This window comes from Dendropsophus ebraccatus, chromosome 5 (genome assembly GCF_027789765.1).
Source record: "Dendropsophus ebraccatus isolate aDenEbr1 chromosome 5, aDenEbr1.pat, whole genome shotgun sequence".
NCBI lineage: Eukaryota > Metazoa > Chordata > Amphibia > Anura > Hylidae > Dendropsophus > Dendropsophus ebraccatus.
Window position 1 is genome coordinate 88,020,068 of NC_091458.1, and position 144,179 is coordinate 88,164,246.

At 43.1% G+C, this 144,179-nt stretch overlaps 3 protein-coding genes across 6 annotated transcripts; 1 reads left to right on the forward strand and 2 right to left on the reverse strand.

Annotated features, from left to right (window-relative positions):
* Positions 1-9,071: 9,071 nt before the first annotated feature.
* Positions 9,072-24,490, reverse strand: DCT (dopachrome tautomerase). Its single transcript, XM_069972343.1, has 8 exons — positions 23,914-24,490; positions 18,176-18,475; positions 15,070-15,170; positions 13,941-14,107; positions 13,658-13,837; positions 12,172-12,307; positions 10,038-10,239; positions 9,072-9,352 (listed from the first exon to the last, which is right to left on the reverse strand). Exons 1-8 carry the CDS (start codon positions 24,209-24,211, stop codon positions 9,171-9,173), a joined length of 1,566 nt encoding a protein of 521 aa, XP_069828444.1. The 5' UTR covers positions 24,212-24,490; the 3' UTR covers positions 9,072-9,170.
* Positions 24,491-46,783: 22,293 nt separating this feature from the next.
* On the reverse strand, positions 46,784-78,779 carry TGDS (TDP-glucose 4,6-dehydratase). 2 transcript variants are annotated; one of them, XM_069970674.1, is made up of 12 exons: positions 78,680-78,779; positions 70,180-70,246; positions 66,866-66,934; positions 66,005-66,095; positions 65,718-65,860; positions 63,250-63,348; positions 60,392-60,451; positions 55,875-55,918; positions 54,540-54,705; positions 52,576-52,634; positions 50,360-50,457; positions 46,784-47,853 (listed from the first exon to the last, which is right to left on the reverse strand). In XM_069970674.1, exons 1-12 carry the CDS (start codon positions 78,703-78,705, stop codon positions 47,777-47,779), a joined length of 999 nt encoding a protein of 332 aa, XP_069826775.1. In that variant the 5' UTR covers positions 78,706-78,779; the 3' UTR covers positions 46,784-47,776. The 2 variants fall into 2 exon arrangements, with proteins under 2 accessions (XP_069826775.1, XP_069826774.1); XM_069970673.1 differs by lacking the exon at positions 78,680-78,779 and adding an exon at positions 78,427-78,658.
* GPR180 (G protein-coupled receptor 180) lies at positions 78,669-101,797 on the forward strand. Of its 3 annotated transcripts, XR_011363183.1 has the most exons (11): positions 78,669-78,946; positions 80,101-80,146; positions 80,304-80,462; positions 82,965-83,165; positions 83,586-83,766; positions 85,228-85,277; positions 86,026-86,183; positions 90,975-91,166; positions 92,837-92,914; positions 93,930-94,304; positions 101,278-101,797. XR_011363183.1 is itself a non-coding variant. In XM_069970671.1 (10 exons), the coding sequence occupies exons 1-10, from the start codon at positions 78,767-78,769 to the stop codon at positions 94,086-94,088; spliced, it is 1,404 nt and encodes a 467-aa protein (XP_069826772.1). In that variant the 5' UTR covers positions 78,669-78,766; the 3' UTR covers positions 94,089-94,616. The 3 variants fall into 3 exon arrangements, 2 of the variants coding, with proteins under 2 accessions (XP_069826772.1, XP_069826773.1); XM_069970671.1 differs by lacking the exon at positions 101,278-101,797 and having other exon boundaries at positions 93,930-94,616; XM_069970672.1 differs by lacking the exons at positions 80,101-80,146; positions 101,278-101,797 and having other exon boundaries at positions 78,672-78,946; positions 93,930-94,616.
* Positions 101,798-144,179: the final 42,382 nt, after the last annotated feature.

The window sequence follows — 144,179 nt, forward strand, 5'->3', positions numbered from 1 at the left end:
TGCACGGGCGGATTCTATGACACGGGTGGAGACACGCGCCCGCATTAGTCCGCCGGCGGGTGCCAGCTGCGGAATGCACAAAGGGTTATCCTTCGCCATTCCGCAGTGTGCACGTACCCTAAATCTGTAAGAGTACCCAGAGGTACGCTCACAGAGTTTGTAGAATTTCACGCCATATCGTCATCTCTTATTGGGACGGTACTGGCGGAAAAGACGTGTCTGGGGGGCAGCGTACACTACGCTACCCCCAGACATGTCACTGGATGATGAGGATGAATGGAGGAAAGAAGGATCCCCCCCATTCATCCTCACTGGCTGTTTTGGTGTCGGAGGCAATAATAGCGTATCCCTCTGACGCGGAAAACACCCTGGGGGCCATCTTTATACGGGGACTAGTATATGGGGTATGTAGTGGTGTAGTGTCAAACTTTATTCAATGTAGTGTGGTGTAATGTAGTGTTTTTTACGTGTTTTTTTTTTTTACAGTAAGTATAAAAAAAACCTACGCCAACAAAGGCGTTGCTGATAAATACCGCACTTATGTGCGGCACTTATCAGCAGACCGTGGCAGTAGGATATAGAAAAAAAACACCCTACACCAAAAAGGAGGAGTTGCTGATTAGCAGCGCACTTTCGTGCGATGCTGATCAACACTCAGCGGCGATAGGGTGCGGAAAATAGAAAAAAAAAATTTAAAAAAACAACAAAAAACTTTTTCTACATTCTGAACATCCCTGTAGCTGCTGATAAGTGTATTACACATATCAGCCGCTAGGGGGCAGCAGAGCGCAAAATCCGGAAAAAGACGAGGCTGGAGCCGCGAATAGCCGAAAAAAGACAATGGGGACCGCCGGAAAGAGCCGAAGACTGAATGAGAAGACGGAGGACGCCGCGAACCCGGAAGACGCCGATCAGGACCCCGGGACAGGTGAGTAATGTACAAATACCTGCTCTGGACTCCTCAGCTACCTAGCTGAGGGGTCCAGAGCAGGTATTTACTATTTTGGGGGACTCTGATCGCCGTGCCACCGGCCCGATCGCCGTGAACGGCCGGCCGTTCACGGCGATTGGGCCGGTGGCACCGTGACCACCATTACTTTTTACAGTAATGGTGGTCGGTGCCGTCCTCGGACAGCACCGACCGCCATTTTTTTCCGGGTCATCGGGTCACCGATGACCCGGAAAGGTTCCGATCGCCGCTATTGGCTGATCTAAATTGATCAGCCAATAGCGGCGATTGTAAGCACGGGGGGTGTTAACCACCCCCCGTGCCGAGAAGCTAAGATGGCCTGCTATGATTTATAGCAGGCCATCTTCCCCGATCGCTGTGTGCGAACACGCAGCGATCGGGGAAACATCGGGCGTAAATTTACGCCCTGATGCTCTAAGTACCAGGGCGCAACGGCGTAAGTTTACGCCCGATGCCGTTAAGGGGTTAATTAACCTGCATGATTAATGCCATAGAGAAAAATAAATAAAAACCTAACCAAAATGACAAATGTACCAAAACATCACATGTACCCAAAAAGCATACCACTAAACATGCTTATTAAAAATCTCTGGCACTTTCTGGTACCAGTTGATTTGGTACCAAAACAGGCTGTAGTGGCAAAGGGTTAAAGGTACTAAACTATCACCACGAGAGATAACTTTCTAATATACTGTCATTACCAATAGTCCTGACTTCAGTGGCTTTTCTGTGCTTTGACACTGACAGGAAATGGAAATAGAAGGACTACAAAATATGTATTAACCCCAGCTTCCCTGACAACGCATCATCCTCTGATGTCACAGCGGGCTTGGCTGGATCTTGTCTCTTGAACACACCATTACAGCAGTGCTACATGCTTCCTTGATGGCGGCCAAGTAAACATACATAGTATTTTTGATGTAATAATAATAGGACTTCTCATAGCAGCAGTAATATAGAGCTTGACAGACAGGACATGTCGATCCATTTTATGTAAGTCTGAAATCAATTCTATTAACGATACATTAGGTTTTAATTATGGAGATACAAAGGAGGTGGTACAGTCCAGAAATACTATCTAGCTCAATTATTTAACTGGAAAACCATGAATGCACAGCACAATAGGCAGGGTGCTATACACAAAGCTATGGACTGTCATTCTGCTGCATGAACAGGTATCAGAACAGGTATATTCAGCCCTTCATCTGCATTTGTATAGAAATATTACTGTGGCATCTAATAATTTAATCCTGCAAAACATTTACAAGACTTGTTATTGCCAAGCAGTATGAACATATACATAATGGATCTCAGAAATGAGACCATCACAATAGTATAAAATAAAACTTTATTGTAGGCATTTTGTACATGTATAAGTGGGTAATAAAATGTATAGATGATTGTAGTTCCTAAAGCATATTATATCGCACTTGGAATGCCTTGGGTTACATAATAAGGAAAGTTCATGCAAATAGAGAAAACATTTAAAGGGATTCTGTCAGCTTTAATTCATGTTCCAAACTGATGACACGGTTAGATGCTGTTAGGACATGGAGACACATTGTACCTTACATATATCCAGCTATACTTCCAGGATGTAGAAAAATACTTTTAGTCGCTGTTACAAAGAGGCTGCTCCCTGCTTAATTGACATCTGGAATCTGAGTTGCAAGCAGGGTAAGGTATGGGAGGTGGCATAAGAGTACTTTTATACAGAGATTTTGATGCAAAAAACAGGAACAGACTATAAACAGAGAACAGGTCATAAAGGAAAGACTGAGATATCGCCTCCTTTCAAATGCATTCCTGGCTTTGGCTTCATAAATCTGTCAGATAAGTTTCTGTGTAAACGCACCATTACAGCTTGCTGCACTCAGGAGCTTGGAAAACCTCTTCTTATACAGTGATGCCTCAACTTACAATGGCCTCAAGATACAATATTTTTAACATACAATGTTCCTTTCTGGACCATTGTAACTTGAGACCAGACTCAACATACAATCCTACAGTCAGGATCTACGGCACATGTTAAAAAAAAAAAACTAGATTATCAACCAATGAAAATGGCCATTTTACTGGTGAAACCCCAGTATTACTGAAGTGCCTGCACTGGTTGGCTGTCTAGTAGTGATTCTTCAGAGTATAATGTGATACTACATGTCCTGTACTGCTCTTTACCTGCGCCAGCTTGAGCTGCTCCTTTGGGCACCAGGTGAGAGCGGCTTCATTTTATTTTTCCGGGACTCTGTGTGATCTGTACAGGACCCTGAACATGCTCCCATCTTCTACTAAGAAAGAGCTACTGGAGACTGTAAATTACTTTGACTGATTTATGAAAGGATTTGCTTTATCCATATTAGTTATCTTATTTTTCTTTAAATCTTTTTTTTTTTTTCTTTCTCATTTTGGGATGACATTTTGGGGGATTCAGAACCAACTACCAGTTTCCATAGAATTTTGGTCTCAACATACAATGGTCACCAATATTGTATATTGAGGGACCACTGTATAATAAAAGCATTTTTCTATATTATGGAATCACAGACAGATATATAAGCGGAAACAGGTGTTCACTGACCTAACAGCTCTCTACCATGTCAGCATGTGAGTTGCAACTGACAGATTCTCTTTAAGCAATATACATATATATATATTTTTTTTAAGCAACTCTGTACCCACAATCTGCCCCCCCCCCCCCCCACACACAGATCTTGGATTAAAAGCAGCTATCCGAAGGTACAAGTGGTTTGGGGGGGTCAGATTGTGGGTACAGAGTCACTTTAAAGTGTACCTCTACTGTTATTTTATTTTTTATTTTTTTTGCGAAATGCACATTTTGAATTTGGTGCTAGAATACACTTCTGAACTCCCGTTCATCTCATAATGCATGGCTATATATGGCAGGTGGATGCTTCTCGCTGTGTCTCTATAGCTTCCCACCATCAGTGAGACACAGCAGAAGTCTATGGCCCCAGGTCTCACTCTCTAGACAGGCACTATAGAGATGCAGCAGGAAAGCTTATTTCTTATCAGGTATAGCTGCATGCAGCATGTAGCTGGCAGAAGAATCGCTCAGAAACCTATTCAGGCTCCAAAATAGATGTGCATTAGAGAAACGATTATAGTGCATGATTGAGATATACTAAAACCATCTATGTGCAAGATGTATTAGTGTAGCACAGGCTGTTTGATAAACCTGTGCACATCTGAAGGCTGTCTAAGTTCAGACCAACTATTACTGTGCTTGAAGTGCACCAGGCTTCTGAGATTTTGGCCCATTTTTTGGTTGCACAACTTAGATCACAGGCGTCATTTACGAAGTAATGTGTGCAACAACGTGGGTTGGTTTTTATTAAGTTCTAAATTATTGTGTGAAATTTATGGAAAAGTCGCACTGTTAGACACATTTACTGTAAGTAAAAAGCCGTTACATAGCGACATGCCCGAAGTTTGCATTGGTCGGGGTCCGGGCGCCGAGACCCCTGCTCATCACGGGCTCAGCTCTGCCCCTTCATCTCTGCTGTAACTTCTAACACGAGCAGTCTACAGAATTATAATACAACTTCCAGGCATTCCAATTACCGGAAGTTCCATAGGCTGACATTATAATGCAGATCGATCAGTTTAAAGGGGGGGGGGGGGGGGGGCGGGGATGGGGGTGCAGAACACACCTGCCCCTTCGTTCTAGCGATCAGCAGGGGACTCAGCACATCAAGTTTTTTAGGGTGCCTTCACACACACCGTATCCGTTGCACATTTCACGATCCAGTGCTCGTTCATCCCTATAAGAATACATACTTGCAGCGGGATTGACATCCCACTGCGTGTATGTAAGTTAACCCCCCAGCGGCCGGAGCATACATCACCTCCTTCCCGCTCCAGCTTGCTTCGGGGGTTCCCGGCATCTGCTCGTCCCGCTCAGCCATTCAGTGCGTTGCCCCACTGCAGCCACTGATTGGCTAAGCGGGATATCCTGCCGAGAACCTCCAAAGCAAGCAGGAGCAGGGAGCAGGTGATGTATGCTCTGGCCGCCAGGGAGTTAACTTACATACACGCAGCTGCAAGTATGTATTCTTATAGGGATGCACTTACACTGGATCCGCAGCAGATTTCACTGCGGATCCGGTGTGTGTTTGTGTGTGTGTGTGAAGGCACCCCTAAAATGATAGTTACACTTAAAGTCCATATTTTGTACAGGTAAGTGATGCACTGCAATGTAAAGTAATGGCCCTATAACATGGAGCGATCTGCACTACTAGATGTCTGTATGACCTGCAGTATTGTGGGCTCAGACATAGCTCCAGGTTAGGATTGCGGAACACGTTGCATATGCACGACTTACCTCCAGTGTTGTACTTCCATGACGGGGTTGTCGAGACATTAAACGAGTCTCTACACCACAACAAGGTGATAATTGGATCCGATTCACCATTATGAGGCTTTCTGGATCCTGTATCTCAACTCGGTGTCTTCGAGGTATTAATCTCAAAACTGAGGTATCATATGTGTTAATTAGATTTATTCTAAGGTGCCCAGGAGGCCAATCTAAGTCCTTGTTGTTGTTTTTTTAAAGGGAAACCGCCAGTAGCCCTATATGCCCGACAGTTTTGCACTGTTTATGTAAATTGTAGCTTATGCACATTAGAAATAAACTAAAAACTTCAAACATCCGTCCTGTATACCTGTAGTGTATAGTTGGGGGTAGGGAGCTGTATACCTGTAGTGTATAGTTGGTGGAGGTCTTGTATACCTGTGGTATATAGTTGGGGGGTCCTGTATACCTGTAGTGTATAGTTTGGGGGTACAGTGTACCTGTAGTTTATAGTTGGTAGAGGTCTTGTATATCTGTAGTGTAAAGTTTGGGGGTCCTATATACCTGTAGTATAAAGTTGGTGGAGGTCCTGTATACCTGTAATGTATAGTTTTGGGGTCCTGTATACATGTAGTGTATAGTTTGGGGTCCTATATACCTGTAGTATATAGTTGGTGGAGGTCCTGTATACCTGTAGTGTATAGTTGAAGGTCTTGTATACCTGTAGTGTATAGTTTGGGATCCTTTAAACCTGTAGTATAGAGTTGATGGAGGTCCTGTATACCTGTAGTATATACTTGATGGAGGTCCTGCGTACCTGTATTGTATAGTTGGTGGAGGTCCTTTATACCTATAGTGTATAGTTTTTGGGTCTCGTATACCTGTAGTGTAGAGTTTGGGGTCCTGTATACCTGTAGTATATAGTTGGTGGAGGTGCTGTATACCTGTAGTATAGATTTGGTGGAGATCTTGTATACCTGAAGTATATAGTTTGAGGGTCCTGTATACCTGTAGTATATAGTTGGTGGAGTTCCTGTATACTTAAAGTGTATAGTATGGGGTCCTGTATACCTGTAGTCTATAGTTTTGGGATCCTGTATACCTGTAGTGTTCTGTAGTATATAGTTCAGGGGTTCTGTATACTTGTAGTGTATAGTTTGAGGGACCTGTATACCTGTATTATAGCATTGGTGGAGGGGCTGTATACCTGTAGTATAGATTTGGTTGAGGTCCTGTATACCTGTAGTGTATAGTTTGGGGTCCTGTATACCTGCAGGGTCATATTTACCATTAGACACTCGTGGTCTGCCTATTTTTATTTTTCTAGTCTTCCACCTCCTGTTCAGACTTGCCAGAAAATATATTGTATTTTCAAAGGGGGGTATGGTAGTATCTGTCAGGACTGGTATGGCAGTGTTATCCAGTCACAGTATGGCGGTATTGGTCAAGTCTGGTATGGAGGTGTTATCCAGTCACCGTATGGTGGTATTGGTTAGGTCTGGTATGGCAGTGTTATCCAGTCAGTGTGGCGGTATTGGTCAGGTCTGGTATGGCTGTATTAAATGTGACCTCTGGAGCTATTACCTACCAATCTATCATGATGTTTATTAGTGAGTGAGGATGGGGCGTCCTCAGGTTTAGTTCTTAGGGAAGCAGCAGCTGGTAATGCTGCCCTGTATACATGTACTGTATAGTGGGAGAAGGGGGTCTACCAGTTATTTCTGTGGATCTGTTGTGAGGCAGCTTCCCTAGCAACCACAGCTCCCTGTGAAAATGAAAGTAGTAATCCTATTGGTTGCTAAGGCTCCCAACTGCCGTTTATTGCTGGGCAGCTGCTTATATCACCTGTGTGTGCAGTGTGGAGATTTTCCCATTCATCTCTATGGGGCGCTCTTCCCCCTCCCGCTCCCCTCCTGTACATCTTGCAAGGACGGGACCTTCGCTTTAACCTGCCCGGGCATCCAATATATCTGTGTGCCAAATTTGGGGTCAAATGGTTCAGGCGTTTGTCTCTGTCTGTCCCCTATAGACTTAGATTTTTAGGATATAGATATTGCACTGTTCCTGTAGTGTGTTGTCCCAATGGTCTTTTTACACAGATTTATCTGACAGATTTTTGAAGCCGTAGCCAGGAACAGACTATAAACAGAGAGCAGGTCATAAAAGGAAAGATATGGGGGGAGATTCCACCTTTCATTTTCCAAAGAGTCTAAGGAATAAAAGGTGGAATCTGATTGGTTGCTAGGGACAACTGAGCCTGTTTAACTTTACACCATGTTTGATAAATCTCCCCCATGCTGTTTAAGCTTCACTGGAAAGATCCAATCATGATGCACATTTAACAGACACTGTCACCACACACCACCAGCTATAAAGACTCCTCCCAGCAGTAATCTGGACACCACAGCATAAAGTCTGATTCAGCTGTATCCCATTATGGATGCTCAATCCATACAAGCACACATAATGGTGCGTTTACACAGACAGATTTATTTGACAGATCTTTGAAGCCAAAACCAGGAACAGACTATAAACAGGGATCAGGTCACATAGGAAAGACTGGGATCTATCCTCTTTTCAAATCCATTCCTGGCTTTGGCTTCCAAAATCTGTCAGATAAGTCTGTGTAAACGCACCCTAAACCTCTTAAAAGTGATGAGCTAAAGTGTCCAAAACGTTTCTTATTGATTGAAATCCTGATTACTTCTCTAATCCTGCACCTCTGTGGTTGTTTACAGTAGATTTAGTGTCTGAGTCTTGTCAATTTTATATTTTTAATCTATATTTTAAATAAATGCAGCTGGGGAAAGGGGGAGGGGTCAGAGTCTTTGAGCATATACCCCTTAACGACATCTGACGTATATTTACATACATCATGTCTCTACTCTCTGAACAATTTAATAGTACTAAAGCCCCATAAGTGGTGATCTAGTGGGCAGATTGCAAACCCCCTACCCCCTTGTGCATTGATCTGAAAGATCAGTGCTGTGATTATAGAAGTCCCCCAGGGGAACTTGCGGCGAATATTGCGGTGTACAGAATTGCCTGAATTATTAAATTATAGCATTCCTAATTTTGTATAGTTAATTGCGTAAGCGCAGAAATGCAAAGTGAATGCAAAGTGAAAAATTGCTGATTTTTGGTTACAACAAATCTGGATTAAAAAAATAAATAAAAACACACACACACACACACACACACACCTTAAAGAGCCCTGTAGACCAAAAAATAAATTAAAAGCATTCTAAGGACTGTAATACAGCAAATTTTAAAGACCATTTACTTACTTTTTTTTTTTTAAAGCCAGCAAATAAAATTTTTTCCCTATTATGATCGTACATAATGTGTCAGTTTTTCTATAGGTTGAGTGGCATAAACATGGAACACACCAAAATGAAAGAGTTTTCTCAATTTCACTGCAAAAACAAAGTTTCCAGTTTCACTGAATATTTTATGGAAAAAATAGGTCTGTCATTGCAAAGTACAATTGGTGTTGCAAAGAAAAAAAAAAAAAAAAAAATGAAAAAAAAGAAAAAAAAATAAGGGCTCATGTGGGTCTGTAGGTGAAAAAAGAAAAAAAAGAGCTATGGCCTTTTAAACATGAGGAAATAAGAAAATGCAAAAGCAAACATTTTCTCTATGCTTAAAAGGGTTAAGGGTCTGTAGATTTTACATTAATAAACTCGGCTCAGGTGGTATAAATGTTCACTTACATAATGTTATAATGGTATTGCAAACCTGAATTACAACAAGCAAATTAGACAACATTAATATGGTGCTGTATAAAGAGTTTATTCCAGTTTTTCCTCTGTACACCAAGTCATAGCATCCATAAAAAGTAGATATGGTAAAAATGTAAATATACTGTATTTTTAGACTACAGTTCTATTATGCATCTTCTGTATACTTTGTACTGTTGTATTTCGCATTCATTAGTGGTTCAAAACCTTGTCGCTGTTTTCTGTGTATGAAGAGAATGAGCAGCACTAAAAGGACAAGCAAGGCAATAAGCACACCACCAACAGTTGATGCAACCACCACGGCAACTGCACGGCTGTCTGGATCAGAGGCTGGTAAGAAAACAAACAAGTTAGAGAATGCCTGCTGGGGCCCGATGTCCATGGTTAAACATTTATAACTTTCTTAATGGGATACGGATAGCATGGAGTCTCCTTGAAAACCTAGCTCATAGTTAATATACCACAGAATATAATTATACATTAAGGGGAACTCCAGATAAATACCCACCTATAAATCTAAGCTTTATTGTAATTAGTTTCTATTACATGAATTGGGCAGTTTGTCTGCAGCACATCCTGACCCACACCCTAATGTGGCTGAAAATCTTCACTTCCTGGTCTACTCTGTCTTCACTCCTGTCATCCCCCTCCCTTCTGAGAGAGGTCACATGACCTGTATTTTGTTGTCAAACAAGCTGTAACCCCACCCACCACTGAGTGATCACCTTGCCAAGGGCAGGGAATTAATAGCCTCTGAGTAGTATAGGGGCAAGGAGACACTGTTTCATCTCTAATCTATGAGAAAGAAAAAGAAAAAAAGGAAAAAAAAAAAAAAAGGAAGAAAAAGGAAAAAAGAAAAAGGAAAAAAGAAAAAGGAAAAAAGAAAAAGGAAAAAAGAAAAAGGAAAAAAGAAAAAGGAAAAAAGAAAAAGGAAAAAAGAAAGATCAGTTGATTGCTTCACACAACATACAATTTTTACATTGATACTACCACTTCAGAAACTGTTAAATGTTACCTGGCAAGTCAATCGCATATGAATATCCCAGCTCCTCAGCAGATATGAAGAGCTGGTCATTTGTTATTGGAGGAAAGAAAGGCACCATGTTAAACAACCGATTGTGTCCTATTGGTGCCAGTTCCTCAGGCCAAACCACATCAGAGGGTTGAAAGCGTTTCATCCATTCATCAAATATTGCATCAGTGAAGGAATGAAGTACCTGTGAATTAGAGCAAAATTAAATACACAAGATTGAAAAAATTTGGGATACTCCAATACTTCTATAGCTGAACAGGAAAATGCATCCTTGTACAGTGTATAGTTTCTCCAAAGAGACATGCAACCAGAATAGCAAACTCCCGTCACTTGCTTGTAGTATACGGGGTCTGAGACTTGGGTCTGTATATTACATATGGGGTCTGGTCTGAACAGTACATCACAATAAAAAGAAAAAAAATTTATCCTAATTTGAGGCATGGGCTGCAGTCTTACAACATGTATTCTTAAAGAGCTTAAAGTCATTTCTATGCACTAGCCCCCTAAACTGTCCATAACTGCGGACTGCGGATTTGCATTTTGACTGCTCTCCACAGGTGTAAAGGGTAAATGTTGCAGCTTTCATTGCTTATTTTATATCACACCTCATGGTGCTTGTTCTGGTAAAAAGTCGTTTTTATCATCGATGTGGCACAAAGGCTGCAAGGCCAGAACAAGCACCATGAGGTGTGATATAAAATAAGTAATGAAAGCTGCAACATTTACCCTTTACACCTGTTGAGATCAGTCAGAATGCAAATAGGGGGTGACAGTGTCACTTTAAGGTTCTTTGGCAACAGCTGCAAGGTAAGGGTGAGGGGATTCGGTCTTGATGCCTAGGGCAGCATTAGCCGTAAGCTTAGCCATTGATATAGATATAAGCAGTAATAAGTAAAGCAGTAATAAGTAAATTAGATAGTTTAGCGCTCTGGGGAATTTCCCAGCCAGCAAGTGCACCAGTCCACCCACCAGCCTCTATAGCAGGGATGGGGAACCTTCGGCCCTCCAGCTGTTGCAAAACTACAATTCCCATCATGCCTGGACAGTCAAAGCTTTAGCTTTGGCTGTCCAGGCATGATGGGAATTGTAGTTTTGCAACAGCTGGAGGGCCGTAGGTTCCCCATCCCTGCTCTATAGCCATGCCTAGTAATAAATACTCCCTGCATTCCATTGCTGTATTATAGCAGCATCCCCATCACAGATCCTGCATCTGTGCAGTAACACCAGTGGTATAGTGTCTAGATCCGGTGTTTGTGTAGGCACACTGGCCAAAGTGGTAGGCTGCTCTGTCACAGCAGTAAAAGTAAATGACTATTCATTAGTAGGTGGCATTACAGTGCGGACATCCCCCAGTGCATAAAACCACCTCATTTACATATTACTGCCATAAGGATCTGCCGCAAGAATCTCCTAGATGTAGCTCTGAACAGTCAGATGTTGTTAGGCAATCTGCGCAACTCCTGTTGACTTAAATGGGAGTTGTTCCTTAGTTATGTAAACACACAAGTTTTACTTACATACCCTGGTCCTCTGCAACTTTTATTCCAGGGAATTCTAGTCCCTCTCTGCTCATCTCCCCGATTTCAAGAGGTCTAAGCAGGACCTTCCCATGGTGGTGTCCCATTTTAGCCAGTGATTGGTGATTGGCTGAGCGGGCAGATCCTGCTCAAACTCCTCAGGCTAGGTTGACACTGCGTTTTTGCAATCCGTTTTTTCCATCTGTCTTTTGCAAGAAACTGATGTTATTTGTGTGCAACAGTTTTTTCCATTATAAAAAAAAAAAAAAATTGAGACAGATCCATTTTTTTTTAACGGACACAAAAGTAGTGTTGACCTTCCTTGTGTGTCCGCCAAAAAAAAAGGATCTTTTTTTTTTATAATAGAAGTTAATGTAAAAACGGATCAAAAACTGATGCACACAAATGCATCAGTTTCATCGTTTTTTTGCAAAAAAAATGGGGGGGGGGACTGACTGCAAAAACGCAGTGTGAACCTAGCCTCAGAGGGGAGAACAGGCGATTCGGGAAACCAGGGTACACAAGTATAACATGTGACTGTACCCTCAAGCTTTGATAAAACATCCTTTCAGCAAAAAAAATGTGAATGAAATAAATACCACGAAGATGGGATCATTGGCAGCAGAGTGTGAGAGTGCACTGGTTCCATTTAAGAAAGCATGCACCAGATTGTGTAAGCTTGTTACAGAAGAGTCCAGTTCTCCATCTGGTTCCTCAAAGCCTTCAAGTGCATTTCTGTATAGGAAAGATTTCAGTATGCAGACAATAAATGCAATGGAAGCTTTAGCATACACGTGTATATACAGACAGTAAGACCGCTAGATGCTGCATTTTGTCATTAGCCAACATACAGAATGGTCTTTGCTACATGATGTAGAAGGGTGAGCACATCTTGTAGCTTGTGCCCATTTTCCCTCACTTTTCATCCACACTAGTTCTGCAGCTTCTGTTTAACAGACAAACCAATAGAGATAGAGTTCTAAAATATACCCTAAGGAGCTCCAACCCACCAGGGTGCATAGACCTGCTGCGTGAATTAAAAGCAGATCGCTTAACACCACGCTAGTTTACTGGACAAATCGGTCTTAACAAATAATTGCACCAATGCTAAACTTGAAAATATGCCAGATATCAATAGTAATATTAAGATAAGATATCAATAATACTACAATACAGGATAACTACTACTCCTCCCATACTGCAACTGTATAGCTACTAAGAGGTAGTATGGAAACTAGTTTATGTGATGTCACACGCTACGTTTGGGGTAGTAGGAGCTGCGTTGTCTGGCCAGAGTACGATGCCATTAATCACATCTGTAACTAGGATTTAGTTTACTTCTAAGATTACAGCATCACTTTGGAAGGGAAACTTCTGGATTCATATGATAAAAGGTCAGTGTCCAAACTATTACTGGAGCCATTTTTGTGCCATAAACTGGTTTTAATACTACCACTATGAGAGTGGTATTAGTATGTGGGCAGTAGTACCGTAGTTATCTTGCTGACATATAAACATACAAGTTAAGCATTGGAGCAATTATATTAATACACATATTTGTCTAGGGAATAGGCATGATTGTGCAATAGATATCTTCCAGATACATTCTGCCATGGCAGATACTGGCATTAAACATTGCCAGCTTGCATTGCACCATATAACCCTAAATGCCCTATTACATGGGACGATCAGGAGCAAGCGCGCAGCGTGTCAGATCGGTACGCGCTTGCTTTGTGAGATTTGGGGGCGCGGGGAGCTGCGGGAGGGGCTGATAATCACTGTGTAATAGAACCTTAAACCACATGAATACTTCCTCCCTTAATAAAAATCAGGCTGGTGGTAGTGTAACAGTAAGGATGTTTTATTGGCGTGCAAAAGTGTCGACCATGCTTCCTTACTACAGGGCCAATCTACAATGCCATCACATCAGAAATTTAAAGAGTTAAATTTCCAGACATTTTATATAGGGTATGAAATATTTAGGACGAGCTGAGGAGATTCTGCTTACTTCTGTGTATATACGCATTTAGCAACTACCCGATTGTAATGTCCTCAGGAAAACCACTTTTTAAACATTAACCATACCTGAAACTAAATGTAGAGTTTGTAAAGAAAGGTGGATTGTCAAACTCTCGTAGTGAAAGACATCTCTGCACATCTTCCATAGTTGGCAGTTGCCCACCAGATCTGTCAATTGGACTCCTTCGAAGACGACCTTCGTTAGTTCCATTACACAAGGTAACCCGACGATTGTAGTCATCTAGGCTAAAACAGACACCGTGCAGATGGTCAGCCTGGAGAATTATGTATAAGGACCAATTTAGTACAGAATGTCATGAGAAAAAGATTGGCCAGTTTGAGAACTTACCTGTCACACACAATTTCCCAGTTGGAAAATCTGGAACCAGCACTGATTAGAGTGGGATCCTCCAGTCTGGGGGCCCCAAACAGTTCATCTGTACACACGTCACACTCATTTCTGCCAGTAGCAAAGTTCCAGTATGGTAAAGCGAAAGAGTCATTACCAGTTAGTCTCTAGAAACAAAGAAAAGTCCACATGAAGAAAGGAGGGAAAAACAAACAAAAAAAAACCCCATCTTAACCCCTTGATGTCAGTAATAAGTAGATATCCCTTAAACGCTGCGATCTATAGCGATTGCAGCGTTCAAGGTACTCAGGGACAGGACAAGCTGCTGCCACTGAGCACCCTCCATGCTGCGGGGGTCCCAATGGCTTGTATCAATGGGCGGGGATAATCCACTAACCTCCATCCTGTCGGATCGGCAATCTATGATTAGAGTTTCAGGCATGCATAGATCACTGATAACACTAATCTATGCTACATGATTGCATGTTTTACAGTAAAAAAAAAAAAAAAAAAAGTGTAATACTAAAAAAAGAAAGTTTAAAAGTATTTAAAAACCCCTTAACCCCGCTCCCAGTAAAAGTTTAAAATACCCCCTTACCCATTATAAAAACTAAAAATATTTAAAAACCATTATATATCGTAGCATGCAGAATTGTCCGATCTATTAAAATATAGCATTGTTCACACCCGGTGAACAACATAAATAAAAAAAAAAAAAAAACACAAAAAAAGATACCTGATTTTTTTAATTATATATCAGAAAATGATAATAAAAACTAGAGTGCAAAAAATGACACCTCAAACAGCCCTGGAGGTGGAAAAATAAAAGCGCTAAAGCTCTAAGATGGCGGGAAGGAAAATTGCATTAATTTGACTGATATCAGTGCATCAATGGGCTCAGTCTTGAAGGGGTTAAAGAGGTTGCCAGATCAGAGCTGCTCAGTATGAAAGCTTAGGTCTACAGCAATCATACAGCATTGGCCAACAGTGAATGTTAACACCCCAAAGTGGACAGGTGACAATGATTGCAGCCCACCTTGCATGTTATAACATTTATTGTTCAGAACAGATAAGTGGTCTTAAATGATTAAGAAGTTCTCTATTTGTAGTCCACTCAGTGAAGGAATACCTGCAAATCTCTCTCCAGCAATAACAGGTGGTATCGATGCCAGGTGACAAAGGCAGGTCCTTTATGGGATAAGTCAATGGCTTTAAATGGACGTCCTGGCCCTGAAGCACAAAGAATTAAAAATGTAGAAATCCATTTAAACTGCAGTACACTTTTACTGTATGCTTCCAACCTAATCTATCACAGCAACAAAGGCTCTGTACAAGGATAAATGAGTGCAAAGCGACATTTTCTTTGGGCCGATCCATTGATTAATTAGATGTCAGCTTAGTAATTTGATAGAACCAATTATGATTAGCCTGGTATAGCAGACTAATGGTGCTGCGGGGTTTACTCCTAGGTCCACTGCATCTAAATGGACCCTGGATTGCTGAACAGAATAAGATATTGATCTTTAGGGGAATTACATTTAGAAGGTATAAAGGAAAAGCCCCTATAACAATTATTTATATTAACAAAAGATCATTTAAGACTACGTTCCATGGGACCAAGGGGGAAAAGTTAAGCTATGCACCACACTGAAAGAAAGCCAGAATATATAAACAGGTGGCCATATTTATAAGACTCCAGCACAATAGCAAACAAATGAGTCCTTTATCATATGGAATGGACATTGTTTTCCCACCTTGTTAATGTACACAGAACACACATACACGCTCCTCCAAAGATTGGGTTGTGGTTAAAGGCAATGTATACTATTTAATGCAGAGCCTAAATCCATACAATAAATCAATAAAAATCATACAATACTAGTTGTGCGGAAGAAATATGAAGTGTCAGCATTCCTACTACTTAGGGATGATTATAAATAGGAGAGCTTACATTAGGCTAGACAGTTCTCAGTCTAGTTATAAAAAAAAATAAATAAAATTAAGGGTCAGTGCCTCTAAGGCCACATTTACACATCTGTTGTCCTGTCAAGACATAGGACCAATGTTATTCAATGGCCCCCATTCACATGTGTGCATGGGGCCACAATCTGTGCTGCAATAAAACAAAAAAAAAAAACTGCAGTAATGCAGACTAATTTGCGGCAGAGAACACTATGCTAATGGCGTGCCAATGTAGTGCTCCATGAAGCACATTAGTCCGGTCCATAGCCTTTTTTTTGGGTGGGGGGTATGGATAGAATGTGTCTTCCCATCTTTAAGTCAGTGGGAAGCTTCTAGAAAAGAACACTTAGGCCCGATTTGGACGAGAGAGAACAACCAGGCGATAAGAGTCATCGGCTGATCGTTCATTAAGGTTTAAACCTAAAATAGTCATTTGCCACCCGCACAACGCTACGGTGGAATAGCGGTGCGCGGAGGCGACCGATGATCCAAGCAGCATACATTACAAGCAGCATACATTACCTAGCAGGGCTTCTCCTGCGCTCAGTCTTCCTCCCCGGGTCCAGCATCAACTCCGGAGTGATTGGCTGAGCGGTCTGACAGCTCAGTCAGGCCAAACCGAAGTTGATGCTGCACCGGGGGGAGGAAGACGGAGCGCAGTAGAAGCCCTGCTAGGTAATGTATGCTGCAAGGACATCGGAAACGATGTCCCTGCAGCCCTCACTAAACGATCGGAGCAGTGGAATAGGCCCAGTAAATGAGCGCCGATCTAGCAGATCGGCATTCGTTTACATTGTTACTCGGCCCATGGAATAGGGCCCTTAGCCCTCTAGACCACCTTCATATAACATGGCTGGGTCACCCATGTACTACTGTACAGCACTGGATGGCAAGTCAGTAGCTACAACAGCTGAGGCCTCGAAGTCCTAGCAGCATAGCCCTCCCAATGAGCAAATTATCACAAGATCTGACAACCAGTTTTAGGTGGTGTTCTTGTTAATTACTATAAACCATCAAGGTAAACAGCACTTTGGTACAGGTGCTTTTATTGCATATTTTAACGCTACATCATTATGGTTTAAAAATGAAAACAGTTTCACATTCTATACCTGTAAAATGACTGGAAAGGTTCTTAGAAAGGATTATAGCGGGGCCCTCTTAATGTCTAATTATTAGGTTAGAGCTTTGGGATTACGGCTACAATGAGGTAGGGATGATGGGATGTCTCATTATATACAATGATACATGTCACAGGAGAAACTGCAGTATATTTGGGAAGATGTCACAATCCTTGTAAAATAAGGAAGCAGCCACGTCAAATCCTTGTAATTCTATGGATCAGCTACAGTGACAAAACATTTTTCGATCTGCAGGGAGTGGTGTGTTTGTCTAGAAAATGTTGGTTACCTCCATCACCTTGCTGAGGGAAGCCACCACACCTAAATGAGTAAAGGGGTGTCCCAGACTAGTGAGGCCATCGCTGTCTACATTTCCAGCTTCTGATTATGGAAGAGGGTTAGTATCCAAATGCTATATTTTTTGCCACCTATACCTCGGAGAAAGGTAGAGGTTTACATTAAGGACTTTAGAATAAGCCACTGAGTAGGTAGAATAAGCCACTGAGTAGGTCCAATATATGACTTGAGCCTGAAGAGGAGGAAAACAGCTTAAATGCATGATACAAAAGCCATCTTTCCCTAAACCCTTCAGAAGAGTAGAGTGACGCCATCTGCTATGATGTCTCCCATACACAGCAGACATCCCGCTTTCCCAAACTCACATTTTCAGAAGCAGCAACAGCACAGTGAACATTACTCAGCAGAGTTAACCGATTTCAGCACTGGAGTGACAGAACCCTTCTAGAATCAGCCATTGTATGTCCAAACTTCTCTGCACCCTACTCACGTTTCTAAAGACTTATGGGCAGCAGATATAGACTTATCTGCTCACTGAGAGATCACGTTACATCTCTGCCTCTAAAGATGGGTTTTTACTAGAGATGTGCGAACCTGGAGCATGCTCGAGTCGATCCGAACCCAATTGTTCAGCATTTGATTAGCGGTGGCTGCTGAAGTTGGATAAAGCCCTAAGGCTATGTGGAAAACATGGATATAGTCATTGGCTGTATCCATGTTTTCCAGACAACCTTAGAGCTTTATCCAAGTTCAGCATCCGCCACTAATCAAATGCTGAAAGTTCGAGCTTAGATCGACTCGTACCCAAACTGGTAACTGAAAACAAGTTTCAAAAAGACAAAAATGAGATTGACAAACCTAGCAACGTGTCCCTGACCGAATAGTAATGGAGCCAGACAAAGAAATTATAGATGCTGGCGTTGGCTACTTGTGGTTCAGTTCCATTTGGTCCAAGAAGTCCAAGCCAGTGCTGGGTAGCAATTACATAGTCAGGATGAATGGTGTTTTTGGCACGATCCAGGGCATCCAAGAACTGATCCCTCTCCTGAGATGTTAGCGAATGAATGTTTTTCCGAACCACCGGTGGCCTCCGTTGGTCACAGTTGGGTCCCATCCAGCCAAATTTACATTCTCCACAATGGTATCCTGCAAAGTTTCCTAGTAACAGAAAGATCACAATTTTAAACCAACAAAATAATTTTAGTGGATTTTCTCTTTAACTCCTTACACCCCCATTATTGATAAATTCTGAACACAGCATCATGATGCCGAACCCTGGAATTAGGTTTCTGGGGACAGAGCCAATACCATGGTGACATACTGAATTTGTGGGGATCATGAGAATGCTCTTTCCAAGCTCTGAAGGTAAACCTAGGATACTGAAGGGGTTGTGTAGCTAATGCAGGTCACCTCTATCAAGCTGCCATTATCCATTCCTACACAGGGAATTTGCGATCAGTGGGGCTAGACCTGGTTATGGCAGGTTAGCGTCTTGCTTTTATCTTAAACCACTGTGTGGTGCAGTCACCAAAAAGCTGATCAGCTGGCTAGGCCATCAGTCATATTTGCCCAGAAAACCCCTTTAAGGCTTCCTTCAGGTACACTTATTCCACAAAATGCTGTACAAACAACACAAAAACTGCACATTCATGACGCAGTTTGTGGTGTTTGTCCCAAAAAAGCACCTATTCGTATACAAATTTTATACAGCTTTTAATTTGCTTTTACTTCGATCATTTGATTCAATATTTTCTATTGAAGGAAAAAGCTTTTAAAAAAGAAAAAAAAAATCTAACACTTTCTTATGTTGATGCTGTATCAGTTTTTGCCCAGAAATCCCCCTCCCACCCCTTATTTTAATACCTAGCCACACTGAAATACTGTCATATTGTTCTGACCAAGGTAGAGATGGGGATCCTTTAGCCCTACAGCTGCTGTAAAAATACAATTTACTTTTTTCTGTCCAGGCATGATGGGAATTGTAGTTTTGCAACAGCTGGAGGGCCAAAGGTTCCTCATCCTTGAATTAAGGCATGGATTCCATAAGATCTCATGTTCTGTGGCATATGTAACCAAGATGGTGGTAGGAGAACCTTTAAAGGGCTCTGACAGCACTTTAAAAAAAAATTGGCTACAGACATGAACCAGGGTGAAAACGGCTTAGAAAACACCCATGTTTTTGGAGATGCTGACCCAGTGTTCACATGGAGAAAAAGCGGTGGAATTCTGCAGGGGAGAGAGTCACGCCTTTCTCAGTTTCTCTAAGAGGACTTGCGCAGCAGAATTCCAACGCTTTTGCTGTGTGTGAACAGACCCTAAAGCCTTTAAGTCACTTACACTTGTCCACATTCCTGCTTGAAACACAAACTTCAAGAACTAGGTTTTAATGTTCTGGGTGATCACTGCATACCACAAGTACCGTATTTCTGCCAAGCTTCATTGTAAAGAGTCCAATGATGTTAAATGCAGTCACCACTATTTTGCTTCACTACAAGACCTTGCTGGCTGCAATAAGGAGGATGAGTCCGGGGAATATTTCAGTAACACGGCATCTGTTGAGAACAGTTTGTGGAAACACATTGCGCTATCCATCTAACATGCATCTCTGCTTAGGCTGGAAGGAAAAGCAAGTGGACGACTGGTAAATACATCTCACAGCTTCTAGTACAGAGCGGAATGGTTTATTATCCTTGGCCACCTCCAGCCACGCTGTAAAAAGCAAACTAGTTGATCTGGGATACATCCTTTACTGTTCCTTCTCCAAGCTTGCATTGCCATGTACAAGTACCACCACCATGCTGTATACTCCTAAATGTGTAGAACTACTGCAGGGTTAGAAGCTAGTTACAATTATACAACCCAAGGCAGATATTTCAAGGTGGGATTTGTGACAACCAGCAAAGGCAGATTTCACAAAAGTATTTGAATATGCATATAACAGGACAGTATTTTAGGATATATTTCATATTATGAATCCATAAATTCTGAAATGTTGCCTTATAGAGAGGTAATATTCAGTCCCTTTGAAATACAGATACAACTCTCAAAGATGCAGCCATATTGTGTGCCAATCTGTATGATGGTTCAACAATGCCTAGTTAGTAGTATAGCACATGCAGTTTTATTTTATAAATATTATTTTTTCTCCTCATGTGAAGAGTGCATATTACTGGCAAATATTTTCACCCCTACAACAGCCAAGTCCCCTGGTCTAAGTGCACATCTACTACCCCTAGACCCCTATGGTGCGGTGCCATAACACCCCTGCAATATGCTCATGGTAAACTAAAAGGAATAGTGAGTATACAGAAACAATGTTGCTTCCCGCTGGATCCATTTCTGTCTTTGGAGTAAAGACTTGTGCGACAGCAGCCTATGGCCCATTCACACACTTTAGTGCCTTGAAAGAAGCCACAAAAACGTTGCTTCATAGTGCAGTTTAATTGCTTAGTACATGTGTGTTTTCTTAGTTTTTCAAAAGAAATTCTTTAATCACATGACTAGCAGAAGAAAAAACAAAGGAAAGACACAACAGCCTTGCCTTAGCCCTTTTTTTCACACCAAGTAAACTAAGCCCAGTGCTTTGGGCAGGATCAGCTGATAATCTAATTCATAAGGTGCCCCTCACCAGCAAGCGTCAGGGAAAGAAGGATTTAATGGACTAGATCAAAATGGTTTTGATATCAAGTCAGGTGAATAGTGACTCAAGTATAACAATACATACAAAGTGTAACATGTATCCAAGAAATTGCATAGGTCTTACTATTTCTCATAAGTTTCCCTTCACTCTGATTCCAGTGATGAGATCAGGGAAGTTTATGAGCAGCTTGATGAATATATGCTTGATGAAGTCTAACAGGGTCTGCCACCATCATATACAATTCATAATCCTGGCATCTCCCCTTGGGCAGCAGGGCCTGGCTATACCTGCACCTTCAGGTGTGATACATGTAGCATCTGCCATGCCGCACAACAAGGTCCCCAAGCTGATGTATAATGGCTGCCCAATTTGGCAGGTAAACCAGTTGCCCATACAGTTTTGTAGATAAAGCAGTGTATACCTGCAGCTTTTATGGTCAAACTTTACTTCTGTACAAAACTGAGCACCCATTATAAATCAGCGTGGAAGCCATGCTGTAATGTATAGTAAAGGTCTGCAATAAATTTACTGGGACTATAAAGCCATTTTTCATCCCTTTGGTATAACCCATGGCAAAATAACAAATTTATGGTGGATTTTTCTGCAAGATGTTTGGAGTCTCTTCCACAACAAGTCCAAAGCATGGGAATACCATTATTGTCACTATAAGGAGGACTCGCATGCCGAATATTAATACAGAAGTTTCTTCAACTGTCCCATTTAGTTTGTAGAAATTAATGAACTTTACACTAAAACAGTCTTATTCAGATGACTGGAACTTTTTTTTTTTTGCTGCATTTATGTAATGTGATGCTCAGGTTACAGACACCCAGGCGCCCATTAGACAGTTATCAGTCTTTGTGCAATGGAGACTTTTATAGCAATATTATTATTATTATTATTATTAAATTCCCTGTCTGAAAATCTTTAGGTCAGGTGACCTTACTGATCACTACCATAGTTGTGTTTATGTCATTAGAACCTCAGCTTTACCAGGTCTGTCTCTTGGCTCATGTTTCCCAGACAAATATGTGGAAGTCTGTATTCTGTATTGTCCAAACCTCATGTGAATGGAGCAAGGTGGTTTATACTTTATGACTGATCACTTTCAGTTGTTTCTTGCTATGAAATAAATATAGATTGTAAGCCCTCACGGGCAAGGTCCTCTTCCCCATGTACCAGCCTGTCTTTTGCCTTCATGTAATGTGTTGATCTAGTAATGTTCCGGCTTGTTACCCCCTATCTATTGTATAGCGCTCTGGAATTAAGGGCGCTTTATAAATATTATTAATAAAAGCAGAAACTTAAAATAGCAGCTGCTCCCCAAGAGAAATCATTGGAAGTATTAATATAATTTGCTTCAGAGTGACAGAATGATTTTTCAACATGTAAAAGACAGACAGACATATGGTGGGGGCAATAAATCACTGGAGGAATGGAGGGGTAAATGTATTTGAGTGTATGAGGCTTTTCTAGTAGAGTGTGCAGGTATTGCACCAAGTTTATAAGAAGGACGCACAGCACTTTCTAAAATTTAAATCCACTGTGAAGCTACTGAATGTTAGTGTTTGTGCAAGATAACAGACTTGGCCATTTAAAGGAGTTATCCAGTACTACAAAAACATGACCACTTTCTTCCAGAGACAGCACCACTCTTGTCTCCAGTTGAGGTCTGATTTGTAATTAGTTCAATTGAAGTGAATGGAGCCTAACTGCAAATCAGATCTGAACTGGAGAGGAGTGCTGTATCTGGAAGAAAGTGGCCAGGTTTTTAAGTCTGGGCTGGATTTGCACTAGCACAGGTGACATTAAAAAGTAACTATTGGCAGATATGCCACGTGAACCAAAGACTACTGCAAAAAGATGTATCAATCTCCCTTCCCTGAAGACGCAAGTAGCAGATTTTGAAAGACTACAAAATTTTTTTTGCATGATTCCACAGACACGGGGAAATGATAAATTCCCCCATTGATCCATCAAAGACCACAAGGCTTGCAGGTAAAAAACTGATGCTAGAGGGTCATTAACCCACCAATGATCTGTGACTGAAGCAGACTGTCCACTCACCTCTGGTTTCAGGACTGTATACTGGATGTACTAGACTAGGGGCATTTTAGGCTCCATTTACACAGAAAGATTATCTGCCAAGTATCTGAAGCCAAAGCCAGAAATGGATTTGAGAAGAGGAGAAAACGCAGTCTTTTCTTTAAGACCTGATCTCTGTTTATAGTCCATTCCTGGCTTTGGCTTCAAATCTTTGGCAGATAATCTGTGTAAATGGACCCTAATGGTGCGTTTACACGAAACGATTATTGTTCGAATTTTCGTGATAACGATCGCATTTAAGCGATAATCGGCTTGTGTAAACACAGCAAACAAACGACGAGCGAAAAATCGTTCATTGTGATCTTTCAACATGTTCTCAAATAGTCGTTGGCTAAAAATTTGCAGATCGCTTTGTGTAAACGGTAAATCTTTGAAAGACTGATTTTCGCTAAATGAATAAATATGACAATTATGGTGGTAAAAGTGTAATAGGGTCTTTAGTGCGCTCACACCTTCAGGTCACAAAGTCAGGGACAGGATATAAACTAAGGACAAAGGAAAAACAGACTGCTCTCTCCAGCCAATCCTTGTATTGTAACTGAATTTAAAAACCTGAAGGTCTGAACAAACACTAAAGAAAACATATTCCTTTGTAAGCTTTTGTGTTGCCCCTTTTAGGATCCAGACTGAATTGAGTAGGTAGGGGTCTTGCCTGTATATTCTTCTACAGAACAAACTTTAAAAAAGGGAATAAACTAATATTTCACAGCAAGTCAGAATAGGTTCCAATAACGTAGGCGCTATCCGTATCTACTGTCTGGTTGCCAGAAAGTATTGCCAGACACCCGAGAGAAGCGCCCACTAGAGCCAGGTCTATGGATGTGTGTGTGCTCGGAGACGCGGCACTCACCTGTACACCGGCACGTGGCATTGTAGAACTTTAGCGGCCAGCGCTCCCGATCGTCCACGTTCCGCAGGGTGTACGGTCCACTCCACGGCCGCTCGTCCACCACCACGGACACGCAGCTGCCCCGACCCTGCAGAGAGCCGCACACATTGGCCGGGTCCGCGCCCAGCGGGGGGCAGCAGCGCTTACCGACCAGCGCCTCCACCGTGGTGCAGACCCGGGGAAACTGCGCCCGGGCCACCTGCAGGGCGGAGAGCGCGAGCAGCAGCAGCGGCCACAGCGGGGAGCGGGAGGCGGCCATGGGGCAGCGGTAGTGGGGAGGTCAGCTACACTTATACCGAGCGGAGCTCAGGAGGGCGACAAGAGCGATTCACCGCGTGTGTAACGATTACTAGTGATCACACACTGACAGCTCACTCCCAGCTCTCCACATGTGTCACCGGCAGCTACCGCAGCCTCTAATGCCCCAGCCTCCGCACGTGACCCCGTGGGATCGCCTCCACCGGCCTTTATACCGGGCACACAAGCCGTTCCCAGGCCTTTGTCCATTGACTGGAAAGCCTCAGCTGCTGCAGATTTTGTATTGGCGTCCCTATGGGGAGGGGGATTCTGGGCTCTCATGTGAGGGGCATATGACACGGCTATAAGGTGCAGGGTCATGTGCCCCGGCTGGGAGGAACACGCTGTTCTTCTGGGCCATATACTACACTATTGTATATAGAGTCTGTAGGGAGATGTATTGGCTAACGCTGCCGCATCTGTTGGCCTTATACAAATAAACATTGTTATTATTAGGATTATACTGAGACTTTAAAGGGGTAGTGCGTCCGTCCGTCCGAAGAGGACGTTTGGCACAAGATGGTGGACGGCCTTGACACTGATCAGGTAATGCAGGGGTACTCAACAACTTTTAGTGAAGGTCCACTTACCGGGGTCTATTGTCAGGTGAAGGTCCGAGCTGAACATCAGTAGGAAACGTGTTTTGTTACTTTGTCACAAACGTTCAACTATTTATATACAGAATTGCTGCTTATTAGCGGGAAAATTGGCATTTTTTTTCTCTCTCACCAGGCCTTTGATATTAGGTACAAAGGGGGTGACTGCCCTGGTAGTATATAGCCCCCCTGTTGCTCCCCCAGTAGTGTATAGCCCCCCCTGTGCGCTCTCCTTCAGTAGTATATAGCCCCCTGTTGCTCCCCCAGTAGTATATAGCCCCCCTGTGCGCTCTCCCCCTGTAGTATATAGCCCCCTATGAGCTCCCCCCAGTAGTATATAGCCTCCCCGTGCGCTCTCCCCCTGTAGAATATAGCCCCCTGTGAGCTCCCCCCAGTAGTATATAGCCCCCCTGTGCGCTCTCCCCCTGTAGTATATAGCCCCCTGTGCGCTGTCCCCCAGTAGTATATAGCCCCCTGTGAGCTCCCCCCAGTAGTATATAGCCCCCCTGTGCTCTCCCCCTGTAGTATATAGCCCCCTCTGAGCTCCCCCCAGTAGTATATAGCCCCCGTGAGCTCCCCCCAAGTAGTATATAGCCCCCCTGTGAGCTCCCCCCTCTAGTATATAGCCCCCTGTGAGCTCCCCCTGTAGTATATAGCCCCCCCATGCGCTGTCCCCCTGTAGTATATAGCCCCCTGTGAGCTCCCCCCAGTAGTATATAGCGCCCCTGTGCTCTCCCCCCAGTAGTATATAGCCCCCCTTGTGCTTTCCCCCTGTAGTATATAGCCCCTGTGAGGTCCCCCCTGTAGTATATAACCCCCTGTGCGCTCCCCCCAGTAGTATATAGCCCCCTCAGTAGTATATAGCCCCCTGTGAGGTCCCCCCTGTAGTATATAGTCCACCTGTGCGCTCTCCCCTTGTAGATGCCCCCCAGACAGAAAGAAAAAATAACAAAAACAACTCACCTAGCACCTCGTTCCCCGCTGCGGCTGTCTTCGTCTCTTCCCGTCGGTCCGGCCCCCGGCTGATACGCGCTCTGTAGGGACGTCCCGGGGATTCCCCAGCAGAGCGCGCATCAGTGACCTCAGTGTACGCCGCCGGCCTGCACTTCCGGGAAGGACAGGTCGGCAGCGTACACTGAGGTCTGTGGTGCGCGCTCTGCGGGGGAATCCCCGGGACATCCCCAGAGAGCGTGTATCAGCCGGGGGCTGGACCGACACTGCCCCCAGCCCCACAGGCGTACTGACATCTAAGGACAGTACGCCTATGGGGCGGGAGGCAGTGCGGTGGGGAGCGGGACGGACCGGATCCGGGGCGGTTAGGAGGTCTGACCAGGGGTCCGGACAGCTGGCCTCCGCGGTCCGGGTTCAGACCGCGGTCCGCCAGTTGAGGACCCCTGAGGTAATGTATAATGCACCACACACTTCCGGGTACACGGGTGGGGGTGGTGGGACACTGGAAGGGGGCGATTCACAGACATAACATACATTACAAAGTTGTATAACTTTGTAATGTGTGTTATTCTGTGAATAATTTTTTTAGTGCCGCACTACCCCTTTAACTCCAGTAACTGCTTACACTGCAGCGTTTTGTAGGTCCACTGACGGATTGATCTAAACAGCTAAGTGACGGCTGCAGTCCACAACATTGCATTGCCTACAGAACTTAAAGGGGTTATCCAGCGCTACAAAAACATGGCCACTTTCCCCCCTCTCTTGTCTCCAAGGTCAGTTGTGGTTTGCAATTCAGCTCCATTTACTTTAATGAAACTGAGTTTCAAACCCCACCCAATCTGGAGACAAGAGAGGGGGAAAAATGGCCATGTTTTTGTAGTGCTGGATAACCCCTTTAATAAAGTATATTTTCCAGTCCTCTTGTTTCCGTAGTGCAGCTCCCGGGTTTGGCTGCCGGCTCTTCCAGCTGCAACATCACAGCCTGGCTGATCAATTACCTGCTCAGCCTGTCACTGATTGGCTGAGCGCTCAATTAATCAGCCAGCTAGGTGACGTTGAAGCTGGAAGAGCTGCAGGAGGCTGGCATCTGTCAAAGAGCCCCATGAGTGGCGCTGCAGGACACAAGGATAGGTATGTATACTTTGTTTATTTCCCAGCACCTCCTGTCTTTCTGCTTTTTTAATTTCTTGGGACTTCACCTTTAAGTTGTAGGCAGTGCAATCTTGTGGACTGCAGCAGTATCAATCAATTGGGGGACCAACAAAATGCTGCAATGTAGCCATAGCCTTGACTGGATTCACATGTATCAGTTGTTTCCAGGAAAGTTTTTTTTCTGACACATATGTAAAAACCCTAATCACTGATCACGTGATGGAGGACTAATCGCTTAGGAGAACATTTATTTAGTCCAGCATTTTCTGTGCCAGACTCAAAAATGTCCCCGCAGCGCGGACACTATGGAGATTTATGTAGAGGCGCACTGCCTCTACATAAATCCCCCACGCACCAGTGTGTGCGCCGAGGAAACCTATGCCAGCTCAGAGCTGGCGTAGGTTTCCATATCATTTTTCTGCGAGAAAAGAGATAAATGAAGCGGACCTTGAGTCAGTGTAGTTCAGTTCAGTCAGTGTAGTTCACTGTAGTTCAGGGTAAGTGCTGAACATCAGAACACAGGAGACCAAGCAGGACCTGCACAGAAAGAAAAAAGGTGAAGGACCTGATCACATGACCGGAGGGTCCTCAACCTTACAGTGTGGAGAGCAGTCCACCAGAGAGGAAGAGGGAGAAGACTGACCTGTAAATGCTGCTTGTTAGTGTCAGTCAGTGTCTGTGTCAATAATGTGTGTTTGTGTATGTTAGTGGTGTCTCAAGTTATTGTGCATAGTCTGTGGATGATAGGTACATAGTAGAGAGATGAGGGGCTCCCTGAGGCTCTGTTGCCAGAGGGCCCACAAATACCTGGAGCCGGCACTGTGAGGCAGCAGCATTTAGTATGAGGGGCCACAGTGGCAGATTTCTTGGGAGCAAAATTTTTAGGGCAGGTTATACATAGACCAGACCTGGGCAACATATGACATGCTGACGAACTCTGGCTGTCCCACGTCCCCTCTGCGCGGATGCAGCTTCTAGGGATGCCCCACTGCTGTAATGTTCAGTCCACTCACTGCAGGGTGAGCAGGCTGAACTTAAGGAGGAGAATACAGCAGCAGGACCTGTCAGTGTTCTGCTGCTCTATTCATTGCCATAGGCTGTGGCCTTTTCATGCTCGCATTCCATGAGCAGCCGGGACGTGATATCTCCAGCAGGCACAATGATATGACATTGCGCTTGCTGTAGAATCCATCCTGCGGCTGACAGCTTGGAGGAGAGAAGATGGAGGGACCTGCTCCTGGAATAGGTGAGTATCATGTATCGGGTCCCGCTGGCTCTGTTATGAATAGAGCTGTGGTTATGACACGTGACCCACAGCTCTATTGATTCCTATGGAGCCAATGGAAAGAGATTGCTGCAACCACGGCTCTATTCTAAACAGAGCTGGTGGGACCTGATACGGAGATAGGCAGGAAGTACAGCGGACGGACCCCCCACAAATGTTTCTCCTATTCTGTGGATAGGGGAAAAGTTTTTTTTTCCTGGACTACCTCTTTAAGTATATTGGTCTGGCCCTCGAAAATTATTTCAATTTATCATGTGGCCCCATGGGAAGATTAATTCCCCACCCCTGACGTAGACCATAAAGAGGAGAAATGCACCTTATAGTGTACAATCACTTTGTACATTGTCGCACATATGTATTCTGTTTGCCAACATATGGCAGCACAGTATTCTTCCCCAGAAGAAATAGGTTTGTAATATAGCATGTAAATAAGCATTTCACAATTTTTCCAGAAAAATCAAAGCCACACACACACACACACATGCGTGTACAGTACGGGACCATAATAGGCATATCCTTGTACAACTCATATCTATAACAATGTAATGATTGTCTTCAACTAAGTAACATAAAACGCTTTGAAAATAATATAAACTAACTGCAAAACTTGCATTTCCCTAGTAAAATAGTTGGACCAGTTATCCACATAATCCCCGTGTGATCGCAATTTAAAATATTTAACCATGATATGACATGGACAAAGAAGCCATTCCTTTCCATTACCATTTCTAAAGTAACTATTTCTGTGCTGCTCTGTAAGGGTGCACTTATTTCTCCTGTATGGTAAATACTGTGGATGTGTGTTGGATACGCACTGTTACTACGTGTGTTATGCTCTACTTCATCATAACATTATATTTGTCCTCCTTTTATGAGCTATAAATATGATATATAGAAAACACGCCAATCATATAAAGCCTATACCATAAATAGGAACTTAATGAAGTCAATTATATAATAAACTGCTGGAAACCACCACACCTATTCCAGATTGATGAAATATTTTGTTATACAGTGTGATTCCTACAGAAATGACAATAACAGACCAGTATGGTGTAATAAATATATATTACCATTTGTTTGTTTTGCCTGAAGTTCAGAAAAACAATGAAGTACTAGCAGTATTGGTAAAGACGAACAAAAGAATAGAATTCCTTACACCCATCCTCCATTCAGAAAAGTAGGGACTGAGTGACTTCTTCACTTAATTTTCAGATATGAAGACTTCCCAGCTAAATATGACAAACCTGCTGTGGCCACTACACTTTTTACTGACTTTAATGGGGTTCATTACTCGAGTTGAGCACTCAAGCATTTTAGTGCTCACTCAACACTATTCCTGGATTGATTTGTATTATTTCCACTAGATAAGAACTTTTTATTTCTATACTCAATAAAGAATTGAAAAAACCCCACACATGCAACTATAGAAATATAATGTCCTCCTCCCCCCGACTGTTATATATGTGACGTTTTCATCGTTTACTTAAAGTGTAACTATAAAATATTTTGACCTTTCAGTTTTAGTTAGCTTAGGTCATAAGACTTTTTGTAATATACATTAATAACCTAAAATGAACAGTTTTTTAAATACATAAAGCCAAAAGTAGCCTCAGAGCTCTGTCTGCCTCTGACTTATTTCTGAATTCCTGCTGGACACGCCCCCTCCCTGCAGATCTGTACTTAGGGTGGTATTACACGAAGCGATTATCGTTCGAATAATCGTTCAATCGGTCGTATTTGAACGATTATCTTTAAGTGTAATAGTAGACAACGATTAAACGACGAACGATTGGTCGTTGGTCGTTTAATAGGTTTTGGATCTATTTTTATCGTTTGTCTTTTACACATCGTTCGCACATCGTTCGTTTGAATAAGATGTCGTTAGCCGTTCCCTGTTCATTCGCAAATTGAAAGGGGAGTGTTCTTGAATTTTGTTGCTCCAATATAACCGATAATCTTTCCGTGTAGTAAAACGAACGATTATTAGGCAACCGCTATTGCGATCGTTGGAGATCGTTTATCGTTAATCGTTAATTGAAAAAAATCGCTTCGTGTAATACCACCCTTAGTGTACAGACTCTGACAGCAGCATCAGATAACAGCCCTGACACACACATAAACAAACCCTCCTCCCCCCTCCCCTCACAGAGGTGACTAAGCAGAGCTGAGGGTGTTGTGTGTGAGGAGCAGCACAGGGGAAGAGCTGGATGGAGGGACAAGTGTATCCAGTGCCACCATCATTCCAATGTACTCCATGAGGGAGAGTGGGTGAGTCACTGAGGGGAGGACTACAAGTCCCAGCACAACACAGCTGTAGTCCTTCCATAGTACATATAGCACTCACTATCAGATGTCTTTAGCAGGTGACCCCACCTCCATGGCTGACATTATCCTACAGTGTAATGAGAGCAGATGACTGTATCTAATCCCACTGTGTGTGATACCATCTGCTGGGGCTCTGTATCTAATCTTACATTTTGATACTGTATGCTGGGGCTCTATCTAATCCTGCTATGTGTGATACATCTGCTAAGGTGCTGCTCAGTGAATGGAGGGACGCAGCCAGGGAGATGAGGGACAGGCAACGCCCACTTTCTCTCAGCCAGGAGAAAAATTCATTTATTCCTCTGAGCCAAACAACTGGGGATATCTCAGCGAGCGTGCATGCTATCAACACAGTTTAGGGCTCTTTTTAAAGGGTAACACATGGGCTTTTTATTTGAGGAATTTCATTTTTTGGCTACTGAAATTATAGTTACGCTTTAATCACTTAATATTTATCAGGGCATTCTGGGGGTAGTAGTTATTGCACTGTTTCAGCTGTTGGGGGATGCTGGGGGTAGTAGTTATTGCACTGTTTAAGCTATGAGGGATGCTGGGGGTAGTTATGCACTGTTTCAGTTGTTGGGGAATGCTGGGGGTGGTAGTTATGCACTGTTTCAGCTGTTGGGGTATGCTGGGGTAGTAGTTATTGCACTGTTTCAGCTGTTGAGGTATGCTGGGGGTAGTAGTTATGAATTGTTTCAGCTGTTGTGGTATGCTGGGAGCAGTAGTTATGCACTGTTTCAGCTATGAGGGATAATGGGGGTAGTAGTTATGCACTGGTTCAGCTATGAGGGTAAGCTGGGGGTAATAGTTATGCACTGTTTCAGCATTTGAGCTATGCTGGGGACAGTAATTATGCACTGTTTTAGCTGTTGGTGTATGCTGGGGGTAGTGGTTATGCACTGGTTCAGCTGTTGGGGTATGCTGGGGGCAGTAGTTATGCACTGTTTTAGCTGTTGGGGTATGCTGGGGGTAGTAGTTATGCACTAATCATAGGATAATGGATTGTCCACCGCTCCAGTTAAATGAAAGTAGAATCTTTATTTCACATCTTTAAAATGGATGACAAAACAATAAAAACATGCTCCAACGCGTTTCAGGACGTAGTCCCTTAATCATGGCATAGTATGAATATGAATAAATGAAACATTTATAGTCATACAAGATGTGGAGAAACCTGCAAACCACCCCCACTACAGGTGGAACAAATTGTGTGTGATGCACTAGGGAATTAACCATTAGTGCACCAGCAATGGAGATGATAGCGATCATGTTTTAATATGCAGCACATGGATACAGGTTCAGGCAATGGACAAACGCTGCATGTGAACGTGTCCCTATAACTGCAACTCCAGAGTATGAACAAAAATTAAAAAAAAACACACATAGGAAAACAATAATTGCACATAGTGTGAACATGGTCATTAAAGCTAAATAATAGGACTATGTAAAATAATGCAAAAAGGTATAGAGTTTTAATCCAACAGTATGATACAATGTATGGATGGAGAAAATCAATGAAAATCTATCATCTCCATTGTTGGTACACTACCGCAAACAATACACTGACCCAATGGTACACAGGCTCTGCACACAATAGAAGTGATTACAGTGCAGTTACTAATGACTCACAGGTGACGTCTTCTCCGATTGCCGTCGCTCACTTTTTTGCTTTCTTCTCCATCTGGCGCAGCCATCATGAAGACTTCTCCGACCAAAACTCGTCTGAAGGCGGGCAGCTGGGGTGAGGGGGAGCAGCTAGGGGTAGCAGGGGGAGAGTCTGGGAAGGCAGAGGGAGCAGCTAGGGTGGCTTGGAGAAGATGGGGCAGCTGGGGTGACAGGGGGAGAAGAGGGGGGGCAGGGGGAGTAGCTGGGGTGGCAGTGGGAGCAGAAGGGGGGACAGGTGGAGGAGAAGGGGCAGGAGAAGATGGGGTGATAGGCAGGGCGAGAAGCTGGGGGGAAGGCAGAGCAGCTGGGGGGCAAGGGAGAAGCTGGGGTGGCAGGGAGAGCAGCTGGGGGGCAAGGGAGGAGCAGATGGGGGCAGGGGGAGAAGATGGGGTGACAGGCAGGGGGAGAAGCTGGGGGGCAGGGAGAGCAGCTGGGGGGTGCAGGAGGACAGGCTGGGGGGGTGCTGGGGGAGAGGCTGGGGGTGCGGGAGAGAGGCTGGGGGTGCTGGGGGAGAGGCTGGGGGGATACTGGGGAGATGCTGGGGGGATACGGGGGGGATGCTGGGGGAGAGGCTGGGGAGCAGAGGGAGGTAGGCCGGGTCCAGTGAGCTTCCGGCGGGCACACACTGTCTCTATCACAGGCCGGAAGCTCACAGCTGCAGCCCCGCGGTGCACGAACTTCTCTCCTGGTCGGCGCGATGACGTCACGTGCGTCGCTGCCGAGCTGGAGAGAGGGACCGCGGGGCAGCAGCTGTGAGCTTCCGGCCTGTGATAGAGGCAGTGTGTGCCCGCCAGAAGCTCACCGAAAGCTGCCCCCCCCCCCCGGGTGGCGGACTAGGCACCCGTGGTCCGGTGCCTATGGCGGCAGGGGAGAATTTTTTTTTAATAAAAGAAAAAATTGTTCCCTGCGGGTGCCGCCCCCCGTAGGGCGCCGCCCTAGGCACCGGACCACGGGTGCCTAGTGGCAAATACGGCCCTGGCCATACCTCCTCCATCTGTCTATCATTCTGAGGAAGAAGATGGAATGAAGATGCATTAGCTGGATCGAAGAGCCAGATAAGAGAATGCCGGATTGGAGCAGCGCACTAGGTAAGTATGTGCTGCTGTGTGATCTGAAAACTGACAGCATAGATAAATGTATATCCATGCAGTCGGTTTGCCTTTATCATTATCAGACTCACATCCCCTGTTTACACAGGGATATGTGTGTTCAATAGCAATAAATCAGCTGAGACTTTAGGTTATAAAGGAAAGCCTGAGATTTCTCCTCTTTTCAAATCCATTCTGGGCTTTGGCTTCAAATCTTTGTCAGATAATCTGTCATATTATCTTTCTGTGTAAATGGCCCCTTATGGTGCGTTTACACAGAAAGACAAAACCAGGAACAGACTATAAACTGAGAACAGGTCATAAAGGAAAGACTGAGATTTCTTCTCAAATCCATTCCTGGCTTTGGCTTCCAAAATCTGTCAGATAAATCTGTCTGTGTAAACGCAGTATTACACAGGCTGATCATCGGCCACAGGAGTGTTCCTTACAATGTCTTTTACTTTGATCAATTTAGTGTTATTGTTAGCTTTATCATTTCTATGCTGTTGAAAAAAAGGTATCTTTTGCTGAAAGCATAAAATATGGTTAAGCCTTGTTTGTAGTGTGTTTTATGTTTGCCTGTTAACAATGTTACAAAACCTTGATGGTTTTCTGTAAGAGACACCTGCCGAAAGATACTGGGTAAAATGATATTCAAAATTCCATAAGCATAGAACAATTACAGCCGCTTAGTTGAGCAGGGTCTTGTGCTGTAGAAAACCTCTGCAAAGTCATAAGAACTTCATAGCAGATTGTGGGCAATCAACATATCTGTGAGGCAATCATCTAAATTATACAACAGGGATTAGTACCCATGAGTGCCTCACATCAATAGTGCCATAATAAGGCTGGAATGTGCCGTTCCTGAACATTAACTGGGATTTTAGCTTCATTTAACACGGAGGAATGAGTACATACATGTGAACATTCATACTCATTAGAAATGTTAATAAAATAACAAAAATAAGTGGTATAAAAAAATGTGACCTGCATTTCTACAGGGGAATCCACAGTGGCAAATCCGCACCAAACTATGTGGATTGTGGTATAGAGTCTGAAAAGGAATACAAGATAAGTATTGGAGGGATTTACCAAGCTGTCTTATAGTAAAATTCTTTGCTGCCCATAGCTAACAATCAGGGCTTAGCCTTCATACACAGTCCAATTATTATGACCACTTCCGACTTTTGATGTCTGTAATTCATGGCCCAGGAAGAAAGTCACATATGGTTAGTTGGGTTGATGGGTATAGAAGGTGGGTGTAAGGCAGTCCGCGGACATACCTTACCTGGCTATCATGGGTAAGAGGGGTAATTTATCAGAGTTGCAAACAGGGCTGTGGAGTCAGCAAGCCACAGCTCCGAATCCTTAATTTTATCACAGCTCCGACTCCAGCTCCTTCATAATTGCCAGTCAGACACCACGGGACCTATTTGTCCAACTAGTATAAAGAAGATCTGGCTCAGCAGCTTCAGTGTAATGTCCTACATGATCCTGGGGCGACTTCAGAGTGAATAAGGAATAAGGCAAAGATATAAAGCAGATTCTCCTGTGTGTGTGCAGTGGATGCAACCATTTTATAAATCAACACTAAACCCTCAGGCGGAAGTCTGGGGTACAAAACCTCTTTAAATTATAGAAACCCCCCTAAATAAAATATAACTTTTAATGATTAATATTAAAATAATAGTGAACTGATCTAAAAACACATAACACCCAGTACTATTGTCACTAATCACTGTAAGTAAATAGGGATATAGCTATCCTCATAACTATCTATAAACCAGCACAGCCTGCAGTAATTACAAACCCTAATAGTGCCCCCTCTCTACATGTTTAGTTGCACCAGCAATGTCATCAGGAGAAAAACAGGCAACCTGTTTTAGGGGGGGTTCTATAATTTAAAGGGGTTTTGTACCCCAGGCTCCAGCCTGAGGGTTTAGTGTTGATTTTATTAAGAATTGTAATCCTTGAACCACCCATGAGAGGGGTGTGTGTTATATGTAGATGCAACTAGTCTCCAGCCTTCATGTCCTGAACAACTCAAAACTAGACTAGAAGGAGCAGGTGGTCTTTTCTTCTAACAAGAGGTCTAGAGGTCACACATAGTGATATAGAGGGGTCACACATAGTGATATAAAGGGGTCAGCCATAGTCCCAGATTTGTCAGCATCCGTGCTCCTGAATCATCGTAGTCCCACAGGAATTACCCACTCAGCCAGTCAGTGACTACAGCTGTCTCCTGCCTCACTCACTTATTGGCTGGGTGGGCATTTCTGAGTGGGGCCATAACATCACAGACTGATCTGATCGGGACCCCCGCAACTCCCGATCGCTTGTATCGAAGGGTGGGGGTAAGACACTTACCTCTGTCCTGTCGAATGGGCCATCAATGTATAGAGTCTCCTATCAGGCAGGCTCTATGCATAGATCGCCGATAACACTGATCTATGCTATGCTATGGAATAGCATAGATCACTTATGTAATCCCATTCACCATTTTTTACAGTGAATTTTTTTTTTTTCTAAAGAAAGTTTAATAACGTTTTTAAAAGTATTTTAAAAAAAACCTTATAACCCCGCCCCCATAAATGTTTAAAATACCTTCTTGCCCATTATAAAAATAACACTATTGTTCCCGTACGGTGAGCGGCATAAATGAAAAAAAAAAAAAAAACACCAGGATTGCTGATTTTTTTAAAAAATTATATAGTCAGAAAAAAAAATCGATCAAAATTTTTCTTTTATACCAATATGATATTAATAAATACTAGAGATCATGGCACAAAAAATGACACCCCAAACAGGAAAAGTAAAAGCACTATGGCTCTCTAGTGAATTTGCACAGCTTAGTATAGACTATACTGTAGAGAACATGGGGCAGGCCAGGAGAAGAGATTGCAGAAGGATAGATGTGCAGAGAGCAGGGGAGGACATGCGGTCACTACATCTGTGAGTATCCAGAGTGGCTGTGAGGTGGGGGAGGCAGGCCGAGACTGTCAGAACCATGCCAGTGTGGCCATGTGTGATAATGGAGTGGGAATCATGTCATCACACTGACAGGGAAACGGGGGGGGGGGGGGGGGGGGGGGGGGGGGGGGGGGGGGGGGGGTGAAGATAAGGCTAAATAAATATTATCCCCAGCCATAACATCACTGAGACTACAGCCGATCCATTCACTAGAGAGCAGCTATGATATCACTGGTAATGTAGGCTATCCATTCATTATAGAGCAGCGATGATATCACTGGTAATGTAGGCTATCCATTCATTATAGAGCAGTGATGATATCACTGGTTATGTAGGCTATCCATTCACTACAGAACAGCAATCATATCACTGGTTATGTAGGCTATCCATTCAATAGAAAGCAGCGATGAAATCACGGGTAATGTAGGCTATCCATTTACTAGAGAGCAGTGATCATATCACTGGTAATGTAGGCTATCCATTCACTAGTGAGAAGCAGAGACATCCCAGAGAATGCAGCCTATTCATTCACTGGAGACCAGCGTTGACATCACAGAAAATGTAGCCATTTGGCTATTTACATGTTCAATCCCCGCCACAATGTCAGGTACATAACATGCAACACCTGACACCACCCATCAGCAGGGAATGATTCAGGAATGGATAAGGACAAAAAACTCACCAACTAACCATGATGTAACTCTCTGCGCAGACCGCATACGCACACCAATTTATTTCAAGTCTAACAACAACATGTTTCCAGGTAACAACCTCTTTGTCAGGTTAAAAAGACATAATTAAGTTATTAAGTTTATGATGTCTTTGTAACCTGACGAAGAGGTTGTTACATCAAAAAGCATTGTTATTGAGCTTGAAATAAATCGGTGTCCTCATGCGGCCTGTGCAGAGAGTTACCTGTTTTTTGAAGTTTTGGATTCTCGTTGGGCTGGATCACCTGAAGGTATACATTACAGTTAACTCTGGAGCTGTGGCCCTTGTTGTATATGGTACTTTATGCTCTATAAGGATGACATGTAATAGTTAACCCCCCCACAGCCCGCCGCCGAGAGCATACATTACCTGCTCAGCGCCGCGGGTGCATGTGAGGCTCCCTGCTCCAGTCCCGCTCAGCCAATCAGTGCACAGCAGGGACCAGAGCCATAGTTTTACGGTGTGTGACATAGCTTTATGTTGAATGGGATCCCGGCCGGAGTGTACACACATCGTATACGCTCCGGGAGGGATGCCATGCGGCGCCGGAACAAAACTGACAGGTCAGTTTTCTGCGGACGGAATTCAGTGAATTCCAGCCGCAGAAAGACCTATCAGTGCACACAGTGAAGCGAGCGGCTCCGGACGCTTGCTTCACTGTGGGCTATAGGAAGCTCTGATTCAGGCGCGCGCTGATGCGCCCGCATTAGAGCTCCGCTTCCGGAAAGATCACCCGGCCGGTACTTAAGTACCGGCCACGATGATCCGGGCACAGACGTCCGGTCACGGAACGGCTGGTCTTATACGCCGTGTGAACACAGCCTTATGCTAAGTTTACACGAGGCGATTATTGACCCGATCGTATGATTAACGATTTCGAAGTAACAATTTTTTTTTATAACTATCAGCGTTTAGATGGTACGATATATCGTACGGAAAAATCGTTTTGCGATCGTGCGCCTGCAGCCCGCCTCCCCGCTCAACCGCAGCCCCCGCCGCCGCTCCGATCGCCACCCTCGCCGCCGCCGCTCCGATCGCCCCCACCGCCACGGCCAAGAGCATACGTTACCTGCTACGCGCAGCAGGTCTTCCGGCATCCCTGGCTCCCATCTTCAGCGCATTGATTGGCTGAAGAGATGAGCCGGGAATTTCAAACGGCTCCTCTTCAGCCAATCAGTGCTCCTCTTCAGCACTGATTGGATGAAGGGGAGCCGTTTGAAATTCCCGGCTCCCCTCTTCAGCCAATCAGTGCTGCCGTGCATTGATTGGCTGAAAAGGGGAGCTGGGAATTTCAAACGGCTCCCCTTCAGCCAATCACTGTACTGTTTTTTTCTATTACACCAGTTGATATGGTTGTTGTGTCACACAGTAAGGTAATCACACAAGCTATTGAGATGACTTGTGTCACTTGCTTCTCATACAGATCCTGTATAATGCCAACCCCTGCTAGTCACAAATTTTCTACATGTGATCAACCTGCTCAGAGTTGGCTGGGTTTAGGGGCATGGCTTAATGTATAAAGATTGTGGCCTGTCTTTCCATTTTCTTCCAAGCTGGGAGGTATGCCGTCAGCTGTCGATTAAAAAAGATCGTAGTCATAGAAGTTGAAAAAGGAAAAAAACACAACATAATTTCGGGGGGTCAGGAAGGGGTTAAAGTGACTGTACCACCAGGCCCAGGCAGAAGCACTGGAGGCGGGCCGACCCACCCTTAGTAGGAAGAAACCCCAGCCCTTCCATGACGTAACTCCAATACTCCAACTACTACAATAACACAATGCAGGCTGACCTACAGACATACTACTACTACTACTACTACTACAATAACACAATGCAGGCTGACCTACAGACATAGTAGTAGTAGTAGTAGTAGTAGTAGTAGTAGTAGTACTACTACTACTACAATAACACAATGCAGGCTGACCTACAGACATAGTAGTACTACTACTACTACTACAATAACACAGTGCAGGCTGACCTACAGACATAGTAGTGCTACTACTACTACTACAATAACACAGTGCAGGCTGACCTACAGACATAGTAGTACTACTACTACAATAACACAATGCCGGCTGACCTACAGACATAGTAGTAGTAGTAGTAGTAGTAGTAGTAGTAGTAGTAGTAGTACTACTACTACTACTACTACAATAACACAATATATACATACATACACACACACACACACTTTGGCCCACAGAGACACGTTCCCATATTGCTATGATAGGGATAGCATGGCTCTAGGAATGTGCTGATGAAAAAGCTCTCTCATCCCCAAGGGCTAAAATACCTGCGGCTATGTTCACACGCTGTAAAACAACGTCCACTATTAAACGCTACCTAGGACCAGAATTAATAATCATTAATTCTGTCCCTGTTGAACAACGGCCATTCACTGGAAACGGTGTTTGTTTATACAGCGTGTGAGCATAGCCTTAGGGCCCCATTCCACAGTAACGATAATCGGCCCCATTCGGCCGATTGTCGCTCGGTGAAATAGAGAGAACGATCAGCCGATGATCGTGTCATCGGCTGATCGTTCATTTAGGGCCAGACCTAAAATCATCGTTCCCCCACCGTGCATCGCTACGGATGAATAGCGGTGCACGGCGGGCGACCGACGATTTAACCCCTTAGGGACCAAGCCTATTTGAGCCTTGACCAAGCTCATTTTTCAAAATCTGAGCTGTCTCACTTTATGCGCTTATAGCTCTGTGATGCTTTAACATATGCTAGCGATTCTGAGATTTATTTTTTTTTGTAACATATGGTACTTTATATTAGTGGCAAAATTTGCACTTTACAAACTTTGAAATTCTCTGCTTCTAAAAAAAGAAAGTTGTATCACATAAATTAGTTACTAGGTCACATTACCAATATGTCCTCTTTATTCTGGCATAATTTCGTAAACATATTTTACTTTTCTTGGGTGTTATGGGGCTTAGAAATGTATCAGCAAATTATCAATTTTTCATGAAATTTCCAAAACTAATTTTTTTAGGGACCAGTTCTTTTTTTTTTTTAAGTGTGTTTAGGAGGCTTGTATACTTAATACCCCAATAATTGACCCCATTTTGGAAACTAAACACCCTAAGGAATTAATCTAGGGGTATAATGAGCATTTTAACCCTACAGGGGCTGTGGGAAAGTATTCACAATTAGACCGGAAAAAAATGGAAAATAGAAAATAGAAATAAAGTATCTAATTTTCACAAGCAAAAGGAGAGAAAAAGCACCCTACAATATGTAACGCAGGTCCTCCTGAGTACAATGGTACCCCATATGTGGGCGTAAACCACTGTATGGGCACACAGCGGGGCTCAGAAGGGAAATTTTGCTGTACAAGTTTTCAGGCGCCAGGTGCGTTTGCAGTGTCCCTGTAGTGCCAGCAGAGTGAAACCCCCCATAAAAGTCAGCCCATTTTGGAACGTTAAACCCTCAAAGAAAGGTCTTGGGGTGCAGTGAGCATTTTGACCCTGCAGGTGTTTGAGGAAAGTATTCAAAATTAGACAATAAAAATGAAAAACTAGAATTTTTCCAATATTATGTATGTTTAGTTTGAAATTTCACAAGGAACAAGAGAGAAAAGGCACGCCAAAATCCGTAACGCAGGTTCTTCCAAGTAGAAAGGTACCCCATATGTGGGCATAAACCACTGTATGGGCACACAGCCGGGCTCAGAAGGGAAGGAGCGCCTATTAGCATTTTCAGTGCAGATTTTGCTGTAGAAGTTTCTGAGCGCCAGGTGCGTTTGCAGTGCCCCTGTAGTGTCAGCAGAGTGAAACCCCCCCATAAGTCACCCCATTTTGGAAAGTGCACCCCTCAAAGTGTCTTGGGGTGCAGTGAGCATTTTGACCCCACAGGTATTAGAGGAAAGTATTCAAAATTGGACAGTAAAAATGAAAAACTAGAATTTTTCCAATAATATGTTTGTTTAGTTTGAAATTTCTCAACTTCACAAGGAAAGGGAGAGAAAGCGCACCCCAAAATCTGTAACGCAGGTTCTTCTGAGTACAACGGTACCCCATATGTGGGCATAAACCACTGTATGGGCACACAGCCGGGCTCAGAACAGAAGGAGTGCCAATTAGCATTTGCAGTGAAGATTTTTCTGAAGTTTCTGAGCGCCGGGTGCGTTTGCAGCGCCCCTGTAGTGTCCGCAGAAGAGAAACCCCCCCAAAAGTCACCCCATTTTGGAAAGGGCACCCCTCAAAGAAGTCATCTTGGGGTGAAGTGAGCATTTTGACCCCACAGTTGTTAGAGGAAAGGATTCAAAATTTAGAAAGTAAAAATGAAAAAAATAAATTTTTTCAATGTTTGTTTAATTTGAAATTTCTCAATTTCACGAGAAACAGGAGAGGAAATGCACCTCAAAATTTGTAAAGCAGGTTCTCCTGAGTACAACGGTACCTCATATGTGGGCATAAACCACTGTATGGGTACGCAGCAGGGCTCAGAAGGGAAGGAGTGTCATTTTGCTGGTGCAAAACCGCAGCTAGTATCGGTTATTAGAATAGCGCAGTTGCTAAAATTTTTTGGAATGAGATTACAGGTAATCTGGGGTAGTGACGGGCAACCTGGGAGTGTTTACCGACTATCTAGGGGTGTTTACTGGCTATATGGGGTGGTAACGGACAATCTGGGGGTGTTTACTGGCTATCTGAGTTGGTGACGGGCAATCTGGGGGGGGGGGGTCACAGGCAAACTGGGGTGGTGATGGTCAATCTGGGGGGAAGAGTGACAGGCAATCTGGGGTTGTTACGGGCAATCTGTAGTGGTTATGGGTAGCCTGTGGCAATCTGGGGTGTTTACTGGCTATCTGGGGTGGTTACGGGTAATCTGAGCTGTTACAGGTAAACTGGAGTGGTTATGAATAATCTGGGGTGGTTACAGGTAATGTGGGGTGGTTACAGGTAATCCGGGGCACTTGACTTTTTATCCTGTTACCAATGATGATTAATCCCGGCTACAGGGCTCCCGACGTCTTCACAGCCTGTTCAGCCAATCAGTGCTGCGGTGGGGCAGCGCACTGATTGGCTGAGCGGGACGTGCCGGGAATCAGCGAAGGACCAGATGATGTACAGTCGGGACCAGGTGAGGGGGGTTAACGGGTCGGCCTTTGGACAAAGTCGCAGCAGGGATGTACATCCCTGCTGCGAGTTTGTCTGCCATTGAGTGCACAGGGCCAGGATCCTCAGCGAGTCTCGCTGCAATAGTTTCTATTGATACAAAATTTTATATGTATATGACTTTTTGATCTCTTTTATTATGTATTCTCTAAAGCAGATTGATAAAATACAGCTATTGGTACTGGTACTGTTTTTTTTTTTTTTTTTTTACAGCGTGTGTCGTGCGATAACTTATATCGTTTTATAGATTGGGTCGTTACGGACGTAGCGATACCAAATATGTATAGGATTTGTGTTTTTGATCACTTTTATGTAATGTTTTAGTGTATGGGGAATGTAATGCATTTTTATTATGGGGTGGGGGGGTCTGGGGGGATTGTGTTTGGTGCACTTTTTTTTTACTTTTTACACTAGTGTACATTACTGTACACTAGTGTAACACTTTCATCACTAATACAATACACTGTTCTGCTTCTGCAGTACAGTGTATTTTATTATGGGACCATCCTGCTGACAGGCAGTAGCACGGCCACCCCTGTCAGCAGGATGGCATATCCATGGTAAGCCCGGGGGCCTTCATTAGGCCCCCAGAGTTACCATGGAGACGTCGGGGGGGACCGGACGGCGCCGCGGGACCTCCGATCACGTAAGTGGACCTGCGGCGCCGTCCAGTACACACCGGAACCTGTTAGATGCCACTGTCATGCTTTGACAGCGGCATTTAACGGGTTAAACTGCCCAGAGCGGAGAATCCTCCGCTCCGGGTAGTTACAGGAGGGGGTCAGCTGTCACACTGACCGCTGATCCCGCTGCACTGCTGCCGCCGCCGAGCGGCAGTTCGTTCCGATGCGTATGCCATTAAAAGGCGTATGCATCGGAATAAAGCCCATTAGTGGCCGCCGTGAAAAGGCAGCACGGCGGTCACTAAGGGGTTAAGAAGCAGCAGCAGCATACATTACCTGTCAGGTCTTCTGCTCCGCTCCGTCTTCCTCCCCGGGTCCCGCGCGCTCTAGCTTCAGAATGGCCTGTCAGCTGACGGAGCGCTCAGCCAATCACAGGCCGGGACCCCCGCGGCCTGTGATTGGCTGAGTGGCCTGTCAGCTGACAGGCCATTCTGAAGCTAGAGTGCGCGGGACCCGGGGAGGAAGACTGAGCGGAGCAGAAGACCTGACAGGTAATGTATGCTGCAAGGGCTGCAAGGACATCGGTAACGATGTCCCTGCAGCCCTCGCTCAACTGTCATCGGACCGTGGAATAGGCTCAGTAAACGAGTGGCGATCTAGCAGATCGGCGCTCGTTTACATAGTTGATCGGCCCTCCTCGGCCCGTGAAATAGTACCCTTAAAGTGACTGTATCACCAGGCCCAGGCTGAAGCACTTAGTGGGAAGAAACCCCAGCCCCTCCATGACGTGTCTCCATTAGAATCAATGGAACCCTTTCATAGGGCGGGGGTTTCCTCCCACTAAGGGTGGGTCGGCCAGCCTCCAGTGCTTCAGCCTGGGCCTGGTGATAGTCACTTTAAAGTGTACTGGTCATCATAAATAACTTTTGATATGTCATAGAGACATGCCGAATGACAGAGGAGTGTGCTGCAGCACGTCCGCTCCCTGCTCTGTGCCATAGACTTACATTAGGAGCCCGACTTGTCGTTGGACACGGAGACAGTAGAGGACCACGCTTAGTGAGGTTGTCTCACTGCTCATTCTCAAGATCAGTGCAGGTGTAAACACTCAGACCCAGACTGATCAAAACCTTTGACATGTCTCTATGACATTTCAAAGGTTTTGTAAAATGACAAGTAAAAAGAATTAAAGGGAAGCATACACTACTATAACGCTGTTAGCAGCTCCTAATAGAGCTGCTAAAGCGTTCCCTTACTATACTTTGTATGTCATCCTCCGTTAGGGTATATATGAGATACCGTTTTATTCTAGCGCGCGCTGCAGGGAAAAAGGCTGGAACTAGTCACGGTTCTGTACCTGTCAGTGCACTCTGAAGGGATGAGTGACAGGCAAAGAGGCCAGGTAGAAACTCCTTTACCACCAAAATAAAACAATGTTTTCTCATATATACCGTAACGGAGGCCGGCACACCAAGTATGGTAAGGGAACGCTTTAGTAGCTCTATTAGGAGCTGCTAACAGCATTAGAGCTGGGATTGGTTCTCTTTAAAGCGACTCTGTACCCACAATCTGGGATGGGTAGTTTTGTGAGGGTGGGTGTGGATGGGGGGCAGGTTCACAATTATGGTAGATATAAATTTTTGTATATATGTTCACACATGTAGTGAATCATCATATTATATCATCACGGATAATAGTCTTTCACTTATATAATAATATGCACATATATATTACTATTAGTAATTCCTTAATTTGTACACTATTTTTACACATAGCTTTTTGTGCTTTTTTTACTTTGATGACGTGTCTGGTCAGGTGACCTTCCATAAGGTAACAGCCAGCTTGTACCATGTGATCTTCGCATGTGACGCTGGATTGTCACATGATACGGAGGTCCCGGTGATGTAATCAATCACATGACCGGCACTATCCGGAGCTTCCGGTGACGCACATCCGGTCGGGTGACCGGGTTGCCCGAATTCTGACCTTGCACAGGTGAATATGGCGCCATTATTTACTCGGGCTTTGTGCGATACACGGTCGGATGGATTGGGGAACCAAACTATGAATGTAAGATATTGAGTAGTATATCCATGTTTTACGTGCCGCTTTATTACTCTGATTGGATGTCTACCTAACATGTACTATATATAGCACCATTGACATAAGACAAGTACCCTTGACTAAGTCCACGTGACGGAACGTGTGGGGTTAATCTACCTGATCCATCTGTGAGACAGCAATTGTGACTGTATATATTATTTGTTTATTTATTTTTGATTTGTGTTTTTTCACTTTATTGTATATTCATTTCCTCTTTTTCAGGATATTGTTATGTTTTCACACTTTTTTTTACATGCACTTGCACTTTGTGGCACTTAATAATAGGGTCAGATAGTTAACATATAAATTTTTGCACTATATTATCATATTTATTATTTTTGCTGTCTCTGTATTATCATGTGGGGTGGACCAGTCTCTTTCACTGTGCCTTATTGGGGCCAGTGGTAGGATCATGTGTGTGTTTTTTAAAGGTTTTAAATCTTGTGTCTTTTTTGGATTGGATTTAATAAAGAATATTTACTATATTGTGGAGGTGCAGACCTTGTTTTTCTAGATCTATTCTTTCTTTGCATACTAGGGCGGGAAGCACTCCACTACAGGGCTTCCCCATCCATGGCATCCATAAAATACAGGTTGTGGAAATAAGGCCTTAGAGATGAGTAAACCTCAAGCATGCTTGGAATTGTCCAAACCTGAGCGTGTGACATTTGATCACCAGTGGCTGCAGAAGTTAGATACAGCGCAACGGCTGCCTGAATGGTACATGGGTACAGCCAGAGGCCATGTTCACACTTTGTAAAACACCGGCCGTTCTGTGACCCGACCTTCAAATCCCCGCTCCACACAATGGAGTGTGCCGGGATTCCCTCTAGCTGCAGCACAATGTAAGGGTGCCTTTACACAGAGAGATTTATCTGACAGATTTTTGAAGCCAGAAACAGACTATAAACAGAGAACAGGTCATAAAGGGAAGACTGAGATTTATCCTCCTTTCAAATCCATTCCTGGCTGTGGCTTCAAGAATCTGTCAGATAAATCTCTGTGTAAAAGCAGCCTAAGTTAAGAATTAATCATGGCCAGTCTTGCAAATCGGCAACAACGGCTGTGATTAATACTTAACTTACATGGTGTGAACATAATATAATACCGCTTTATAAAGCCTTGGTGCGGCCTCATCTGGAGTATGCCGTCCAGTTTTGGATCCAAATTCATAAAAAGGACGTTCTAGAGCTGGAGAGGTTACAAAGACGGGCAACTAAACTAATAAGGGGACTGGAGCATCTTAGTTATGAGGAGAGATTTAAAGAATTACATTTGTTTAGTCTGGAGAAGAGACGTTTAAGGGGAGATATGATTAATTTATTTAAATATATAAATGGCCCCTACAAGAAATATGGGGAAAAGATGTTCCAGGTAAAACCCCCTTAAAGGACAAGAGGGCACTGCCTCCGCCTGCAGAAAAAAGGTTCAATCTCCGGAGGCGACAAGCGTTCTTTACCATGAGAACTGTGAATCTGTGGAACAGTCTACCACAGGATCTGGTCACAACAAAAACAGTAGAGGGCTTCAAAACAGGGCTAGACAAGTTCTTAGACCAAAATAATATAAATGCATATGTATAGAACTTATCATTCCTCCCCCTTCCCTGTATTCATCCCCTCCTTGGTTTGAACTTGTCTTTTTTCAACCGTATTAACTATGTAAAATGGCCATAGGCTGCATCCAACTTTTTCCAGCCACCGGTAATCAAATGTCACACGCTCAGGTTTGGACAAATCCAAGCATGCTTGAGGTTCGCTCATCTCTAAAACCTTTTAAGTGCTAGAAAATCAACAACTATTTCCATAATGTCTTCTATACAAGCAATGGGTGTTCCCAGCTGTCCCCCACAGTATAATGCTGTACAACAGTGAGCAGTGAACATATAGAAAACTTCCCACATTATCAACTTAAAATGTTTATTAGGAATTTAATAAAAAATATTTAATATAAAAATTACAAGAATCGCATATTTAACTTTTCTTTGTTCAAATTAGCCTTCTATTTATACTGGAAATAAGCTACAATTCCTTATACACATCTCCGTACACATACAGGACTGGTAGCAGAAGCCCACCTTCCCGACCTTCATAAACCATTTTCTACAACAAACAAAATCTAATAAGCAATAGACCATTAAAATAACAAAAATGTAAAGAATTTACAATGAATAAAGTGCAAATTGTTCATCATAAAAATTTACTGCAATACATAATGGAAAATATTTGCTAACATCTAAACTATAAATTCTCGCCATGTAAAACATTTAGTCGCATGGTGCAGGCACATTGTTTTATTGCACAGGCACTGAAATGGGTGAGGATGCAGGTCATATAGTCCTAGAGGTCAATAGGTCTATGTATGAAGTGACACAGGGGCTTATAATAACTGACTATGCTATAAACCACTCATACTGATTACTCTTATAAAGTACATGACTGCTCTTCTGATCAATACTCACCTTTTTAGAGTCTGACTAGAGATCCTGCTCTACCAATCAAAGCTTTGCTATAGAATGGGAGAGCCGGCCTACATCAATGTCACTTACCCCGGCCTGCAGCCTCATGATACAGCTACTTAGTGAGAAAGTCTTCAAAGAGCTGATAAAGTGAATGTAGGTTACATGGGGTCTGGGCCTCCCCAATCCCCTATACACTCTGGGCTCCATAGCAGCTGCTACACTGGCAGTTCCAGCAATGGAAGCTGACCAATGGCTAAACATTATACCTTATATAAACTTGGTTCCATGGCAGTCATACATTCCAGTGCTGCTGTCCTAGAGGTCATCTATATTGTCACATAATTACAAGCACACTATACTGAGCCGTCATGTCCCTGTAATGTACTTCACATCACGCCTTCTTCAGAGGTAGAAACAGAATAACTATACTGTGTTGTGACGATTCTCTGCTCTTTGTTCGCTATGTCTGACACGTAAATGGTTCTAATGCGTTCTCCACATTCTTCCAGTTATGGAAATTGTTTTTATACCATTGAACTAAAAAGGAAAGAAAACAAACATCATATTAACAAATCAAGATGACACATTTCTTTTCTTTATAAAGGTTTTATCCAACATAAAAATAACCTCAGCATATATAAATGACATCTATCTGTATTACTGTAGTTTGTTCAGCCATTTCCAGAAAGCTGGGTGATCAGCAATATGTCCTGTTCCTGATGTGGCAACACTCCCTAGTAACACAGTCATATACCCAGAAGTCTAAAAGCTTTTGTTGAAAATTTTTATAAAAACATACCTAAATAAGGATGTTTCTTCCTACTGTGTTATTGCCTACTCTCTATGGAGCCCGTGTTTAGTAAGCACGTGACAATGGAGAGTTGCATACTGTACTTCTGCCTGCTGCTTCTAACAATTGGTGGGCTTTGCTGCTAGCCTTAGAGCGCAGGATTGGCAACCTATAAATGCAATGCTGTGACTTCTACTGCAAGTGGTAAAGGCTTATATCAGACACAAATTTTGTATGGCTTTTTTGGGGGCTGAAAAAATGCATTTTCCTGCTTTTTGGCATTTTTTTTCTGGCATTTTATTTCATGTGTTTTTGTTTTACATTACAAGTCATGAGATTCTTTCATCATGTGATTCCTGCATTGCTATTGGAGAGGAAAAAATCCCAATATTCATTTCGACATGTACATGCAAAGAAGCATAAAATGCCAAACACAAAAACACCATGTGAGTGTGACATTTCATACCTTCCTATTGACTCTCAGCTACCATCTGACCAAAGAAAAAAAACACATGCCCCAATGTGGCCTTTTTATTGTGGTTTTTTTTTGTGTCTAGTGTGACAGCACTAGTTAATAGTAACAGCAATGTGACAGCAAAAGAAAGATGCACCAGATACATTACAGTGGATCATACTATTTGATAAATCTGGTGCATTTGTGGTCTGTCTAGTCGAAGTTTAGACAGTAACCTATGTTGCCTTCAGTTTGGGTCCTTGTACCAGCAGTCGTATTACCAGTATAAAATGCATTATAGTATGTAGCGTGAAGCAGGACTTGGTTTCACCAGTTAGACTGGGTTCACTGTATCCTTATATGGAGTTATTTTTACGAGAGAAATTAAATACATTACACAAGCAAATTTGGCCCACATGACTGGCAAGTAGAAGGTGCCATGCTCAAAAAGTATATGTATTATACGTAATGCAAGACAAGATGAATGCTATATGAAACAGGCTATATGACACACTTCTGAAACAGACATGTCCAATAAGAAAGACTAATGGGGGGGGGGATTGCGATTGCGTTTTAACTGAAAGAAACTTTTCATTAAAATAAACTTAGTTGCCTGCATTCAAAGAGCGAAAAGCGTTACCACTATAAGCTAATAAAGAAAGAGAGAAGTCTCCTTTCTGCTTTCAAATCACTTGGACATCGTTGGGCAATGTCATGTAGGCAGGGCTTCACGCCATCTGGGCCAAGGGAGAGGGGGCTCAACTGCCATGAAGCCCCAACTAGGTGACACTGTCTACCAATGATGTTAGGTGATTTTAGAGCAGAAAGAAGACAAAGAACCAAGTGCACAGTTTCTTAACTTTTAATGACCTACTGTTTTAGATATAGTTAAATGTGATGAGAATACCCCTTTAAACCTTACTGTCTAGTCTAGTCTCAGAATGCACCCAATTTATCTTAATGGCTCAGGCTGTATCTTCAGACTATCTAGTTTAGGCCAATTTAACCATTTAACCATTTTTCCTTGAAGCTGAGGGTTCATTTCTCCTTCTAAAGGGGTACGATGATGAACGGTTACACATGTAATCACTACTGCCCCTAATATAATAACTTGTGGCATCAAGACCACAGAAATCCAAATCCATTTACTTCTGATTGATTATGCCATGATATCTGCATCTACATATTTATAAGGGGCACATATGGACTTTTCAGGTCTGGAGCTTTTATTTTCAGGAGGAGATCTCAGTAATTTCTCAGGCTTCTCTTGGGTCAAAAGTTCAGCCAAAAGAAGCATTTTTATGCATTTCTTACAGTGCAAAAAAGAAAAGAAAAAGCAATATGTATAATGCACAATTTGCTTTGGCAGTGAATTTTTTTTTTTAATTAAAGCAAAAGTGGCTAATTGTAACAGTGTGTTCGTCATGAGTGCTTAGGCTACAAACTTCAGTGGATTCACCTAAAGGACATTAATCACCTATGCACAAGATAGGTGATCGCTTGGGGCCCCACTAAAACAGGGGTACCAAGCTGTTGTACCCACTCACTGTACCATCATGGATACAAGGCATTTGAATAGAGCTGTGGCTGGGCTTGCATTCTGTTGCTCTATTCAAAGATCTTCATTGCAGACGGTTTTATTGTGTTTAGTGTGTGTGTGTAAATTATTAATTTGATTTTAGAACTAAGTAGTTGCTGTTAAGCCTCAATTTTACAATATGCTTAGGAAAATCAATGACTGATATTCAACTCAATACAGGTGCTAGAACCTTTTCTATCTAAGAGATTATACAACATACTTGTTCTTTCAATTCCTTCCTTCCACTGTACTTTTGGTCTCCAACCCAGGCTGTGCATTTTTTCAGACTTCATCAAATAACGAAGATCGTTTACAGGTCTTAAAAGAAGAGTAAAATGTATGTAATTCAATGCCTTAGATAAAAATAAAACCAGAAAATGCATTTATTTGAAAATGTAACAATAATTACAGAGCATTTCACGCTTAGCATTTCCTGGCATGTATTGAAGACAATAAAGATGTTGGTAGCATAGTTAACATAGACACATGGTAATATCACCAGTTAATTCTATTGGCTGAATGCAGGTAAATACTATGGACTGATGTAAATACTATGGTATGCATTTGTGCACTGCTTTCTAAGTACAGTAGAATCCAAGCAATGGTGCATACACCCATTCACAATGTCCATTGGAAAATTGTCATCTCTTATATCCTGTTCCGGGGGCAGACACAGGCAGATAGGTGACAGAGAGATAAAAGATATGCGTGCCTCCCTCCTAACTTGCATGCTTGAGAAACAAGGCTGAGTGCTAGAAGCCAAGCAGAGGGTTGGGGAGAGAGGAGGCATGCATGCTGCAGTCCAGATATGGCACTTGATTTTGAAGGGAAAACACAATTTTACAAATTTTGCATACATCAGCTAAGAAACAGGTATAATTTTTTTTAATCAGTTGTCTGCTTATGTATGCAGCTCCTAGCATGATAGAGCTGACAAATTACCTTTTAAAGCGACTCTGTACCCACAATCTGTCCCCCCCCCCAAACCACTTGTACATTCAGATAGCTGCTTTTAATCCAAGATCTGTCCTGGGGTCCATTCGGCAGGGGATGCAGTTATTGTCATAAAAACAACTTTTAATCCGGCAGCGCTGTGTCTAATGGCCGGGGCTTACATTTGTATATGCATTAGGCTGCCACCACCTCTCCATCCTTCCTCCCCACCCTCCTCATCATTAGGAATGATCCAGGAACATTTACTGCTGTTTGAGCTTTGCACAGGTGTATTAACGATCCAGCCCATGTTCATTATACACACAGGTGGGGAATAGGAAGCAATCTGCCTGGAGCATTCCTAATGATGAGGAGGGTGGGGAAAAAGGACAGAGGGTGTGCCAGCCTAATGCATATATGTAAGCCCCGGACGTTAGACACAGCGCTGTAGGATTAAAAGTTGTTTTTATGACAATAACTGCATCACCTGCCGAACGGACCCCAGGACAGATCTTGGATTAAAAGCAGCTATCTGAAGGTACAAGTGGTTTGGGGGGTCAGATTGTGGGTACAGAGTCGCTTTAAGTCCAACACAGAAAAGGCAAGAGCTCCGCAGACACAAAGGTACATGTGCTAGAGTTGTAATTTTGTACCACCTAAGAAAATCCTGATAAATTTCCAGACCCATTAGTGTCTATTGGCTAGACACCCTTCACCCTATTTTTTTTTTTTTTTTTTACTAAAGGTTGTTGGCTCTGGAAAATAGGGCCAGTCCTATTTTTGCAGCACAGATAAACTCATAGCAGTCTATGGGAGGATTTGATGGGAGGCTCAGCACTGCAAGTCACTTGACCCCTTTCCTCAGTGCCGAGTGCAATGCACCTATCTTAGAAAAGAAAAGGTGTTAAGTCGCTTAACACCTTCCATGTAGGGACAAGCTCAGTGCACTCAGCACAGCAAGTGGAGGACAGGCTGGCCTTCAGAGGGTAATGCTTTTGGAGCCAATGTCCCGCTTGTTGAGTGTACTGAACAAACTTAACTCCTTCCTTGCTGGTCCAGATGAAGCACACTCAGTACAGCAAATAGGCAGCACTGCGCCTGGCACAGCAAGAAAAAGGTGAAGTCACTTGACCCCTTCCTTGCTGTGCTAAGCACAGTGCACTCAGCACAGCAAGGGAGAGATAGGTGCTCTTCCCTGCTGCTCAAGATGCTACATGTAGTTGTAAACTGCAAATGCAAATGGGTCCAACACTTCTTCCCACTCCTGGGTAGGCATCAGTTTAGGGTGCCAGCACTTCGTGCCCAGGGCAGCATGAACTCCAATTACAGGCTTGCCCATTATTTACTTATTATTTACTTTAATGGTGAGGATGCCAGGGGTTAAACACCCATGATCACACATTGAATTAAAACTAAAAATTATGTAAAAGGAACTGATGTTTAATTTCTAACACCCTGTATATTTAGCAGTTGTGGTAAAGGACTGCATGGACAGTGAATTACCTGTCATTAACATAATCCATCCAATGCTCGGTTTCTGTATCGGAGGAGGTATTTCGAATCTTAAAAATAACACAAAAATATAATTAACAATAATTTTCTCTTGACAAAATAGCTGAAACTGTAAAGAAAAAATTTCCTCTCATTACAGAGAATATGAGAAAGTAAAAATAAGTCACGAAAGTAGTCGTGCACAGGTTTGCCCATCTGGCTGATTAAGTGCTTCATATATCAGCTTATCACACTCCATCCAGGAGTGTAGTCTATTTCATTGCCAACAGCTTGGTAGTAATTGGTAATCCGGCATTTCTACGTGTCTGTGCAGAGATTTCAGGGTGTACATGAAGATTGCAAACATTTTCTAATAAAAAACAATATAATTTGGTTTGTCTGTTCCTTCATGCTGCAAGTGGAGAAAAAAAGTGAATCTTGGCACTGGCAGTAACTATATCACAGCAATAGCAGAGCTTTTTGCCGGGTAAAATAGAAGTTCTATCTGCAAAACAGCATAGCCTTAAATAAGCATTCAAAAACTATGGCTGCAAGGTGTGGCTTTTACCTATAAGACCTGTTCACAAGTTTCTGATTTATGCACAGATTCTGCATCTAAAACTGGTGATTTTTGTTTGTTTTCCTGGTACTGAAATGCAAGGGAAATGACTAATCTTTGTGTGTACTTCATGGTACCTAAACAGTGGGGTAGTTATTGGAGTGTCAACCGCATCTCTCTGCTGCAGATCCCTCTGTGAAACACATGACACACTTGCCATCGGTTGCACTCTCTGCGTGGGGACACAGATCTTGAAAGTAAAACTTAATTGTGAGTAAAAGGTTGCTAGAAGCTTTTTTTTTTGTAGACTGGTAGGGAGCTACATCTAGTGTAATAAAGTGCTGGACAGGCAAGGATTTCATTTTATATTCATACCTTTTTATTTTTTAACCTTCGCCATACAGCTGATTATGTTTTAACTTGTTGTTGGTCTGGTTTGGGTGAAACAGACTTGTATCCTTTAAAGGGGTTGTGCGGCGTTTTAACATTTATTCACTAAATAACACACATTACAAAGTTATACAACTTTTTGTAATGTGTGTTATTCAAGGGGTTGTGCGGCGTTTTAACATTTATTCACTAAATAACACACATTACAAAGTTATACAACTTTTTGTAATGTGTGTTATTTAAGTGAATGGCCCTCTTCCCCATGTCACCCCCACCCCAGAAGTGTGGTGCGGTGCGGTATACTTACCGAATTGCTGTCAACCCCGGATGCCATCTTGGGGCGACTAAGTCATCTTCGGGAGGCCGGCCAGACCGCTCCAGCCGTCCCTTATGCCGGCCTCCCTCTGCTGCTTCATCAGCTGCTCAGTCGTGATTGGCTGAGCATAACTATTACACAAAGCGATTATCGGCCATATTTAGCTGATTATTGGCCATTATGGGCGATAATCTCTTTGTGTATTAAAAGGCAACGATCAGCTGACATGCACAATGTTGGCTGATCGTTGTCTTTCAACATGTTGAGAGACAAACGACCACCATAACAACGATCTGCTGCCATCATTCTGTGCAATAGGCGTGGCGGCAGCAGACTACAGCTACCTTCTATGGGCTGCCCAGACGATCTGACGATCGCCCCCCGGTACTCGCTTGCTGTCGGTGTTGATGCTCGCTTGCTGTGAAGATTTGGCCATGTAATAGGGGCTTTAGTCTAGGAAAAAGCTCTTTAGCCAGATACAAAATAACAAACAGTGAGAACATGTCATATTATAGCAGTAGATTGGACCTGATCCACAGAAGAGTTTTGCTTTTATTAATAGTGTTATGTGAAAAGACGAACAAGAAAAGCCAACCAAGTGGGCTATCGCTACCTTCACTGTACAACTAGCAAGCTGATAAAAGCAATATGGTAATCTAGGAACCTCCTGTAGTCATGTAGAAAGGATACAGTAAGAATATTACAACTTACCATTTGGATTAGTTCTTTGGCAAGCTGGGTGACAGATATTTCAAAATTGGTCCCAATATTGTAGATTTCTCCAATCTTCCCCACCTTTAGAATGGTTAAAAGTGCGTCCACTACATCTGAGGCATATAGAAAACTCCTGGTTTGCCTTCCAGAACCATGGATACAGCTTTAAACCAAGGGGACAGACACTTTCAGTGGTTACAGACATGCAATACATAACTGGAAAAAAAATTTATCAGAAAAAGTACAAGAGAACTCCATGTACTACTACTTTAATTATATGATGTTGTTTTTAAAACTTAATAAAAACAAAGGACAAGAAAAGGACAAGATTCTTAGATTAAGAGATATTCCCAGAATCAGAAACATAATTCTTCATACCCCATTTCCAAACTAAAAGAACACATTCTATTTATTTATTTTACAAGTAAACTATTTGCCTGCAACAATCACCCAGTATGGTAATCTGTGTAATGTATTCACTCTTGCTTCTAGTTGAAACATCCTGATAGTTGTTTGTTAGCCAGCACAAGCATGTGCAGATGCAGCCACTGTCTACAGGGGAACAGTTTCCCGTGCAGAGAGTTTAGTCATGTACCATTCACTTGCCAAGACTACACAGGGTCAGCTTCCACAGTGTTCCACACTCTACTTGCCCTACTGCTAGAGCTCAGTGAGGTACAAGTCACCACTACTACACAGTGAACAAACACAATTGCTTCTAGCCCCAGTCACTGTGTGGTGCAGGCATCGAACAGCTAACCAGCACCCCACCGTCAGTGACTGATGAGTTCCTGTAACACTGCGTTTACACTGAATTATTATTGTGCGAATTTGCACGATAACTATCAAATTTGAACGACAATCGTACGTGTAAACGCAGCGAACGACGAGCGAGAAATCGTTCATTTTGATCTTACATCATGTTCTAAAATCGTTTTTCGCAAAAAATTCACAGATCGTTCCGTGTAAACAGTCGTTCACCAATTTTTCCTATGTGCAAGATAGCCGTAAGCGATCGCAAAACAAATTTTCCGTACGATATATCTTTCAGTCTAAACGCTGATCGTTAAAAAAAAAAAATTGTTACTTCGAAACCGTTAATCGTACGATAGGGCAAATTATTGTTCCGTGTAAACGCAGCATAAATATATCCTTTTATCCAATTATATATACTTTTAGATTCGCATTTGGTTTTCATTAACAATTTTCCACTCTTTGGCTAAGCTTGCATGTGTTTTACTATAATGCAAGCTGTTCAATGTCATTCTATGATCTCTGCATCCGGCAGCTCTCTGTCGCACAAACATATGCTATGAGATATACAGTATTTACCATTTTTTGTTGTGCTGTAGTAAAGAAATAAACTTGGGTATAACCTGAAAGCAAAAAAAGATAAGAAAAAGGGTGTTAGGAAAAGTTGTATTTAAAACTGTGTAAAAATGGGAAAGATGATATTTAGTATATGTAATGCTTACTAAGGACCACTATACCTCACAGAACAAACCACCTACACAACAAACCACACTTAGCTCTGCCCTGTGCATACCGTGGACAGGACATAGCTACCCAGATGGGAATGCCCCTTTATTGAATTGTTTTATAAGATGTCTGCTTTTATTTATCACATTCCTAAACATTTTAGTTTTTACTGCATACTGACAACACGCACAGCTATGGTAGCTTTAGCCACCTCCAGATCGCTTAGCCAATTACTGACTGAGATGGGACAGCGCAATGGCCAATGATTGGCTGAGCGGTTTTTCACTCTCAAGACAAGAGTGACAGCCTGCTTAGCCAATCACTGGCTGCCGCACTGTCCTGTCTAGTCAGTCACTGATTGGCAGAGCAGGCTGTCACTCATTTCTGGAGTAAGATCCTGCTTAGCCAACAAATAAAGGTGATTTTTGGTAAATACCACTGGATATTTTCTACATTTATTTCATGTTTTTAATATGTATCTGTATGTTTTCAGATGGGCTAAGATGTCAAACGCTACAAAAGGAGGTGGGGCTTGTTCCTTTATACACCGCAACAATTTACATTATTAGTAAAGATTAAATGGTAATGTCAATCTGTTGTGGTTGCCATATCTGTCAGTCATCAGTGGATTCTTTTGGTATTGGTATGCGTAATATGACAAGAACAAGATGGAACAACTTTTTTGTATTTATGTTAGGCCCCTTTCACATTACTATTTCTGCGCACATAGCAGGTGTATGTTGGCAACCCATTAAAAAAGGTTTGCAAAACAATACTGCTACATATTGCCAGCAGGCCCATTGACTTTAATTGACTGAATGTACATTAATATTAACTATGTTTGGTCCATTTTATGAACATACACAGCTTAGGTGCAGGCCTCAATAGTGAGCAAGACCACACTCTCTTAAGTGCGGTACAGATATAGCATATGTTCAGGAAATGAATTAAGCATAGACACACACAATCTAATATTTTCAGATTTATATATTCCAGCGTGCATGAACAAGTCCTACACACCTTCATCTATGTCCTTACAGAACGGCCTTGGATTCATACATGTAACATTGCCATTATTCCACCCGGCAGAATAGATGCCCAGAAGAATAAGCAATCAATTAGACGTTTATTAGCCTACTGAGGACTTACACACACAGAGGTGTCATTTTAGTAGGTTATTTTAGGACCCATGCAGATTTACGCAGTAATGGGGAACATAAAACAGCAAAGTGCAATTAAGATCACATAATGGCTTTCTTTCATACTGTTTTACTAAAGTAATAACATGGTGTGCAGGCAATAAAACCAGAATTACAGAACAGGAAAAACAGATGTTAACCACGCTTTCTGCAATTAAAGCTTCTACAATGTCATTTAATGCGGCATTTACAATCATGCTGGAGCAGAAAACACTTCATGCCTTCTGAATGAATCACTGTTAGGAATAAGATGGATGAAGACCACAAAATGTAGAAAGTTCTGCAGTGCTCTGGGAACTAAACTGTCTAAAAGCTGCTCTTTAGTATGTCTCCTGTATAAAGAGAGATATCAGGGGTCAATACAACTTAAGAACTGGAGGGGATTCAGTCTCTGGGTCCCCACAATCCTGACAATGATCTGACCAGGGTTCTCAGTTTTTATTGGCCTTTGAGCATTGCTGCTCCACAGGGAATTGAATCATAGCCCTATTCACAAAGTCATGTTGCAGTTCCCAGCACAGTGGGTGGACAGGAGGGTCGGTGTACAGGGAACTGCAATCTGACTCAATGTAAATGAATAAGGCTGAAATTAATTTCCCTGCACAACGTTCACAAAGCTAATCTGATACTCCTGGAAGATAACTGGTGGTGGCAAAATGCAAGGGTTTATAATTTTCCTGGCTCCGAGCTCTTAAATATTTAACAGTGTAGGTCGGGGGTCCTCAACTGGCGGACCGTGGAGGCCAGCTGTCCGAACCCTGGCTGAGCTGCGCTGCTCCCCTTTGCACAGTAACTATGAGTGCTCGTAACGAGCGCTCATAGTTGCCATGCAGCAGCAGCACTGACAGGGAGGGAGCTATTGGCTGCCTCCCTGTCAGTCACAAGAGTCCGCTCTCTCGCTCTGGTGGCAGCGATCCAGTGACGTCACGTGGCAGTGCGGCCACAAGAGGGGAAGAGAAGAGGAGATGCCCGGACACAGGGGAGTATGTGTTTTTTTTTTTTATGTTATATGGGAGGGGGAGCACGGGGGGGGGGGCTATATACTACTGGGGAGCACACAGAGGGGGTCTTTATAACCGGGGGGAGCACACAAAGGGTCTCTATACAAATGGGGGGAGCACACAGTTGTCCTCTATACAAACAGGGGGAAGAACACAGTGGGTCTCAATACAAACAGGGGTAGCACACAGTTGGCCTCTATACAAACAGGGGGAAGAAGACAGTGGGTCTCTATACAAACGGGGGGAGCACACAGTGGGTCTCTATACAAATGGGGGGAGCACACGGGGGCTATATACTACTGGGGGAGCGCACAGAAGGGCTATAAACTACTGAGAGAGCACACAGAGGGGCTATACACTTCTGGGGGAGCGCACAGGGGGACTATATACTACTGGGGGAGCGCACAGAGGGACTACAAAAGGGCTGGTGATAGAGGAAAAAATTCTATCTTTCCCACTAATAAGCATCAATTCTGTATGTAAATAGTTCAACAACGTTTATAAAACGTTAACAAAACAACACGTTTACTACTGATGTTCAGCTCGGACCTTCTTCTGACAACAGATCCCGGTAAGTGGACCTTGACTAAAAGTTGTTGAGTACCCCTGGTGTAGTTTTTTTTTTTTTTTTACTAACAAAGGTTTATTTACTGTAAACTGTAACAGTGCTTTTTCCTGTTTTCTGCTTCCCAACCACCTCCTTAATATCAAGATACCTGTGAATCCCAGAGGAGGCCCTAGCATGCATCATACATTTACAGAATGGCTAGGTCATGTCATAAAAGTCTTAAATGGGAATACCCTGTTAAAGGGGTATTCCCCCCCAAAAGCAAAAAAAAAAAATGTAATGCCCCCAAACCTAGCTGGTCTTACTCGCCAAGTCCCCCTGAGTATTTTGAGCCGTCTCCCATCGTTCTAGCTGCTTCCGTTCCTGAGTTACAAGTTTTTCTAAAAGATGGTCTATAATCAAGATAGGAAACTACATTTCCCATCATGCAATGCTTATGCCTGAGATGGTGAGATGAGCTGAGATGGTGAGATGGTGTAGCAGATGAGATGGCGGAGACTGTGTAGCAGAGCTGAGATGGTGAAGAAGAGCTGAGATGGCAGAAACTATGTAGCAGAGCTGAAATGGCGAGACTGTGTAGCATAGCTGAGATGAACGCCATGCACGGGTGAGCTGCTGGGGTGTTGGGGGGGCCGCAGGTGAGAGGGAGGGGTTTCAGTGGTGGGGATGGTGCCCCCGGTAAGCCGTGGTTTATGGGGGGACAGTGAGCCGTGGTGCCGCTGGTAAGTCGTGGGGATGACGGGGGTTGAGGGGGCAGCGGTCATGGAGTAATGTAGCCGCGGGTGACAAGGGGGGGGGGGGGGTGCCGGCGGTAAGCATTGCCGGGGTGATGCATGTGACAGCGAGTGTGCCCAGCCGCAGGGACAGTCAGCCGCCAGTAAGCGCCGCAAGTGACAAGTGACTGGGGGGGGTGTGCAGGGTGCCGTGATCGAACCCAGCGGCGCTGGTGACAGGAGGTGTCGCGATTGAGTCGTGTGGGTGACGGACGGGGGGGGGGGGCCTAGAGCGATGGAGTGATGGTGCCGCGGGTGACAGGGGGCAGTGAGCCACGGGGGGGAATTGCCGCTGGTAAACGCCGCTGCAGGCGAGCGGCACGGGTGAGCCATGGGTGACGGCGGGTGCCGCGATTGAGCCCCGCCGTTGGTGACGGGGGGAGGTGAGCAGAAGGCAGGGGTACCGCCAGTGACGGGTCAGTCACAGTCAGGGGGTAAGCTCTGGGTCTGGGGGGGGCACACGGAGCAGGGAGCGTGTTGGAGTGGACTGAGAGCTGATGATTCTATGCATTTGGTGGGGGTGAGTGCACCTAGATAACAGCAAAGCTGTGCAGAATCCAAGGGCAACGTATTAATGCAAAAAAAATTTGGGGGGGGAATAACCCTTTAAGTCTCTGAATGTTAAAACCAAGCAGAGCTCAAGCTATACATGCACTTGATATACTGCTGCATATATACCACACTGCATGTCCTGGTCTCTAATGGCCTGTAAGGTTTTTATGTGTGTCTGATGTGCTGTGGGATGTGTATGAACAAATCTTTTACCATAAATTGAAGCTGGCTCGTATTACATAATATAATTAAAAAAAGACAAAACAAATCCACTTACTTTTTCTGGGTACTGATGTGGTCCATACACATTGCTACTTCTGGTGATAATTACTGGAAACTGCAAAAGGAAAAAAATAGGATTAGTCTTCATTATTAGGGCTAATGCACACATCCGCAGGAGTAAAATACTAAGAAAATCCTCAAAACATGACCTGTTGGTGGCCATGAGGACTGGAATTGAGAAGCACTGACCTAAAACATCTACAACACTGACACTCCAAACCGCATACATGTACATACTATAAAGTCAGCTACATTGTACGTTGTAGTATAGTATATAACTAAACCCAGCATAGTGACAGCAACGTATGAACTGGTGCGGTCAGGAGAAGCGCTGTCCAATCTGTGCTTGTTCCATCTGTGCTTGTTCCATGTATCACTCACAGGTGTCTAGCATGGACATGCAGTTGCCCATAGTAGTGGCTTTAATCTCAGTTTAGACAGACAGAAAATAAAGCCTTTACAGTATGAAGATGAGAAACCCTGACACTGACGTATTCAGTGGCTATTTTTGGCTGTTGTTTACCTATAAAAGTAGGCTAAGTGCATTTTTGTTGTGACACCTAGCTGAAAAATCCAGTGACCCATAGGGCAAGCCACCTAAACTATTAAGAAATTGCAGCATTAGCAATAGCTCTTTTACAAGCGGGAGTTAACTAGAGGAAGGTTATTGTGCAGAAATGTGATGCCTTAGTGCAGTAACAGCTCTTCTGCTCACTCCAGTCACAGACTAGGATCACCTAGTTTATGTTCCCGATGGCAAGCACTAGGAATAATCCCTATTTTGCTCTGTTAGGGTATGTTGCCAATATGGAATATGCAGGGAAATTTCAAGCAGAGGCCGCACATGTTGATTCTTTGGATGGATTGAGCCTGACCATGTCATTGCGTCAATGGGACAGGCGGAACTTCAAGCACACATAGATCTCCACTTTAAATTTCCCTGCATTTTCCTTACTAGGAATATATCCTAAGTCAAACAATTATTCCATCGCTGAAGGGATCTAAAGATGTGAAGAGGTCTTCATAAGCCTTCCTGCCTCATGTTCTTAGGCAATAGGGACAGCACTCAGGACACAGGACAGTTATCGTACATATTATCATTATATCATTTGAATTTAAACAATCATCATTTTGTGTAAATGTAGGCAACAAAGAAACGACCAATGAGAAATCGTTCATAGTTTGGTGCTGACAGCAAAATCATTGGTAATTGTTTGCTGTAATTTCGCATTCACTCACTAATCGTTCTCTAATTGTTCAGTGTAATGGTGCATTTACACAGACAGATTTATCTGACAGATTTTTGAAGCCAAAGCCAGGAACATACTATAAACAGCCAACAGGTCGTAAAGGAAAGACTGAGATTTCTCCTCTATTCAAATCCATTACTGGCTTTGGCTTCCAAAATCTGTCAGATAAATCTGCCTGTGTAAACGCACCATAATTCCACACAGTTCCTTAATTTGCTGGGATCAGATGGAGTCAACAATCGTAGTAACGATGGTAACTAACTACTATTGTTCTGTGTAATAAGGCGAACAATTTCAGGTCAATGATGATTGTTTATTGCTAATCGTTAAAAATTGCTTCGTCTAAGGGTCCATTTACACAGAAAGATAATCTGACAGATTATCTGCCAAAGATTTGAAGCCAAAGCCAGAAACAGACTATAAACAGAGAATAGGTCATAAAGGAAAGCCTAAGATTTCTCCTCTTTTCAAATCCATTCCTGGCTTTGGCTATAATCCTTCTGTGTAGTGCTGCGTTTACACAGAGCGATAATTCACCCGACCATACGATTAACGATATCGAAAGAACAATGTTTATTTTAGAACGATTATCGTTTAGACGGTACGATATATCATACGGAAAAATCGTTTTGCGATCGCTTAAACCTATTTCGCACATAAAATAAAATTGGTGAACGATCTGCGAATTTTTTGCGAACAACGATTTAAGAACATGTAAGATCAAAATGAACGATTTCTCGCTCGTCGCTTGATCGTCCGCTGCGTTTACACGTACGATTATCGTTCTAATTCAACCGTTATCGTGCAAATTTGCACAATAATCGTTCCGTGTAAACACAGCATAAATGGACCCTATCTTTGCCACACATCAAAGCTCTCATGCACATTTAGGGCTTTAGTCATACAGCAAACTGAGAAGGCAAAAAAGTTAGCCTCAATGGGAATTTTAATGTAGATTTTAAACTCCCATTCATTTCAGTGGGAGAATCCATGTGAATGTACAGAATGTCACTTTTTTCCCACTGAAAAATCAGCAACCATATATTTATTTTTAAACTGCTAAGATTTTTCAACAGGATGTGGAATTTCTTACTGGTGTCAAGGGGAGTGGGTTTTCATACTAAATTGGATCAATCTGGATGTGGACATTGGTGCGGATTGCACATTTAACTCAACACAGTCTTATATAGGATATATATAAGATATGACTTTATAGGCCCAGACTCCTCATCATAACATGAGGGCAACACTGGTAACTTTCTGGTATAAAACTTACTTTTTTCTATATAGGGTTGCTGATTAAATGTAACATTGCTCATGAGGAGTAAAAAGGCCAGAAATGGCATCGGTGTGGTTGTGTTGTCACTCTGCTGCAGTTTCATGGGGTAAACAATTTCAGAGTGAGAGAAATGAAGGACAGCTGGTGCACTGCAGAGCAGGTGGACACTTTGGTCTACATCCTAAATACATCCAGCAATATAAATAATCATTTCACACTTCACAACATATGGCTGTGTGATGCTTCATTTACACACATACCCGGCTGAATAGAGCTATGACTCCCACTGCTAATATATCCTTGGCTCTTTCCTTGCCTCCTTACCTTGTATCTTTCCCAGAAAGAGAGTACAAAGCTTTCTGCAGCTGCTTTGGACGACGCATATGGATTCGTTGGCCGTTTCGGTGATGTTTCATCAAATTCCTAATGAAATATGAATTTTTTAAGATGGCAACGAAGTGGAATAATGTTCAGAATACCGGGCAAAATATTCTGTAATAAAGAGACTCATCTACATAATTTTGTACTGGGAATAACACAATCCAAATTTTCTAAATCATTGTTTACACCAATGTGACCTCTAACCATTAGAATATGTATAGAAAATGAGGCATCATTAGGCTGAAGTACAGCTTTGCAAGTTCATAGCTCCCTGCAGGAAAGGGGGGCAGGACGGCTGGCTAGAAGCGTTTTTTAGCACAGTAAGGCACTTTTATAGAAACTGGCTAAATACCCCTGGACTGTCAGAACTTCCAAACTAAACTGGTGCTTTGTATATATAATCTTTTTTAATAAAAAGTTCAAATTTTACCAACAAAAAGGATGTATCCCCTAAGCACATACGTACAAACATTATCAGATACAATGGAGGCTGATCGTTTCCTTGAGTAAGGGGGCGACCCGAAACGTCACGGCAGTAAGGAACGCCCACTCCGTTCTATGCACACCTGAAAGAGCCCAGAGCTACCATTGCTAACCAGCATGCAAATATATCAGAGAATAAAATAAGAAAATGAACGACTAAAAGGGAGTCTAATCCTTTCTTCCTTGGATAAATAAGAAGCTGAAGAGTTGTATTCGTTATCAAGTATGATGCTCCGCTACACATATATATACACGTTGATAAACAGGCTTGTGGCAGCCTAAATGACTGAGAGCACATATCACATATATGCCAGTAAGAGAGATACACTTGGGACATTGAACGTGGTTCACACAGACATTTCTTCTTTTGTTACGTGGGCTGATCGTTTTCTTTCAGCATGTTCTAAAACAACAATGACGATAGTGACCATTGGTGTAATAGGAGTGGCAGACCGCTGTTCTCCTCTATGGGCCACCATGACAGCCCCTCATGCAGCTGCCCGCAACCACCCCCTCCTCCCCACTCAATGTCTGTGCATGTAGTAGCACAAATAGCGAGCAGAGAACGAGGAGGAGGCGAGCGCTTTCTCCTGTAGATTGGGCCGTGTAATAGGGCCCCACATATATGGTCCATACACATTGCTACTTCTGGTGATAATAAATGGAAACCACAAAAGGAAAAAAACTAGGATCGGTCTTCATTATTATGGCTAATGCACACATCCGCAGGAGTGGACCTCGGAGCTTCCAGCATCATGATTAATTGTGATGTCACAAGCTCCAACCCTGTTTGAAGTTCACACTAGTGTACTGACACAGCAGCACAGCCTCAGGTTGCAACATACAATGGCCTTTCCTGGATCATTGTAACTTCAGACCAGACATACAATGTTATACAGGGGTGTCAAACTCGTGGCCTTCCAGCTGTTCCAGGAGTACAAGCCAAAGCTTTTGCTTTCCAGGCATGATGGGAATTGTTGGGCATTTGTTGTGTGAATGATAATAAAATTATGTTATTGTATCGTAATGGATATTGCATTTCCTAATATGTTTATTTTTTTGCTTTATGTAGAAGGGAAGAGAAAATGTACCTACAAACCTGCTATTATGTACCTAGAGGGGTTTTGATGCAGATTCTAATGATGAACTTTGCTACCCGATCCTGCCCAATCCTAAGGCAGGACACCACTAAGGCCACTGGTTGGCTAGGTAGGTACGACTAATGATAAGCTATTTTCTTCAGAACCACAGACTTTTGTGTAGCAGAAGAGAAACTTCTCCTAGTTGCAGTCTTGCAGCTGGAGCAAACGGGGTGGGTGGTAGTTTAGTATAGAAGTGCTTTTATTTGAAATACCCTTTAAATAATAATAAATAGTAATTTTTATTTAGATTGCGCAGATTCCACAGCACTTTACAATTCTAGGGTCTACAAACAGACGAAAATCCAACATTACAGAGATATACATATAGTAATCAGTACATGAGTGAGGGTCCTACTCGCATGCATGAGCTTACAGACTATGTGGAGGGGGTTTGAGACAAAAAGGTAAGTTGCAAAGTTTAAATTACTTCCATTTTGAGATGCTTTTTAAAGGGATTTTCCCACAAACTACACTTCTCACATTCAGTGGATACATGATGAGTGTCTGGTCATTGGGAGCCCTAATACTCAAAAGTTTAGGGGTCCCTGGTCCCCCATTTGAATGAAGCTGCAGGTTGGCATAAGTGCTGTGGCCCCACTTACCTACGTGACTGATGTTGCACTCGTACTACAGTGTACAAGATAATCAAAAAATGCTAATGTAGTCACATGAAGCATGTGTTATTATATATAATTATATATATTATACATATACAGCAAGGTAAAAAAGACTAAGTTCTGAAAACCCTTGGGAACCTTAAGGGAATTACAGGTCCAGCTACTGTACCTCTTCAAGGCTTCCCCCATAAACTTCATCTGTACTTATGTAGACAAACTTTTCCACTCTGGCTTCATAAGCAGCATTAAGAACAATGTGTGTCCCATAGGTGTTCACATATGCAAACTTAAAGGAATCCAAAAAAGAGAGATCTATAGAAAAAAAGCCATTATAAGTAATAAAGTAGGTTTTTGCAAGAAAGTAGCTGTATTTTTACAGGCCCGGGTAATCCCTTTGTCAGCAAAAATTTGTTTCTACAACACAATTCACAGAAATAGTAGTGCATCCACGCTCACCTACATGGGTCTGTGCAGCAAAATGTAATACCACATCTATACTTTCAGCTTCGAAGAGTTGCTTTATAAATTGTGAGTCACAGACATCCCCCTAAGATAGAAAGTTAGAGATTAGACGAGAAGCATCCACGGCACATCAAGAGGCACACATCTAGCTTAATGACCATCATACATACAAGATTGCAAAGTACACACTGATTTCACAGCTCATTTACTGAATTAAGGTCACAGTGCTGGATATGAATGGAAATATTCATTATGATGGAGACATTTTGTTTCTACATAAAGCTAAAGCATGGAGAGTAAATCTGTCAGCTTTACAAACTTTAATGTTGTATACAAGAAACAGATACAGAAGCTGTTGTGAGACCCAGACTGGTCCTAGAACTTAAAAGGGTATTCTCATCTAAACTAACATAGTTATACTTGTAGGACATGCCAAGTTAAACATTTAGCAAACTTGTATTCTTCTCCTGATATGCTGTTTCCCTCCCATTGTTGACATTTCATTGCCTGGCATATATATACATATATAAACACACACACACACACACACACACACGGCAATGAGATGTCAACAAATGGGAGGAAAACAGCATATGAGGAGAAGACAAGTTTGCTAAATAAATTTTCTTTGCAAAAATGTTTAACTTTGCATGTCCTACAAGTATAACTATGTTAGTTAAGATGAGAATACCCCTTTAACTACATACATTACCACCTAAATTCTTGGGAAATTCCATAAGGGTGATGACACAAGTTACAACTGATGGACGGTCCAGGTCCAATCAAAAAATCAGTTTTATAACAAAATGCTGTGGCTTTGTGGTGCAATACATGGTATCTGTGGACATACCATACCTGTATGAACTTGTAATTTGCTTTACTTGAAACGGCATCCAGATTTTTCAAGCTGGCACAATAATCAAGCTAAATAGAGTAAATAGGAAAAGAGGCCAGAAGCAATGTCAGTGTCACTAACTATAAATCAGTAATAAACTGGAATATCAGCACTTTATTCATTCATTCATTTATTCATACATTTTATTTTAAGATGTTCATTTAATTTTCTTTGTTCTTTGCCACATGCTGGAATTTTTTTAAAATTACAATTGGAAACAGTTCTCCCAGCTCATTAGTGTCCAGAGATCCAGTGTAAGGATTGAGAAAGCTTCAGACGCAAAGCAGAAGATTTATCAAACATTTGCTCCTGAACAGTGGAGCAGCTGGCCAATGCGGCCAACCAGACTGCTTCTATCATTTCTACTAAGGCCTATGAAAAAATTAAAGCTAGAATCTGATAGGTTGATATTGGCAACTACTCTATTGTTAGTTTGCGGAAGGTCTGATAAATCTCCCCCAAAGACTTTAGTAAAAAAAAAACAAAAAAAAAAAAACACTATACTATAAAAAGATCTGTGGAGAATTACAGACCATTCCTGCTGCACTGGGAATTCTAGGAAAGAGAATACTCAAAGCAGCTCTCTTAGGGGTCATTCACACGTCTGTAGAATTCTGTCGGTGCGCCATCAGAACACTAGCATGAACTTTCAAACTGTTCAGGCGCACCCAACCTTATAATTAAGCATGATGCTGGGAGCTCCCAGGAACAGTCCACAGAACACCCGTGTACAGACAGAATTCTACGGACGAATAATTTTTTTTAGAGGGGGGGGGGGGGAGTGAAAGAGATATAAAAATTTAGGGAGATAAATAATCATAAAGATGTTTCACCTGCCTAATAAGGACAGGGAGAGCTGTGACCATTTTGGAAGTCCCTGTTCTGTAGCCACCAATAGGGGTTCTATGTTGAAGGAACTATCTATAGAGGCTGTAAGTGCAAATCTGAGATGGCTCCAAGGCAGGAGCATAATTTGGTGGGGGCAGAGGGGGAGGCCGCTCCCGGGCCCAAACAAGCAAACAAGCTATTGCTTTTGCAGACAGACTTAACAAATGTCTATTGGCTGTAGGTGGCTTTTGACGAGCAACAAGTTCTCCTGGGGGCCAACATGGCTACCGCATGTTGTGTCTGACCATTTAGCTGCATGCGCTTGTATGCGAGGAGAACATACAGTTGAATGTAGCACGGTGATTGACAAGGCGAGGAGAGCATTGGCTCTCCACCCTGCCAATCACTGTTGTGGCAACAAGAGGCCTTTCCCTCCCTTAAAGCTGTGGGACATGAGTGATGTCACTCGTGCGCTCACAGTAGGTAGACAGTTGACATCAGAAGACTACAGTACTGCAACCACACAGCAGGTAAGTATGGCTTTTTTTCCCCTTAGTTATAGGGAAGGGGACCTAATGTGGGTGGGTGGGGCTAACTCCATGGAAGGATGTTATCTATGGCGGTTGGGGTATGGGATGTGCTGACTAACTGAAAAGGGGGTACAGTCTACTCACAGTGGTGGTGGTGTCGTCTAACCACCAAGAGGATTACCAGGGAGATTACTGCTGGGGAAGAGGGTGGCAGCATGGGGAATACGTAGCAGTGGGATTACCTAGAGGAGATGGTGCTGGAGGGGATGCCTACATGGAGGATACTACCTTTTTTTTTGGGGGGGGGGGAGATTGCCTGCACAGAGAGGTCTAAAGACTAGATAGATGCACAAAGGGGAGTCTAAGGCCCTAACTACTACTACAGTAATACCTCGGTTTTCGAATGCTTTGGAACTCGAACTGCTTGGTATTCGAATGAAAATTTACCCAGAAGTAGTGTTTGGAATTCGAACTTTGCTAGTTTTTTGAACAATTTTTTAACGTTTTTGCAAGCGTGGATGGTCATATAATAATAACTATATTGGGGCACAGAAGGCCTAACTACCATATGGATGCACAGAGAAGCTGAATTTCAACATGAAGGTACAGAGGGGCCTGACTACTGTATGGTGGTGCACAGGGTGGGTCTATCTTCCGTATTTAGGAACAAGGGGGGATAATCTACTATGTTAGGGTTTAGATGGTGGCCTTTTTACTATATAAGAGCATAAAGAGAGAAAATTGGGTCTAAATACTACATGGAGTCATAAATTGACTGCTCTCATATACTCTGTACACCATGATTACCAGTGCTGATTTCTCCTACATTTTTAATGTATTGTTTCTAGGAATTAGTAAAGTATCTATTCCATTTAGTTATGTTGCAGTAGTCGGGCTTTTTTGTATATTTAGTATAGTTGCCTTGAACTGCATGGGGCTATTTATTATTATTATCTAGCATTTTTACTATACATTTACTCTATTAGTACTGTGAGTATACCCGTCAGGTGTTGCCTATTTGGTCATTGTCCGTCAGCTACGGTGTAGTCCTCATGCTGCCCAATAGATATTAGACAGATAGATATGAGATAAAGAGATAGAAAAATGGATGGATGGCTAATAAGAAAACATAAACAGCGGCATAGCTTCCTCTATGTTGTGTGGTATTACAACTTGGTTTCATTCTCTTTTAGTGGAACTGAGTTGCACTACCCCATCCGAGCTTTGGAGGAGAGTGGCGCTGTTTCTGGAAAAAGGCAGCTATGTTTTTGCAATGCTGGATAAACGCTTTAATTTTTACATGGTTATACGTGTCAAATGTAGAAAGTATTTTCCACTGTTCACTATGAATAATGTAGTAAAACATACCCTTTATTAGTCGGAAAGCATTGTCATCTACTGTGGTTCCCTATGGTTGGGGGCCCACTGAGACTCACTCGCCTTACAACTTTCTGGTTTCCCATGATGCACTTTGTCTCCTGTGATGTCTAACTGACTCTGTAGAACTGTTAGATGGCTTACAGCTTGCTCAGCCAATCAGAGCTGAGCAACCTGAGTCATTGGACAAAGGGAGGCTGGCCTAACAGGGCTTAGACCCACCTCCCTCTTGATGATGTCATTGTCACAAAATGGCTGCCACAGAAAAGCCTGGGGTCAAAAGTCATTAGGTAAGAATGGGTTTACATCACTTCCTGGTGGGGGTTGAGGAGGGAAAAGATAGGGAAGAGGGGCAGATAGGTGATTAAAGCATATTACAAAGTTATATAACTTTGTAATGTGTTTCAATTACTGAGAAAAAGATTTTCACTGAAGTTGTCCTTTTAAGCTTGTGGGTGGTGCAGAGAATATAAATATCACTTTAAAGAGACAGTGACAAACTAGATCTTGTTCTTGAACAGAGCACAATCAGTACTCACCTTATCAAGGTTTATAACCAGGTAGTCAGAATGGTTTTCAACCAGTGAAATGATCAGATGGGATGCTCTGCAAGAGAAACAAAAAAAGAGAATGAAGGCACTCCAGCAACATCATTTTACCCTATTTAAGCAAAGCTGGTGAGGGTAAACTGTCCGGCCCTGTAGGGGCCCCTGAGTTGAGGCCGTATGTGATGGCTACAATATAGCATCTATCCTGTAACCTTACGGAGTGCCACTTCAGATGGTATAATAACAGCACATCAAACATAACACTTGCAATGTCAAGATTTCTACAACCAGGCCTCAGTCTGTAAAACATAACGTAGTTTACTAGGTGATATTCTAACGGGAATTTGATTAGAGTATATGTAAGAATAAAGATCTATCACACATAGTGATTATATAAAGCATCAGTAGGGCACACTATAAAGCAGACCACACTGACATTACAGGAAGACTAGTTCTAGTAGCACATGCTCTAGGAGCAGCTGACTAACCATAGACTTTCATACTCAACATGAGGGGAAGTTAGATGGCTTGAAGCATTTCTACATACAAAGTGCACTTACAAAAATGCACATTACAAGGATAACTGAAGGCACAAGACCCTCACAAGATCAAGTAAACGTGTCAAGAGGCTACCTCACCGCTGGAAGCACAATGGCTAGCTTATTTTTAGGAATAGACTCAATTTAGAGAGAAATAAAAGAATTAAAGAGGTATTGCAAGAAGAATTCACTTTTCCCCTATCCACAGGAAGAGATTGCGAGGGGGGGGGGGGTCACAAATTAGGGTAGCTTCACAAATTGACTTGTCATTAAGGAGTTAACACTATATTCCAGCATTAGGGTATCTAAACAGGAAACGTTCACTCCTTTAAAGCAGCGAGGCCGGAAACACAGTTGTGGCTTATTCACATGGTATATTATGCCTCAAGATGAGCCATGAGTGCTGGATGGGTAGATGGGTCAATGTTTTCCTAGGAAAAAGAAAATAACTCTTCTCTTTCACATCACTGATAAGTACTGGAAGATGTGAGATTTTTAAATAGAAGTAATTTACGAATCTATATAATTTTCTGAAAGTAGCTTATTAGAGCCCAAAAAAAAACAAAAAAAAAAAACCATCACCTGAGTTCCCTTTCAAGTAAACGGGGTCTTTGCCAACCCAAGCACAGATGCGTCAGCAGCCAACATAATCCTCGAGATTTACTGTATGATCCTGCAGTGAGGATACAAAGGGAACTTATGCTGGGGGCCAAGAGGAGGACTTCATATGCCCCTGCAGACGACTATCAGATGACTAGCTGAATGCCCAGTCAGCAGTTTTACCCTCAGGCCAAGCTTCTGATCCTACTAGATCATTACTTCTTCTAGTCTTAGGGCCCTATTCCACCGGATGATTATCGTTTGTATAATTGTTAACGATTAACAATCTCAAACGACCGCTACTGCGAAAGACCTGAAAACGTTCACTCATTTCCATGGAACGATAATCATTACTTATGATCGTAATTGCGATCAATTTTTCTTGGCTATTGCATTCGTATCTATTGCAAACGACCGAACGATGTCTTATTCAATGCGAACGATTTGCGAACGTTTTGCGAACGAGCAACGATAAAAATAGGTCCAGGTCTTATAAAGTGATCAACGATTTCTCGTTCGGTCGTTAATAGTTAACTGCATTTCAACCAAACGATTATCGTTTAGATTCGAATGATTTAACGATAATCTGAACGATAATCGTCCGGTGGAATAGGGCCCTTGACACTTTAGGACACAACTTCCCATGACATGAAAGATCACAGAGACATTTCGAGTTTCCTTGTACAAGGTAAAAACAACCAGCAGAATTACAGGCTGTCTGAAGGAACAGATGGATTCCTAGCTGCGCCACAAGCCCATAAGTGGTGCTGCATGAGGATGGAAACTGGGCCTGTCAACCAAAGGTACAAATAAAAGAGGTATAGTGCACCTAAGTGACTAGGTGCGGCCACTGGCGCAACTCACTGGAAAAGTGTATAGTCAGAGGCTACAGTCCATAGATGTCTAGAGCGAGATACGATATAGCACACCTTCAGGGGGAGATTCTAGACATAGAATGCTAATACTGCCAAACATCACCAGGTGAGTAGGTAATGTGGCAAAACGCTTTACGCTAATCCTTTAATTTGTGGCACTACAAGTACAAGCCTGCCCTCTCCAGCGTAGGACCACAAGGAGGTGTTATACCTGGGTATCTTGGAGCGGTTGCTGGAGCAGCAGCAAAATGAAGACTGTCCGCAGCGAGAGGTAGGTGATTGCCAGCCATCACTGTAATAAGTTGAGGTTTGCTGTTGGTAGGGTGAGGCAGGGGCAGTGCATGCAGGGCAATAAATGGAGATGGTCTGGGGGGGAAGCGGTGCGGAGTACAGAGTAAGGGCACGCTCTGGCTGGCAGTGTGTACGAAAAAAACTTCCCCCTGCAGAGTCTTGTGAGCCCACAGACAAATTGTACGGCGGCTGAATGAGGCCGAAAAACACCCCAACGCATTTCAGAAAGTCATTTGTTTTCCTTCAGGTTCCCATAGTTCGGTCTCCTCCTTTACAGCCAAAACCACAGTTCCACCCATTTTCCAACATGGCTAAATAACTTCTTCATGTTTGTTCTTAACATGTTTTCTATCCTATACCCTAGACCAGCGCTTCTCAAACTTTTTCTACTGGAACCTCACCCAACAGACAAAATGATGCCTGAGACTCACCAGACTGACCAAGACGATGTTGGGGCCTCACCATCTATGGTCCATGCAAACATAAAAACTATTGCTCAGTCTACTCTTCATGTGTCTCCTAATCTCTTTATAACATTAAATAAGTACAAAACGAGTCACTATTGTTCCTAAAGCCGAGATTATTGCAGTCAGGGAAAGGACTATGCAGCTTGTGGTCATTTATTTGAGAACTTCCTTGCCAAGCTAGGCCTCACCAGCAACTAAGGGGCGCCTCACAGTTTGAGAAGCACTGCCCTAGACTAACACTTATATTCAGCAATCACTTTCCAACAGGGGGATACCTACTTATATATTAAAATAATTGAATGTATGTAAAAAGAGGATTTTTTTTATTTATTTTAAGAGCATTATTTTATTCCAATGCTATTAAAAGATAGTTAATCTACTAAAAATTTATTCACTATTAGTTTAAATATTTGGGTTTGGTTATTATATTGGGTAAATATTGGGATGTTGATCTCCTCTCTCTTTTCTGTCTCACTGGCTTGTTTTATTTTGGGTAGGAGGAGCGGTTCTTTCGGTAAATCTACGCTATTGACAAAAAAAAAAAAAAAAAAGTCATGCCAAGCTTGTATACTAATAGGAGTTCTCAAAAATATTGATAATGCCCAATCCTTCTGTAACAAATATACTATTACCTGTCACACAAATCTATGCCATCAGTTGTCCATGTGGAAAATTATATATAGGGCCAACTATCAGACCACTGAAAACACGATGGTCAGAACACCTCAACCATCCCCTATCGGCTTGCTATAGGAATAAGCATAAGAGTGACCCAACGGGTACGTCTTTCTTTAAAATTGAGATGGTCAAAAAAGACAAAAGACAGGGGGACTTTATCAAAAAGATGTCCAGAGCCGAATCTAGATGGATACAGTATTTGATCTTATAGGGGTTGTCCAGCGAAAAATGTTTTCTTTAAAATCAAGTGGTGTCAGAAAGTTATATAGATTTGTAATGTATTTCTATTTAAAAATCTCAAGTCTTCCCATACTTATACGCTACTATATGTCCTGCAGGAAATGCTGTTTTATTTTCAATCTGACACAGTGCTCTCTGCTGACATCTCTGGCCGAGACAGGAACTGTCCTGAGCAGCAGCAAATCCCCATAGGAAACCTCTCCTGCTCAGGACAGTTCCTGTCTCAGCCAGAGATGTCAGCAGAGAGCACTGTGTCTGACAACACTTCATGCAGGACATACAGCAGCTTCTAAGTATGGGAAGACTTGATATTTTTAAATAGAAGTAAATTACAAATCTATATAACTTTCTGACACCAGTTGATTTGAAAGAAAAAAAAATTTCTCTGGACAACCCATTTAACTCACTAGCACCGGTTGGTCTGAATGGTGAGATTGAGCTATATGCCCTTTAATTCCAAAAGTTCAGGAGTCATGGAACCTTCTGCTCATCTCGCATTTGGAACAAACAGTCTCTCTTTATATAAATATACCTTTGAAAATGCCCCCATTGGGGGTGTGGTGTCTAATACTCTGCATATATATCCTGTATATTGAGGAATTTTACACTTTTTCTTTTTTGTTTTATCTCCTAGGTTGATTCTTTATAACCTATTGTATTATATTTTTTATGTCCAACTGTTAATTATGTTCTGCTCTTCAGTAGGTTGGGACATTTTTAGTAAAATGTGGTTTATTATATACTTGTAGTAGGGTGTCAAATCCCCCTGATTTGTACATAGATAGGGTTTTTTGGTAGATTATCTTTTAATAGCATTGGATTAAATTTTTTTTTTTTAATTAAATAAAATTTTTCTCTTTTCTTTATATACATTTAGTTATTTTAAATTATAAGTAGGAATCCCCCTGTTGGAAAGTGATTGCCGAATATAAATGTTAGTCTAGGGTATAGGATACAAAACATAGTAAGAACAAACATAAAGAGGTTTATCAGCCATGTTGGAAAATGGGTGGAACTGTGGTCTAGGCCAGTGATTTTCAACCAGTGTGCCGCGACACAGGTCGGGTGTGCCGCGGGGAAAGTTCCCCAAACTATGGGGCCCCTGCAGATCGCCCCGCTGCTGCTGTCCGCCTCACCTACTGGCCGCCTGTAGCGCCCAGACGTGCTCCTCCTATCCAAATCAGCGGAGACCGGGAGCGTGGTGCGGCCAGTAGGTGAGGCGGACAGCAGCGGCGACCATCTTGGAGGAAGTGAGGAGGAAGGGGGGGGGGGGGGGGGAGAGAAACAGAAGAAAACAATGGGAGAGAGAAACCTGGGAATGGGGGAGAGAAACCTGGGGATGGGGGAGAGAAACCTGGGGATGGGGGAGAGAAGCATGGGGGAGAAACAGGGGAGAAACATGGGGATGGGGGAGAGAAACAGCGGAGAGGAGCAGAGGGGAGAGAAGTTTGGTGGAGAGAAGCATGGGGGAGAGAAGCATGGTGGAGAGAAGCAGGGGGGAGAGAAGCATGGGGGAGAGAAGCACAGGAGAGAAGCAGGAGGGAGAAGTATGGTGGAGAGAAGCATGGGGGAGAGAAGCACAGGAGAGAAGCAGGGGGGAGAAGTATGGTGGAGAGAAGCACAGGAGAGAAGTATGGTGGAGGGAAGCACAGGAGAGAAGCACAGGGGGGAGAAGAAAACAGGCCCAGGTTTCACACTGAGTGAGTATAAATACATTTAGAATCTATAATATTAACTATATGTATAATATGTACTGTTTTAGTGTCATTTTGTGCCATTATGGTTGGTGGTGTGCCCCGGATTTTTTAAGTATAAAAAGTGTGCCGCGGCTCAAAAAAGGTTGAAAATCACTGGTCTAGGCTATGAAGGAGGAGACCAAACTAGGGGGACCTCTACCGAGGAAAATGAATGATTTTCGGAAGCGAGTTGGAGTGTTCTTTGGTCTTAGACGGCCACTGTACAACTTGTCTGTGACGTCACAAGACTCTGCAGGCGGAAGTTTTTTGGTAAATGTTGCCAGCTGGAGCATTCCCTTACTCAGCACTCCGCACCACTTCCCCACCCCCACCCCGGACCATCTCCATTCATTGCCCTGCATGGACTGCCCCTGCTTTGCCCTACCAACACTGAACCTCAACCTATTACAGTGATAGCTGGCGATCACCTACCTCTCGCTGCGGACCATCTTTGTTTTGCTTGCAGATCCAGCAACCGCTCCAAGATACCCAAGTATAACACCTCCTTGTTACGCTGGAGAGGGCAGGCTTGTACCTGTAGTGCCACAATTTGATGTATTGGCGAAAAGAGTTTGGTCACATTATCTACTCACCTGGTGATGTTTGGTAGTTGTTAGTTTGGCAGTACCGAGCATTCTATGTGCAGAATGTCCCCGTGAAGGCGCACTATATCGTGTCTCGCTCTAGACATCTATGGACTGTAGCCTCTGATTATACACTTTGCCTGTGAGTTGCGCCAGTGGCTGCACCTAGTCACTTGTTGGTCACTTAGGTGCACTATACCTCATTCCTTGTAAAAGGTGTCTGCTAAACCACATACACAAAAAAAAAATATTTCAAATCAACTGGTGCAAAAAAGTGCCAGAGATTTGTAATTTACTTCTATTAAAAAAATCTCAAGTCTTCCAGTACTTATCAGCTGCTGTATATCCTAAAAGGAAGGAAGTGGTGTATTCTCTCCACTCTGACACAGCGCTCTCTGCTGCCACCTCTGTCCATGTCAGGAACTGTCCAGAGCAGTAGCAGATCCCCATAGAATACCATTTCCTGCAGGACATACAGCAGCTGAAGAGTATTGTAAGATAAGATTTTTTAATAGAAAAAAAATTACAGATCTTTGGCACCAGTTGATTTGAATGAAATTATTTGTGAACAACCCGTTTAAGGATGTATGCCTATAGAGAGTGGGTACAGAATAAAAATGCAATGTTACTATGTGGAGCTGTTAAAAATTCTGATCATCTGCACAGTGTTTTACTTGCTCACCGGGGCCAGCGTGTTCAATCAGATGTCCTTTAAGGCAGCATATTCCCTAAAGATCCATTGTTCTGTCCTCCATATAACAGTCAATTTTACAGAACCATGCTTAAAGCGACTCTGTACCCACAATCTGACCCCTCCCCAAACCACTTGTACCTTCAGATAGCTGCTTTTAATCCAGATCCATCCTGGGGTCCGTTCGGCAGGTGATGCAGTTTTTAGTTCTAAAAAACAACTTTTAAACTGTATACAGCACTGACTGCTCTGCATGACAGGGATAGTATGAGTGTATGCACTGTATACAGCACTGACTGCTCTGCAGGACAGGAATAGTATGGGTGTATGCACTGTATACAGCACTGACTGCTCTGCAGGACAGGTATAGTATGGGTATATGCACTGTATACAGCACTGACTGCTCTGCAGGACAGGAATAGTATGGGTATATGCACTGTATACAGCACTGACTGCTCTGCATGACAGGGATAGTATGAGTGTATGCACTGTATACAGCACTGACTGTTCTGCAGGACAGGAATAGTATGAGTACATACACTGTGTACAGCACTGACTGCTCTGCATGACAGGGATAGTATGAGTGTATGCACTGTATACAGCACTGACTGCTCTGCAGGAAAGGAATAGTATGGGTGTATGCACTGTATACAGCACTGACTGCTCTGCAGGACAGGTATAGTATGGGTATATGCACTGTATACAGCACTGACTGTTGTATAGGACAGGGATAGTATGGGTATATGCACTGTATACAGCACTGACTGTTGTACAGGACAGGAATAGTATGGGTATATGCACTGTATACAGCACTGACTGTTGTATAGGACAGGGATAGTATGGGTATATGCACTGTATACAGCACTGACTGTTGTACAGGACAGGAATAGTATGGGTGTATGCACTGTATACAGCACTGACTGCTCTGCAGGACAGGGATAGTATGGGTATATGCACTGTATACAGCACTGACTGTTGTATAGTACAGGGATAGTATGGGTATATGCACTGTATACAGCACTGACTGCTCTGCAGGACAGGGATAGTATAAGTATATGTACTGAATACAGCACTGATTGCTCTGCAGGACAGGGATAGTATAAGTATATGCACTGTATACAGCACTGACTGCTCTGCAGGACAGGGATAGTATGGGTATATGCACTGTATACAGCACTGACTGCTCTGCAGGACAGGGATAGTATGGGTATATGCACTGTATACAGCACTGACTGTTGTATAGTACAGGGATAGTATGAGTATATGCACTGTATACAGCACTCACTGCTCTGCAGGACAGGGATAGTATGGGTATATGCACTGTATACAGCACTGACTGTTGTATAGTACAGGGATAGTATGAGTATATGCACTGTATACAGCACTCACTGCTCTGCAGGACAAGAATAGTATGAGTATATGCACTGTATACAGCACTGACTGCTCTGCAGGACAAGAATAGTATGAGTATATGCACTGTACACAGATGAGAAGCCCGCTATGCTATGTGACAGGCCTCAGCCCTGCAGACACTTACATGAAGCCCGCCCCGCCGGTCACCAGGAGCCTCTTGCTGTAGCCCCCGGGCGGCCCGCCGTCCGCACTCATAGTGTTAGGCTGAGGGAAGTATCACAAGGCCGGAGGAATAGGACATGGCGCTGGCTCCCGTGTGACTGTCACTGCATAACTCGCCTGTACTGAACACATCGTAAGTCTCCGATACCGGCAGCCATCGTCTCACAACACAAGCACGACAGTCGCGCTTTACGACTCTACCTGGCGACACGTACACGTCCCCAGTGTTTGGCCTCTCCATTGCTCCCAGCTGATTGGGCGCGGTGAAGTGACGTCGCGGTCCCGCCCCGTTGACTCTGCAGATGTGGCGGCTGGGCTGCACATGTCACCGGGCAGTATATAGGAGGAGATGCTCCGGTTGCTGCTGGCCGCGTTATCGCTTCTACCGCACGCGGGATGGGCCAAAACTGTGCACGGCAGCTTTGACAGCGCCCTGGCGTGGCACAGCCGGGGGCAGCACATCTTCACCTTCCTGTTTCATGGTGGGTAGACGGTGGCAGCTGGAGGATGATGCTGTGCAGCTCCGGGGCCTAGTGCTGGCGGCCTGTGTATTCTCTGTAGTGATCAGTGCATAGTCATCCATCCCTATACAGGGTGGCATGGAGGCATTGTATAGGGGGAGACAGTGTCCTCACTACACTGCATAGTATTCCTATGTATAGTCACATCTCACTACACTGCATAGTATTCCTATGTATAATCACATCTCACTACACTGCATAGTATTCCTATGTATAGTCACATCTCACTACACTGCATAGTATTCCTATGTATAGTCACATCTATGTAAGCATAGGGCAGATCAGACCCATATGTACACATACACTGCTAATGGGCCAGTATTCTCTGCCCTATCCTTATAGCCACAGCACATGGTGATAGGTGACTGAGTGTAAACATCAGACTGACAGCTGGATGCAGCCTGGCAGTGATCAGGGAGCGATCAGCAGGTCACATCTGATTGTATTTCTTATACTAGATGTCTCCTAGATCACAGTACTACGGTAAGAGGCTAGATCTGTTGAAATGCAACCTTACTTAAAGGGATATCTGTCCAGACCCTTTTTTTTTTTTTTTTTCTAAGTAAGTGCTGGGCAGAGGGAGGATAAAAGCAATAACATGCTCTTACCTTCCCCGCCCCAGCACTGGTGGCCACATACCAACGCACCCGGGTTGTGACATGTGAGGTCTGTTCAGCCAGTCAGTGGGTGTAGTGGGGTCCCGCCTTGGCCGATGACTGGCTGAGCAGACTTCACCTGTCACGATCCCAGCACTTGCTTAAAAAAAAAAAAAATGGGTCTGGCCGGACGGATTTCTACTTTTAGTGTGTCGTTTGGGCTGTAAATGGCCCAAAGTACATTCTAAAAAAACAACAACTTTATAACTTTAAAATCTAAATCAACAGTAGATGTGATATAAAGCAAGTTTGCAATTTTTTTTTTTTTTTTTTTAGGAAAACATGGCACTTCCTGTGTTCTGACTTTGGGGGAAAAAAGGCTGCACACAGGAAGTCCCATGTTTCCCAGACCATCTGAGCACTCACAGAGAAGGCAGTCATGTGATTGATCAACACATTGAGCCCTGACTCTCTTTGCAGGTCAGACTTCATGTGTTTAGTCTATTTTTTTTCTACCAGCACAAGTCTAAAAATCTGCCCTCAGGAGACTGGACCTGGATTTCTGGTAAGTTCAACTTTGTTTTACAGCATTATAACTAAAAAAATCTGCATAATAATTGTAAATTGCAAACTTGCTTTTTATCCGCTTCTGACGGCTCTTGTCATCTGGTAACATGTTACCAGTATAACTCGTTGAATTTTTTTCTGTTTGTCATAAATAGGTGAACAAGCTGTCCTACGTGTCCGCATCAGCAATGTTGCAGCTGCAGTTGGAAAAGATGCATCCCTGTATCTGTATCAGGATGAAGAATGGATGAAGATGCATGGGAGCATGGAAGAATACAGCTGTCCTGAGAGACTGTCTCTTGCTCAGATATCAAGTAGGTGCATTATCTGCAGCCCTCTCCCTTATACTCTAACCAGCTCAGACTCTTACTTCTGCAACTGGTTTCCGCTATGGTTTTTTAGAGGGTGGAAGTAATCTCTAGGAAGATGGTAGTTTTTCACTGCCAAAAATAAGCCATTGTGTGAATATTACGGAAATAGGTTGTGTCATGATTTGGCTCATGCGAACACATCGTACATGAGAGTCCGTGACTGAGGGCTTCTTAGTTGATGTAAAAGGATTACATAGGGAGTGTTTCCTTTGCATATACTGTAAGATAACATTGGCTTGTGGTTGAGGTCAGGACATTACCACCGTACAATGGTCAAGTAGAGGCCAATGTATGTTACATAAAAAATCACAAAAGGGGGTTACACACAAATGTAAAACCTAACCTCTCCTAAATGTTAATTAAAAAAAAAAAAAAAAAACTGAATGGCCCATATGCTAACATATGCTAATACACCATGCTGTGTGTAAAGAGAAAATGTCTCAACACTCAGCTATTGCCACGGTCCCATCTCATGTCAAACAGTAAATGAAATATAAATAACAGCAATACATGGTCAAAAGTCAGGATAGAGGCAATTGCATCTGGGACTATCTTACCTGGGCGGTAAGGGACTTTCAAGTTGTTTTCAGGGTTTATTAGGGCTTGCTACAAAGGGGTATATCAGGGTAGGGGGTCGCCCTTATTAAGGTGAGTGCCCCGCTCCACCATGTGCGAGCAGGGGTAGATCACTTATCAACATCCCGGAAGAGTATAAGAGTAAATGTGGCGGAAATCTGCCGCTCGTCCCTGCGCTCTCCATCTGTCCCACAAACTTCATTTTATGGTCAGACACATTCCGCTGTCCGCCTGATCATAGAATGGAGAATGTGACAGGCGGGACTTCTAGTTGGAGCGTGGGGAAGGGTTGGCGGTCGGAGCAACGGATTCCCTGCGGAGTTTACTCTGTGTGCGAATATTCTAACAGGGTAAGAGTCCCTGAAGCAATTGCCTCTATCCTGACTTTTTTACCATATATTGCTGTTATTTATAGTTCTTTTACTGTTTGACATCAATCGGCCCTGTGGCATTAGCTATGTACGTTGCCTTGGCACGGTCTATTAGCATCTGTTAGCATATGGGCCATTCAGTGTAGCCGTTGAATGGTGTACTTCACTGTTTGTGTTTTGGTGTTTGTTGGGGGGTTTTGTATTAATATTTAGTAAAGGTTAAGTTTTATATTTGTGAGATATATATATATTATTATTTTTTTTTAGGTCTGGACATGGTTTGTTCAGCACCCAGTGAACATGGTTGTCACTTTTATTTTATTTACAGCCATGTCACAAGTGATTCCAGCTGCATAGCTCCGGTTGTTAAGTAAAACCTGTTTTTATTTTGCATGTTAGACACGTGCTATGAAGGTGATGTGTATTATACCCAATACAAGTGGTAAATCATACATATTGTACAGGACCCAGAGGCCGCGGTGATGATGGGGAAAGTGTGGGTATAAATCATCTTTAGGCCAGGTCATGAACAGTAAAATAAAAGTTAAATACTTGTAACTTAATGTGACAATAATGCAGGCCATAAATCAGCATGTTCAATATTTGGATGGTGGTAATAATTACGGCCATTATTCTATACTGTGTGGGCACTGCTGGCCAATTTCCTATCGACTTTAATAGAGCCCATTAACATATTGAAAATACACCCCGTATGTTACCTTTATTTTATAGTGTGTGAACCATATCCTTAGTGTAAGTTATCCCATGAAGCTAATGCTGGAGAAACTGGGTGAGCTTTTCAAGAATTGTATTTTCATATGATACTTTCCCTCCATTCAGGCAGCTGTGTCACCTGACAGCTGATCTGCCATTGGCATAGAAGTCCAGATTTCCTATTACCCTGCCCCATATTACACTGCCAATCTTTTACATGGTTCATAAAATGGCTGCACCCCAGCCACTGTGCACATACTAGCTCAGCACAATAACCACATGGAGGAATACACTCCTCGGTCAGTGTGATTGAGGAGGGGAGGACGTCTGTTTGCTTTTGCCAGTTTGTTAGGCTACCTTGATTTTCATTGTGATTAAAAAGTAACATTTCTAAGCAGCATGCTTATTGGTTACATTTTAATACAGACACTTCATACATAGAACAAACCCCACATAAAGCGTCATCCTCACCCATAGGACAAAAAAGTGTCTGTTCTTATGTCACATGAAGAGCCGTGTTCCTAGAGAAGGGACATATTATGGGGGTTGTATCAGGAGTTATTGCCAGCAGCATCGTTTCACAAGTCCTAAATATAAGTAACAGTCTGAGAGAAAAAAAAGACAAGAGATAGAAGTTCAGATATTCAGTTTTTATTTCCTCATGGTTCCCCACCCATTCCAGTGAATGCCTTGGTCTCCACTATGCCAGAGTTTAGCTGTAGCCCAAAAAATGTCCTGTCACAGCATGTATTTGACAGTTCTTTTTTTTTTTTTTTTCCCCCAGTTCCTTTAAACCAAACAGAATATAACTACACTCTGCCGCAGATCATCTCTCCTGTAGCATGGTATGCCATATATGTGGACAAATACACCTGTCTCATGAGCTACGAAGACCCCAGGACAGACGAGATCACATTTCAGGTCACCTTGCTGAATCCCGATGCGGCAGGGAATCCGTTCGATCATTTTGGTGCAGATGAGTCTGGTGAGGGTCTATACACATCCAATCCTTTTCCAGGCCTCCTAGTCTTTTCTATGGGAATGTGAACAGGCCATGTTTGTTAACCTTCGTGCAAATTATTCTCTGTGTATCCTCCATCTCTATGTAAAGATAATACACTGAGAATAAGACCATTTACAACTAACATATATGTAGCCCTATGGACTTGTGATGTGAACTTAGCCTTTGCAACTTAGCATTTTTACATTATTGTCTGGAAACACCTTTCTGAGGGAAGACCGTGTTACCATGTTGACAATGTTATCTCCAGATTTCCCTGGCTTCTGGTTTGCTGTAGTCTCCATCTAGATTTATCACATTTTTTTCCCCCCACATTTTGGAAGCCAGCACTATGATCCGGTATGTAATAATAGGTGACCATGGTGTGTTTCTTCTTCTCCACAGGTTTACATGAATTCTTTTTCCTGCTTGTACTTGTGTATTTTGTGGCAGCTTGTATATACATCCAGGCACTGTGGCAGACTATTAAGAAAGGTGGCCCGATGCATACTGTCCTGAAGGTGCTATCAAATGCTCTGCTGCTACAAGTCGTCTCTGCCTTGGCAAACTATCTACATTTCTCATGGTAAATGCTTGTGTTATTTTTTTTTTGTTTTTTTTGTTTGTTTTTTTTTTTTTATTTCTTAGTACAAAATGTCAGTATAAATATGAAAAAAGTAAATGGTGGGCTCTCAAACGTCAAATATATAGATTTTAATGAATTTTTCTATATAGATTTTGACGAGTATTTCATATATATGTTTTGTAGAAATAAATGTTTAAAAAAATCACACATATATTACATAGAGCTCACAGTTTTTCAAAATTGTGACTCGATTTAAGAGCATTGCTTTGCTTTAAGAGTTCCCTGTACTGGGTGGGAGCGCAAAAGGAGGAGGGGCATGGCCTACATAGTGGGGTCTACAGCACTGTACTCTGGCCCAGGAAGTCTTCCTCACCTTCCAAATCATGGCAGATCCACTTCAGACTGGGGCTTACATCAGGGGACAGGACTGTGGAGGTAATCTCTTCATAGCTGTAACCCCTCTCTCTACGGACAGAGTGCTGCATGTATGTGCCCACATCTGCCCTGCTCATTCCTTCATGCTCCCTGCAGTCTGTCAGTCCTGATTGGTCCATGCTGAACACATCCCCTCCCCCATTGCTGTCATGTGACCACACAGACCTCTGACAGCAGCCCTGCTTCTCTATTTTAGCCAAAATTAGTAAAAAAAAAAATTAGACCGAGATCTGAGGCAGAGAAGGAGGTACAGTAATACCAGTAGGATACAAGGGCGGCTGGACGGGTGAACGAGGTGTTCTTTCCCTGGATGCCAGCAGCTTGCTCTGCATACGGTGGGGATGCGGCCGTTTTGAGCTACATTTAAATCACTGGCCACAGAGGTGCAAGGCAGGTAGTGCACTTGTTACCCACTCCGTTAAATTCCATCTATAACACAGTAGAGCACACACATCTTTCTTCCACGCCTTATAAATATAAAAAAAGAGGAGCAAAGACAAACACAATCCATGTTACTAAATGTCAAGGTAGATGGCCTCTAATACAAATCCATTCAAATGGTCAACAAGGCAAATTAGTTATATCTTACCAAAGTAATGTACAAGTTTTTACCAAACTGAGGGCTGACATGGATAGGCTCCCACTGAAAGGTTTCTTGGATATTATCACTAGATACCAATTTCTACATTCATAAAATTTTACAGTCAAACCCTGAATATCTAAGTATCCTAACACTCTATATAATTTTCCCCTTGAAAATTTTAACTCTGGGTCAAAGTGTGTGAATGGCACAAGGGAGAAGTCAGCAAAAAAGTCAGTATCCTGCTATTGATGGCCACCCACCAACTAGACCAGAGATGGGGGACCTTCAGACCTCCAGCTGTTGCAAAACTACAATTACAACTACAATGGCAGGATAGTTTTGTAACAGCTGGAGGGCCAAAGGTTCCCCATCCCTGAACTTTGTTTTTATGCATAGTTTGCTGTTACATTTATTACTTATTTATCAAAGTTCCTCTTTCTCAGGTATGCCAAAGATGGCAAAGGAGCCCCTTTCATTGGCAGTTTGGCTGAATGTGAGTATATTAGTACCAATACCACTATGAAAGTCACAAATTAACTGATATTAATAACTTTGTTCTGGAAAGTTGGGAGTCCTGTGCAGGTTCTTACTACAGATTAGATTGGGCCATCCAGGATGTGCTTCTCTAGACACAAGGTTCTCCCTCTTCTCACTAACATGTTCTTTCTGGGTGGCAGTTATCAAGGGACAGACCGCTATGGAGGTCATTGTGAATGGCAGTGCCCCCTAGCTTTACATTCTAACAATATTTTAGTGTTGGTGTATGTATATTTATTCCTAGAGTGTGTTTTATACACTTTCTCTCATACCAAGAATTCTAAACATGCTTACACACAATATATATTAATTCCAGGTAGCTGCATTGCATTTATAGATGAATAAACACAGTATTAGTATTGTGTCTTTAATAGCATAATATTTGGTATTTCGACAATGTGTTTTTTTTCATCCACATAAAAAATTATCACTATTTTCCACATTGTGAACATATCAAAGCCTTCTTTATTTACACTGTGATGGGTCACTACAGCTCAGCTCCCATTCACATCAGTACTGGCACTACACAATGGAGTTATCTTCTGTCTCTGTTTCACTGTGTAGCCTTGTCTACGGGGCATCAGCACTCCACTGCTCAGATATTGTTGCCCTATCTAGAGGATAGACCATCAGTAACATCCTTCAGTATGCTAAAGAATACAACAATGCACGTCTTTCACACCTTCTTCATTTCTTTGTTCTAGTATGTGACATAGCTTCAGAGGTACAGATGTTATACCTGCTCCTTAGCCTATGTATGGGTTGGACTCTCAGCAGAATGAGGAAGTCACAGTCGAGACCTCTTCAGTGGGATTCTACACCCACTTCCACGGGAATTGCTGTTGTTGCTGTCATTGCTCAGGTCTGTGGGCTAGTTGTTTGCCATATGATTGCCTTTTCCTTAGACAGTCCACATTACAAAGTGATGGATGATCATCTAAAAGGGTTGTCTTGTGATATGTTTTAAAAGTGTTCGGGGGGGGGGGGGGGGGTCGAGAGATTAAAGGGCCCATTACACTTGGTGATTATCGTGTGAAGATTCGCTATAGCGAATAATCACTAGTGAAAACAGACAATTTAGTACCAAATGATTCTGATTGCATTCAGCCATTACTGTTATGAACAATCATTTTTACTTCATTATGTGGTCGCTAATTGTTCCCCGGCACAACCCAACCAGCATGTTTTATCTGCAACCGACTTGACAATGATTAAAATTTTTGGTTCATCGGTGATCATGAGGTGTTACACAGGCAGATTATTGCTAATTTTTGGTCGTTTTTTAAACGACAATCGCTTTGTGTAACAGGGCCCACACACACACTCTGATCTGCATTTGCTTAACCCCTTAGCGACCCATGACGTATCTAATACGTCATGGCGCCGCGGGGGGTGTTCAGAGCGGGGTCCCGCCGGGACCCCGCTCTGAACGGCGCTGATCCTGGCTGACACGTGCAGCCGGGCAGTGCCTCTGTTAGCCGGCGCGGCAACGGGACCCGCGCCGGCTAACAGAGGCACTGCCCGGCTGCACGTGTCAGCCAGGATCAGCGCCGTTCAAACCTGACAGCTGCATTGAAGGGCTTCAGACATCACATCCCTGGTGTCTAGTGGGTCGGATCTCCCCCCCGCGATGCGATCGCGGGGGGGAGATCCGTTCTTCTGCCCGTGCCGGGCCTCAGCGTCGGAATGACGCTGATCCCGGCTCGGCAGTAGATTGCTATGGCCTGCAGCAGGCCATAGCAATCTATGACCGATCTCATGGATCTTTGCTGTGTATATACACAGCATTGATCTCTATGAGAGATCATTGCTGTGTATATACAAGCCCCCCAGGGGGGCTTCTAGTCCATGTAAAAAAAAAAAGTAAAAAAGTGTTTTTATTAATAAAAAATCCCCTCCCCTAATAAAAGTCCAAATCACCCCCCTTTTCCCATTTTATAAATATAAATTAATAAATAAATAAATAAATAAACATATTTAGTATCGCCGCGCGCGTAATCGCCCGAACTATTAATTAATCACATTCCTGATCTCGCACGGTAAACGGCGTAAGCGCAAAAAAATCCCAAAGTGCAAAATTGCGCATTTTTGGTCGCATCAAATCCAGAAAAAATGTAATAAAAAGCGATCAAAAAGTCGTATATGCGCAATCAAGGTACCGGTAGAAAGAACGCATCATGGCGCAAAAACTCACACCTCACACAGCCCCATAGACCAAAGGATAAAAGCGCTATAAGCCTGGGAATGGAGCGATTTTAAGTGACATATATTTGTTAACAATGGTTTGAATTTTTTACAGGCCATCCGATACAATATAAGTTATACATATATTATGTTATATATCATAGTAATCGTAACGATTTGAGGAACATGCATAACAAGTCAGTTTTACCATAGGGCGAACGGCGTAAATGCAAAACTCCCCGAAATCAAAACAAATTTGTTTTTTTTTTCAATTTGACAGCGCAAATGATTTTTTTCCGGTTTCACAACATATTTTATGGAAAAATTATGCCTGTAATTGCAAAGTACAATTGGTTTCGCAAAAAATAAGCACTCATAAGTCTCTAGGTGAAAAAATGCAAGCGCTATGGACTTTTAAACATAAAATGGAAAAAGCAAAAACGAAAATTGGCTTGGACCTTAAGGGGTTAAAGAGACCTGGCTTGATAATCAGGCAGGACAGATATGCAACCAATAGCAGATTATTTTTTGACATATTGAAAGACAGCAATCATCTGATGAATGAGTGTTTGCTTAATTGTCTGCGGATTACTGGCTCCATTACACAGAGCGATATTTACCTTATATAACAGATAATGTTTTTGTGTACTGGGGCCTTTACTCACCTCCCCAATTCCCAGATTGTTGGAAACATCATTTTACAGTTTATTTTTATATACATGATCAATTGCGTAGATCCTCATTTACACCCTGTATTTTAGCCCTTTGCAGCCAGTAAATTAAGGGAATCTGTCACTAGGTTTATTCATTCTTAAATGAGGGCAGCATAATCTAGTGTCAGAAATGCTGAACAGATTAGTGTATTACATAATTTTGTTCAGCCATTCTCCCTATATGCAGGAGATTCTGACTCTTGCCACCCCCTATCACCCTCCCGTCTTCCAGCTGCTGATTGACAGTTGACTGCTTGTATACAGCACAATTCCGACTCCGACTCCTGAATTTTATCAGGACCGACTCCGACTCCTGCTCCTTCATAAGTGGCCAGTCAGGTACCAGGGGAGTTATTTATCACACTGGCTCAGCAGCTTCTCCCTAATGTCCTACATGATCCTGGGGCGACTTCTGAGGGAATAAAGAAATACTGTATATAAAGCAGATTCTCCTGTGTGTGCAGTGGATGCAGCCAGTCTCCAGCCTCCATGTCCTGAACTACTCACAACTAGACTAGATGGAGCAGGTGGTCTTTTCCTGCTGACAGTCTTCTATGTTTCTAACTAAATATTCACCATACTTAAAGAAACACTGCTAACAATGCCAGATCCCTGTGATATAGAGGTCAGCCATAGTGATATAGCGAGGGGTCACACATAGTGATAACACCACACTGAGGACGGAGGTTACTGCTACACTACTTGTGTCTTCTCCTCCCCCTCTATATTACACAGGATATCTTCATATTACACTGCTGCTCATCCAGCAGTCATCCAGCATCCAGGAAGAGAACAGCACAGATCTCCCCCCACACAATGGAGCTCAGAAACAAACAGTGACTGACAACTTTTCCATGACCACCCTTATGTAATAGGGCCAGTGTCTTATTAGAATGTTGCTCATAATATATATTCATGAGCAAAACTTGTAAAATTCATATCAAAATTCAATTCTACATTTTTTAAAGATTTTTTTAAAGCTGGTGTCGGAACATTTTTTTTTTTTCCGACTCCAGCCAAAACTAGCTCCGACTCAACTACTCCGACTCCACAGCCCTGATACAGCATGGATAGGTAACTGCCAATCAGCAACTGGTGGGCGGAGTTTTCTGCTCACTGGGCTCACGCACAAGACGGAGAGGACTACTTATTGTCCATGGTATTCAGGAGGATATCTCTGCACAGAACAATGTAAGTGATACATTATTCTGTTCAGCTTCTCTATCACTAGTTTATGCTACCCCTAGGACGGCATAAACCTGCTGAGAGAGTCTCTGTAATGTAATATATGGAGTAAATAGGAGAAGCACAATATGAGTCCTGGTCAAGTGAAGTGGTTGTTAAAGCATTGGTTTCCATCCCTCCTACACAGGATGATAAAGTGCATGTAGTAGCTGTACTAAAACTGCATACATTAACCTGGTGTACAGACCAGCTGTAACCCATTCGTGGTATTAGTGTCCTATTCGTGACACCAAGAAAAATTACAATGTCTCTTTGGTGGTATTATTGTAATATGCTGAGGGTATTTTGTTGCTGGGTGGTGTAGTGCAACCTTAGGGCTCACTTCTGAAACCTTCCTGTCACGGTGGGGTCCAGGGTGCTGGGGCCCTTGCCTTCTTCAGCATACACGAGGGACATATAATTTTTAATAAAAGTCTTCACACAATAGCGGTGAAAGTATATCAAGACTTTACTTGAAGGATAACTATATACAATCCAATACAGGGGCAGCTAATGATGGCAAACTGTTGGCTTGATCAGAGTCCTTTGCTTCAGGGGGAGGGTTACCTTGGTTACTATAGCTTAGACTTGGTGGATAAATAGGATTTCAAAGAGACAGACCTGTTCCAGAGACTTTATAGCTTTCCGCCTTTTATAAGGTACATGTGAATAGGTGCTTGAAGTTACTGAAGAGACTTGACGCTGTCGACGCTTACGATCATGTAGGAGGAAGACGTATGGACACACTGACTTGGAAGCAAGGAAGATGTGGACGGTGAATGGGAGACCCTCTATCACTTCACCAATCCGACAGCAGGCACTAATAAATACAGAGGATGTCCTGCAGAGACTTAGAAGACACGTATTAGTCCTTATGGCTGACTGGAAACAGGTCAGGGGGTTGAAGATGGAGTTTGACAGGATTACTGAGGTGACTTGGGGTAGCTTCACACGTACCGTATCGCTGCGTTTTAAACGCTGCGTTTTTATTGCTGCGTTTTTATCGCTGTTTGTTTGGTGCGATTTTTTTACATGCGAGTTTTGATTTTCACATGATTTTCATGTGAAAATCAAAACTCACATGTAAAATGTAGCGTTAAAAACGCAGCGATACGGTACGTGTGAAGATCCCTTAGGGAGGTTAGATGTGACTCTGGCAATGCCAGACTACCAACTGTCACTGACAAGACCGCACAGCCCTTCTGGGTAAAAGGTGGGCGGAGCTAGCTTTCCCCTGACCAATCACTAGAGTGTAATACGTTGCAGGGGAGGAGCACTGATCAAGCGCAACACTTATATTATTAGCAATTAATACATAACAACATATTAAATAAATACATAGCAGAAAACAATACCACTGCAAGAAAGCTACGGAAGAGCAGCAAATACATAGGCCCTAATACAGACTCTCTAAGGTTGCCATTAGCAACAATACATTTCCAGACGCCTGTCAATAAATACCGTTCTGGGTCATTACAGTATCTCACAGGCTTCTCTAGGCGAGGTGTATAACCTTTGTGTATCTGTTGCAGGTCATTTTACTTGTGTGGGAGCTGTTTGAAGACACCAATCACCACAGTTATCATGCCCATCAGAGCCTGGCTGGCATACTCCTCATTGCCATGAAAGTTTGCTTAGCTGCCTCATTGGCATGCGGTCTGTACCAGATTATCACAGTCGAGAGGAGTACAATGAAGCGTCAGTTCTACATCACATTTGCCAAAGTATGTGGCTCATAATGAACCCTGTGCTTGTGCTTCGGAATTTATTACCTTCAAATACGGTTGACCATATGATTAACCTTTTCTCTGCCAAGTGTATATGAACATTTTGTACTTCTGGTTGCCAGAACAGTGGTCACGATGTTGACAAGTACACATTAAACTTTAAATACTTAAATCATTATAAACCCTCCCCCAAAACTTAAATATGTTAAAAGAAGACACCGGAAACATTGTCAAAATTTTGCTCAGAACTTTTTTGAAAATTTACATGAAGGTGCCTTTGTGTACAGAGTGTAACTTGTTATAACAGGGCATAAAATGTATATTAGCAACTTGACCTCAGATTAACCCTAAAAACACAAGCAAGTCTGCTCACCCTAGTAAATTGTGTATAACCTATAACCCTCTGTGAAGCACGGACCCCATCCAATGTAATCCAGACAAAAAAGTAGAAAGTATCCAGCTCCAAGTTGAAGCTGGATATTTTCTACTTTTTTGTCTCAGTTTAAACCTCCCAGCATTACAAAGAAGCTACAGTGTTGCAGATAAAGCCAGTCAGGGACTTGTTTACATCAGCTGTCTCAGAAGGGAGGGGGGAGAGGTAGAGAGGCTTACGCACAGATTTTTGTGTTTTGAGCAGAAAGCGGCCATTTAGAACTGGGGGAAGGAGACTGATGAAGTAATAACAAGTATTGAATGACTTGTTAGTCTCACCATGGGCAGCAACATATCAAAAGTTTGAGTGTAATACCCCTTTAAACTATCACTGTTTTTAAAAAACTTTTAACATGTCATAGAGACATGTAAAATGTTTTGATCGGTCTGGGTCTCAGTGTTCAGACCTGTACTGATCGGGAGAATGAGCTGGAGGAGACCTCTTTTCTACCGGCTTTGTCACGTGATATCAGCTGGGCTCTACAGGTTTACATAGGCAATCAGTCGGAGTCCAACTGATCACCTGACAGAGGTGAGAAAGGATCACGCTTAGCCTAGTCTTCTCCCTGCTCATTCTCACGATCAGTAAGATGAGTGTTCAGACTCAAACCGATCAAAACTTTTTTCATGTCTCTCTGACATGTCAAAAGTTTTCACAAACGATAGTAACTCTTTAAATAATCTCCACATAACTCCCATCCAAGCTGAGGTTTACATACAAAAACAATGTAAGAATCATAAATCTTTATAAAGACCATAGTTGTCTCGACAGGAGCTCGTGCTCTCAAAAATCCTAAAGCCATAGAGGCAATGTCTGTTGTGGGCGTCCACAGCAACCTTCTTGCATCTTGGCAAAAACAGCACAAAAGTTCACATTTGTGACTAAAATACATACTCCAGCAGATGACGAAGTGTGTCAGTTCTGTTGTGTTAACGAAGCCTGCTTTTAGATGGGTGTAAAGCGGATAGTTGTTCCAGTATCATATATGCATAACCAGCCTACGGCTCTATCCATGTTTTCCAGGCAGTTTAGGTGCTGCATACTCAAGTTCGTTTGAACCCAAACTTACTGTAAATTTGCTAATTTCTAGTGGGAAACGTTTAAGTAACGTCATAAAAAAACATAATTTTAGTACAACTTGAGTGTGATCAAAGTTGTAGCCCCAGACCTGGTTTTCTTCTTTAGTAATGTTGCTGATCAATCTAAATGAATGCTTTGCTATATTTATTTTCAGGGTTGTTTCTTGTGGTTCTTGTGCCACCCATGTTTTGTGGCTATCTCTTACTTGTTTAAAGAGTATCAAAGAGAAAAGGTAAGCACTGCATTTCTGTTATTCACACAGAACCTTTAGAATATTTTATAATATAATCTTATCTTTATAGAATTATTTACGGTTCTGCAAGGTATTGTCCAGGCAGGGAGGTGTGTTTTTTTTTTTTTTTTTGTTTGTTTGTTTTTTACCCAGTCTGCTCCCTTGCTGGTCTCCTGAGCGAGCGCCCAGTCCTTGTTACTAGTTCTGGGGTGATTTTTCATGCAGACAGGAAACGCCAGGTCATTGACTGATCTCTCTGTTATCAATTGTCGTCAGCCATTAGGTAGGCATTTACTGTCTGCACGGAACATCAACACAACTAGTAGGGAAGAGGACATTAGTGTGAGATTTTCTCTAAACTGTGCCGGGTGTAGACTATAAGAATCTCACTTGCATGTTTTATACAAGCTGCCCTCGTTTGTCATTGAAGTTATGAGATGTGTGCATTCTAGAATTTTCCATTTCATATTGAACGCATGCCCCAGTTCTAAATACTTACACAGATGCCAAATAAAGAGAATTTATGTTCTAAAAGTTATTGATGGCCATTGTGGAGGCTCATTATATGGGGCAAGTTTTAAAAGCACAAAAATTCTGCAGACCCTGTTAATCTGTACCCGTCATAAAGGATATTGGTTGCTTAAAGAAATAATTTTAAGGCGTTCTCTGTACTTGATAAGGCCGTATTGCAGTGCACTGTTTTATCCTTTACCTTATGGACAATTGGAAAAATCTGCTGATTCTTGATGCTGTAGGGATTGATCTGTTTGCACCTCCTATTCTCTTTATTAGAAGACATATACAACTATGCACAGTTCAAGTCCAATAGTAAAGAACCCATACTGGTATGAAAGAAGCAGAGTAAATTAGGAAACTCCAATGTCTTCATATATAACCTAGTCTAACGCAAGTTACAGTACTTCACTAAAAGATGGCATTCTGCCACAATACAGGCCATTTATTTAAGATCACATGTATCATTCTCACTCTAACAATCTGTTTTGTTGTTCATCAGGTGATCACTGTGGGAGTTATCCTGTCTCAGTCGCTCTCCATGATTATACTGTACAGACTCTTCTTGTCACATAGTCTTTATTGGGAGGTATCTTCCCTTTCATCAGTGACCCTTCCATTAACTGTCTCATCGGGACACAAAAGTCGGTATTACTCTTGATATAACCTGGATGCTAGATGTGCCTATTGTATGGTTGCTTGCAGTGCTCCACAACACCAATACAGAGACTGAGAGGATTCATCTACCCAAAGGAAGAAGTATTATGAGGGCGGCGTCTGAAGTACAGGCTAGCCACCTCTTCTTCTAGGTTCAGGAATCTACATCCACATAATTCTGCCCATACTGTAGGGGCTAAAATCTGTTATGACAGCACTAGTAAGTACTAGTAGTAAGAAGCAGCCAATGAATACAAGAACTCTGAAGTAAATGGTTTATGAACCACGCTTATGTACTTTATTAGTCCTTTTGGATTTCAGAAGCTAAGCCTTCTAGGTGTGCTTTTGTTTGCAGTAATGGACTGAGTTTTGCGACATTTTTGCCACTAAAGTTAACCTAGATGAAGGTCATCCTTATGTGCATCTATTTTTTATATGTGCATGTTATAAAAGTGTCTTATTTATACAGTGAGACTGTATGTGTGAAGTATGAGCAAATGCAAATTTTACTGCATAAAATATTTTTATTTTATGTGCCTTTTTTATTTTATTAATTTTATTATTCATGCAAAAATCTAATTCCATGAGGGTTCAGTGCTTATAGCAAATGTGCCCAACCACTTTTATTTCACCTGTCAGATACTGAGCTAAAAGTATGCTAATAAAGAAGTAAAGCATCATTATGTATTTACAGGTATGAGTACTGTAACGTATAAATAGGCAGATGTGATGCTGCCATGTAAGTGAATGATCTGCAGGTGGCAGACTCTCTCCATTTGATAACTAAATCTAGCCCTTTACTGTAACATAGTATTGTAGGGCTGCTGATGGGGTCATTTCTTTACAGGGTACATCACTCTTAAAAGCTACTGCCATTTGTGTGCTCAGAAATGTATAGTATGTACTTTCAAATACAGAGTTAGCCAACCATTGGGTACTCCCCAGCCTGAAGGTTGAGAGATACATAATAGTATTTAGAGACTTTCCTATAGGATTGGGACAGTGGACCCAGCACATTATATTCCAGAATCCATAGGAATCCCCCCCACCAGATGTTGCGGTAATACTTGTAATACAAGCAAATTCAAGCTTGTCTCCTGTGTATTGCCATGCATGAGACAATACTAAAATGAAGAGAGAGGCATGCTGCAATGCTTTTCTTGCATGTAGCCTGTGCAGCAAGGCCATTTATAAAGCGACTTACTTGCAGCCAATGTAGGGGCCTTTCTATTTGACAAGTAGTTACAGGGGGCTGCAGGGGAGCGTACAGCAATGCATCCCCTATACCAGTGCTTCTCAAACTTTTTGTTCTCGGGCCTCACCTGGGGCTCCATATTGATGCTCGGGCCTCACCAGCAAACACATACTACTATGCAATGCCTAATACTGCCATGTAGTGCACATTATATCCCAGAGCAGTGCCAAATAAGCAGAAATAAATACTGCTCCATCTGCAAAAACTAGCACCACAGTGCAGCACTCCTTTCTCCGCAACCCACCCCTCTACTCACCTGGCAGTTTACACACACACACACCAGCATGGTTCCATTCTTAACCTATTTCTGTGTCAGCTCCCTCTCTCCTCCTTACCCCATTTCTGTGCATGCGGTGCTCCTGGCACTGTCAGAGTGCCCCACTAATAATTTATAATCCCACTAGTGCTACACAACAATAGTAACACATCAGTGCCCCACAAATAGTTAATTGCCCCAATAGTAACACATCAGTGCCCTACAAATAGATAAGTCCCCCATTAGTGCCCCACAAATAGTTAATAACCCAAATAGTGCCCCTGCTGTGCCACCCTATTTAGTAATAATACCCCTGCTGTGCCACCCATAGTAGTAATGTTACCCCACTGCCTGCAATTAAACCTCTCTGACCCACCACCACCAGCAATTAACCCTCCCCTGCTTGGTATGGCATGGTGCCAGTTTAGTCAGTGCTTTACCTGCACCCAGAGGCCTAGCTAGCCTTTTTTGCACCCCGCCCCCCCTTAGTTATTAGTTGTGCTAGTGCCCATTTAACTCTAAAACAGCATGATGCCCTACTTCTCAGGGTCCCGGCTCCCTGTTGTCCTGTTTAGCCAATCACTACCCCACCGCACCCACTGATTGGCCGAGCAGTACGTCAGTGAAGTGGAAGCCGGAGAAGCAGGCAGGGGCGCAGCCAGGTAATGTTTTGGCCCGGCAGCAGTGGGTTAAAAGGGAAGGGGCTTTTAATACTCATAGAAGAATGAAAAGTCCACTGCGAGTATGTAAAGCCATAGAAAATGACAGGACACAGGATTGCAGAGGATTTAGCTGCAGAACTTGCAGCATGCAATCCGCTGCAAATCCTGTACGTGTGAAACTGGCCTAAAGGGGATGTCAGGGCAGGACTATGTATGTGTGTGTGTGTATGTATATGTATACATATATATGTATGTATATGCCAGGGAAATAATATAAAAGCAGACATGCATGCATAGTATACACACATATTTGCATACAGTACACACATATGGACAATACACACAGAGCACATCCATATATACATACAGTACACACAGAGCACACACAAAGCACATCCATATATACATACATACATACATACAGTACACACAGAGCACATCCATATACATACAGTACACACAGAGCACATCCATGTACACACAAAGCACACACACAGAGAACATCCATATATACATACAGTACACACAGCACACACACAGAGAACATCTACCGTATTTTTCGCTTTATAAGACTCACTTTTTTTCCTCCCAAAGTGGGAGGAAAATCTAAGTGCGTCTTATAAAGCGAAGACTGCTCCCAAGCAGTGCAGAGCACCGCATGGAAGCCGTCCCGCCCGCCCCCTGTATTGCCGCTCACTATGCATATGCATAGTGAGCGGCTCTGAGCGATCCCCTCCGCCCGCCCAGCCTGCCCCTCCATCGCCGCTCAGCTGAGCTGATCAGAAGCCCGGGAAAGTGCAATGAGCAGCACTTTCCTGGGCTCCTGATCGGCTGTCAGCTGAGCGAGCGGGCGGAGGTGGTCCCGGAACTCACCTGTCCGGCGGCCCCTGCAGCTCCTGTCTCCCGTCGGCCGTGCGCACTTCCGACATCCTCCGGGCACAAGCAGCGGGGTACAGAGACTGCCTGTGTCCTGGATGTGTTCTGCAGCCTCTATCATTCATGATAGAGGTTGCAGGACACTTCCGGCACAGGCAGCGTCTCTGTACCCCGCTGCCTGTGCCCGGAGGATGTCGGAAGTGCGCGCGGCCGACGGGAGACAGGAGCTGCTGGGGCCGCCGGACAGGTGAGTTACTGGTTTGTTGTTTTAGGGGGGGGGGGAAATGGCTGCTATGGGGGGCACAGGGTACTAATGGGGTCACTGGCTACTATGGGGGGCACTGGCTACTATGAGGGGCACTGGCTACTATGGGGGGATTGGCTACTATGAGGGAATTGGCTACTATGAGGGGCACTGGCTACTATGGGGGGCACTTTATGGGGGATTGGCTACTATGTGGGCACTATATGCTATCTCCAAACTGTGACAATGAGCAAAATATTTTTTTTTCTATTTTTCTCCCCTAAAATCAGGGGTGCGTCTTATCAAAAGGTGCGTCCTATAAAGCGAAAAATACGGTATATATACATACAGTACACACACACACACACACACACAGCACATCCATATACATACAGTGCACACAGAGCACATCCATATATACATACAGTGCACACAGAGCTCATCCATATATACATACAGTGCACACAGAGCACATCCATATATACATACAGTACACACACAGAGCACATCCATATATACATACAGTACACACAGAGCACATCCATATATACATACAGTACACACAGAACACATCCATATACATACAGTACACACAGAACACATCCATATATACATACAGTACACACACAGAACACATCCATGTACATACAGCGCACATCCATATATACATAAAGTACATAGTATATACAGAGCACATCCATATATACATACAGTATACACAGAGCACACACAAAGCACATCCATATATATATATACATACAGTACACACAGAGCACATCCATGTACACACAAAGCACACACACACAGAGCACATCCATATACATACAGTGCACACAGAGCACATCCATATATACATACAGAGCACATCCATATACATACAGTACACACACAGAGCACATCCATATATACATACAGTACACACACAGAGCACATCCATATATACATACAGTACACACAGAACACATCCATATACATACAGTACACACAGAACACATCCATATATACATACAGTACACACAGAACACATCCATATATATATATATATATATATATATACATACAGTACACACACACAGAACACATCCATATACATACAGTACACACAGAGCACATCCATATATACATACAGTACACACAGAGCACATCCATATATACATACAGTACACACACACACACAGAGCACATCCATATACATACAGTACACTCAGAGCACATCCATATATACATACAGTACACACAGAGCACACACACAGAGAACATCCATATATACATACAGTACACACAGAGCACACACACAGAGAACATCCATATATACATACAGAGCACACACACACACACAGCACATCCATATACATACAGTGCACACAGAGCACATCCATATATACATACAGTACACACAGAACACATCCATATACATACAGTACACACAGAACACATCCATATATACATACAGTACACAGACATGCATACATAGACAGACACACAGACAATACATCCATACACACTTTTTATACCTTTTCTGATGTCCACATAATGAAGTTTCAGCTCCAGGAACTACCCAGAGCTGCAGACATTCTCCCCTCCTCCTGGGTCCCGACACAGAGCTGGGATACAGTGGAGGGGGCTGTGTGTGAGGAGGATCACGAGGTGGGGGAGGGGCCCTTCTGGTCTGCACTGTACAGTCTCCTGTCTCATGTGTGACAGGGACGTAATCTGGAGCAATGACTCCATATCAACCCCCTCCCTTCCCCCAGTACCCCTGCCCCCACCCAGCACCTTCTGGCGCTCCCTGGCCTCCAGCAGCTCTGCCCCGTCCTGATGCAGCCCGATGTCTGCCTGCAGCTAACAATGTTCCTGTCACCAGCCACGCTGCATCCACCACTAATCCGCAAGTTTGGGTCTCCATGGATACCTATCTATGAAGGCCCAAACTTTTGGTAAGCACATGACTTCAAATCTGGGAGCGCAGCAAGTAACAGGTTCACTGGATTAGCAGGTCCTGCAGGGAGAGCACCCCATGTCCCCCTGGTACACGCGGCAGCGTCTCCTCGGCACACACCCCAGCCAGGACAAAGGAGCACACAGCAGCAGCTCCAGCTGTAACAGTGCCGTCCTGCGCACCAGATCGTTCGGGGCTATTCTTTTTTTTCCTAGCAACACCCCTGGTGCCGGAACAGACAGGGACCTTGCGCCTCACCAGACTGTGAGCTGCGCCTCACAGTTTGAGAAGCGCTGCCCTATACAGTACATGCAGTAAGTGTAAAAAACACTGGTGAATGTTTCCTTATAACAGAACTTCCAATCCTTCCTTCTTTTTTTTTTTTTTTTTTTTTTTTTTTACTGTGTCAGTACTAAATGGGAAGAAATTGCCTCATCATTTGTACTGAAATGAACAATCACCATTTGTCGTATTTTAGATGTACCCCCCTCAGTTTTCCTCGAGTTCATTTCCCCAGCTGCTATGATGTCTTCCTTACACTGCACACACAGAAAAGGGATCCTGCTCCCCTATATCTTTATAGCACATCCTGAGAATTAGCAGCAGCATTGCAGGCATTATAGAAGAGTAGTGAATAGTGTAAGCTGTGAGTCAAGTACTAGGTAGGATAATAACACTCATTACAATTTCCTGCAACATCTGTGTCTCCTCCCCCTCCTTAGACTTTTATGGGCATCAAGTAACTTGATCTCTCAGTCAGCTAGGTCTGTCAATGAACTAAAACTAAATTAAAGGACAAGTGCCATGAAAAACTTTTTCCCAGTAATTGAAGCACATTACAAAGTTATATAACTGTGTAATATGCTTCAATCACCTATCTGCCTCCCTTCCCTGTCTTTTCCCCCCTCCACCCCCCACCAGGAAGTGTCCTGACTCACACAGACCTGATTACTGTCGTCACCGTCACCAGGCAGCTCCTTCTTGTGAGGATGAGTCATCAGCAGGAGGGCTGCTCTAGGTCCTGTTACACCAGCCCCCCCCTCCCCTCCTTGTCAGGTGACTCTGCTTCCTCAGCTTATCTTCTCTAGTGACATGACTCCTTCACTGAGTCCAGGGCAGCAGGAGAGAGGGTATGAGGGGAGGGGGAGGGGGGCTGCCTATGTGCCAGAGTCAGTCTGAGGGAAGATAAGCAAGTGAGATGTGACAAGTGATGGCTTGCAGTTGTTCAGCCAATGGGAGGTGAGCAAGCTGTCACCTGACAAGGCAGGGGAGGGGGAAGCTAGTGTAACAGGAGAAGGAGCTGAGAGAAGAGCTTGGTGACGGTGACGACAGTAATCAGGTCTGTGTGAGTCAGGACACTTCCTGGTGGGGGGTGGAGGGGGGAAAAGACAGGGAAGGGAGGCAGATAGGTGATTGAAGCACATTACAGAGTTATATAACTTTGTAATGTGCTTCAATTACTGGGAAAAAGTTTTTCATGGCACTTGTCCTTTAAGAAGAGGAAGACATGGCCCAAAAAAGGGGATTTTTATATTTGCTTGTAGTATTTATTTAGGCTACATTCACACAACGGATCCGCAGCAGATTTCACGATGCAAATTTGCAGCAAAATCCGCTGTGGATTCATTGCCTTGTATTTTCTATGAGAATACATACTTACAGCGGGTACTGCGAGTACCGTATTTTCCGTCTTGTTAGACAACTGGTCATATAAGACGGTCGCCCAACTTTTCCAGTTAAAATAAAGAGTTTAGGTGCCGCATAAGACTACCCCTCTCCCAACGCACACCAAGTAAAAATGAATAAAAACACCAGACAGCAGTGAGATCTGAGAGGCAGAGAAGGAGGTACAGTAATAGCAGTGGGATACAAGGGCGGGCCTGATAGGTGAAAGAGTTGTGTTTTTCTGGGCCCAGCGTCACTTTACCGTATCTTTTTTTTTTTTTTTTTCCATACCCCAGACACCTGCAGCTTGATCTACCTTTCCTATGGTTGCCAATTACGTCCGTTTTCTGAGCTCCCCCCACCGTATGCCGTGACTGCAGATTCTCCAGTCCAGTTTTGAAGTTTTTCAGCACCCGCCCTATATGACTACACCCGGTGTATAAGACGATTCCTGATTTTTGAGAAGATTTTTCTGGGTTAAAAAGTAGTCTTGTACGCAGGAAAATACAGTATGTGAGTTAACTCCCCGCCGTGCGAATCCGTTATGTGTGAATCTGGCGCCCCTTGAGTCTTAGATTTGCATTGTCTGGCCTATATTAAATACAGACATAATGACTGAACATGCATTTCAGTAAGAATTCTATCATTTCTCCCCCATCTAGGACACTGTGAGTGATAAACTGAATGCAGAATTTTTTTTTTAACTTTGACTGTGATATAGTCCTACAGACAAATTGTTTTATATAACTAGATAATCCATACAATTTCACAGTTACACTTGTGTTCAGTGTGTGACACACTTTTTTATATATATATATATATATATATGTGTACCTATAATCCCTTTGTCCAAGTAATGTCCAGCATAAACAGTTTTGTAACATCCCATGTGCCTGTGCAATAGTCATTCTACAAATGTTGAGCAGAGTGTTCAGTGGGACCCTGTAGTATATGCCATAAATATCTATATTGTGTATGCTTTGTGTTGGGGTAATAATGTGTTCTCTTGAGACTATTCCATTAAATTATGTCCTGTGTTTTCTATTTGACTTGTTTCTTTGTTTTTATGGTATTATAACTGGATGCAAGTAAGTATCTTGCCCAACATTTTCCAATTCTCCTCTATGATGCAGGTTTATGGCACCCCCCCCCCCCCAAGTCTGTATTAAGATAGCATTTTGATAGCATTTTTGTTTTTCCTTCGTGATGTTTTTCATCATTCAAGGATTAATGTTAAATATGTGGTTTGTTTTTGTATGACAATGCCCCTAGCTCAACTTCCTATGTATGCTTATGGAGTATGCTGACCATCTTGTGAACTGGATCGCTGTTTACAAGTGCTGGGAAGGATGAAGTAACAAGAGGAGGAGCATCCCATATATCTGTGTCTGATTTTTGTCTTGGGCAGATAGCAGCCAATCACAGCTCATTCTGAGAAATGATAGCCGAGCTGTAATTGGCCTGTCTGATTTTTGTCTCGGATTAATAAATATGGGCCAGGCTGTAGCTTAGAGGGTATCACTAAAACGTGTCAACAAAAGGCAAAAAAGTTTTTGAGTATATATTGAAAAACCACAAAGGCAGTCAAAGCCAACAAACAACACATAATAGTGTAGGTAATCGAAATTTAAGGCTGGTAGATTGCCCAGGTGACAAGATAACAGATTGATGCTCAAGGGACACACTAAAGGCCCTATTACAAGGGCCAATGGTCAGGAGCAAGCAAGCCACGACCTGTCAGGTTGGTGCTCGCTACCGGTGCTATTACACGTGTCCACAGCGAGCAGGTCGGGGGGGAGCTGCAGAAAGGGCTTCCCGGATGATCTTTAGATTGTCCAGGGAGCCCATAGGAGATAGCAGCGGTCTGCTGACACTGCTTCTTTTACACAGAGCGTTGACCTGCAGACCTTCGTTATGGTTTAAAAATCTTGTTGAAAGAAATGGATCAGCCGACATCATGCATGTTGGCTGATCATTGCCTTTTAACAGTAGATATTACACCAAGCAATTATCTGCCATAGCAGCCGATAAACACTTGGTGTAATAGTGCTTTAAGCCAGAGGGTTGAAAACCTGGCCAATAAACCAGTGCCTTTCTTCCCTGATGTAGGGATTGCCAGGGGCCACCACTGGGATATAGGCACTGGCTAAATCCATCCAAATATATCACAAACATGCATTGGACAGTATACTAAATAATAACATGGGTAACGCTGCTTAGGCTTGTATGTGCCACTTCCTCCCACCCTGTGTCAAAGAAGCAGAACAGGAGTGTGGCTTAGGCTCTGTTCACATTGTAGCAGCCCCCTGTATGAAATATCAGCACTATTTCCCACTGTATGCCAGTCTAGACACAGTATAGCAGCTTACATTGCCCACAAGGTTCCACTGTGATCCATCTTATTGAATTGTGTGGTTAACTACACTATTACATAAAGAGAAAAAAAAACTTGCTAACATATCTCGTCACTGGGGTCCTATGGACACATAGAGGGAATTTATGAAAAGGTGTAAAATTTAGACTGGTGCAAACTGCCCATGTTACCAGAGCTGAGCTGTGATTGGTTGCTGTGGGCAGTTTTCACCAGTCTAAATTTTACACCCTTTGATAAATCTGGGCCATATACTTTTATGGTTCAGGGAAGAAAAAGAGTGCTGCACCTCACACCTATGGCTGATACTAGTACCTCTCGGCTGCATAAAAAACATCAGAATTCTGTATGTGAATTGATCAAGCCACACTGCCCCATGTACCTTGTGCAGGTATCTGATACACATGGGTCCCTACACTAAGTCCACACTGTGCCAGTCAGCGACCACCACCCCCGCAGGCGTGCACAGTCAGGTAAGGGAGGCCATGGAACGGCCCTGCAACCCCCATGCCACAGGACCAGACCCAAAAATGCCACACCAAAACCCAGCCAGCACCACCGGCGGAGGAAGCTGCCCCCAAACAGCACAAGTCTGGATAAGGTATTGCACTCACCATAGCTATCAAAGATAGAATGGGACAGGAGGGATTAAAACCATGAGCACTCAGGTGTCTCCTGCTAATTGCGGTCATGTGGGTCTCACCAGGAGGAGTGCAAAACACGGAGAAAAGAGAGAAACAAAATACGGTTCAGGGAAGAAAAAGAGTGCTGCACCTCACACCTATGGCTGATACTAGTACCTCTCGGCTGCATAAAAAACATCAGAATTCTGTATGTGAATTGATCAAGCCACACTGCCCCATGTACCGCGTGCAGGTATCTGATACACATGGGTCCCTACACTAAGTCCACACTGTGCCAGTCAGCGACCACCACCCCCGCAGGCGTGCACAGTCAGGGAAGGGAGGCCATGGAACGGCCAGATACCTGCACGCGGTACATGGGGCAGTGTGGCTTGATCAATTCACATACAGAATTCTGATGTTTTTTATGCAGCCGAGAGGTACTAGTATCAGCCATAGGTGTGAGGTGCAGCACTCTTTTTCTTCCCTGAACCGTATTTTGTTTCTCTCTTTTCTCCGTGTTTTTCACTCCTCCAGGTGAGACTTACATGACCGCAATTAGCAGGAGACACCTGAGTGCTCATGGTTTTAATCCCTCCTGTCTGTCCCATTCTATCTTTGATAGCTATGGTGAGTGCAATACCTTATCCGGACTTGTGCTGTTTGGGGGCAGCTTCCTCCACCGGTGGTGCTGGCTGGGTTTTGGTGTGGCATTTTTGGGTCTGGTCCTGTGGCATGGGGGTTGCAGGGCCGTTCCATGGCCTCCCTTCCCTGACTGTGCACGCCTGCAGGGGGGGTGGTCGCTGACTGGCACAGTGTGGATTTAGTGTAGGGACCCATATGTATCAGATACCTGCATGCGGTACATGGGGCAGTGTGGCTTGATCAATTCATATACAGAATTCTGATGTTTTTTATGCAGCCGAGAGGTACTAGTATCAGCCATAGGTGTGAGGTGCAGCACTCTTTTTCTTCCCTGAACTATATACTTTTATGGGCTTATACTTTTCTGGTGCATATGCAGAACATGGTGGTAAAACAAATTGTAAACTGAATCTAAACTTTATAATGAAGAACACTATACAGGATAGTATGCCCATGCATTAATATAGTCAATAAAAACCCTAAGGTTTAAGGCTGGGTTCATACACAGAATTTTTTGGTCAGAGTTTTGACCTAAACCATGAAGAAGGTCCGAAACACACAAGGTATACATTTTTCCATCACACTTTTCTCTGTGCCAGTACCATTCTTGGTTGTAGGTAAAAAAAAAATACCATCTCAGCCTAAGAGACAATACCCCTTTATACACAGTACATTTTTATAATGGTCAAAACTTGTGCAGTCCCATAGAAAGCAGATAAGTGTTTGACCAGCCATACTGCCCCTTTATCACAGACAGCTGGCTCCAGACATGCCAATCATATGCGGAATGGCAGAGCTCTACCCACGCACCCTGTTTATTCTGATGGGAAGCACTGAGGTGTAACTCCTTTATAAAGCACAGTGAAGACTGATAAAGGTGCCATTAATGTTGTCTCCACACGCTGTGTCTTTGAATGCACATTTCTAACAAGCCTGGGAGCAAGGGCAATTTTTAATACTAGAAATAAAATTCTGCTTGGACCTCTCATTTGTCTATTGTATTCTTACAATGTATTTTGATTTGAATGAATTCTTGATTTTGCATTTAAATTAAATGAATATGAATGTTGTGGAACGTACAACAATGTGGTCACTGAAGAGCTTGTTAGTAATCACATGGATTCTGAAAATCTCTGCTTAGAAGTGCAAACATGAACCCCCAAGTAACTGCTGTATATAGGCGCATAAGTCTCCCACAGTTGTATATTTGTTGCAGGCATGGTGGAAGCATAGATGTCTTTTTCCAGTATCAAACTTGTGTGCTATTACATCTTAACTCTATTAAGGCTGCATTCACATGTAGGGAGTGGAGGGGTCTGGGAGCTGTATGGAGTAGTGTTGAGCAAACTTCCTGAACTGCTCGTGTTTGGCAATGCTCTTCGAACCAAACACTGCATTTGAATCCCGGCATCTGGAGGAGTTGGATGTTGCCCTATGGCTATATTCATGTTTTCCAGGACTCCCTAGGGTGGCATCCAACTTCTGCAGCAACTTCACTCAACACAAGGGATGATCGAACAGCGGAAAATCATAGGTTCTGTCGAACTCGAAACCTTGCGGGACCTTCCGCATTTGATTCCCGATGCCTTCCCGGTCCGTGGGGAAGGAGGAAACAGCCCGAGTACCACCTGGAATTCCAGGATTCAGCCTAGGAAATAAGCTGTATCCTGGAATTCCGGGGACTGCCTGGAATTCCAGGACACAGCTTATTTCCTAGGCTGAATCCTGGAATTCCAGGCGGTACTCGGGCTGTTTCCTCCTTCCCCACGGACCAGGAAGGCATCGGGAATCAAATGTGTAAGGTTCGAGTTCGATAGAACCTATGATTTTTCACTGTTCAATCATCTCTACTCAACACTAGTCAGAAGGAAACTGAAAGGTGATGATATTATCCTGGAGTTCAGGGGTCCCCAACCACCAGTCAGTGGACTGTGCCATGGATGGTGTAGTGCTGGTTCGCAGCATCGGTGCATAATTCTGAGGGGCACAAAATTTTGCCCCCCTAAGAATGTAATTTTTCCCCTCCTCACTACTGTTCAGGAGCAGGTAGCCTGGAGGTAAATATATACATTTATATATTGTAGCGTACTATGCAATGTATGTACAGAAGCTGGGACTCCCTGCTCCTGTACGCCAAGGTGGCATACTTTCTATCCTGCATGCAATGTGCGATTATGTAATGTCATCACACGACGCCTGTAGGAGAAGACCTGCAGCTGATTGAAGAAGACCTGGGCAACGCTAAAGCGGAGGAAAGGTGAATGGGATGTTTATTATTTTTATTTAGGTATGGACTAGGGTCATTTTTGGGGGGAGAGGGGTAACTTTAATAAAGGTGGCTAACCCCTTTAAACAATTTAACAGAAGTGTTTTCAATTCCAAACTGGACACAAGTACAGAATTGTACTATAAATTGGGTGGAGGAAGGAGTGGAGAGGCATGCCAGAACACAGACATTTTTCCGATGTTTGCTCATCACTACCAGTCACCAACCAATGTCTCCATCTACAGGTTTAAAGTGTCACTGTCATTAGAAAAAAAACTTTTAGCATATCATGGAGACATGTCAAAAGTTTTGATCGGATCCGAGTCTGGTTCTTTTTTTTCTTAACGCAGAGCGAGTAAAGGACACATGTTAAGTTTTTTTTTATAATGACAGGTACATTTTAAGTACTTGTGGTGTAGAGGAATGGTTATTGTAGGGGGTGATAATTTGCTACACAAGTGATATCCGCACTGCTTTGCATGTCTTTCACTAAAGTTGGTGCTATAAGTGGAACATACACTCACCGGCCACTTTATTAGGTACACCTGTCCAACTGCACGTTACCACTTAATTTCTAATCAGCAAATCACATGGTGGCAACTCAGTGCATTTAGGCATGTAGACATGGTCAAGACAATCTCCTGCAGTTCAAACCGAGCATCAGTATGGGGAAGAAAGGTGATTTGAGGGCCTTTGAACGTGGCATGGTTGTTGGTGCCAGAAGGGCTGGTCTGAGTATTTCAGAAACTGCTGATCTACTGGGATTTTCACGCACAACCATCTCTAGGGTTTACAGAGAATGGTCCGAAAAAGAAAAAACATCCAGTGAGTGGCAGTTCTGTGGTCGGAAATGCCTTGTTGATGCCAGAGGTCAGAGGAGAATGGGCAGACTGGTTTGAGCTGATGGAAAAGCAACAGTGACTCAAATAGCCAACCGTTACAACCAAGGTAGGCAGAAGAGCATCTCTGAACGCACAGTTCCTTGAACTTTGAGGCAGATGGGCTACAGCCGCAGAAGACCACACCGGGTGCCACTCCTTTCAGCTAAGAACAGGAAACTGAGGCTACAATTTGCACAAGCTCATCGAAATTGGACAGTAGAAGATTGGAAAAACGTTGCCTGGTCTGATGAGTCTCGATTTCTGCTGCGACATTCGGATGGTAGGGTCAGAATTTGGCGTCAACAACATGAAAGCATGGATCCATCCTGCCTTGTATCAACGGTTCAGGCTGGTGGTGGTGGTGTCATGGTGTGGGGAATATTTTCTTGGCACTCTTTGGGCCCCTTGGTACCAATTGAGCATCGTTGCAACGCCACAGCCTACCTGAGTATTGTTGCTGACCATGTCCATCCCTTTATGACCACAATGTACCCAACATCTGATGGCTACTTTCAGCAGGATAATGCGCCATGTCATAAAGCTAGAATCATTTCTTGAACATGACAATGAGTTCACTGTACTCCAATGGCCTCCACAGTCACCAGATCTCAATCCAATAGAGCATCTTTGGGATGTGGTGGAACAGGAGATTCGCATCATGGATGTGCAGCCGACAAATCTGCGGCAACTGTGTGATGCCATCATGTCAATATGGACCAAAATCTCTGAGGAATGCTTCCAGCACCTTGTTGTATCTATGCCACGAAGAATTGAGGCAGTTCTGAAGGAAAAAGGGGGTCCAACCCATTACTAACATGGTGTACCTAATAAAGTGGCCGGTGAGTGTACTTCTGCCTAAATGATTCTGATCAAATCAGTTGTATTACCTACTGCTTGACCTAGCGGGCTGGTAACTTGATGGCCTGTGAAGTGAAACAAGAAAAAATGGGAAGTGCTCTGATGCATTAAAGGGGTAGTGCGGCGCTAAACAATTATTCACAAAATAACACACATTACAAAGTTATACAACTTTGTAATGTGTGTTATGTATGTGAATGGCCCCCTTTCCCGTGTTTCCCCCCACCCACGCTATACTCGGAAGTGTTGGTGCATTATACTCACCGCATCTCGTGTCGACCCCCGTCCGCCATCTTGGGACAATGACATAGTCTTCGGGAGGCTGGCCGAACCGCTCCATCTGTCCCTCATGCCGGCCCCCCTATTTCAACTGACATCATCAAAATAATTCAACCACACAATGACCCATACCATTACCACCATATAGTGACAAAATAATACCATGTTATTGGTACTGAATAAAAAACACACAGATTCTCACTGCCCTGAGATGGTAGATTGTTCCCCCTATTAGGTAGAAGACTCCATTAAGTACATAGTTAATCCCTACATTGGGTAGAGGACCCCCAGAATGCAACTATTATTTCCCCTTCAATATAACAGAACTCCAAATCATCTTCCTTCTGCTTTAGCCCTCTTCTTCTGGAGTCTCCTGAAGCCTATGAGCAATGCAATGACTGGGCAGCTGTGCAGTACTTTATTTTATTTTTTTTATTTTTATTTTTGCCTAATTATTCCATTAATAGTCAAAAGGGCATTATGTTAATATCAGGAGATGAGTTATTACTGCAACATCTACAGCATATCTACTTCATAGAAAACCAAGGAAAATTACAGCTCCTTAAAACGTATGTTCGTTTTTATTGGTACAACTTAAAAAAGAAACAAAAACATTAAAAACACGCCGACGCGTTGCGGAGGAAACCCTCCTTAATCATGGCTGATGTGTGCTTAAACAGTGAATAACTTTATACCTAAGAGCAAAGGTGTACCTCCTACATCCGGACCCCGCCCCACTAGGAAAAGGAGGAGGTAAGGGATCGGGACGCAGAAATCACGTGATATACATAATATATACATATAGGAAGATAGATGAACCAAAACAATGAAAAATGATACACAAATTAGTAAATAAACATTAAATCTGTTTTAAGGTTCATACCTTTGGGGAAGCGGGTTGCCAGGTGTAAAATCCAGTATGCCTCTCTTTTACGTAACACCTGGACCCAGTCTCCGCCCCTTTTAGGTTTATTCACCCTCTCAATGGCCTGAATGGCAAGAGAGCTGGTGTCACCATGATGGCATTGGTGGAAATGTCTGGACAGCCCGGACATCGCTCTGGGACCTCCAAAGGGGGGGTCAACAGAGCGTATGTCTCGGAGGTGCTCAGAAAAACGCACTTTTAGTTTCCTCTTAGAGGAGCCAACATACTGTAGTTGGCAAGTAATACAGCTTGCCAGATACACCGTATACGTGGTATCACAATTAAGAAAGCAATGTATTTTAAAAGTGCGCCCTGTGACATAAGAAGTGAAAGTAGCTTGTTTAAGTGTTAAAGAACACATAGGACACCTAGGGGCGGCACATTTATGAAAACCAGTAGTTTTTAACCACACTGTGCCGCTATGTCTGGTTGGAGTTTCAGGTAGTGCAGAGGGGGACAGGATATTGCCTAGAGTAACCCCTCGGCTAGCAACATACCTGACACCCTGAGAAAGAATTTTTTCACATAGATCGTCTTGGTAAAGAATGGGTAAGTATTTCCGTACTAAACTAGTGATAGCTGGAAATTGCGGGCTGAAAGCAGTAGAAAAAGTTAAAGGATTGGTGTTTGTACCTATGATAGGATGGGCACTAATGGGACGGCTGGTATGTGGATGTCGGTCTGTTAGATGGTATTGCCTGTCATGACTCTCTGCTATATTGCGAGCCCTAGTGATGCAGTGTTTGTGGTATCCCCTGGCGCGCAACCTCTGGGTAAGATCTGAGGCTATTATTTGATAACCCTGTTCAGACGAGCAGTTACGTCTAGCACGTATAAATTCCCCTATTGGCAAATTTCTAATTACGTGTGTGGGGTGACTGCTTTCGGCATGAAGAATGCCGTTACCTGCTGATGACCTGCTGATGACCAGAGAGATTACTCTATGGACACAGTGTATAGTTGGTGGGAGCAGAGACGAAACAAAAGAGCCCAATTGGAACCAGCTGATGCACCTGGATCTAGACAAAAAACAGTTACCTTTGCCTCTACGGATTGTGAAACCTCAGACACGCAAACTGATCTCTCTGAACAAGATGAGGCTTCCTTTTCACCTGCCCCCCAAAGAGCACGTACTTGGAGGAGATCGACACGAGGTAGGGGACGCCCTCAGTATGTACCGGAGGAGCCCCCAAATACACGTTCCCGTGTCAACAACTCCAACCAACAATCAAAAAACGAGCAAAGCCGAGGAGAGCAGGCAGGAAGCACCGGTCGAGGAAATCGCATCCGTCATCAGAGAAGGTAAAAACTGTTTTGTCTACAGATGTCTATAATCTCTCTGCTTGCATTCTCTCCCACGATCACTTAAAAGTCCTGTCACGAGGTCTGAACTTTGTCCCTAAAAAATCTTTTGACCTATACTCCACTTTACAAGATGTCAATCGTTTTGTGCGCCTACTAACCGTCAAGAGACATTTTTTGTCCACAGAAACTGACCGATTGCCACAATCCCAATGTGAACAGTCCGCTAGTGAATGTGATTTGAATGAGTTGGGTCGGAATCCTGTACCACCAAATTTCCTTTTCCAGGAACAGTTGTCACTCCAATCATTACTGGACCTACAGGGTGAAAGCCTGAACCATTCGGGTTCAGTAACTAACACCACTAGGACTGTTATCCCCAATCCGGGTTTTTACCCTGTTCAGTCCAGGACACCCTCCATGGACGCTTTCCAGATTAAATTGGAGGAGGAACTCACCGCCCTTTCGAACACGTCCTTGGTGGACTATGGCAATGACAATCTATCTAAGATGGAAAGAGTGGCACTTAGAGATCTCATGTCCAACCCTTACCTGGTCATTCGCCAGTCCGACAAGGGAGGGTCGGTGGTCGTGCTCGACAGGGATCTGTATGTTCGTGAGGTTCTCCACATTTTGCACGATGACACAACATACAGACCCCTCTCGGGTGACCCCACTGACCATGTAAAATGCAAGCTCCTGGATATTGTAGACACTGGTCGTGAGGGGGGTTTTATTGATAATAAACAACAGTCACATATGGTACCTGATTTCCCCAGAGTCCCCATTTTCCATGCACTCCCTAAAACCCACAAGGAAGTATTTCCCCCCCCCCTACGCCTGATAGTGTCGGGTATCGGTTCTCTCCTAGAACCGTTATGCGTCTGGTTGGATAGCCTACTTCAACCCCTGGCCACACGCAGCTTAGGCTATATACGTGACAGCAAAAGCCTCCTTGCCAATTTTGCTAAATTACCTCCTATTCAGGGTGCATCATGGCTGTCATGTGACGTGGTTGCTTTGTATCCCTCTCTACCCCATGACCTTGCTGTACGGGCACTATCCTTCCACTTGTTTAAGTACAGCAACTATGATAAGGGGTTATGTGATTACATTCTTTTGGTAACTTTTTTCCTTTTGTCTAACAACTTTTTTCAGTTTGAAAATAAGTTTTATTTGCAAATCAAAGGCTGTCCCATGGGGGCCAGTTTCTCCCCGTCCCTCGCTAATATTTACATGGCGTATTGGGAGGAGATCGTCCTGTTTGCCGTCCACAATCCCTATCGGGGGCACATATTGTGGTACGGCAGATACATCGACGATCTCCTCCTAATATGGGGAGGGGACAAGGACACCGCCCATAACTTTGTTCTTTACATTAATGGGAACACCCTTAACCTAAAGTTCACATTTCAGTATGAACCTGTTTCTATTCCTTTTTTGGATGTTACCCTTTCTTTCTCTAAAGGTAAGGTGACCAGCACACTGTATAGGAAACCATCAGCAGGTAACGGCATTCTTCATGCCGAAAGCAGTCACCCCACACACGTAATTAGAAATTTGCCAATAGGGGAATTTATACGTGCTAGACGTAACTGCTCGTCTCAACAGGGTTATCAAATAATAGCCTCAGATCTTACCCAGAGGTTGCGCGCCAGGGGATACCACAAACACTGCATCACTAGGGCTCGCAATATAGCAGAGAGTCATGACAGGCAATACCATCTAACAGACCGACATCCACATACCAGCCGTCCCATTAGTGCCCATCCTATCATAGGTACAAACACCAATCCTTTAACTTTTTCTACTGCTTTCAGCCCGCAATTTCCAGCTATCACTAGTTTAGTACGGAAATACTTACCCATTCTTTACCAAGACGATCTATGTGAAAAAATTCTTTCTCAGGGTGTCAGGTATGTTGCTAGCCGAGGGGTTACTCTAGGCAATATCCTGTCCCCCTCTGCACTACCTGAAACTCCAACCAGACATAGCGGCACAGTGTGGTTAAAAACTACTGGTTTTCATAAATGTGCCGCCCCTAGGTGTCCTATGTGTTCTTTTACACTTAAACAAGCTACTTTCACTTCTTATGTCACAGGGCGCACTTTTAAAATACATTGCTTTCTTAATTGTGATACCACGTATACGGTGTATCTGGCAAGCTGTATTACTTGCCAACTACAGTATGTTGGCTCCTCTAAGAGGAAACTAAAAGTGCGTTTTTCTGAGCACCTCCGAGACATACGCTCTGTTGACCCCCCCTTTGGAGGTCCCAGAGCGATGTCCGGGCTGTCCAGACATTTCCACCAATGCCATCATGGTGACACCAGCTCTCTTGCCATTCAGGCCATTGAGAGGGTGAATAAACCTAAAAGGGGCGGAGACTGGGTCCAGGTGTTACGTAAAAGAGAGGCATACTGGATTTTACACCTGGCAACCCGCTTCCCCAAAGGTATGAACCTTAAAACAGATTTAATGTTTATTTACTAATTTGTGTATCATTTTTCATTGTTTTGGTTCATCTATCTTCCTATATGTATATATTATGTATATCACGTGATTTCTGCGTCCCGATCCCTTACCTCCTCCTTTTCCTAGTGGGGCGGGGTCCGGATGTAGGAGGTACACCTTTGCTCTTAGGTATAAAGTTATTCACTGTTTAAGCACACATCAGCCATGATTAAGGAGGGTTTCCTCTGCAACGCGTCGGCGTGTTTTTAATGTTTTTGTTTCTTTTTTAAGTTGTACCAATAAAAACGAACATACGTTTTAAGGAGCTGTAATTTTCCTTGGTTTTCTATACCTCCATACGGGTGACGGCCCGCAACTTCATCTGCCTACGTGCTCCTGCCTCCTGGGGAACTGCATGAACTTGCAACCACGCTTTGTCAAACGGGGTGAGCTGAAGCCTTCCTTTTCTTTTTGTATATCTACTTCATGGTGACGTCATTTGGTGAACGTCCTTTTACTTTTTAGGATGTTAGAGGGCTTCAAAGTTTTGCAGCGATTTTTCAAATTTTCCAGAAAATTTCAAATTCTGATTTTATTAGGAACCAGTTCAGTTCTGAAGTGGATTTGTGGGGCCTGTATGTTAGCTACTTCCGTAAATTTCTCCACTGTAAAAACTGCACCCCTTAAAGTATTCAAAGTAGCATTTCATAAGTTTATTAACCCTTTAGGGGTTTTGCAGAAATTTAAACAAATTTTTTTGGGGGGGGATTTAATATATTCATTTTTCTCACAGATATTTCATTTTAATATATTTTTTTCCTCTAACACAGCAAATACTGAGAAATACAACTCAATATTTATTTTCCTTATTCCAACTTTTATAGAAATCCCCCATATGCGGCCGCAGTGTGTCACCTGACTCAACCACAGGCCGCAGTATTATTTCAGGGTTTTTTTTAGCTATTATACCATGTCACAGAGGCCTTGCAGTGCCATGATTGTGTAAGACAAGTTGACGTTTCCATCGGTACCATTCTGGGGGACATGTGACACCCTGATCATTATTTATTAAAATTTTTATGAGGTGGTACGAATAAAAAACACAATTTAGCAGCTGTTTTTCACCATTTTTTGTACGCCGTTTACTATACATCACATATGACATGTTATCTTAATTCGTCAGGTCAGGACGATTACAGTGAAATGCATTTTATATAGCTTTTGTTATATTTAATGGCATTTAGGGTACAAACCCACTTGCCGGATCTGCAGCGAGTCTCCTCGCTGCGTTTTTGCAGCGAGACTCACTGCAGATCCCAGCCCTATACTTTCATTAGCAGAGAAACTCGCAGCAGGGATGTACATCCCATTAACCCCCTAGCCGCCGGACATTATACATTACCGGGTCCCCGTTCCTGCTTGCTTCGGGGCTCCCGGTGTCTTCACGACCCGCCCGGCCAATCAGTGCGCTGCGGCGGGGCAGCGCACTGATTGGCCGGGCAGAACGTGCCGGGAGCCGCCGAAGCAAGCAGGAGCGGGGACCTGGTAATGTATATCCTGCCCGCCCCCCTGCAGCCCCGATTGCCCCCAGCCGCATGATCGCCCCCCGCACCCCCCGGCCGTACGATAGCCCCCCGCAGCCCCGATCGCCCCCCGGCCGCATAATCGCCCCCCGCACCCCCCGGCCGTACGATAGCCCCCCGCAGCCCCGATCGCCCCCAGCCCCCGGCCGCATGATCGCCCCCCGCACCCCCCGGCCGTACGATAGCCGCCCGCAGCCCCCAGCCGCACGATCGCCCCCCGCACCCCCCAGCCGTACGATAGCCCCCCGCAGCCCTGATCGCCACCAGCCCCCGGCCGCACGATCGCCCCCCGCACCCCCCGGCCGTACGATAGCCCCCCGCAGCCCCGATCGCCCCCAGCCCCCCGCAGCCCCGATCGCCCCTAGCCCCCGGCCGCACGATCGCCCCCCGCAGCCCGTGCGGCCGGGGGCTGCGGGTGGCGATCGTGCGGCCGGGGGGTGCAGGGGGCGATCATGGGGCTGGGGGCGATCGGGGCTGCGGGGGGCTATCGTACGGCCAGGGGGTGCGGGGGGCGATCATGCGGCCGGGGGCGATCAGGGATGCAGGGGGGGCGGGCAGGATATACATTACCAGGTCCCCGCTCCTGCTTGCTTCGGCGGCTCCCGGCACGTTCCGCCCGGCCAATCAGTGCGCTGCCCCGCCGCAGCGCACTGATTGGCCGGGCGGGCCGTGAAGACACCGGGAGCCCCGAAGCAAGCAGGAACGGGGACCCGGTAATGTATAATGTACGGCGGCTAGGGGGTTAATGGGGAGGGCTGCAGACAAAATCGCAGCAGGGATGTACATCCCTGCTGCGAGTTTCTCTGCTAATGAAAGTATAGGGCTGGGATCTGCAGCGAGTCTCGCTGCAAAAACGCAGCAAGGAGACTCGCTGCAGATCCGGCAAGTGGGTTTGTACCCTTATACTATAAATACTGTTTGTGTCTTGCATATTGTAAGAGCTGTAATATTTTTTATTTTTTTGCCAATGTAGTTTTTTGAGGCCTTTTTTTTTCGCGGCATAAACTAATGTTTTTAGTGGTACACCTTTTGGGTACATGTGACTTTTTGATAGCTTTTTTAGGGGGCGGGATTAGCAAAAGAATGTCATTTTGGTTAGTTTTTCATTTATTTTTTTTTACGGCGTTAATTGGGCGGGATAATTAATGTAACAGGTTAATAGACGGGGTTATTACGGACGCAGCAATACCAAATATATGTAACATAGTAACATAGTAAATAAGGTTGAAAGAACACAAGAGTCCATCAGGTTCAACCTAGGGAAACCCTACTGTACAGATCCAGGGGAAGGCAAAAACCCCTATGAGGCAGACGACAACCACCCCACCACAGGGAGAAAATTCCTTCCCGACTCCAATGGCAATCAGAATAATCCCTGGATCAACGTATCACCAGAAATCTAATGCCCATAACTTGTAATATTATATTGTTCAAGAAAAGCATCCATGGCTCCCTTCAACTTATTTAATGAATGTGGCAGAGAGTTCCACAGTCTTACCACTCGTACAGTAAAGAACCCGCGTCGATGCTGATCATGAAATCTTCTTTCCTCTAGACGTAGAGGATGCCCCCTTGTCATGGTTACAGACCTAGGAGTAAAAAGACCACTACAAAGATCTCTGTACTGTCCATTCATACATTTGTACATTGTGATCAGATCGCCCCTAAGACGTCTTTTTTCTAGCGTAAATAACCCCAAGCTTGATAACCTGTCCTGGTACTGTAACCCACTCATTCCCTTAATGACCTTTGTGGCCCTCCTCTGCACCCGCTCCAGTTCAGCTGTGTCCTTCTTATATACCGGTGCCCAAAACTGTACACAGTATTCCATATGTGGTCTGACCAGTGATTTATAAAGAGGCAAAACTATGTTCTCATCTTTAGCATCTATACCTCTTTTGATGCATCCCATTATTTTATTAGCCTTGGCAGCTACTGCCTGGCACTGATCACTAAAGTTGAGTTTACTGTCCACCAATACCCCCAGCTCCTTTTCCGAAGTAGTTTTACCCAGTGTTTTATTATTTAGCACATAACTGTTAATATTATTTCTACGGCTCAAATGCATAACCTTACATTTATCCACATTAAACTTAATTTGCCATTTCACCGCCCAAGCCTCTAGCTTCTCCAAATCCCTCTGTAATATGATATTATCCTCCTCTGTACTGATTACTTTACCCAGTATCATCTGCAAAAATGGAGATTCTACTCTGTAGCCCCTCAACAAGATCATTAATAAAAATATTAAAAAGAAGTGGACCCAACACTGATCCCTGTGGTACCCAGCTAGTAACTAAAACCCAATCTGAATATGTTCCATCAATGACCACCCTCTGTTTTTTATCACTCAACCAGTTACTTACCCATTTGCATAAGTTTTTTCCGAGTCCCAGCATCCTCATTTTGTAGACCAACCTTTCATGCGGCACAGTATCAAATGCCTTTGAAAAGTCCAGATACACAACATCCACAGCCTCCCCCAGGTCCAGTCTATAGCTTACCTTTTCATAGAAGCCGATCAGATTCGTCTGGCAGGATCGATCCCTCATAAATCCATGCTGATGCTGCGTCATTTTCATTAAGATACTCCATTATAGCATCTCTTACAAACCCCTCAAATACTTTACCTACTATAGATGTTAGACTTATAGGCCTGTAGTTTCCAGGATCACTCTTTGACCCCTTCTTGAATATTGGTACCGCATTAGCTATGTGCCAATCCTGTGGAACAATCCTTGTCGTTATAGAATCTTTAAATATTAGGAATATCGGTCTGTCTAACACAGTACTCAATTCTTACAAAACTCTAGGATGGATACCTTCTGGGCCCGGTGACTTATGGATTTTAATATTTTTAAGGCGTCTTCCCACTTCTTGTTGTGTTAGGCAGGTGAGATTTATGGGAGGATTTACATTATCCCTAGTCATGTCGTCTGTTATGGGATTCTTCTCTGTGAATACAGTAGAGAAGAATGTATTTAGTAGATTGGCCATTTCCTCTTCCCCCTCCAACATTACACCCAGATTATGTATCTCATTTATTGGGAGATCATTTATAAAGCATTTATTGGGAGATCATTTATAAAGGGAGATGGGGAATGTGTATATTTATTTATTTACATAAATAATTAATTTAATTTATTTATTTATTTAACTTATTTGTTTATTTATGTATTTGTGTGGTGTTTTTAACTGTAACTTTTGCAGGTGTATATATAATACATTACAGCGTATCATCTGTGTTGTAATATATTATAGATTGAAAAAGCTGTCAGTACACTGACAGCTCATTCAAACAATCAGACCTCTGCCTCAGTGCAGGGGCCTGATCGTTCTAACTATAGCAGCCTAGACGCACTGGGCAACATCTGGATTGCTATGGTTACCCCCCTGAAGCCATGCGATTGCTCGTATGGCTCCAGGGGGGTGAATGTGGGTTAGAGGGAGCAGATCTCCCTCTGGATGCCCCATAGGCCCTGCAGTCCCACGGACCATGACGCCTATGGGGTTAACTCTACAGGCGGAGCGTGGCTCCCCTCCGAGAAGTGGCGGCGGGAGGAGGCTGTCTGAGATAGCCTCTTCTTGCTGCCCGATCGCCGTTAGGGACAGCAGGAAGAGGCAGGGACAGCATGACGTACCTGGAACATCATTTTGCGGCAAGGGGTTATGCAGCAGCTGATAAGTATGGGAAGACTTGGGATTTTTAAATAAAAGTAAATTACAAATCTATATAACTTTCTAAAACTAGTTTAATGTACAACACAAACCTGCTGATGGTGTAACCACGCTAATCACCTAATATTCACTCCTATTAATAAAACTTAGTTCACACCCATCTAAATATTAAAGGTGTACTCCAGGGAAAAATTATTTTTTCCGTTTTTGTTTACTTTGTTTTGTTTTTTTAGTTTCCAGCACAAATGATGGTGGCAGCAGAGAGGCCCATGTTGTCCCCTTACTGTTGCTATTCAACGTAAAATGATGTATAAATAGAAGATACATTCATTTTAATGATGTTACATTACAAAGTAATATACTTTTATAAAGCAACATATTTAAAAGAATTGTAAATAAAATCTTTACTCTCTGGAGTACCCCTTTAACATCAGACAAGATATAAACCCACATTATACCTCAGAAACATAAGGTCTTATTAAACAACTGTAAAACAATGGTAATCAGGGCACCCAGGGCTATTTCATGATTGGGCTTGGCTCTTTACACATTTTTCTCATACTGGAGAAACCCTTAAAGTTAGCCAGTAGAACAGAAAGCTGGAACAAAAATCTCTGACAGTCCTAATCACCAGGATGTAAGTGCATATGAATGAAGGGTATACTAAAAAGTTAAAAGTTCTAGGATTCTTGTAACTTTTGCCCACATTTAATAGAGATGAGAGAAGTTTTGAAAAATTTGGTTCACCAAGTTTGTACATTTTTGGTGTAAAACCTTAATAAACAGCACTGAAAAAGCTAAACAATTGTTGGTGCAGTTCAGCTGTTTGCTCATGAAGACTTTCCTGTCCGCGCTCCTCTGGTGTCCTCCTCTGTGTCTCCAGTGTCTTCAGCCGCCTCCAGCTTGCTCAGCCAATTACTGACCCAGATGGGACAGCACTGCGTCCGGAGAACACAGGAACTTCCTATTATAAATATATTATATTATTCCCCTTTCGCAGTTACAGCGGCTTCCAAACTTTTAAAAGATTTTGGTGTGTCTGTGGGAATATGTGCCCATTCATACAATAGAGCATTTGCGAGGTCAGAGACTGAAGGGGGATTAGAGGACCTGGCTCGCCATCTCTGTTTTTAGTTCAGGTTAAGGTTGAGGTTAAGATCAGGGCCCTGTGCAGTCAATTTCTCACTCAACAAACTAACCCAACCATGCCCATATTGACCTTGCTTTGTGCACAGGGGCACAGCCATGCTAAAACAGAAAAGGACCTTCCTCAAACTGTTCTTACATGTTAGAAGGATACAATTGTCCAAAGCTGTCCACGTTTTGGATTGTTGAAAAGCATTAAAAGGGTATTCCAAGTACAGTGGTACCTTGGTTTAAGAATAACTTGGTTTTAGAGCGTTTTGGTTTAAGAGCTCACAGTTTTTCAAAATTGTGACTTGGTTTAAGAGCATTGCTTTGGTTTAAGAGCTCCCTGTACTGGGTGGGAGCGCAAAAGGAGGAGGGGCATGGTCTGCATAGTGTAGTCTACAGCCCTGTACTCTGACACAGGAAGTCTCCCTCACCTTCCAAATCATAGCAGATCCACTTCAGGCTGGGTCTTACATCAGGGGACAGGACTGTGGAGGTAATCTCTTCATAGCTGTAAACCCTCTTTCCCCGGACAGAGAGCACTGCATGTATGTGCCCACATCTGCCCTGCTCATTCCTTCCTGCTCCCTGCAGTCTCTGTAAGTCCTGATTGGTCCATGCTGAACACACACCCTCTCTATTCTAGCCTGTTGTAGTACACTACTGCATTATGGGGATCTGTAGTTCCATCCTGTATCTACAAACTGTGGCTGTATTTCAGGTTTATGCATTTACTATACATTATACTTGCTGATTGCTTTACTGTACAGTAACTTATAATATCACATATTCAGCTGTTTCTAAATGTTTGTTTCATTTGTTTTGCATGTTATTCAGAATAAAAAAAATAATTATTTTTGGGGTGTGAAATCAATTGTCTGCATATCAATGATTTCTTATGGGAAAATTTGCTTTGGTTTAAGAGTGGATTTCGATTACAAGCGCGGTCCTGGAACAAATTATGCTCATAATCAAAAGCACCACTATATATACAAATTTTCACATGTTGTTGGGAACACTTTAAAAATATAAGAAAAAAGGCATGCTCACCTACCTTGGTCCTCCACAGCTCCCGATGTGACATCATCCAGTCCTCTACTCACCACTCTGCTTCCTGGCTGCTCAGTGGAATTACTGAATGAGGTGGGTTACCACTGCTGCTTAGTGGGCATTGCGGCTCATGCTGACCCCAATCCTGCTGTGCTGTGCATTGAGATCTATTTTGTGAAGTGCAGTAGTGTGGTGTCCCACTGTTAAGTGTTAAGTGATGTTGAAGGTAGTACTCTCTAGTTTCCCCACTAGGTGTCAGTGTTACGTATTACTATATGTTGCACAGCTGTTACTGTTGTTGTACCATGTGTTCAGTGCTGACCTATAGGAGATGCTCTTTCTTCTTCTGCCTATCCTTGGTCTACACACACACACACACACACACACACACCACCCTGTAGGAGGAGCTAGTTAACTCTGTGGGACTTAGTTGGGTGTAGTTCATTGAGTCTAAGACGTGTGTATGCAGATGCAGCTAGAGACAACCAGTTCTTTCAGTATTCCTACTGTATCTATTATGCAGTGCTAAACGCTACAAAGGAAGAAGAGTCTGGGAACATCCTAGCCCATGCTGAGAACCACTCTACAAAGTGCAGGGCAGTATCCTGATACAAAAGAGGAACTAGCCTGGATAGGACAAAGCTGCCAGAAGGTCTACGTATCCTATCTCACCATGCAGGTAACTGGGACGCCCCAGGGAATTTAGCTTCACCCAGGTAACCAAGGCTGGGGCTTGTATCACCCTAGGAGGACGAGTTACTCGACACTGTAGAGCAGAAGGTGGTCAGACTAAAGTATATACACGGGTACAAGTAAACTTATCACTGTCAAGTGGTCTCTCAAGTTCCAGCAGAGTACATTGGGTTAGGACTCTTTTGGCAAACTCCTCTCCTCTGCGCTATTCTACCCTACGTTCAACTCTTCAAGCACCGCTAAATCTACTTTTACTCTACTTCTTCAAGCATCTCTACAGCACAAACGAGTTCAAGCACTAAAGTCTGTGTAAAGATTTATCTACTGCTGCCAGTGAATTGTACTACTAAGAGACAGTACAGTAAAGCTGTTCTATTTTTTCATCACTGGGACTCTTTTCATCTTTTCCTCCGCACCAGCACCTATACACACATGCCGTACACCTTCGGTTATTTTTCCCCTTTCTGTGAGTGGCGGTCAATTGCCACTCAGGACTACCGTGACAAGTGCCCAAGGGACCCATCACAACCCGGCAGGTCACCGACCATTTCTGGGGAGTACAGCCAGCCACAACATAGCAGGTACCAACATGACACCTGTGTGCTGGACTAACACTGGCGTCACAACTGTATCATCTTTGGCTGAGCTGTCATAACAACACCTATACCGCTAACTGACCAACCACTAAAGTAGTGCTTCCTGCAGCACCCCCAAAATATTATGCTGTCACCCTTGTGCTTCATGTTTGGGATGCCATTTACCCCTTTTTCCTCCATACAGAACAATGATGAGGGGGTGGCCAAATGTTTACACTTTGTTTCCATCCTAAGTCACAATCCTAAACAACTTAAACTAAAACTATAGCTTGTTGTCAGGAAAGGTCAGGGTACACACAGAAAACACAGAGACAAGTGCAGCCCTGACGCTCTCCCATCCCCACTGTCCCTGCCTACTTGCCTCAACGTATCCTACTGTATGCAACACAGGACAACTTAGAGATGTCCCCTACTGTAAAATAGGTGGAAAAGGACACCAGACAAATACAAGATAAGCACAAATATACACAATGGCAGGTGGTCAGCAAGCTTGGGTCAAACCAAGAGAGGCAGATACCAGTACAAAGTCGCTAGGCAATAAACAGTCAATGAGGCAAACCAGAGTCATAAAACCAGAGGACAAAAAAATAGACCAAGTAAGGAGACAAACACGTAGTGCGGTACACAAGCCAAGGTTAAGTTACCAGTAGATCCAGATAGCAAATCACAGGGTAGGAAGCAAGTACAGTATAGCCACATTAAGTATACGCTATAGCACGCATCAGGCATAGAGAATGAAAGGAAATCCGGTCTCAGAGGTGATTGGGGCAGACAGACAGGGACTTAGATAGAAGGATAGGGCTGTCAATCTCTGGCAAGACAAAGAGTTAACCATTTAGCTTCTGGTAGAAATTACTCCAGAAAATGCAGGGCTTTAACCAGAATTAAATCAACTAGGCCAAGGAAGAATCAACCCATGTTCACACTAGAAATCATTGTGGCTGCATCGCCCATAACAAAGGATGCCACTGGGGTGCATCCTGAAGAGGCGCAGCACGGCCGCTGCTTACATTTGTTGACATTAGATATATTCTGCACTGCTCTTGGCTCTTTATATTTGCAGTCTCTATGCAATGACATGGCTGTAGCACAGACAAAATTGCACAACAAAAATATCATTCAAGCAGTAGCTTCCATAAAGCCAGACCACACCTCTTCTACGGGGCCTGTGCACTAAGGGGGGACACAGGCTCCTGGCTCTTTTACTGTGAGCATTCAAGATGAACATTCACAGTTAAATGCTGCAGCACTCTGACTGACAGAGCAAGAAGCCATCAGTTTCCTGCCCTGCCAGTCTCTTTTGTGGCCGGACGCAGCATTGCACCGCCAGCCACGAGAGACCCTCCCCATACACATAATCACCTGGGGGCGGGGAGACACACACAATTTTTTGCTATGGGGCCCCATGAATTCTTGCTATTTCACTGCGTTCAAGAACTTATTTCTCACCCCATTATATATAGTTTATAAGTAAACAGGAACAGGACTGGGAGGGGCATTAAATGTGTAAAACAAGTATATTAAATGTTTTCAAGTTGTTTGTATGTGTTTATTTATTTTAAATCCAGTATATTAAATGGTATATTCACCTCCTGGGCAAACCATGTAAGTTTTGGACTGCAGCCTGCACTGCAATGTTTCCACTAGAGGGGGATGCAGGGCAGCAGATCAGGCAGCACATTCACTGTTCCCTATTAACAAAGACTTAAATCACATCCTTCTTAAAAGAAAAAGAAAAAAGGTGTAGCGTAACATGTCACATTACCCTACTAATTCTATAATTTTCCGTTCTCTAGTATAGTTGTGGATGTAGTAATTGAGACATTACATGAATTAATTTACTAAAATATTGCATTGTCATTGTCTCAACATTGAACAATTCAATAAGGTTAGACATTTTCCATACTCAATTCATAAATATAAGGAGACATTAGCATTTATTGACATGGTGAAAATGTTTTATTTCCTTATAAAAATGTTAATAGGTAGAAAAAAAAACACAGCAATGTATTCTATAAATGAATCTAAGTACAAGTATAAAACTATACTTTGCATTTTCAATAAGTATTTCCGCAAGTCCGAGTGTTTACCTTGTAAAGAACACTCATAAACTATGTAGGTGTGTATGTTCACTCAGCCACCCCCGGTCCAGGTTACATGACTAAGTTTTAGTTGTGCAATGGCGTGCAATTAATCATATAAGTAGCTGTGTAGCTACAGTAAATGAACACGGCTCAGTTGATCTATAGTGTGACTGCGTGACACCATCACAGTGTGCTACAAATGATACAATCCCCACCAGTCATGTATGATTAACTAAGTTCATGTGATAGGAAATCACATCCGATCACCACTTACAACCTCATTATATGGAAGCAAGATGTGTGTGTATATATATATATATATATATATATATATATATATATATAATTAAATACAGTACAATATCAGAAAAATAGCCACCACATAGAGTTAACTGCCCATAGGTTGTGTATACGGCTTTGTAGAGTACATTATTATCTAAGACTATTTATCCTGTCAATTTCATCCATTCTGCACATTAAAAATAATTCTAACGCTACAGAAATATTAAAGTAACTAACCTACCAAATGCCTAAACATCCTTACTAAACATAAAACAAACATTCACAGTTATATTCGGCATTTTGGCATTTTCCCACAGTTATTGTCAGACTTTGTATTTGGTAAATTAAAGGCTTAGTCGGTCAGTAGTAAACTTCAATTACAATGCTAATATGTCTTGGCCGTGCTTGAAAATACATGAAAGTTGGATTTATTTAAATTGTCTTTTCTGTCTGAAATGTTACACGTGTCCTATTTTAACCTGTTTAAGTAGATTTCATTTTCTAGTCTGAATAAGGACAAGTGTTTATTAATCAGGATTTTTCTCATTCCCTCAGAAAGTGTTAAAGTGTTCTCTGCGGTGGTCTTGAGCTATAGAGTCTACTTTCTTTTTTTTTATATACTTTAACTATCAAATCTTTTCTAAACAAAGCTTTATACATATTTATAATAAGCTTAATCCAGATATATTTTTAAAGAAAAGAATGGTTTGCAGAATTGCAGAGGTAAACTATATGTAAATACTTCAAGTAATAGGCTTGTAGTGCAAATCGCATCATTTTATCTTCAATTTTGCATTCGTTTTTCTGGCTTAAAGGTGCATCAGAGATATGCATTTTAGCATATTCAGAACATGGGGCGTGAAATTAAATGTTTGACAGAGTGAGAAAAATATACAGACTTTGGAGATGCCTTAAAAATAGTAATTTATGCAGATCTAGAGCAGTGAAATCATTTGCTATGGAGTGACCCTCTCTCCAGGAATTTTGTGCTCAGTGTTCTTCCGTAATCTGCGCCTGTATCTTCGTTTTTCATTCAACTAGCCAGTTTCTGCCAGGCAGTCTTCCTGATAAGAGTAGTGCTGGGAGAAGAAAGAGGCAGCTCACTGGGGCCGTTTCTATTGCACTTTTACCCAAGGCAATGGGCAGAATTTAACGGATTCCTTCCAACATATGTTTTTGCCAGATAAGTAAACAGTGTGTGTCGGAAATGAAAAAGCATTTGCAATTTAATGACATTACAGCTCTCAGCTTAGGCTGGCGTGCTGCGAGGCGAGGAGCAGAAAGAGAGGAAAGTAGAAAGAGAGGGGGAAAAGAACAAAGTTCATCTTCCCTTTTGTGCATTTTTATCAAGGAAATATTACTTCTTTCCCCCCTCTTGTTCTCCTTTCTTCTTTCTTTTTTTTGTCTCATCTATTTGCATTTCTCTTTTCTCCCTTCCCGCCTTTTGTTCACTTTCTCTCCCTTTTATTGCCTTTTGATTTGGTTCTTTATATGTATTATGTGCACTTTATATGTCTCCTATTCTCTCTCTTCTTAGCCCAAAAGAAAATGTTTATCCAGCATTGTGTCTTTTTTTTTCTCTGCATTGTGACTCGCCTGCTGTGGTTCAGCCCTACAAGTGGATTGTTGCATTAAATAGCAGATTTCAAAGCCCAGCAAATCCTACACCCTCACTTTCTCACTCTCTGCTGTTTCTCTTCAAGGACATGACCATCCTTAGGTGTAATCCTAGTAAATCAAAGTCACTTCCAGTGAGATGCTTCAAATATTATCTCTCCATTGATAATCTCCATTTAAACACATCCACTCTAGAAAATAAGATTTATATGGCCAAGTGACCACAGCTTGTATGTTAACTACTAGAAGCCAAAAGAGGCTAGCCTCTTCTCCTGTACTCGCAATGTATTCTCTCACTTGTAGAGACATGATCATGACCGGTTATTAGCTGAACGAGGAATGATCACAGAATCTTCAATAGTGTCCCAAACCTATAACCTACTAGGGTTTGAAAAGGAGATAAAATTGGGACTTTGTAAGTAAAAGACCAGTTTTAGTGTTCTAGTGTAGTTGTGGAATTGTGAACGTGTACTCGTGTCTTCTAATGTCCTCAAAACTAAAGGATAAAGATTTGGGCATTGCTTAATAAATAAAAAAAAAAGTCTATGATGAAATTAATAAAAAGTGTGTGTGTGGGGGTTATTACTCTATTAAAAGTAAACACAGTACTTGATTGGTACCGATATGATTTGAAAAGCCTGTTAGCTGACATGTAACCCAAAACTCTATAGCTACAGTAATCCGTCAGGATATAATATAAATTGGTTCTGGGATACCTGTTGTAACATCAAAGTATTGGGGCACATTGACTATAAGTGTTTTGATTGTGCCATCTTCCTTTGCACCAAGCTGTTTCTATTTGTAAATAAATTATTAAAGGGAACCTGTCATGTTGAAAATGCAGTCAGATCTGCTGGCACAATGTTATAGAGCAGAAGGAGCTGAGCAAATTAATGGATAAATTTGTAGGAAAAGTTCCAGGATAACTTGTTATTTAGTCCTAAACCTCTGCTTGTTGTTGGCTAAGTAGTCAAGCGGGTGGTCCCACTCAGTGATTGACAACTTTCTCTGCAGTCACACTTTAAGTCACCGAGTAGGACCACCCACTTATCTACTAGTAGCCCAGAAAGCAGACAACTACAAGTCATCCTGAAAATTTACAAAAACATATATGAATCTTCCCAGCTTCTCCTGCTCTATAACATGTTGCCTGAAGATTGGACTTTATTTTCATGTAACCAGTTCCTGTTAACATGGCACTGTGGTCAGACTCCTTCCCCTCCTCACATTACACTATACAGTACGGGGGTTGGGGGGTGTCTGCCATGCACTATCCCTGCACAGCAAGCAGCACTATCACTGATCACTTAAGACACAGCTGCAAGAATGCCACATAGGTTTATATTTACCTGTATCATATTGTTACAAAAATATCTGTGTCTGTCCCATTCATGTGAATGGTTTTTACAATACTCTGTACGAGGAAACAACTTCATTTAAATGTATACAAAGGATTTTTTCATTACAGACATTTCTGCAACAAGCCTACATACCATGTATGAACCTACCCATAGAGCCGGCCAATAACCCAGACGGCTAACATAGCTCCAGCTCTATATAATCTATAGATGTGTGTTACTTATACAGTGCATTTGTCAAGTATTTAGTTGAACAAAGCAACATTTTTAGAGCCATTCAATAGGGAGATATATCAAACATGGTGTAAAGTGAAACTGGCTCAGTTGCCCCTAGCAACCAATCAGATTCCACTTTTCATTCCTCACAGACTCTTTGGAAAATGAAAGGTGGAATCTGATTGGTTGCTAGGGGCAACTGAGCCAGTTTCACTTTACACCATGTTTGATAAATCTCCCCCATTGTGTCTATTTTTATTCTGATTCAGACTAGTGTAGCATGCCGTGTTATTCTGTATAAAAAGACTAAGCTTCTGAGTACCTGATATACCCATTAAAAGTCAGTGGAGATAAAAGAGAAAGGATGTAACTGGATCAAGAAGAATCATTACAGATCAGAATCCATGATGTCATGAACAGAGCCTTACACTGAAGGGCCACTGTAGTAGAGATGCCTGACCTTTCACAATTGGAGATACCCTTCCTCTGAAGGTATCCAATAAAGTGTTGTTCTTTTGTCATTACTCTTTTGTCCTATCCAAAAAAATTCTTTCTATCATAACAATATGAAAGTTTTCAAGCAATTTGTGCTACTATAGTTTCTTTGAGGAATTGGACATAATGGACTAGCCTTCACATCAATATGTCTTGGGGATCCATGACCAATAACTACTGCATTCCACAGTTCCAAAAGAATAAGTACAGTGGCACTCACCAATTGTAGGATTGTCCTTTATTGTAATGAGCGCAATGGCCTTTTTTTGGACCCTCCTTGCCTCTTTTAATGCACGAAGAAGCTGGAGCATCTTAGTTGGTCAGTGCCTCTGTACTTTTTATTTTGGAACTGTTTTCCGTATGGACTTGGATACAGCAGAGTACTTCAAGATAAACTATTATCCAAGAGAGACTGGAAGGAGTAGTGCTGACTTTCTCTGACTCCATGATAGTACTAACTACTGCTTTCCTAACACCGCCCAAGATCTGCCATTTTGAAGATGCTCCGACCCAACAGTCTAGAGATCGTAATTTGGCTCTTGCCCAGGTCACTCAGATCCACACAGTAAGGTCACCACAATTTGTGCAGCATTGTATTATTTCGGAAACATGTATACTAGTATATATGTACTGCAGGGCTCCAGGGCTGTGACAAAGAAAACACAGATGAGACTAAAGTTCAAGCATAGTGACATTAGTTTATACTCATCCACATAAATGAGAAAAAGGAGCAGATACATAAAACTTCACATATGTCTACAGCAGGGCTTCTCCTTTTTATACTAGAGCCTCACACAACAGAGCAAAAAGATGCCTAGTCCTCACCAGACAGCCCAAGAGGACACCGGAGCCTCACCATCTGTGGTGGAAGCCCATGCAGAAATAATAACTATTACTTCGTCTACCTTAAGGTACACACACACAGGCCGGATCCGCAGCAGATTTCTCGCTGCGAATTCACAGCGAAATCCGCTGTGGATGCCCTGCCTGTAGTTTGTATGGGAAGACATACTTAAAGTGCGATTGACATCCTGCTGCGAGTATGTAAAGAGACCACCCCATTAACCTCCCGCAGGCTGAAGCATACTGCACCTGCAAAGAGACCACCCCATTAACCTCCCGCAGGCTGAAGCATACTGCACCTGCTCCATGATCCAGCTTACTTCGGGGGTCCCCGGCTGGACGTCGGGAGCCCCCGAAGCAAACCAAACATGGAGCAGGTTATGTATGCTCCAGCCGGTGGGGAGGTTAACAGGGCTTTCAATTACATACTTGCAGCAGGTATGTCTTCCAGGCTGTGTGTTTGTACCCGGGGGCTAGGTTCACACTATGTAACTGTGCGGCTGTATTTTTTATGCGGCTGTAAATGTGCGGATGAAACTCCGGCCGTGGGAAAAAATAGACATGCGGCTCAAAACATACGGTCATTTACTTGGAAATCTGGTTCAACTAAAAATAACAAATAAAATCTTAAGAAAGTGATGCAAACACCTCTGGATGCATCTGGGAAAGCAGGGAACACAGTTTACATGAATTGCTATTACTGGGGTTTGCGATCCTCTGCACTAATGCCGATGTCTCTCATGGTTAATCTATTAAAATAATTAACACATTTTCGTTGTAATAAAGTGCCTTTTGTTGTTCACTAATTAAATTTAAACTAATCCATCATTTTGCAATTAAATATACTGTTAAAATAAATAGATATATAAATAAATGTATATTTATATATATATTTATTTTTTGACAGTATATTTAATTGCACAATGATGGATTCATTAGAATTAAATTATTGACCAACGAAACTGAATTTATTTCATCGAAAATGTGTTTTCTTAATTAAATATTAATTAGTACAGGAAGCTCCATAAGCCGTTAATTCATATTGCCGGCAATAGAGCTTTCTGTACTAATCATCACTTTACTTTAATGAAAACATCAAATGTTTCTTCTAATTATGTTATCACAATAGCATTATTAGAAGAAACATTTAGAATTATATGTGCGCTCAGCTGATTGGCTGATCGGCTGAGCGCACATATAATGAGCCGGTCCGCAGTACAGTCACTTCATTGTGCTGCGGACCAGCGAAGAGGACACATCGGGGTGAGTATAGAGCTCTCCCCACCCCCTCCCCAGCACTGCACCCCTCCCAGCAAGGAAGGGGGGGTCAGTTAACCCCTTCCTTGCTGGGATGGGTGCAGTCTGACATCAGTCTGGCCCCCAAGGGGTTAAGGGGGATGCAATACATCCTCCCTTAACCCCTTGGGGGCCAGACTATAAGCAGCGATCTGTAAAGATGCTGCATACTGTAAGGTGCACAACACCGCTCACAATGATGGGTGTTGTGCTCCTGTTTGTGTGTTTTTTGTGTGTTTCTCCCTTTTTGTTTTTCAGATATCGGTATCCTGTGGATTACGTCGGATTCCGTGGACTACGTCGATGACCAGCGTTTTTTTAATGTTTTTTTTTAATAAAATGGTCAATGAGGGGTGTGGGGGTGTTTTTATTTGAATAAAAAAATTTTTTAACTTGTGTCTTGTCTTTATTTCTTTACTTTATAGACTTAGTAGTGGAAGCCGTCTAATAGACGGAATCCATTACTAAGTTGGGGCCTAGTGTTAGCCGGTATAAAATGGCTAACACTAACCCCCTATTATTACCCCAGTACCCAATGCCACCAGGGGTACTGGGAAGAGCCGGGTACCAGTGGTCCCGGAGCGTCAAAATTGGCGCTCCTGGACCGGGCGGCAGCAGGCTGGTAAGATTTAGGCTGGGGAGGGCCTAAACCAATGGCTCTTCCCACCCTGGTGTTACCAGGCTGCTGTCATTTGGTTTTTAACCCGGCTGGTTATAAAAATAGGGGGGACCCTATGCGTTTTTTTTTAATTATTTATTTATTTAAAAAACCGCATAGGGTCCCCCCTATTTTTATAACCAGCCGGGTTAAAAACCAAACGACAGCAGCCTGGTAACACCAGGGAGGGAAGAGCCATTGGTTTAGGCCCTCCCTAGCCTAAAACTTACCAGCCTGCTGCCGCCCGGTCCAGGACACCCCGATGTGTCCTCTTCGCTGGTCCGCAGCACAATGAAGTGACTGTACTGCGCACGAATTGTCAAACAATAAAGGGACAAGGTCACTACTCTTAACAGGTAACATCTACTTAAACCAAAAGCGACACAACAAAAAACCCCTAGGCTGGCCTTTGTATCAACATTTGGTCATCAGAGAAAAAAAATTGCACAGATCATTCGTCGAGAATGGGGCATACTCTTGAGGGCTTTCCCTAACATACCAGAACTTTGTACACCACCGATCATGGCATATAGATGTCCTAAAAATCTGAGGGACAAACTTGTAAAAGCAGACCTAGGCCCACCCTTAGACACTGACAACACACAAACATTGATGAGTAGATCAAGAACAAGTTGCTTCCCATGTTTGGGCTGTAGCAACTGTAACCAGATATTGAAGGGTGAAATGTTCATACACCCGAGAACAGGCAAGAGGTACCCAATCAAACACTTCCTGACTTGCAGATCAGAATATGTGATATATGTTCTTCAATGTCCATGTAAATTTTAATATGTAGGTGAGACAACGGGACAATGTAGGGTACACCTCAATCAACACAAGTCGACCATACGAACGAGTAAAGTGGAACTGCCTGTTCCACAACATTTTATGGAAAACAATGATACTATCTCTGATCTCAAATTTACCATCATTGACCATGTCCCCAGATCAAGAAGGGGTGGTGACAGGATAACAATATTAAAGAGACGTGAGTTAGAGTGGATACATAAATTGGGGACACTGACTCCACATGGGCTGAATATTGATTTCAAATTGGGACCAGCTATGGGCTTTTGAGTTCATTAGGTCTTGCTCTTTCATCTTGCTCTTTTTTTTTTCTTTTACTTTGTTCTTTATGCCCACTCTCTTCCCCTGGACCTCTACACAAGGGATCATGTGATGCAGACTGGATCATGTGACCACCTCGGGTGGCCTCCCCTGCCCGACGCGTGTGACGTCAGTCCTAGAAGCCGGCGTCCTCTCCATCTGGCCATCAATCATGTGGATTCCCCTGCATGACGTTATGTATGTATGTCCATCAGGTTCCATTTATTACAAAATATTGCACTATTCCATTATTACTTATTTATTTTATTACTGTATATATTCCATAGTATGCCTACTGATAGCTTCCCAACAATCATGTTGCCCGATTTATGTTCATTGATATACAGTATACAGCATACTTCATATCGGATGTGGGCCTTTTTGCCCTCATCCAACATGGAGGCGCCGATATTGGGACAGTAGAGAAGGGCCAGCCCCTTCTCTGGCCCGTGGTGGAGAGGAGAGCCGTGATTATGTGATGCAGACCACCCGTGATCATGTGACCACCCAGGACGGCCTCCCCTGCCCGGCGGGTGTGACGTCAGTCCTAGGAGCCGGCGTCCTCTGATGTATGTCCATCAGGTTCCATTTATTATTGTTTGTTTATTTGCACCTGTGTGCTTATTAACACATATGCGATTTCTGCCTTATGGATGTTTTATATTTCACATGTACTGACATCTGTTGGTACAAGGTTGTACATTGCACTATACTTTATGATTTTAGTTGTTTGATCATGAGATATTATATTATTTTCACTTGTTTTCTACTGTAATTTGTTCATTGAGTTTGCAATCATGTAATTACCTGTATACTGAACACTTGCGCATATATACTGAGACTTGGTAGTGTATTGTATTACTGCTTGAGAAAGGCTACACTATGAGCCAAAACGTTGCACTGGTGTGAATAAAGCTAAGTTTGTTTGTTTTTGTTTAGTTTTTTTTTTTTTTTGGGGGGGGGGGGGCGGCACTGGTGTGAATAAGGCGAAGTTGTTTTTTTTTGCATGTGCTGCCTGCACAGTGCTTTTTTGGATTGCTGTTTGGAAAAGACTTCCAAATATAATTGTCATGATCATTATTTTTGCATCCGCGCAGACAATGTCCATCATTTTATACACTGTGTGCATTGGATGTCCATCATCGCTGCAATTAAAGACATCTTTTTAAATAGAAAAAGCGGCCACCTTTTCTCTTTTTTTGACGTTGTGTCACATAGCCACATACTGTAGGGAGACCCCTAGAAGCCAAGCACAGCATATACAGTACATATTGCTACAAGCAGGACCTACAATGGCCAGTGAGCACATGTAGCCTAGTTCTAAGCTGTCATGAATGATTTGAGACAAGTATAATAAATCTGCCCCACTGTGTAGTGCCCCGATCAAGGCGTGAAGGGGACAGTGTATAATGTGGCTGCTGCCAACTTTGCTGCCACCTCCACCCATTGTGCATGTCCTGGATGACAAAAGAAAAAAAAATCAATTAGAAGTGACATTGGTCGGTGTCATAATGCTTTCATGGAATTTTTCAGTTCTTTATTACACACTGGCCCACCTCTATAAATGTATGAAGGGACAGAAAGTGAATAACAGAGAAGACGTATAGCTATTTCTAGAATATAATATATGAAACATTTAATCACTATGGATATTATTCTATGACATGTGACATGCAATTAGACTCCATTATGTTAATGGAAAGGTTTGATAAATCTGACTGCTCAGATATTAGTTTTATTGTCATGAGATGAATAGGTCAGGTACTTTATTAACACTTCTTGCGTATGGATGGATAAAATGTTTTCTTGATGCTAGGGAAGATATTGCTTGTGTATGTGTGTGTATTCTAGAAGAAAAACCTTCTAAAACCACAAACAATACATTTTTTATGGTGCGTCTTGTGTATGTTCTTAGCTGAGCTGACGTATTTGTTCGGCATTTATACACAGTGTGCAGCTCTTGCAGTGTAGGAGTACTTTTGTCATTTATTATTACGTTTAGACACTTACAAGGTTAGTTAATTGTTATAAAAAGGATATTGAGATTCAAGGTTAGTACATATTTTATTGAATGAGTCATTCTAATGGCTATGCAAATCCTATTTTACTGTAACCTGAAACTGAGCTCTTACTCTGTTAAAAAAGAACCATAATAAAAGTATTGAAAAACATGTTGAGTCAAAAATCTAGCATATAGCATGGAACACAATACCATAAGTTGACTGTAAGACCCCAATTGTTTGTTTCTGTGTTTCAATTATATGCTCTCATAATACCATGCATATTGTCGTATTATGAGTATCTCTGTATTATTAATTAATTGTATTCAGACAAAAATGAAAACTGAAGGCTATAGAAACCTCTGAAAGGCATTTTTTTTTCTTTTTGTTTTGTACTTATTATGGGGCAAAAAAACATATCTCCATATGTCTTTATTAGAGATGAGCACAACTTGAGCATGTTCGAATCCGATCGCTCGGCAATTGAATACCAGTGGCTGAACAAGTTGAATGCAGTCCTAGGGAGTCTGGACACACAACGTATGTTCAGTAATAATCATGCCGTGATTAATCAACGGCCGTGATTAATACTGAACTTGCACAGTGCAGGCCTCTATGGAATCCCGGCCGGAGTGTATACACATGGTATACACTCAGTCCGGGATTCCTTGTGGCCCCGCAAGAAACTGACATGTCAGTTTTCTGTGGCCGTCATACACAGTGTAAACATAGCCTTAGGCTGTACCGACGTTTTCCAAGTAGCATAAGGGCTACATGCAACTTCTTCAGCCACCAGTAATCAAATACTGAATGATCTATCTCGAGCATGCTCGGGTTGCACTTATCTCTAGTCTTTATTAAACATTTTGGGGAAGATTTATCAATGGTTTCTGCCTCTCTTTAGGAGTGAAAAAGTAGCAAAATTTTGCACAGCCACATAGCTGCTTACGCTGAAGGTAGGCATGATTTATCATGTGCGACTATCTAAAATAGTCGCACATGGGCCGCAGTCTGACTCCAGACTAGAGGTGGTATATTTCACCACCTAATGTGGAGCCGGCTTGATCCGTGGGTCAGGTGCAGAGCGGCAGAAGCTTCGGCTTCTGAGTGGGGTATTTGAAATCTGGATTTTAATGTTAAATAAAATGGTCAACGAGGACTGTGGGGGAGATTTTATTTGAATAAAAATATTTCTAGGTGTATTGTGTTTTCTTTCATTAATTTAGAAACTTAGTAGTGGCTGTCTAATAGATGGAATCCATTACTAAGTTGGAACTTGGTGTTAGCCGGTATAAAATGGCTAACACTAACCCCCCCAATATTAACCCAGTACCCAATGCCACCAGGGGTACTGGGAAGAGGTGGGTGCTAGTGGTCTCATAGCATCAAAATAGGCACTCCTGGACTGGGTGGCAGCAGGCTGGTATTATTAGGCTCGGGGGGTCAAAATAAATGGCCCTTCCCACCCTGCTTGCTGCTGTTTGGTTTTTGGTTAACCCGGATGGTTATAAAAATGGGAAGACCCTATGATTTTTTTTTTTATGAATTAAAAAAACACATTTTCATAACCAGTCGTGTTAAAAACAATACAGCAGCAGACTAGTAGTACCAGGGAGTGAAAGGCCATTTATTTTGACCCTCCCCAGCCTAATAATAATAGCCTGCCACTTCAGAAGGGACATTTTTGACGCTCCGGGACTACTGGTGACCGAATCTTAGTTTATATTTCCCTGTACAGCCTCTACAGTTGCTATGTGGGCTCTGATTTCTCTCTATTCTTGTAAGCAGCCTATACAATTCTGTCCTGCAGAATGCATTGTATCTGTTCTCCTTTCTCAAGCTTGTGTAGGCTTTCCTCCAAGATTTCTCTCCCTTCAGTCCATACCATGAGCTGGTACGTAAGAAAGCAAAGTAATTTGTTAATTGTAATACTAAGAAAGCATTAAGTGCACCTGATGGATTTATGTTGTCTTTTTAACCAATGCATCAACCAAACATCCATGAATTTCTCTAGTATTTACAAGCAGTAATTATATTTACATAATGTACTGTATATTGTACTACTGGTGTTTAGAACTATTTACTTGCATGCCCCAGCTATGTGTATTAGTGCAGCTCAGCCGCATCTCTGTAGGGGAATGAGGCATTGTTTTTGGTCCATTAATATGAGCTACTTTGATTTCTGCAGGTCCATATAGATTAGATGTATCAGTCAACAAGACTGTGATATAACTGCAAACACACTGTGAATACAGCCCTAACGTCCTCTATGTATTTATTGACAACCTTTTGATTTCTCCATGTACGTTTTTACATTTTAATCTTCTACTGCTAAAAGCGTAAGCTGAAGGTTTTTAAAAAGAGTTTACATGTGAATCTCAACCAGAAAATATTTATTATTAATAAATACAACCTAATTTGGAATAAATGTGCCATGGAGACATTCTCTTGACAAATTGACAACACTTACCCACTGTTCCAAACATTATTTAGAAAATGAATGGCTGAAATTATAAATATCAGACGCACATAAAAACATAATATTTAAATACAATTGAAAGATACTTAAGTAGAATGTACTTGTCAGTAAAAAATACACACAATTTTTCCCCATGAAATTACATATTTCCAATCTCACAGATACAGTGCTTGGCAAGAAAACAGCAATCTGTTTAGACATAAGTATGTAAAGTAGCTAGAGGTGGTAATTTAATCAGGAAAGGATATATTTCAATGTTTCCCTAGTCTTCCAGGCATTAGCACTTTAAATTCATAATATTGGTTTGATAGATGCAGCCTAGAGGACTTAAAAAATGAAATCTAGAAAGTGAGGACTGCTGGAGGATATATGTTGAAGTTGAGAGATTTAAATGGTATAACCGATGCAGAAAGAATGGAATATATAGCTTTGCTCATTCCTTTCTGGACCTGGAGATTTTGTATAATGTAAATGTCGTGTATTTTAATTGTGGCTTTGCTCAAGTGCAGCAGGGTTATAACTTTATTGAACTGAGGAGACTGGTCTAGCTACAAAAATGATATTTATGCTTTAAAAGGAATATCCAATTTGCAGTCCATATAGAATAGGATTTAGGGTGTAATATATGTCATTTTGTTCTCAGCTGCATGTTTATGCAGAGGTCCCCAATATTTTGAGTTAGAAGATGAACAAAGATGGAGTACAATACAGACAAAAAAGATCAACACCTCCAAATAACATGAAATAAAAGTACAAGTACAAAGGCTGGCACACAAAATACAGCATACTGCAAAACACTAAGGCCTGAATCACAATATGTCTGTAATACAGTTGAATATACAGGAGTAAATTGTATTTGTAACCCCTGGCCACAACTGAAGGGTCGAGTATATTTTGTTAATACACTTAAAAAAAATAATAATAATATTTAAGTTCTATTGAAATCAGTAAAACTGCACACATATTCATTAATTTTATTACCCTAATTCTTACAGATGTAAAGTTAAATTGTTATGCTCCTTTTTTCAAGGGTTTATGGAAATAAAACAGCTATTTTTTAATTGCCATTTCCAGCCACTACACACATCTATTTTACATGCAAAAACTGCTAAAAAAAACTGTTGGTTTTGGCCATTTTTTTCAGCCGTATAAAAATTTCTAAATGGCTGAAAATACCGGCAATATTAAGATGTGGGAGCATGACCTAAGACTGATGTGAACATTTAGGCTGTGTTCCCACAAGGTATATTTTCATAATATCACAGCCGTTGTACAACGCTCGTGATTATTACGAAAATATATGTTACCTCTCCTTCTATTGGATCCCGTCCGGAGCAGATACTCAGGGCATACGCTCAGGGCTGTATTTACCACTAGGCATCCGTGGTCCAGTGCCTAGAGCCAATGGCGGATTATAATGTAGGCGGTTTGGGCGGCCGCCCGGGGCCCGAGGCTCCGGGGGGGCCCATGCCTTGCCGCCCACATTATAATGCCGCCCGGGAGGCCCCCTTCCCCCCGCCACTGCAGGCTCTTGTGACCGCAAGCATTGTTTCGCTTGTGGTCACAAGAGTCTCCGGCTGCCTCCGTCTGATGCGCGGCTGCCGGGGGTGTCCCGTCCTCTCCCCAGCAGCGCGCACATCACACAGCTCCTAGTGCCGTCTGGGGCCCTGACTTCCGGTACTGGGAGCACACGTACCGGAAGTCAGGGCCCAGGCGGCACTAGGAGCTGTGTGATGCGCGCGCTGCCGGGGAGAGGACGGGACACCCCCGGCAGCCGCGCATCAGACGGAGAGAGGATCGCCGGGGGAACGCAGGGTAGGTGAGTTGTATTTTGTTATTTTTGTGTTATTTACTGACTGGGGGGGCATCTATAAAGGGGAGGAGAGGGGGACCAGCTATAAGGGGGGGAAAGAGGGGGACCATCTATAAGGGGGGGAAAGGAGGACCAGCTATAAGGGGGGAAAGGAGGACCACCTATAAGGGGGGAGAGGGAAGAGGGGGACCATCTATAAGGGGGGAAAGAGGGGGACCATCTATAAGGGAGGGGGGAGAGGGGGACCAGCTATAAAGAGGGAAAGAGGGGGGACCATCTATAAGGGGGGAAAGAGGGGGACCAGCTATAAAGAGGGAAAGAGGGGGGACCATCTATAAGGGGGGAAAGAGGGGGACCAGCTATAAGGGGGGGAAAGAGGGGGGGCCATCTATAAGGGGGGAAAGAGGGGGACCAGCTATAAAGAGGGAAAGAGGGGGGACCATCTATAAGGGGGGAAAGAGGGGGACCAGCTATAAGGGGGGGAAAGAGGGGGACCACCTATAAGGGGGGGAAAGAGGGGGACCATCTATAAGGATGGAGAGGAGGACCAGCTATAAGGGGGGGAAAGAGGGGGACCATCTATAAGGACGGAGAGGAAGACCAGCTATAAGGGGGGGAAAGAGGGGGACCAGCTATAAAGGGAGGGGGGAGAGGGGGACCATCTATAAGGGAGGGGGGAGAGAGGGACCATCTATAAGGGGGGAAAGGAGGACCAGCTATAAGGGGGGAGAGGGAAGAGGGGGACCAGCTATAAAGAGGGAAAGAGGGGGGACCATCTATAAGGGGGGAAAGAGGGAGACCATCTATAAGGGGGGAAAGAGGGGGACCATCTATAAGGGGGGAAAGGAGGACCAGCTATAAGGGGGGAGAGGGAAGAGGGGGACCAGCTATAAGGGGGGAAAGGAGGACCAGCTATAAGGGGGGAGAGGGAAGAGGGGGACCAGCTATAAGGGAGGAAAGAGGGGGACCAGCTATAAAGAGGGAAAGAGGGGGGACCATCTATAAGGGGGGAAAGAGGGGGACCATCTATAAGGGGGGAAAGAGGGGGACCAGCTATAAGGGGGAGAAAGAGGGGGACCACCTATAAGGGGGGGAAAGAGGGGGACCATCTATAAGGACGGAGAGGAGGACCAGCTATAAGGGGGGGAAAGAGGGGGACCATCTATAAGGACGGAGAGGAGGACCAGCTATAAGGGGGGGAAAGAGGGGGACCAGCTATAAAGGGAGGGGGGAGAGGGGGACCATCTATAAGGGAGGGGGGGAGAGAGGGACCATCTATAAGGGGGGAAAGGAGGACCAGCTATAAGGGGGGAGAGGGAAGAGGGGGACCAGCTATAAGGGGGGAAAGGGGGACCATCTATAAGGGGGAAAGAGGGGGACCATCTATAAAGGGGGAAAGAGGGGGACCATCTATAAGGGGGGGGGGGAGAGGGAGACCATCTATAAAGGGGGACTATCTCCTATAGGATTAGCACCCTCCTCTCCTGACATCCTCTGTGCTGCTGGGACCTCCCCTATAGATCAGCACCCTCCTCTCCTGACATCCTCTGTGCTGCTCGGACCTCTCCTATAAGATCAGCACCCTCCCCTCCTGACATCCTCTGTGCTGCTGTGACCTTGGGGGGGGGGGGGGGCAACATCAGGGGACCAGGTGAAGTGGCAATATGTTTATTGGGGGCAGTGGAGGTGGGGTGGGCAATGCTTACTGGGGGTAGCAGCAAGGGACCAAACATTATGTTTATTGGGGCCAGCAGGGAGGGGAGGCAGGCAGTGTTTATTGGGGACAGTGGGGGGGGGGGGGGGCGCAGTAGCAGATTATAATGTGGGCGAATTGACTGGGGGGGGCCCAGGTTGGGTGGACAGCCCGGGGCCCAGGGTACATTTAATCCGCCACTGCCTAGAGCAGCACCATGCAAGGGGGCAGGACCAGAGAGCAGAGAGAAAGAAACAACTTTTTTTTTTTTTTTTTTTTTTTTTAGTCTCCCACCTCCCATTCAGACTTGCCAGTAAATCTGCTATCTTTTTGAGAGGGGGAAAGGGGGGGGGGGGTGGAATGGTGGAACTGTTCAGGTCTGGAGCTATTACCTACCCATTTACCAATCCTGTGGTGAGAATTCCTTCAAATAATATGCAGACTGTTCTAATCATTCATTCACTGTGTAATTTTGTTTATTTTTTAAGCAGTTAAAGGCCATGAAAATGTGATTCAGAAAATGTTTCTACATGTAGAAAAATGCATGTGGCCGAAACCACTGTCCCCTATGCTCCCCAAGATGGGGCGTCTTCAGGTTTAGTGCCTAGGGCAGCAGTACCTGTTAATATGGCCCTGCATACGCTCCGGCCGGGAACCCTAGCGGCGCCCCAAACAACTAACATGTCAGTTTTCTGCGGGCGCTATTCAGTGAATTCAGTGAATAGTGGCCATAGAAAACCATGTCAGTTTACACTGTGCCGCTCGCTCCATACTGTGCTGTTGGGAGTTCTGATGCGGGCTCGCACGGATGCGCTCGCATCAGAACCCTGCAGCTAAAAAGATCATCTGGCCAGTACTGCAGTACTGGCCAGAATGATCTTTTCAGAGAACAGCCGGTCTCTTACTGCATGTGAACATAGCCTTAGGCTGTTTTCACATATCCCGTGCTCCGCAAGGAACATGGACGTGGAATGCCTGTAACGGACTTCTCCCCCCGCCCGGGCAGCATCTGTAATTAGATGCTGGGAGCGCGGGAACTGTACAGATATGTGCCGCGCTGTAATGACAGAGACACGCAACTGCTTCATTACAGTGGGGCGCATCTGTACAGTTCCCCGGCTCCCAGCATCTAATCACAGATGCTGCCCGGGCGGGGGGAGAGTCCGTTACAGGCATTCCACGTCCATGTTCCGTGTGGAGCACAGAATGCATGAATTCAGCTTTAATATATGAATAATTTTCATTGCTGCTATGTTTACTATACATGTAAACATTTTGAACAAATTGTGCGCGTTTATCCACAATTTTAAGGTGTCCTAATATCAAATGGAGCCCTAATTTTCAACAGACTCACCTTTAACTCCTGTACATGGATAAAAAAGAAACAGATGTGGGACACGCTATTCCTCTAATTGTGTATTAAATTATCTAGCAACATACCTCTGAATCCTCCGTCTGTACTACCAAACACAGTACAAACTCCTACTGGTACCATAATCCTACCATAATCCTAATACCATGTCCTTAAACCACCCCCCAAACTCCATATATCATCTTATTGCTGGAGATGCCACATCTCTATAGCCACACTTTTTCAATTTTTTTCGACCTGCACCACAATTACCCTTATTGAACTGCTTGTCAAATCTCTCTCAGTTTGCAGAAATTCCCTGCTGCATTAGTTCTTTCTGTACCTACAGTTGCTAATTCTCTCATTCCCACTCCCAGGGCTGGGACACAGTCTGCTCCTCCCTCCTGGTCACACCTTTATGCTAGAATTATACTTATAGGTGACCTTATAGCAGATGGAAGCCTACATCCCTCTCTGAACAAGCAGTACAGGTAAGCTAAACAATTATGTGTGTATGTGCATATGTACAGTACAGTATTTTGTTACCTGTAAAAGGAAACTAGAGACCACTTCCTTGTGGTCCTTATGGTTCAGCTACATAACAAATATGGCTAAAATGTTAGGCCCCATTAAGTATAAGCTTCTATATGAAAGAAAACTAGACATAAAACTAAAGTCACATTATTAAGTTAGGTAACCTCCAGTGCTCAGTTCTCCATCTTTATATAATTTAGCTTCACATAAGTGGCAATTGGAACAAGAAATGTACAGTGGTGCCTTGGATTACTAGCATAATTCGTTCCGGGACCGCGCTTGTAATGCAAATCCACTCTTAGGATGCCTTCACGCGCACCGTATCGCAGCGAATTTCCCATGAAAAATCCGCATAGTACAAATAAACGCACATAATACGCTGCTGAGGAAATACATTGCCTTTAAGTTACATAGTAATCATTATCGCAGCGGATTTCATTGCAATAAGCTTGCAGTGTGAAATCATTGAAATGCAGACAACTGGTTCCACACCCCAAAAATAATTTTTTTTTTTTTTTAAATTCAGAATAACATGTAAAATAAATGGAACAAACATTTAGAAACAGCTGAATTTGTCATATTAAAAGTTACTGTACAGTATAACAGTCAGCATGTGGCGTATAATGTATTGTATATGCATAAGAATGAAAAAAGAGCAACAGTTTGTAGATACAGGACAGAACTGCAGACCCCCATAATGAAGTAGCGTAGTACAACAGGCCAGAAAAGAGAAGCAGGGCTGCTGTCAGAGGTCTGTGTGATCACATGATAGCAATGGGGAAGTGTGTGTTCATCATGAACCAATCAGGAAGTGAGAATCACAGAGCTGTGCAGGGGGACAGTGACAGAAACTTTTCTATACAACAGTGTGAATGTCTGAGTGTGAGTGCAGGAACATTATAGCAGTGTGTATAGCTCAGTGTAAGTGCAGGCACATTATAGCAGGAATGGAGAGGATGGGAAGCACAAGGTCTGTCAGAGACTGCAGGGAGCATAGAGAAATGAGCAGGGCAGATGTGGGCACATAAATGCAGCCCTCCCTGTCTGGGTAGAGTGGGGTTACAGCTATGTAGAGATTACCCCACAGTCCTGTCCCTTGATGCAAGCCCCAGCCTAAAGTGGATCTACTATGATTTGGAAGGTGAGGGAGACTTCCTGGGTCAGAGTACAATGCTGTTGACCATGTCCCACTCTTTGCAGCCAAAGCCAGAAACAGACTGTAAACAGAGAACAGGTCATAAAGGAAAGACTGAGATTTCTTCTCTCCTCATATCCATTCCTGGCTTTGGCTTCAATAATCTGTCAGATAAATCTTTCTGTGTAAAGGCACCCTTACACAAACCAATTAGCCTGCAGTAAGGGTTCCTGTTAGCTGATCGGCCTGTGTAAAAGGGCTTTAACCAGGTAAAGCTAAGCTCCTTACATGATTACAAGTGGAATGCTGAGTTATGGGTCTTGGGTGGAGTGAGGATAAAATGTTCAGCAGTATAAAAGAAAATCTGAATGAATAACTATAAGTTTCCTTTATTCCATTCTGAATGATAATACTCGAATTTCAAATTCATCTCAAGTGATCCGCCTGGAATGGAGCATCTGATCCACAATAAAGAAACAATTCTGATTATTACCTTTGCAAATGAAAACCGGGGCTGCTTTTATGAAGTCATGCTTGGAATTCCAACAAATTCAATTATTTCTGTTTGATAATGAAAGGGAAAATTACAACCCATTAAAAAATTAAAAAGTGACAGTGGGTTCATGTTGCTTCAGGATTTATTAGCGCTGTAATTAGTACTTTTGTCATGAGCTTAACAAAAAAAAAGAAAAAGAAACAAAACAGCTACCGGTTTCCTTCTTATACAAAAATAATTAAATTGACGGGCCAATGAGCACCATTTAGGATAAATACCTCAACATTAATATGACATGGATAGCGAGATTTGGAAAGGAAGGCATAGGACTGTATTCTTCATATAAGTTCTGCAACAAAATATGAAAGGCAATATAGAATCTATCAATATTCATTGTTCTTTGTCT

Bases quoted from the DNA above. Each gene is read 5' to 3' on its own strand.
- DCT (XM_069972343.1), bottom strand. From the start codon at position 24,211: ATGGCCGCCTCCCGCTCCCCGCTGTGGCCGCTGCTGCTGCTCGCGCTC. The intron at 15,171-18,175 runs GTTTGTCAATCT...TTTGTGCTTCAG, and splicing joins GGTCAGGGACACGTTGCTAG to GGCCAGGACGTCCATTTAAA. The intron at 13,838-13,940 runs GTAAGTTCTCAA...TGTCTGTTTTAG, and splicing joins TGGGAAATTGTGTGTGACAG to CCTAGATGACTACAATCGTC.
- TGDS (XM_069970673.1), bottom strand. From the start codon at position 78,497: ATGAGTGCGGACGGCGGGCCGCCCGGGGGCTACAGCAAGAGGCTCCTG. The intron at 70,247-78,426 runs GTAAGTGTCTGC...TTTCTCTTGCAG, and splicing joins ACCGGCGGGGCGGGCTTCAT to AGCATCCCATCTGATCATTT. The intron at 54,706-55,874 runs GTAAATACTGTA...CTTGGTTTAAAG, and splicing joins CTACAGCACAACAAAAAATG to CTGTATCCATGGTTCTGGAA.
- GPR180 (XM_069970671.1), top strand. From the start codon at position 78,767: ATGTGGCGGCTGGGCTGCACATGTCACCGGGCAGTATATAGGAGGAGA. The intron at 78,947-80,100 runs GTGGGTAGACGG...TTTTTCTACCAG, and splicing joins CTTCACCTTCCTGTTTCATG to CACAAGTCTAAAAATCTGCC. The intron at 80,463-82,964 runs GTAGGTGCATTA...TTTTTCCCCCAG, and splicing joins GTCTCTTGCTCAGATATCAA to TTCCTTTAAACCAAACAGAA.